Here is a 122,855-nt window from a genome sequence, read left to right as displayed (position 1 = left end):
AGAAGAAGAAGAAGAAGAAGAAGAAGAAGAAGAAGAAGAAGAAGAAGATTTGTATTCTTGATGGGTGTCTGATTTTACCCTTTCTTCCCCTTCCGCTTCTTGTTATTTTCTTGTGCCAGTGACTTTTTCTTTTTTTCCCTTTCCTTTTTGTTTTTGTTCTATCACGATTAATTGGGCTCGGATGCATGGCTCTTGGTTTACAGCTAGCCCCATTTATTAACATTCCTAGGTACACAGCAATCCATTTATTCTGCACCCCATCTAGTACTGTTTCCGCTCTATCTTAAATTTCACACCCCGCCCCCATGTAATTTTATGGTACTGAGTTCAAAGACCGGTTATTCATCTTATCCTATGCTTGGTTTACAATTTGGATCGGGATGAAGTTCAGCCCACATAGTTTGATCCCAGTCCCCCTCATGGCAGCTACAATCCCTTGACGCCCCATGATTTGGAAAACCCCTGAAGCGTCGACAAGCTTTCAACAAATGTAGCGCCTCTCGTTTTTCATTGGTTAAGAATACTTTTCTCAGTTTTATTCGCTTCTTAAGATTTTTCAGCTGGTCTTCAATTCGGGGTATATGTTGAACGTAATCCATATGAGTGCTGGCAGAAAGTATCCTACCAGCTCCTTTTACTCTTAGAAAGGAATTCCCAATCTCAAAATTATTCGTTTTTTCCTTGGCCCTGGTTAATACTTTGGAGAAGGCTAAATAAGACTTCCACGACTCCTCACTTCGTCTTGCGTCCAATCCTATACTAAAATGGGAGTTGAAGCACTGGAGTAGATCCCTCGCCTCTCGGGTGTTATCGCAGCAGGAAAATTGGCTATTGCCGTTATCTCCAAGCTGTTCGCTGCATTCGTTCAGCAAGCGGCTGAGGTTTGTCATTCGGCGTACCGACTGTGCACGTGAGGGCTTCTCGGCGCTGTTCTTTGAAATTGTTACTGCGTTATGACAGCTTATGCTAATCCGGCCTTCTAGATCATGGAGATCGGGGATTCTGGTTATATGGAGTGTTTTTTTCGGCGGTGGGTGGGCCGGTGGCAGGAGTGGAACTCCGGACCCTTCCATCACGGCGCTGCTATATATATTATATTTGGTTCGCAACTGTGGCAGTATTTCTGTTGTGCGCCTCCAAGGATTCTGGTGTCAGAATCAAAAGAAGATGTGGTGGTATTGACTGGTCTGTGATGCTGACGTTTTTTCCCCAGCCTAAAATCTTAAATATGACGGATAGCTGAGCTGCCATGCTGTCTTCTAGAATTATAATTATAAATAAAGCTCTTAAAATTTCGATTATCCGTCATCGGCAAATGTACATGCCCGCACGTGCACCACCAGATTTGGGCAAATGAGCATATTAATTGAGTTTTCGGCTTCATCTAGCTTTGAGCTCTGTTTCCGTTTGATAACACTTAACTTAACGTTAAGTGGTATACTTACATACCCAAATATTGACCTAGCGTCAGTTTTGCATAAGGCATGTCAAGTATCCTGGACTTGATTATGGTAATAGTCGACAATATAATAGATACTACCATATTAGGGTGTGATTTGGGGGTGGATAGCCTAGGGTTGCGTACGTCAGTGCAGTGGATGACCGGTTCAATTCCTTTCTAACGAGCCGTGAACAAGCCACACAGGTTATGCAAGGTAGATTCCCGGTCACGTGACCGGGATATCTCAAACAGGCGGCCTGCCGGGCGTGTGGACCGGATCAAAATCACACGTACTTGCACTTGCGCATGCACTTAATTGACACATCCATATCCAGATGTAGGCAGAATCGACTCTGGAGCGTGAAATAGTCTTATTACTATAACGCTAGTGTGAAGGATTTATAACCAATCTCATACATCTTCCGACTCTATATCGATCGTTGTCGACCTGAGCTTGATACCGGCCGGAGCATATATTATATTTTCTCTCTTTTTACATTTATATATATAGGGAATATGCATACTATATACTAAAGCTCTGTAAAATTGAACTTGGAGCATCTGCGGCGTGCATCTTCCCAAAATTTCAAATTCACGCGACACAATCGTGCACAACTCGATGGCAACCCCCATAAGTTCCATAGATCCAACCGCGGATGATCTTATCTTGCTGCAATCTGTCGCTGCCAGCCTTGGTGCCCCAATATCGCGTTTTTTGGAGGAATTTCTCGGACCCCGGATTATAGATGACCCACCATCTGCACGCCCCCAGACTGAATATACCAAAGAACAGTTTTCCCTTTTCCTAAAAGCGGCAGCTACGTTGAAGATTCCGATATGGCTGTTTTTGGGGAAAATATCAATATTCACTAGCACATGCACGGATGATAGTACGGCTACAAGTTCTGCGACTTTAGGGTCGTCGTCGCCTGAACCGGCACAATCTAATGCCGACCTTATACAATTTTTAAATATTCAACGTGATGATGTTATTCACCCCGCTTCGGCTTCCAGTATCGAGCCGCTAGTGAACACACATAGCAGTACTAGTATTAGTGAACAGGGCGGCGGTACACATCAGGTTCCGAGTTTCAGTCACAGTTCCACAGACCTCCAACCACATTTAAACAGTTTCACCGATTTCCCCGGCTTATTTCCCAGTATTGAACCGGATCTCGATCCAGCTGGTATTGAAGGGAGGGGTGGGATTGATGAAGCGCAGTGGAATGAAACCTCAAATATCGATATAGGCTTCGGCGATGAAAACTTGATCGACGAGCTCGAGTTCGGTAGTGGAGCTGGGGATCCTCTCATCTCTTTTGATGACCTTTGTCCCCAAAACTCATCGGAGGCCATGGGCCTACCCCTTGCGAGCCCTCAAAATGTTCTTGGAGTTGACGACGCGGTCGAAATACCATCAGATGTTTTCATGATGAATACATTCGCCGAATCTGGTGCGTCTTTGCTTGGAAGTTTATCAAAAGTAATAGATTACAATAACATGGCCATCGCCGCCTCATCGTCCAACAGCGACCTTAATGATTGGCAAATGGTACTCCCATCTTGCGTCACCAATAATATCTTCGAATTCCCGCTAGCAGAAATCGCCCGATCTTCAGAATTTCAGTTGTTTTCTACTATGAATGATTTCCTAGTGGACCCAATCCCAGAGGATGAACACTCCATTCTCGCAGAAGCCGTTGAGAAGTCAAAGTCCAGTCAACGTAAAAGTAAAACTAGCAAGGGTGCTGCCGTAGCAGGCCCCAAGACCAAGCGGATTGAGAAATCCAAAGCGCCAGCTCCCACTGATATGGCTCTTCGCCCAAAGCGGGGAGTGCGCTCAAAGATAGCTTGCATGAGATGCAAATTCAATAAAAATAAGGTACCTACTACCTCAGATATGATTTTTGTCAAGGGGAAATGACATCAAAGCTAATACATGTGTCTTAGTGTATACCAAACCCATATGATCCAAGTAGGCCATGTTTAGATTGCGAGGGTGCGAGCTACACAATGACAACCCTTCCATGTACTTACCATGCTATCACGGACTGCATTTTATTCCGAACTACAAAACTAGAGCCCCGGCATCAATTTTGGCTTGGTATCACGAACCAGCCTCGCAAAAGCGACACTTCGGATGATTGGGTCAGGTTCGACTTTGCGAATTCCAACGCATACCCCCCTCTTGATCTCGTTCAATCTTGGCGCCCTACCGCCCATAAAACTATCGAGATTTCTCAGGGATATGGGAGGTCGTTGGCTCTACAGATCTGTAAATATGAACCTCAAGGGCCTCAGGACATGGACAATGCCGTACTTCCCCATCCATACTGTGTACTAGACCTAGCAGAGACGGAGAAGGCCATTTCAGCTTTTGCAGCCGAAACGTTTCAGCAATACTACGAAGCGAAAGTCAATCAAGCCGACTCAATCTCTTTATATGCCTTTAAATTAGCGTATCGCATGCAAGCCTCGGTAAGTTGAACACCATTTCAAAGGGAAGATGGGAGAGGAGATTTAGGCAATGGCCTATGGAAGAAACTTACCGTTTTATAGTCTCGCCTGCTCCGTAATTGCCTTAAAATGTGGACCTATGCCCGGTATATGGAAGGTGGCTGGACTTTATCGGGGTTGGACCTACTAGGATTGGCGTCTAATAGCGATGGCAAAGCAAGGCTCAGTGACGCATTCATCATTGATTTCCAAATCGATGAAATATTCGTGCGACAGCTACTACAGCCATCAAAAACGGCAATTCTAGAAGAGCTACAAAAGAAGATATTAGGAAGAGAGCGGAAATCATGGCTGGTCATCTTCCTTGCCTGCTTCATCATCCTGAGCAGCGTTGAGTTGCTGATTAAGCAGCAACAGAGAACTATACACCGGCGTAACCCAAACGTTAGGTTCCCTCGAACCTCAGATGCCTTTCGAGATTCACTTTGAGTCCTTCTTACTAATTCGTCAATTGGCTAGGCAGCGAAATTATCTTAACACCAGCCTCGTTCGTGACCTTTTTAATAGTTCTAAAATCATCTTATCGTACTTTCATTATCGGAAACCTGGTGACAATCCTTTTGCGCAAGACTGGTATTCCGGTAAATTCGCGGAGAAATTTCGAAAGTCCGCAGATTTAGATGATGAACAGTTTCAGGTTATTAGATACATCGCTACCGAGGCAAGAAAGAGGTGTAAGTTCGAGACTTGAATCTTTTCACTATTGATTTCCCTGTTCAGAAAATTTCCAGCTAACGGCTAGTCGCGGTTAGTACCTGAGTTTATAGAACTCACCAAGTCAAATAGATACACCGAAGATTGCTGGTTCACTGGACAGCTATTCTTGTCCGATTGGCATCCGCCAAATATTGCTTCCTAGGATCAACTGTTTGCATTTATCTGTAATAATTCCAAGCTTGCGATGCTCTCTTTACATCAATTTTACATCAATTTTACATCAATTAGCAACTCCGCATTTCCTATATAGGGAGATAGCACCCTGCGTAGCTCATACAGTTACTGAAAGTTTTAGCATGATATTATAGAATGCATGTTGATCAGTAGTAGTAACAGTTTGCATTATTTACGGTTAATTCCACCTAAAATTCGATTTTGTAAATTTAGCGTCCAAATTATAATAGAATAGCCACGAGGTTGCCTAACAAAAGTCTAGGTGTTACTTAAGTTGGGAAAAAGTCAAGGTGTTTTAGATAGACGTATACATATAAGCCAATTACTCCACCACCAATAGAACGATTTTAAAGCCCCGCCAGCTAGCTTGCAACGGCTTTAGAGAGCCATTTCTAAAGTTTATTAGTCAGCAATTCGGATTAAGACCCGGTCACCTGACCGGACTCTAGATCCAATCAAGATATATAGAAGTACAGTCATAGACGCCCATTTGATATAAGGCTGAAAGGAAAAAGGAAAAAGGGACTTAGCACGAGGCGCAAAGATGCGCGATACTCCTTCTGCGGCCGCAAGCTTGACCGGTATACCTCTAGATCTGGTTGATGACGAAAGCATATGCATACTGACCGGATACTGAGTAACGAATATTCAGTAATTAAAGTGGGCAAGCCGGCTTGGGGTTATCATTATGAGAGTTTTCTATACTAGATCTGGAGATCGGGAACTATTATTGGTAGTTATAGCAAGCATAGAAAATGTACCGTAGCCGGCTAGCCGCCTGAAAAAGTATAAATATACCAGGTGCCAGCTGCTAACTCAATTTAGTGAAGAGGTATCGATGTCAATAAATTGATTGGAAAGTGGAATCTAAAAAGTGCGAACTACTCTTATTTTCCCCTGTCAGATTTCCTACGACCTTATCGAAGCAGACGAAATCGAGTAAAGAACAGTGAAATCAACGAGTGTCCATTTGTTGATCTAGCTATTCTGTATCGAAAGAAAAATAGCCGCTCGCCCAGAACAAGGCAGTCCCTTGATATCCTGTGCTTGATAGCTTAGACATCATAATGGAAGCAAATATGGAGTTTTCCACGGCAGTTGCCATCCGAGAGCCTCTAGTCTCGCACGAGGATAGAGAAGATAGCCACTTCAGCCACCCACTTAGTCTGGATCTAGATATCGATCTTGTAACCCTCTCAATCTCCGAGGTTGCAGAAGCTATGAGAATGGATACTCGGACTCATCCCGAGGTACCTCTAACGCTTGCCCCTGTAAGTCTACTAACTACAACTCTTATGTAGTAACTACAATCAGATACATACATAGGCGTTTAGAATATACTTAGAACAAAAGCTAACTAGCACACCTACAGCCAAATGCGGTTCAGGATATAAATGCCAATACGGTTCTAAATCTTCGCGCAGAGCCCGCGTATACCCGCCCACCCTCGCTGAAGTTCGCGGGCACGAAAATAAAGAAACTCAAGCAAAGGGAAAAGAAGCGACTTTCCGAACGGCGACTTAAATCTCTTTTCTCGGAGGTAAAGGAAGCGCCATGGAGTACATTCCGAATCATCAGTGATTTGCAACCCCAATTCAAGAATTAAGGGGTGGGAAGGTTGGAACTTGGGCGTGGGGGAAGTCACGAAGTACTAGGACGCAAACATGAAATTTTGATAACTTTGGCGCTTTCAATGTAGGAATATACCAATAACCTTCCCATGGGATACAAGCGTATTAGTTTTCTGGGTAATAATTGCTCGTTTCACGCATGCATGGCCTGTCGAATTTCTTAAATTTTGAATCTTGCTTTTTACAACTTATCCCTCGCACAGAGCTTCGTTCGAACAATGTCCTCATTTCTTTTGTTGGTTTTTTTACCGTTTTATTTACTTGTGGTGTATCTTAAAGCTTGGGTCCCGGTTTGAAATTACGTTTATATATTCATCGACGTATCGGTTATTTTATTATAGAATCGTTTCGAGCGCGACCTGTCCGAGTCGAAGTTTGCGGTGTCGTTGCTTTGGACTATGACTAGCTAGTCCCCAATTACGCTCATCAATATATCGTAATAGATAAGTATATATATATATGAATATGTCCGGATTCAAACTGACGGTAACCTTGGAACGGCATTGATTTTTGAGTTTTCATGATATTTCAATCCCTGCTGGTTCTTTTTAATCCTCTCCGCTTATCCCTTTGGAAGCAGGATTGCAGTTGAGAAGGTTGATTCCTGTTTCTACATATCTGTGGGACTGTGGGTTGCCTTCGACAGCAAGCACTGTAGTTGCTACAGGATTGTTGCAATTCGGGTTTGCATAAAACCCCATTATACACATGCACAGTGCGGTCCCGTAATTAGCCATCCATACTAGTGGTAGACTTCATGTTGTATCGTACCAACGAGATACCAACTAAGGCCCGTCCGTTGCATTTTGTTCACCAGTCTAGAAAGTTAGATGCAGTCGTTTGCAATTAGATTAATGGTCAACCGAGCTACTTCATGTATGTTCCTCACTAAGCAATTGCAATTGTAGTACGCATTGATATTGCTGGGCACACAACCTCTCACCATAAAGCTCCAAGCCCGTCGCCACCGTTTATTCATACAATTTAACACAAAGAGGGAGTAGGTTTCAATGTTACTCGTTAGATATCAAAACCACGCAATGTTGGGTTTTGGGTAAATTTAACTAGACTAGGTTCTGGGAAAGTTTCATGAATTCAGTATAGTCTGCAAAGAGCAAAATAGTTGAAAAGAGAGATGTAGTGCCGCAAAGGTACATAACTATTTGGATGACCCCAGGGTCCCACAGGATCCATTATCTGACGTAACTTCCTGGAGGACCGTCGGATCCGGGTCCATGGGATCGAAAATGAACCAACCCGGGATGTCAGGAAGATCCATATAGAGGCAATCCCGAAGTACTTTTATGGAATTTGGGAGCTTCCATGCTCTTTCTGGATTATGAACCCACAATCGCAACATATGCCTCTTGGCAATCTCATTGTCTTCGAACTCTCGGCGACCGTGGAGAACGGCGAGATTGTTGATAAAAATCAAGTCGCCGGATTGGAGACCGATCTCAATAGAGTTCTTATTCGCCACCGTTTCAACTATATTAAGGGCCTCCCTCTGCGTTCTGGTTAGTGGAGGAAGCCCCAGTCCCTCAAGCCTGTGTGTGCGGAATTCTTCCAGCAATGCAGCACGGGAGAAGCAGAAGAATGGTTTTCCGTCGTCGGTTTGATAGAGCAGCGGACGCCGGATATACAAAGGGTTCTGTCGGGCCCTAGTGCATCCGTATGGTTAGATAAGTCGTTCCCCTACCTTGTTTTTTTGGATGTGACGCCCCATAACTTACGTTTGGTGAATCCAGTTGCTGTCTGCTAGAATTGGTATGATATCCGGTCTCGTTTCTAAGATATCTTGATAAGTTTTAGAGGCTGAGGATAGGCGAACCTGTCCACCTGACGCCGGCGGACTGAGACAGTATAGACTAATGATATCGCATGCGTGGTCGTTGTGAAACGTCTAATTGTATTAGACCAATGAAAAGATATTAGTCCTTAAATATCCTATGGGGATGAAAGGTTTAAATTCTCCTCTTTCAGCGAATAATTAATTTACCTGAAATTGGTTTGAGTAGTAGCCTGCCTGCGTTTCAATTCCCTTCAGCGTGGTAAGGTGGGCTATTTCATTGGGCGGAAAAGGTCAAAACGGTATCCGTATATAGTACTTAATTGCTCAAAGATTCTGCTTCAAAACTAGAATGGAAGGTTGCCATTACGTACTAATCATGCTCCCAGTTGGACTTTGTCGTCCAAAATTTCCGCCTACATAGGCCGAAACCCCAGAGGCTACAATGATGTTTTCTTCTTCGGTAAATTCCTGGGGGTTTAATCCTCGAAGGAGAACAAATCCTTCTCCATCGTAAACTTGCTCGCTGACTCTCTCAAGTACGTTCCCTAGAGTTGGAAGATGGAAGTTCTCCTTGTTTATATCCAATAGGTCGTAGTTATGCTCTATTGGAAGACCGGCAAGTTAGTTGAGAGGTTGCAATTGTTCAATAAGAACACCTATATAATATCCACATAAGCTCATAAAATAAATGGTATTTGAGAACCTTGAAAAGCTGTGAGGGCATCTATGAGTTCCTCTCGATGCTCCTTGGTAAGTTGGATAGCATATTGGTCTTCTCGAACAATTGTCGCTCCACTCCAAGCAGACCGCCCGGTCACTTGGCCTGGTCCTTCCGCCCAATGCGTTGTGAACAGGTTGTTTGGCACGAACGGTCCCGCGCCAAATTCACCCAAACGGTACTTCTGGCGGACGCCTCTCGGGAAAAAATGTTCTTCTAAATCAACCGATTCCATCTCGATGGTCGCAAATTGTAGTCTCGGCTTCTCTCGGAAATTCTTTTTAATTTTACAGACAAGTAAGAGGGAAGATCGATATACCGTTACGTAACAACAGGTTATCCAATTCTATGGACGAACGATACGTATCACCTGGACAGCATCTGCTACCACATGTCATCTATATATGCTTAATCCGAGAACTGCAGAGCCTCAACCATTAACCCCGCTTCGAATAGCATTTGAATTGACCCCGAGCATCGATACCGATGTCCTCTCTTAATCCCAAGCGTACAATACATATGCATACTATATGCATGTTTGATGTAGAAGGCTCTATCCGTATGAAGAAACGAAAGGATGCCTAATACCCAGCGAATCAAAATTGCTTCTCATGCCGTTTTGCAGCAGGCCGCATATCTTTGTGCATGTTTGTCCACCTATACACATCTTGACGGGAAAAGGTGACGAAGACTGAGAAAGTTGCGTCCCATATCACAAAGCCAGTCACTTCTTAATTCGGAGAACCTGAGAATCAAAACACCCCATTATTTGGAGCTCTGTGGCGCATAAAGAATCACTTTAGGGGAAAGTAGCTTCAGTAATTGATTGATTTACTAGAAGAGCATTTATATCGTGTCGAGCGACAGAGTATGGGGATTTATACTTATAAAACTACCTCTGATTAATTAAAATACATCTACGAGGCGCATATCATGCTATAAAATGTGGGGGCTAGCTATAGACAGCACCGCAAATCTACTGATTATGGGTAGAAGAATAATGTCGAAAAACAATTCTTCACAGATCAAAAGCTGGTATGTGTTCAAAACCCTCCCATGTGCGCATGTGATGCATGCTTGTATACAACTTTCATGGAGTAGCTATATATATAGGAGTATGATATAATGATCATAGAAGTGCTGGGCGCCATGGGCTAGAGCTCGAGCCTGAGGCTCAACAATTTAAGATTCCATAAGCAGTGTCAGCTATAAGTTAACTGAGCCCCGGATTCAGCCACAGATAGCCTGGTTACAAGGCTAGCAAGTCCGGTCGCCACAAGTCAGCAATTAACCAACAAAAACAACACACCTATCACGGTCCTGACCGGATTTGAATCTCAAACCACTCTTATCGGCGAGCTGTCAGGGTTTTTATGATGGTTTTTTTTGCTCTCTTCCGGCATTTATACTGGCGTCGACGGATTTTGTGGGCTGAACAACCTCTGTCATTTGCTGGTGCCAGTCTAATACATGTTCCGTCACATTTTATTATATCATCTATTCTAAATGAATATGTACTAATTTTCGTTGAATCAAAAGCGGGCCCAGTCTAGTACTGGCCAGCACTGGCCGGTATGCAGGATTATACGCTCGCATCGGGTGTTATTTACCGCGACGAATATAAACAAAGGAATGAACGACTTCTCAATTTACGTACTTTGTTTTAGAATATATAAACTTATTTTATAGATCTACTGTTTGACAGACGAGTCGAACTTCGGAGATTTACGAAGTTTTCATGTCTCCCCTACTTTAATTAGAGATTTTTGCGTTGCAGGATAAACTTCAACTAAATTTATGAAGTAGCTAACTAACTAAGGGGAAAAGATATATATATATATATAAAGCAGCTCCCCAGGCTCAGCTTGCCGAAGCGTTTTAATACAAGACTACCCTCCAGGGCCGGCGGAATAGATGAGTTTATAAATGATTCCACTTTTCTCTCAGCAAACTGATGATGCTTTCGTCTTCCTGTTCTTCCGCGTATGCTAATGCTGTTTGGTGCGCATCGTTCGTTACTTCCGGGTCTGCTCCGTTCTCCAGCAGCAGTTTGACGGCACTTTCGTTCCCATTCTCTATTGCGTAAAATAATAGTGTTTGGCCCGAGCTGTTACTAGAATTTGGACTTGCCCCTTTCTTCAGTAGCAAGCTGGTGATTTCTTCGTCATCGTTTGATATCGCGGCAAACAACATTGGCTCGCCATTCTCATCGTTAGCGTTCGGGTCTGCTTTGCACTTCAAGAGCAATTTGACGATATCTTCTTTCTGATTCGCTATTGCATACGATAGTGGTGTTTCGCCGGAATTGTTCTTAGCCTCCAAGTTTGCTTTTTTCTTTATTAGCAATCCGATGATTTCTTCGTCGTCGTTTGATATCGCGGCAAACAATATTGGCTCGCCGTTCTTATCTTTAGCATTCGGATCTGCTCCGCCCTCCAAGAGCAGTTTGACGATACTCTCTTCAACCCTATTCGCCATTGCATACGATAGTGGTGTTTCACCGGACTTTTTCTTAGCCTCCAAGTTCGCTTTTTCCTCTATTAGCAATACGACGATTTCTTCGTCTTCGTCGGATATCGCAGAAAATAATATCGGCTCGTCGTCCTGATCTATAACATTTGGGTCTGCTCCACACTTCAAGAGTAGTTTGACTATATCTTTGCTCCCATTCGCCATTGCATTCGATAATGGTGTTTCGCCAGATCTATTCTTAACCTCCAAGTTTGCTTGTTTCTCTATTAACAATTCAATCATCTTTTCGTCGTCGTCTCGTATCGCGGAAAATAAAATATGTTCCCCCTCCTCATCAGTGCCGTTGGGGTCCGCACCGTGCTCTACTAGCATCTGGGCGATCTCTTGATGACTAAAGTCCATCGCGAGTGATAAGGGAGTTTGTCCTTCATTATCCTGAATATTCGGATCTGCCCCACCTTCTAGCAACAGGCTAGCAATTTTCTGCTCGCCATTTTCTGCCACGATCAACAAAGGCGTTGCACCGGCTAAGTTTTGAACGTTGCAATCCGCTTTTTTTTTTCCACTAGGAGTTTGACAACATCCTTGTAATCGTTATCAACTGCGTGATGAAGCGCTGTAAGCCCTTCTGCGTCCTGGACATTGACATCGATATCCGCCACATTCTTCACGAGAAGACTGGCAATTTCTGGCTCCATATTGCCAAGCGCAATTAACAACGGGGTTAAACCTTCCGAATTTTTGATGTTGAAGTCCACCTTCACTCTCAAGCTTGTAGTGATTTGCAAAGTTTGCCCCGTTACCAGACTCCACACGCTGTTGAGCAGTCTGGTGATGAGAGAAAACGAGACCACCTCCCGATTTGGCTCTGTTTTCCTCAAAAATACTTCAACAATATCCTCGCAGCCCCATTCTATTGCAATCATGAGCGGTGTTCGGCCATCTGAATCTTTGACGTTGGGGTCTGCCCCCTTTGCTAGTAATAATTCAACGACTTCTTTGTGTTCAGAGTCTGCGGCAGCGGCCAGAGGCGTTCGATTTGACGAGTCCATGGTTCTGTGATCTGCCCCTTTTTCCAATAAAAATTCGACGATATCTTTGTGACCGTTTCCCGCCGCAAGCAACAGAGGTGTTTGACCTTGGGAATCCGTGGATTTGCAGTTTGCCCCTCTCTCTAAGAATAATTCAACGAGGTCTTTGTGACCATTCTCTGCCGCAACGGATAGCAACGTTTGGCCCCATGAATCTTTAGCTTCTATGCCAATCCCGTCCTTCACCAATAGTCGTGTTATTATCGGCTTCAGCCCGAAGTATGCCCCAAGCGATAGCAGCGTTGGACCCCATGAGTTCTCAGTTTCGAGGTTAGGTCCGTTTTTTCCCAATAGATGCTCAATTACCGGCTTCAGCCCGAAGTATGTTGCAATGTGGGACCCTGGCATTTGGTTTTTTAGGCTAGATTCGAATTGGGTTGAGGTGAAAGGCTTTGGCGATGATAACCCTGGCATAAACATAGCTTGAACGCAAGCCGATCGTAGGCCGGCACCGCCCTTGAAAAGAAGGTTGTGTACTAATGACATAGTGTCACTCTGTCTCGTGGGCCAGTCAGGACAGTCGGCTTTGGGTTTTGTATTTGGGCTGCGTTCACCGCCATCAAACTGGCCTTCGGCCCAGGAGTCTCGGGTGTGCTTGCCCCAATTTTTGGCGGCATAGCTGTATAGAGAATTCGATTTCAGCCTCTTCTTAAACTCTTCCTCGCTCTGACTTTGGCCTGCCTTGAAATGATCGTATGAAAGATAAAGGATACACGCTCTTGCAATGTCACTATTAGCGTGAGGGAACCAGGATCGCCAACTCCGTTCAAAATACTCTTGGACTGTATAATGAGCTAGCTTCACGGTGTTGCTCTCTTCTTCATAGGTGACTAGCCCACGACACAACGAAATAATATCGTTGATATTAGTTATATTGTTTTTGTCGATTTTGTTGGTACCAGGCTCAACAGCAATCGCATGCTGCAGCTCCTCTTTAGTGAGATGCCTCGATGACCGTGTTATCCATGATAGGACCTGGAAAGCTTTGCGAGCACTGCCTACGGAGGCTTTTTTATCTTTCTTAATATCTGGGTCTTTGCCACAAATCCGGTTCATGATAGTTTGATATGTTACATCGTATGGGCTTTCCGAACTTGTGCCAAACCGCTCCAAGCATGTTTGTATTTCCTTCCAGTTTGGTTCGTCTAGAGATTCAATCGCGTCAAACTGCAGCTCCGCAAGGAGGAACCTGGATATGTTTATTTAGTAGGTGCTCCCCGGTCCCAAGGTCTAGCGTAAGGAAATTTGAGGTTAAGTCTCACATTCCCTGAGCTCGCTCTGAAATCATTTGTTTGATGGTTTCTTTGTGTTCCTTTGCGCTCGAGTTTCCCACTTCATCAATTCTGATCTCCAAATAGCGTTTTACATCTTCTGTAGATGCACGTATCTCGCACTCTTTGCATGCGCCGAGTTTCTTGAACCGATTTTGGATATCATGTATGCGTCGTGAGGTAGCATATATGTTTATGCCGTGGTCCTCGTTCATGTCAAATAGTTTGCCAAGGAATACTGAACGTTCCTTCTGATTTTGGTATTCATCGAGAGCGTCGAGGACGATGAACACCCTAGAATAGGTTTTAACAACTGCACAGAGGGCATCGATGACCTCCCTAAGGGGCGGCCGCCCACTGTTCTTGTGGTCATCAAAGAGCTTTTTGAAGTGCTTTGGTAGAGAACCGGCTCGAGTATCACCTAGCTGTTTTAGTAAATCCGAGAATAAATCTTCTACCTCAAGAGCGGCGCTTCCTTTGAAATCGAAGTAGATGAAAGCGATCCCAATACTCGGATCATTAGAACGTTTGTCAAGCAAATCGTTTATGACAGTAGATGTGAGTACCGTTTTACCGGCGCCGGGAATGCCTGGGCAGAACAATATTTCCTTAGCCCTACCCAGCCAATTTCGATATTGAATGGAGGTTAGTAACCATTCTCCAGTTCCAGGCTTGCAACGCTTAGAAGTGGCGTCATGCTTAGAATGGCCGTTGATCTTCGATATCCATTTTAGAATTTCACGATCTTCTGCTATCGCCTGGGCACTTAATTCTGCATTTTTGGCAGCAACTACCCGTAATCAAGGCTCCGTAAGCTTTTAGACAAACAGATAAGTGACCGAGCTACTCAATCTTTCCCTTGAGTCAAGAACCACTCAAGTGGCCGTTGTCTTGTGGGATTACTGGGCGCCTAGGCACTAAGAATCATTCATCGAGTCCGTGGAGGTACGTACCTTCTTTCAGCAGCTCCTTAATCTGACTACAAACCGTCGTGTATGTTTTATCTTGAGGACTCCCTAGCTTGACGATCGTTGAGTGATCTCCATCAGCCGGGAAGCGTCTTTCCAAGCTGCTGCCAACCCCTAGCTCTGTAGAGTCCCTCTCAACAACCATTATAAGCTCTCCAGCTCGACCATAACCTCCACCTTCTAACTAAAACTCTAGATTAGCTTCCGTTGTGAAAAAGCCGGGTATCTTGGAAGCTTTATTGAATACCGCGATAACTTTCTTTGTCTCCTTTGTTTCATAGAATGAATAAACTTTCGTCTGTTTTTCAGTAAGGTGGCTCTTAAATGAATCAATAGTCCCTGTAATCCTTCCCGTCTCGTAGTTGATTGCTTGAAGAAGCCTAACCCCCTGACCCGCGGCCATGTCTGGATCTCCGTTTACCATCTTATCGACATCTTTGAGGTTTGCGTTACGAAAAGGAACCCCAAAAAAGAAAAGACCCATCATCGAGTCGAAGATGTCTTTGTAGAGGTGATTTGCGTCAAAGGACGCCAAGTTAACTGCCTGAAAACTATTAGAGTGTTAATTAAATAAAGCCAGCAACAGGGGTGCCGTACATGTGCGATAAGGGCACCGCCTAAACTATGGCCTATCCAGATCAATCGCCTCTTTTTCGCCTATTTTTGTTGATCAGTTGCCTTTCTGACTATTAAATTAAACATTAGGCTCAAGGGCCCCCTGGAAAACTGTATACCTCTTCAGTTTCTCTAGCTTTATGCAGTTCAATTAACAGGTCCCTGGAATGATCTTCGATATGTCGTTGAACTGTATCTTTATATTTCGTGTTGTATCCATATGTCATTGTCCTGCAGTATTTTAATTCCTCGTCCTCGCCTAAAAAGTCCTGAAGCCACATCGGCGTTACACCCCCAGCTTCAGGACCAACCCACGACCCGAAAGCATGAGAGTTAAGCCCCGAAACAGCGACGATACTTTAAGAAGACTTGTTATTATACGATATTTATAACTTCTAAGATCATTATGTAACTTTTATAGCGAAGCATGCTTACTCTATCTTGATTTTGCTCTCTTCAACCGGATATAGTTGCGTGAGACCTGAAAAATCGGTATCAATTTGTACAGTTTTATTTTTGTAATTGAAAGATGGGACATTTCTCCGGAGGAAGGCTGGAAGCCCCGCCGTCGGTTCTTTGGGCTTCAACTTAAAAATTGCAATCTGGGTTGTTGGGTCAGTACAGTTAGGCGCTAGGCGCAACTGAAGCTCGAAGTTTGGCTCTCCTTTATCAGTAAACCGGCGCTCCAATTCTGACTTAAATTCATCCTCGCTGCAATCTCTGCTGATGCCTATTGCACGGAAGGTGCCTCGGTTCTTGTTGGTGGCCATGGCAGGCCGAGAGAACGAGCTTGCGTGAGATCGAGAGAAGAGGCCTAGAATCGAAAACAGCGGTAGCAATTGATATAAATAATATTAATCACCGGTTGGCAATATCGCAATGGTACGAACTCGGAAGCAGGAGATGTCTAGATCTACGGGACGAAAACAAAAATTGGAATGATTGTCGTGATTCATATAGGACTAAACTAAGACTTCCATCTTGATAAGGGTCCGGAGCTAAAATAAAAATTGATACCTTCGAAAGGTGGTGGTCCTCGAGGTGGCCTGAGCCTACAGCCGATCAGCCGAGAAGTTATTATGCAAGACCACGTCAAAATATTCTTTCTGCAGCTGGGTGTCACTTCTCCAAATTGGGGCACTTAGATCCATGCTTGAGTCTGCAATATACCCCGCACTCGGAAACTTTGACCTCCTCGCTGCGCTGCCGTGGCGACAAATTTCTTACAAATCCCCCCCAAAAGCCAATCTGTCATATTTATTTGTATGCAAGCCCTCTTTAAGGGTCACCAAGACTTAAGGGTCTTTGCAGCTGTAAAATCGGTGCCACGGCCATGGCGCATAGACTCGCATATATACATATCCTCGAGAAGATAGGTGCTCGCATACATGCATGTTCTTGATGGTAAAGGTAGTATTTTTACGTTCGCTTATTCTTAAGAGTTTAGGACAGCACACCATGCAGGAACGAAAACACCCTTTAATCAGTCAAGTCTCAGCTATGTGATTGAAATCTCAGCCGTCCGTACCCCGCCTCTCTTAGCAAATTTTAGTGGGGCTCAATTTCCACAAAAATAAAAAAGATGTACGTAGTAGATTACTTGTCCTGGGCATAGTTTGGTGCTCTTGGACAATAGATTTGGAGCGAAAGTAGCCTTATGGGAGAACCTTTTATTCAAAATTCAACTACTAGCTACTTTGATCCTGTTGAATTTAATTTAAAGTTTTTGATCTGAATGTACGGGTAGCATGTTGTTGATGTTGTATTTTTTCTGTGTTACCAATAAAGATTTACTTTTGGCAACACAACAAATTTGCAAACCGCCAGAGAGCAGAATCGAGCAGACGTCAAACTTAAAACTCGTTATTAGCATCTGGACTTCCCGTTTCAGTCGGGTTTAAGGATAAGCGTGTCCAAATTTTGCTAATCCGTGCCGGAACTAGAGTAGAGCTTTTTGAAGATCCGCATTCGGCCAACTTTGCGGCCTTAAAACCAGCCAGTCGATGTCATACCCGGAGCGACCCCCTATGGTTCGTGAAAGAAGGACAAAGTATACTAGTGGAGGACAAGGAGAAGAGGAAACACATGTAAGATGTGGAATAAAGATCGTCTCAAATTACGCGCTGTTTTTGTTCTAAACCTCGCTCGATTCCTAGATACGAAGTCTCTTAAATTGTCCTTGGGATATATCCGCCGGGAAATCGTTGGTTCAGAGGCTAAGCGGTGTAGTTCAAACAACATCTCGAATTCTGGGCGATAAAACTTCCAGAATTACCCTTCGCTGTGAGTGGGGAAACGGGCTCCCTAGTACATGGAAATCCAAAGTTAACTGCGAATTGAATCTGTGGAGCCTTGGGATGCCTGTTGCACGAGCTAAGGAGTCTTAGCTCAGTTTAAGAGTGACTCTTAGAATAGCTGTTATCATTGCATGCATGATGATAGCATCCGTACGAATATTCTAATAGTACAGCTAGACAATTGGGTCTTATCGAGAAACTTCAAAATGGCAACAGGTATTTTATGTCCTATCGATTTGTCATATCGCTTATTGCTTACTCCAAGTTGACACGGCGCGCGGACACATACTTACTTGCCCACCCAAGTTGGCCGGAATGCAAACCCATCTGGATCCTTTCTCAAATGTATAGAGGGATTGAGTCGCCGATATTTTCACTTGTCGTCACGTTCCTATTCGCACGCGCGCGTGGGTTTTCAATCTCATATGATCATGCAATCTTTCTCAAACGTAAAAGGCTACCAATGCAATTCATCTATACGATAATATGTCATAAACCGACTCGAGTCTACCATGCAATGCTAATCACTCGGTTGTTTGCTTCTTCTTTAACCTTACACTACCTTTCTTCCATGTTGCTTTGCTACCGCACTCCGGCCAGCCCTCCACGACGCACTCCCCCATTTCTTTGCCATCGTCGAGGCCTATCCATTTTAGACCATCCCCGAAGAATATCCACCATGCGCCCCACCACCACTCTTCAAACACGCGCATCCAGAGCCTGACAACAGGCATACGCAGCCATACTGCGTAATAATTCCACCAGTGCACCGTATACGCCACAACTACAGACGAGTCCATGACTACAATGGGGTCTGACGTCTGGTTGATAAGCGTGAGTGGTAAAAGCGCACATTCGGAGATAATGCAACCGGGCGGTTGCGGGAATCTCAGCGGATCTAGAAAAGTTAGCAAGCCCTTCTTGAGTTCCTGAAGCTTTAATTAAAAATTTAAAAAGAGGTATCCAATCGCATACCGCCATTCCAACTCCCCTTTCTTCTTAGGGTCATATTCAAAAACGGATCAGCGTCCAGCGCTACGATCCCATTCCAGCAAGTGCCTACGTTCAGAACACCTCCCCTCCTCACCACAGCCCTATCCTTGCTATCCATGAAAAATGGCCAAAACCCGGTCGTAGCACGTCCACAAGAGTCACGCAGCACCCATTGATCGTATAGAGTCGCGCCATCCATATCTACGCTACAAGCCATTGTTTTACCATTGCTAGCAATAATCAGCTTTAGCACGTCAGTATGGTGAAATACAACATCATTCATTAGCACGAGAGTGCGAAACGGCGTGTTATTTTCATACAGCGGTTGTAGAGCGCCGTTACGCAGGTTAGCCATATACGCCATGCGGTGGGGAATGTTCTCCCAGGGCATGTTGGAAGGGTATCCGCGGAGTTCTCGCGTAATATTTAGCGAATGTTGCACCTCCATTTTTGTGAGCTTCCGCGCGTAGTGCAGCAGCTTCGAAGCGGTGTTGTCTTCCGAGTCATTCTCAGTCAAGGAGAGGTAGACGTTTTGCGGACCGAGAACCTCAATGAGAGATGTCATTTCGCGGGTCCAATGGTCCAGGACGGGCTCATTGTTCCAAAAGCTAGCTGCGATAAAGTAGGACGCATTGGACTTTTGGTGCTCCACGAAAACAGGGTCGCGGACCAATTCCGATGCCTCGGGAAAAGGGCTTGCGGTACCATAAGCATACGTCCAGATTACAAAGATACCGCTTAGGATCCAGGCGGGGATACGCCAGGGAGATTTCCTTTTGAGAGGAGTCGCTAATAAGCCGGTAGAATACCGTGACTTTCCATAGTGATTGCGGTTGTCTCTGCCGCAAGCGACAAAGCCCCACAACGCCGCCGCGGTTTTGATGGGTAGAAAGAAAAAGACAACAGCCAGGTAGAAGCTCAATGTTGCGGAATTGTGCGTAAAGATCGGATACGAGAAGCGGAAGTATAAGGCGGGTAATAAAATGAGTACTGCATATTCGTGGTAACTTCCGAGTATGGATCGGTAGTATCCCCACCAACGGCGGATCGTTGAAGGAATCGATATCGGTGTCCGGAACATTGCACAACAAAAGCAAGGGCAAAGGTGGTCGTGGATTACACGATACAAAGCGGCTTGGCTATGGAGAGACGAGACGCCAAGCTAGCGCGACACATCATGAAATCCGTTTTCGAGAGCTAGAGCTCTCGCGCAGTCACGTCAATGTTTCTGAGCGCCACCAATGGTATGAAACTGCCGTAGGCGATGGGCTTGAAGTTAGATTCTAGTGGTATGGTATCTCAATCCTGAATCTTACATGAAATTTCGAAAGTTGATATATTTAAATTATAAATTATGGCATGCCACCTTACAGAAACAAAGCCATTATCGACCGACTAAAATCTACCAACTCAGATCCAAAAACTTACACCTGAACAAAATAACCAAAAAATCGACCCTCACAGTTAGTAGCGAAGCATCAAGTAGAAAATTGTGGCGTTGAACTGCATTGCTTGGCGGACTCGTGAGACTCAATATCGCTAAATTAATTTCCTACAGCGATCTGATTACCCATATCCTCCAAACATCCGCTGGATTTGCTTTGGCGAGAACTACTTCACGAAAATATTTCTTTATCCGTAGGGTTTTTAGTCTAGCCAGTCTGGCTAAGTTTAGTTGCGCAGCAAGCCAACGTTGCGACTTTATCTAAGCATGGGACATGACTAGATGGCTATGGGTCGCGGCCGACTTAGCTCCCAAGTGACATTTCCGAATACCACATACGTAATAGACCTAGATTTGAACTTTATTCAAAATTTTAATTCAAACCAGAATCAGCAGTTTTTTTTTTTTTTTTGGCTATGTAACACAGCACCAAACCGTTGGCCTGTGACCCCCAAAACAGATTTCTCAGTGGCTTGAGGGTCTCCTGTGGCTGGTGCATTGGACTTCGAAAAAGCCAACATGCAACAACGCGGACAACCTGCCACGGATTGCAAAATATGCCGATTTCTTTCTACCGGCATATTTAAATTTAAATATAGTCAGTCGTAGTCGTTTATTCAAGAGAAGAGAGGCTAGCCGAACTATATCAATATATTCAAACAAACCTATCTTCGCTTAGGCCCCAATTTCTTCATGAATTCAACCGTTGTAATATTTGTACGAGCAACTTGCACTTGTAAAATTAGATATCGTTGGTGCTCATTGGCCACACAAGTTGCCGTTGGCGGGTATTACCTACTATTTGCTATTGGCTCCCCACTGGCTATCACTAGTTGCCGCTGGCTACTATTCGCTGTGACCAGCTTGCTGCCCACATCAACAAAATTGAGATAGTTTAGAAAATAACCATATTGATGCCGTATATATCCCGTAAATGTGGCCCGCAAATCGAAACCACTCTTTTAAAGTCTTATTTGGTAAGTTAATTTCCTCCTTGATCCAAATCGGCCGCCTTTTTATTAATGAGTTAATTTAGATATAGGGTTATATTATATATGATATTATATCCTTGAGCTAGTTTAAAATAAGAATATATTTCTTGGGTTTATTTACTAAACTTCTATAATATCTAGCAGTATTATTATTAGGCATTTCTTAGGAACGTATTTCCTATAGCTATTTTGACATCTATTGGTGAGCTTTATTGTATTAATATATTGTGAAAGTTCTATATACCAAAATAGCAACCTCAAGTTCTGTGGGACCGGAGTCAACGTCTTCATCTTTGGCCTTTCATATATATACGCCCAGGAATGGAAATCTTTTCCATCCCGATCATGTTGTTCTTGTTTCTGCTATTAAAGGCCTTCTAGGCACTTTTATATTTAAAGCGGGCCAGGAACATTAATTTCGCTCCCAATTTCCAGTGGAGTCACATATAATGTTCCCATTACATTTAAACTATCCTATAAATGCGAAAATAATCTGTCATGTGCCTAAATACATACTGAAGTAGTTTGTGGCAATCTGAACAACTAAGTAGTGCCGTGATCTTCCTTCCTCCACTTCTCAATACATGCATCCTTTCCGAAATCCTAGATAGCTAGGACTAGAGGCGCCGCAATAATCAAAGTTTTAAAATCTCGGATCAATATCGCTGGCGGAGCAGTGGAAAGTGGATCTTCTTTCGGCACTGTTGGCTCGTCTCCCGTTTCTTGTTTGGTCGTAGGTTTATGTTCATCGTCATTTTTCGCGTTCCAGTATAAAGCATCCGAAAAGATATCGACTAAGTTCGCGACAGGGGCATCGGGTATACTCCATGCAGTGCTAGCAGCATCCCATTGAGTTTCTCCTGTTACCTCGGGGGCAGGTATCCACGCTTCATTCGGGCGTGAAGGCTTTGGCTCCGGGAAGTATGGTGGGGCGTCATGTAATCCAAATACTGGCTCTTTCATGTCTTCTATGGCGTTGTATTTCAATATCCCATCATCAGATCTGCTCGGATCGGGTGCGCTGAAGACTATTCCCGTTGGCACATTGTTCTGCACGTCCCCTCCGTTGAGTAATTCCGTAATCCCATTACCTTTGATAGCGGGGTCTTGGTTCTCATCGTCTATGTAACCATCAATTTGTTAGTTTCCCGTATGCTATATATATATATGAATATCATGGGTTGGAGCAACTGCTCTTTTGAAGGTAAAGCTAAAAACTTACATTTATCCCAAAGTCCTTTCGGGACTGACTGTGCTGTAGCGGAATAGTACCACTCGAATGAATTCATAGTTCTTCCCGGGATTGAGGGTGTAATATAGATATCTAGGGTCGATGTTAAAGCTTCCTTGATTTGCATGGGCTTCGCGAAAAGATCATTTTCGACAACTAGATCGTCGTACTTCTTGTCGTTGACATTGACACGGTTGAATGCGAAACGGCTTGTAACTGTGAATGAAAGAATACCACCTCGTACATGCCAAATTTCGTGTGATTTTGGGACGTTTTTGCCGTCTTTACTAGATGGTAGTGCTCCCTTTTTGCAGGAAAAGAGATGCGGAATCTGGGCTTGGGCTGGGTCACCTGACCCACCCGATGTAATACTTGTCCCGGTACCAGTACCGGTTTGCAACACCATCTGGTAGAACGCCTCCAAAGACAATGGCTTCGGCGCCGCAGATTTATCACCAAACGTGATATCGAAACCAAAGACCCAGAAGTCAACATGAACGGTTCCATACATTGGCGGGCCCTCGAGGTGAAGCTGTGCTTTGATTTCAACATTGATATGAAGCGTTACAAGCCACAGGTCCAGAGTGTATTTAACACCGACAGCAAGGCCTCCATCGCCCTGGAAATGGAAAGGTTGGTAGTTTATGAGGAAGTCGACGTAGGCATCAAACCAAGCGCTTAGAAGCCCGACGTTTAGAGCAGCGTGTAGTCGCCCTCCACCCATACAAACTTTGGGGGTTACCGCAAAGTAAGCCTCCCCGCTTATTGAGATACAGCTGCCCCATGCCCAACTAATCCTCAGTCTGTCGGGTCGTGGATAATGTGCAGGAGGATTAAATGCGGCATGGTAGCCTCCTACTGTGAAAACCCAGTCACCTTCGATGCCGTCTCTGGGTTCTTCAAGCTGCCCGACTTGTGGCTTCCACCAGTAGCATAAGGCGAACCCACCCGTGAGATGGCAGTCTGGGTGGAGAATGTAAGAGTTGGGGGAAAGTTGAGCTTCGCACTTGAAAGCTCCTGCCTGTGGATCAATTGAAGCTTTGATGCCCAACTCGATATGTGCAAACTTGACCGAAGCTTTGGTGTTTGGTACGTCGCAGGTGGCTACGGCGAACAGGCCAATTCGAACTGTTGGAGCCCATTGGACGACGAGTACCGCGTCAACAGAGAGGACTTGGAAAGCGCTAACAGTAAGACCGGCTGCTAGCCACATCGAACCGTCCTTCATATTGACCCATCCTGTCGGACCTGTTTTGGTTAAGGATCGGAGGGTGTTAAGCGGTGATTCTATAGCTCTGGTTCCCACGAATGGGAAATCTTTGACTTCTGAAACATCTGGCCACCTTAAATCGACGTTGTAGCCAAACCCACCGGTTATACCTGATATATCCGCAAAACCGAAAGATATCAAGGGACCGTTAAGCTTCAGGAATATGAACACGCTTGTGAAACCATCCGCATCCTCACGCTTGCCAAAGAAGCCTGCCGCCTGGAACATCCACGGCTCAAACTTCACTATAACACCACCCGCGTATATTGTCGTTTTTGTAGTTTCATCGTAAGTCTTCTCGAAAAGCCCAGCGACAATGACCGGTGGCCTATCGAATGCGATAGCTAGTCCGCTAATAGAGGGCTCTAGGTCTTCAAGTCGAATGTCTAACAGGTTTACCTTAGTACCATCTTCCCGCTTTCCGAACTTCACGCCGATCTTCAGTCCAAGTAGACCAAATTCTATAGGTCCTAACAAAAACTTTGCATCCATCAAGATAGAAAGCTTTTTGTCCTTGTATTGGAACCCGACATTTTCGATGGATAGCGGCCCTCGGCTTTTTTTAACAGGCGCAAGCTTGGGGGCTGTTGAAGAAGCTGGTAAAGCTTTAGGACCGGGAGTAGGATTAGGGCCGGGGGGTGGAGAAGGGCCAGGAGGTTTTGGATTTTTCCCTGGTTTCTCCTTCTTCCCGAAGACATAGTCCATGAGAACTTCCGATTCTCCTTTCATATTTTTCACCACCAAGATAAAATGCCATCCAGACTCCAACACAATCGTGGAAGGATCTAGGCTACCGCCCGAATTCGGTTTCTTATCCGATTTAAACATCATCTGATGTAAATTGAGTCCTTGCAAAGTTGAATTGATTTTTTGGATTTCTCCAAAAGTTACGCCCTTAGGCTTCCCGATATCCGCTCCCTTTCCTTCTGGTGATGTGTCTTGCACCCACAAGAAGAACATCTCATCAAATGGTTGAGTAAGATTGCCTATCATTGGAACTGTTACCTCTGGCAGAGCGGTAGCCGCGATTTTAATGATCCTTTTAGTTCCCGCGGGTATTCCCTTAGGAGTGATTGCCCGAATTTGGGTAAACACTAATTGGATCGGGTGAATTGTTATATGGGCAACAAAACATAAACTACCAGGATCGTCAGCTTGGGAAGGAACCTTCTTAAGGTTTAGTCCAATGAGGTCCTGAGTGACATTCCCATCTAATTTTATTGGAATTTCCGAAAGGAAAGGTGGTAGGAGGTCGTCTTCGTCGTCCGAATGCATGATACTCTGGATCATGTCACCAACAGTCGTATTGATTTTGGAATTGTGCTGGACATCAAATGTGGCCATAAAATCCCATCCCTTGACTCCCCCGGGGTTATATTTATAGTCAAGCTTGAGGATGCACGGACCAAAAACAATCTGCCCATCAATGGAGAACTGACTCATCGAACTTTTTCCTTTTCCCGTGTATTGGTATACCAAATTGATTCTCCTCAGAGTAATCTTTTCCATCACATCCATTACGCCATCTTGACAGTCGGCGTCGAATAGACTATATAAATTACCAATATTCAAATTGGCAGCCGAGCCTTTAAGGAGCCAACCAGAGGCGTTGTACTCGATGCTACCGTATAACTGCGATGGTTTTTGTATTTTTGCAGTCTTGGGAGGGAAGAATCCTGCTAAAACCTCCAGGACTAGTGATGGTTGCTTTTGTTTCCAGTCGTAGCTAAAGTTTAAAAAGACTTTACCTAGCTGAAATTTGGGGCTATCCGTCTGTTCTAGTTTTTCAGACACAATTTCCCCCATGAATTCTATGCTTGATGTTGTAATTTCAATCCCTGCCTGTGTGACTATTGTAGGAAGACCCTCCGGGATGGAATCAACAATGCCACCCGGGATGATTGTTCTGAGGTCCAGTGACTGTAAGGCTTGTTCGCCGGCGGAAGGTTGGAGATCATGATATGTTTCGTAAAGCGGCGCCCAGGCCATATTTGTCAGAGCTGGTCGGGGTTCTAGAACGGTAGGAATTAAATGTCAGTCAAGTGATATCTCTAGCTAGAGGGGATACCTGAATTAAAGGTAACTGACTAAACCAAAGACTCCCGCGCAAGAGGCTCTTGGACAGAGCAGACCAAGTATATGTCACCAAAAAAGCGAGATATTTCGGTTTGTCCGAGGGTGAATCGAATTTGGGTGCGCCCAACTGTGTTTGAATCTCCAAGTCAAATCTTACCGACTGGATGCCTGATATCTCTCCAGTACTCGGGTCTACGGCAAAAACCAAAGAAAGTTGTCGCAAAGAAGGAAATTGCACATTGTTTGCGACATTCTCGTCTTTAAGCAATTCGTCCAAATTTATCTCTTTTGAATCTATAGACAGAGCTCCTACAACCCAGTCTATGATATCTTTCAAAATATTTCCCTCTTTGAATAGTATATTCAGCTCGATAACGGTTGGTTGAAGACTTAATGTTGCATTTAGATAGGTATCGAGGATCTTGCAAGACAGCACGAAATCCAGCCGCGATTCGAGTACCGAACGTCTCGCTTTTGGTCCTACGGTAAGACTAGCCGTTTTCTTCGACACAATCCTCAAGTTATTGATATCAAAGTTTTTGATAGGGAGATAGTTCTTCAATGCACCCAGGCTATCAACTAGCGAGTTTCCCTTTGCGTAGGAGAATTGAAGACGCAGTACAGTTTTATAGTGTTCTCCTGGCATGAACCATAATGCATTTCTAGCTCCACCTTTGGCCAACGTGCCAGGGGTCTCGTCCCCGGGCTCGGGAATAGCTGCTAGATCAAGCTGCAAAGGTATAACTTTTAGTATATCTTTGAGTACTGGTCCCAGAATTTTTGTTAAATTGGAGTATTCGATAACCTCACCAAGGGAGGTGACTATTGGTTTGGTTTTTGTCAAATCAAGGCCAAAGACCATAATATTCTCGTTGGCCATAATCCCAGGGGCGTATATAAAGTCTGGTAGCGTCGGGTTTTCGGTTATTGGTGTCATATCGAAACTTGAAGATAGACTTGTAGGATCCGTGCTGAAATAGAGGTCGAAAACATCCCTTGTTCGAACTGCTACAGAGATAAACTCCTGATTTCCGTCCAACGTAAAAATTGGAGGGTCTGCCCAGTAGGACAATTTGAACCATTTAGCGAGTTCGTCAAACTCTGCTAGACCCATCTGCGTGGATGCTTGCAGAGTGTCTTCACTGAAAGCCAATAGTCCAGTTTCAATGCATGTAACAAAGGTGTCAAGGGGTCCAGACTGCAGGGCCTTTAAATTTGAAGAGCCTTGAGGCGGATCCAGGGCTGTACTCAAACAGAAAAAGCCATTGGTAGGGAGGGGAGTACACACCCTGTACTCATCCGCAATACCCGGGGGAGCAACTAAGATGGCATCGCCTGTTGCTGAGGAAATTTCCGAATCCATTTCGTCAGGGTTGCCACCGGGATAAGTCGAGATAAGGTTATCAGGAATCATGGGTACTCCTGAGCCTAATCTCTGGTTATTCAACTGATCGCCCCCTAGATATACCGGTGTTAGTGACCGAAAGTTTCTTCCATACCAGATCTCAGAGCCATCAGGATTCGTAACGATAGGAACATCTTCCTCATTAATAGTTGTATTCCTGGTGTCCGGTAGCTGTGTCCCCGTTCCCGCGGCCATCATCATGAATATATGAGGAGGAGCAATCGTAAAGGGGTTACGATAATAGTGTCCAAGCCAATATTTACTGTTAACCGCAGCTGCACCCTGTGTAATATACTTGAATGCTGATGGATTATCGTCAGAGTTTGAGACGTGAGTGACCTGAATCATTTCTATCATCCCATCAGAGTTTTGTTGTGAACCGTCAACAATCCACTTGCCTGCACCCGGTATTGCATGGAAGCTCGCAGAAACGTCGGACAAATCGTTCCACATCAGCTCAGATGCTTTGCCAACCCAATTCTCTGCACTTGGGTCTATGAGCTTTCCCAAGCCAAATTGTGTCTTCACATAAGCCACGAATTGCTGCACTAGATCTGCTGTTCGTGCCCGAGTTCCGAGCAAATTGTTTAGTTGCGTATAGTAATCTGCTAGTCTTTGATGGTAATGTGTAAATTCGGGTTTTTCGTAGGGGAAGTTATAATATTTATCAGTAAAGTAGTTCAAGTATGAACCCGGCCCCTTTGGGATTTCAAACCGTCCATCCTTTACCTTTCTTTGTATCCAATATGGGAAACACACCGCATGAATGGGTTTTGGGGAGCTGGGATGTTGATATTTTTTTACGCTGAAGTAGCTGTGCAGCATGAAAAGAAGCTCCCAACCTACATCGACCGTGGATGTTAGCACCGCAGCCATATATATCCTCACGCCGACATGTGCCTGTCGGTTGGTCCCTAGGCTGGATAGCTAATTAAAGAGAAAAGAGAACATACTTGGATGGCCATATGATACCCCGGAAGAAAATATGATGCTCTCGGGCTTCGCGATGTCGAGGAATTCAGGAAAAGTCGAACCTTTTGAGCCATGGTGACTAGCCTTTATAGTATCGATACTTTTGCATCTAGTGTATGTATTCACAGTAGAAGGTAGCGGGGCTTGGGTAGGGTCCCCCATAGCCCACTCTGCTAACTGCACTTCTGCCCCACCGTTGAGATCCCCGGCAGTGTAAAATGGGATTTTTATGTCGAAGTGTGTCCCCTCCCCATGTTTAACAATCCACATCAAGGCTATTGACGTGGAGTTTTTGTCATTTTTCCCTGATATGCGCAGGGGACTCCCGAGAATGTATTGGTCGCACCCCACTACAAAGAGACCTCTATTAACCTTATGGGTTTCTAGGAGATGAGCAGGAGTATTTTGTGCTGCCCGTGTAGCATCGTTAAAGCCGACGGGTGAACCATCATCGCAAATGTTCCAACCAATAATGTTCAAATAGCCCATTGTGCCTTTTAGAATGTTCTGGTACATTTGACCATCGGAATGCGTATAGGATACAAACATTTCGTTCGGATTGTTAGGGTTGTTAGGGTTAGCTAAAAACCCCCAAAAACCGAAAGCATCGTCCTCGGCATCAATAGGTTCCCTTGGAGCGATCATCTCTGTTGCGGGGACATTGTTAATGAAACGAAACGGCATGCGCTTGAAGTCTTGTTGGGGACCAAGTTTTTTCATTTCTTCCTGATGTTGTTGAATTAGAGACCCAATTCCTCCCCAATGGTCTCTATCCCAGTGAGTAATCACAACCAAGTGGAACATCAGATGTGTCTCGTTACCCTGAACTGAGCCGTGAATTTTGAAGATTTCATCCATTGCTGTGTATATGTTTTTCCTCGCTCTTGGCTCGGCGTGGTCGAGGCCGCCATCCACCAGGATGTATTTTTCTGCTTTTCCATAAGACCCGACCTTGACAATTATTGTCGCATCTCCAACACCGATGTTAACATGGTAAGTGATTAGCCTGTACTCCATTTTTGCTTAATCTGACTTCGTAATCAAAGAGAAGAGTTAGTAAATTCCGAATATTCTTTGGCTCTCCTCCTTAGTTTTCGGGGAAAGGGGTGAAAACAAAATATATCGTGAGTGTCCTACAAAAATCTATTGGGTAGTTAAACCGCAACCCAGAGCCTTACAGATGCTTGTTTGAATATAGCCAAGTTAGAGTTCTCGGTTCTCACCGCGAAAATCTATAAACTCATAAGTCCAAGCAAGATGGGTGGGAGATAACCATGGTGGTTGGCGTTAGCGCCAGCCTATGTCACAAACGTGCAGGTGCATGTGCATAGACTTGGATGCTGAATGTAGAAGTACCTGTACATGCCCGCATAACCCGTCGACGTCCCGCTCAGCTTGCAACCCGAACGAGACAACTAACATGGAACTACATGCAGAACGCCACCGGCACCAGCTAGAGGTTCAGAGCGATGGTGTTCATGGCCGCCATTGCATTGCATTGCAAATACAGGCCATTTCCTGTGAGTCGACATCTTGGGCCTTCCTTTAGCCGTTTTCTTGTGAAGTTACAACACTACACTCGTGCTCGCTCTCGCTCCAGCTCTAGAATTCGGCGTGTACGTTAGCTCTAGCTCTGCCAATTGATCAATTGCAATCGAAGACATCCTTAAGATTGCATTGCAATATGAAATTCGAATCACCGCGACATCTCGTCCTTCAGAACGCTAGGAAATACTTTCCAAAGCAAACCCTCATCGAAAATGATTCAAAGGAGCCATTGTTCGAACCTCTGTCGCCGGGCGAGGCACGAGTCTATTCGTTTGTCCAACCTGGTTTGCCGGCAGGTTTGTACACCATCAGCACCAAACAAACGATATCTGCGCCGTCAGAACCCGCCACCGGCACAACACATTCGGTCCAGCTGCCAGACAAAACAGCGCCCGCTCAGCAGTTCAAGGTCGTAGCCCCTCAGTTTTCTCTGCCAAATGGGGCCGTGCACTCGGTGTATCCCTCTCAGGGACGCGGTGCTCCTGTACAGACCCTACCTCATATCGTCTTCAACGATCCTTATCTGCCCTGGGAGCGGGAAGTCAGTAGGTTCCCAGAGGGTGCCACGGAGAGAACGAAACGAAAAGTCCCTTGGTTGGCACTGCTCGTATTCACAGCCGACGAGCTTCGTCTTCAAGAGGAAGACCTCGAGGGCACTTCGCCGCTATTTCAAGATGCAGTGTTTACAAAGCCCGTCAAACAGACTGAAACGTTTGCGGTTGAGATGAAAGCCGGCGATCTCAATCACTTGTCGAAGGAGACCGCAGCGTTTACTCTACCCCCAGATCTAGATTCCGAGGCCTTGGAAGAGTCGACGCAAGCGATATTTGTCCCAAGATCGCTTTTCGTAGAGCTAGTGACAAAATACGATAAGGAAGGTCGTTTGGATGAAAACCAGTCCGAAGCCGATATTTCCCGCTACATGTATCTCGCACACGTGCGCAGCATTAACACCGAAGGAATGGCTAATGCTGCAAAAGAAGACAACGGGTTGTACAGTGTCGTTTTATCTCATCGGGTTGGCCCGCTGGATAAACATGAGCCCACTCCTGTTATTGCGCACCTAGTGTCTTTGGAAGGGATCGAGAAAATGAGCTGGCCAGTTAACAGCAATAGCAAATATGTTGCTATTCCTTCGCTGCATAGTTGGTCCTATATCAGTCTCCCGCCCGATTTTGTTGGTATTCGGGAAATGATGGTTCATTTGGGGAACACCGTCGATGTCTTGAGAGTATCTCCGACGGTCCTAGACGGCTTACGAGTAAAATATGGGAAAGGTGGCGAGAGAGTCGTAAACAGACTACAGGACGGATATACTTTAACGAGATATAGAACACAAACTGGGGAGGTGACTGCTGCCATGATGCGGGGGCCTCTTACGCCTAACTTGGTGCCCGATCCCCTCATGTCGAAGTGGAACCGCTTAAAGTCGTTGTCAAACTGTGGAACTGATCTTCAGATTATTGATCAACATCTCGGAGTACCTGATATTACCTATTCTGCTGCATGGCAACTTGGGAAGCTACTCGCTCTCGCGGACCAAGGGTTCTGCGCCGCCCTGTCTCGACTCCGAAAGCAGATACAGAAGTTCGCGGACAATCATTCGAAAGCAGACGAGGCACGAGCAAAAGGCGCCTACCTCGATCATGGTGAGGCTCTAGCCGCTTTACCCGAGGCAGCTAAATTCATAAGATCAATCCAAGAGCCAAATCCGATCGAACGGTCCAAGGCGCCAGATCTCGTGTCTCGCCATTTTAGATATGATGCTGAACAACTGGATTTATCTCTTAACAATCCAAGCATCAGTCGGAATTTTGTCAAACACTCTAAAGCGATATCTACCAAACTAGCTAGTACCTCAGATGGCGGACCCGACGATCTATATAATGAGCTCAACAAACCCTACTCAACAGATTGGGTGGTTGTACTGGGTTGGGTACTCGATAGGATGTACCTCGATGGCATACCTGCTCACTATTTGATTGTGGATCCGTCATATCTGCCAAAGGAAAGTCTTCGGTTTTTTAATATCGATAGGAATTGGATAGATTCGCTTGTCGACGGCGCGTTGAGTATTGGGAATCTACTCGAAGATGACGACGACAAAGTTCGTACAGCTATTAAAGAGTCTATCAACCGGTATCTAACTACTGCAATCCCTGGTCTCAAACGAACACCCCAAATTCCGACGTATGGATACTTCCTTCGATCTGATATGGTTAGTCAATTTCCTGATATAAAAGTTGAGGCACCCCTACCGGAAGGCGCTATCGACACCCGGGCTCCCATTTTGCGGCAGGCCCTTCTTGACAACGGGATTATGATGTGTCTTTTTGATCGTGTTCCGGCATCCCACGAGTTTGATAAACTACGATTTACACAGCCTCCTCATCAGCAAAGCTTCATTGCCGGCGAGACAGTGTCTCTCTCAAAGTTCGAAACCCGCTACAAGAGAATTTACACAGTTCCAGATACCAAAGACCGTACCAAACCTTTCTGTGACGAAGGCAGCTGGGACAACGAGGATCTGAAACCCGATGACCAAAAGAGCAAAAACCCGCCCGTGCCTGTATTCATTTGGGGAGGAAAAGATGCGCCTGTGAGAACATTGCTACTTCACACTTGGGCCGACGATGTATTCTCGAAGCTATCCGAGAAGCTCAAAAACGACGCCCTAACATCACTATTCACCGATCCTTACCCCACCTCTACAATGACGGGCATACAATTGAACAATCCCATCTACGAACTAGAGATCTCTCTAAAACCTTTAAGCCCAAAGGTTAAGTCAGCGCAGTTGGCTCCCGAGGATGTGACGTTGCAGATGTTGGCCCCGACAATCTTAAGTAGTGCTAGAACCACACCGATATCTCTACAACAGTCGGTTCTAAACTTAGCCGCTTTACCGATTATTGCTTTACCAACCTCAAACCAAGCGTCAGTTGGGAGGACAGCAAACCCCCCTCCAAATCATTCTGTGATTCCAACCATGACAAATGAAGATAGGGCTATTGTCAATGCGACTAAGGGAGGTGGCCTTCAAGATTTTGCGTCGCAACCCCAATGGTCATATATGGTCTATGCTATGGACGATCCGAGCCCGCAACTGCGGGTTAATAAACACATACAGGTCAACACCGACTACCTACTAGACATCGTCTTTTCTATAAATCTAATTCCTGAGGCGGCAGCGGGCACTTTCGATTTACAGGAAATACAAGTACTCATCCCTATGGGCAAAATGCGCGACCCTGATGACCCGCACCGGGCAACTTTCCTCATGGAAAATTACACCGGACCTGGTGCAACCATGCTTACAAACCTGAGACTCAACGCAATGATCGAAAGGACGGACGACCTCTTAGTTGTCCGTCTGATTCCTCGCAGTGTGAGCAAGATGATCAGATTCGAGAAAGTTGAGACCGCTAGTTTTTTTTTGGGTATGGTGGATGTGAACCCTTACGAAAGTGATACTGTCGTGACAATTGAATACCTGCAATACTATGACCAATTTGCAAACCCTTTCCGGGATACTAAAGATATCATCTTGTTCAAAGCATAGCTGAGGGCTTATACTATATGCATTCGATGTAATTGCCATATAATATGCATGTACTTAAGAATCTATCCTGATAAGTTCGGAGCTGGTTCCACTTTTTGGGAGGGAAGCATGTAACTAATGCAATGGATGCACATACGCACATGTACTCCCTATGTGATAGTTTTCGTACGGGCCACGCTTTTAGCGCCAACAATTTCAGCTCCGACCGTGACCGCCTCGCCGCGAACTTCGGGGTGCTAGGATCGCAGTCGGAACAAAAAAAAAAAAAACAAAAAAAACCTTACTCAAGGCAATATATCACAAGAATGACCAAAGTTTCATGAGATATTGAGCCCAGCGACGTTGCTAGAAGGACGCTGAGGGCGAATTCGGCAACAAGAGAGCCGGGTGGCGTCGCTATTCAGCTCGACAGAGCCAGGCAAATGCATGAAGCACGCTGGGGAAAATAAAACTGAGAATAGCTGGTCTATGAGCTTCTGAAAAATACAGAGCCTCTGATAATGAAGTCTAAATTTTCTTATAAAACGGGATAAACCTCTATACAATGATTATCTGAAGTCTAACTGACAAGTTGAACCGAACAATTCACACATACCCTCATCTCTTTAACGAACCTTATTCATTTTTCTCCATCCCAAATTTCAGCGACAACGCAACCCTCCCACAAAATGTCACTTCCGGAGATGGCAGCTATCGCAACAGTTCTCAACCCAGGTAATCCTGGTAAGATCCTTACTTGGATGAATAGACCAGACAGCTCGCTCGGGCTCGAAATTCGATCGATCAAAGACAAAGATGAGGACAAGGAATACAAGAGCCCCGCGACTGTAGGGACTATCAAGAATCCTTCTTCGATCGCCACTTTCATCGTTGAGCACATGGCGAACGTCTATGCTATTGGAAACGATGACTTTGTCTATAGACTTAGCCCCACCATCGAGAAAATCGATGATGCTAGCGTCGCCGGAAACGCCGCCAGTCTTGCTGGTACAAGTGATGGGGAGAAGGCTTGGTTGTACTACTTGACGTAAGAATTGAATTATCCCTAAGAAGCCATATTACTAGCCACATATCTTTGGCCGAGGTGCCTTAATCTCGAGGTTGCCATAAGTCATATAACTAATTTCACATTTACTGGGAATCTAGAGGGGGCAAGAAACAAATCACGGAATACCAAGTCGACGACGGCCCAAATCAAACCCTAGTCAATGAGGTGTGCTACGAAAAGACTTACATTGCCGCTACTTACAATCCCGATCTGAAGCGAAGATGGGTTGCATTTCAGTTGAGCAGTGGTCAAATAAAGGTTATGAATCTTGACAAAGGCACCAGTAAGTGACTGAGATTCCTCATGAAAATTCTATACGAGCTAGGCTAGCCTCTAACCGCTGAATTATTTGGTAGATTATATCATTGGGGACTCCAGCCAATCGAAACTTCAGACACCTCTGGCTATGTGCTACGTCTCATCTGGCTCGGATAGTAAAGGGGGGATATTTGTTTACTATACGAATAAGGATGGCCAGCTACTGAGGGCGTACAAAACAACTGCCTTGGGCGACGACAGTGCCTTCTCAGCTTCTGTCAACTTTGGAAACGATGCGAGAACCGTCTCTCAATTCAGCCAAATTTCAGTCACCGCTGCTCCCGAAAGTAATATTGTAACATATATTAGTGGTGCTGGCAAGAATCGCAAGCTTACCAAGTTTTTGGATCTAAGGAGTTAGATTGGATTGTTGGATACATGTATTTTCGCTCGCCGAGCTAGTTTAGTCTAAATGTGATGAAAAGAAATTTCGAGACCTCCAAATAACATCCTAAATGAGCTTTGTATGGGAATCCCAGAAACGATAATAAGACAAGCTATTTAGATCAACGCCGGTTCAAAGTTCTTGATGGTGTGATGCGCGCATTACGACTCAGCTTATAATCGAATGCGGGGCAAAATTCCACATCAAGAGGAGAAATGTGGGATCCACGTATGATAACAACGGATTTTCTGCCATTAAAGTCAGGTTAAACTCGAGCTGTGGCCTAATCCGAGCTGAAGCTGCCGCATCGTGTGGGAGCTGGTTGAAATCGTCGACTTCGTCCGTGAGCTGCAATTGGCTGCCGACCCGGCTACGTAGGCAGAGCAAAGTTTTTGGTGCATGGTGGCGGTTTCGGGCGTCTTTTGTCTGGTTAGCCCGGTCCGTTCAACGTCCCGTCCCTAATTCGAATGGATAGAAGCCGTAGCTTAGGACCGTACCCCGCAGGTGGCTGCCCAACCCTAGTTATTCCGCAGTGCGAACCCTGCGATGCCGAACTGCGACCCGCTAAATTCTGCAACGCAATCCTTGCCTGAATCAAAGCTTAAAGCATACTAAACATGTACCGGTACTTCTGTCGAAGGTAAGAAAAAGAAAAGCCAATCGGGTCCTCCAGTTGGAGGGAAATGGTAGTTACGGTAGTTCTCTTAGGTCGTAAAGTCGTTCATGACTTGATCTAGAGCAATATCCGTCAGCAATCATCACCATATCCGTGCTTCCTTCCAGGTTATGTGTTTGGGTGAAAGCTCAGTCGAAGAACAAATCCCTATCAAAATCCAACAGTTGGAATTCCAATTCCAGCCAAAGGTGTTGTCAGTTGGACGAAGCCTAATTGTACTTTTGAAGACCGGTAACAATTGCAATGGCTCCAACATCTCCAGACGTCGCTCTGGTGCCGATGAAATTAGACGCCTTCGTTCTAAATACGGAAGTATGCAATGGCGGAATAAAAGACGCAAAGATTGCACCTCTCGCACAACCAAACTACACTTTTTTGCGGTTGAAGGGTAACTTCCTCCAAAACGATATTCTACAACATGCCGATTTGCACTTCAGCGCCCCTGCGAGCTCGAATTCGAGAGTTACCAATATTGGAGACCCAACGAAGCCGCTACTGCAAAAGCGTCTTGGTGTCTACCTACACTGGGTCCTACCTAGAGTTTATCGCTCTGGTTCGAAGACCTCTGAGCCGAAGAGTAATACCTCGGCCGCGGTTCCTACAACGACTCAAACCACTGCAACAATCCCTGGGGAATCCGCAGGAACTCTTCCAGATCAAACTTCAAGTCAACCAAAAGCTACGGCAGATACCACCGTTCCAACCTTTCAGGAGGTTGCAACACGATGGATGGTTATCCGCAAGATAGAAGATATGAGCAGCGTACCTTCTGGTACAGATATCACCGAGATGCAAGCGTGGATAATCGAGAGCAATCGACTGCGGACGCTTGACCACCTGTCTAACGATGTTGACCTACAAGTGGATGTATCACCATTCATTAGTACTACGGAAGGTGACGTAGATATCGAGAAACAAGCAGAAGTGTTCATAGGGTACAAAGAATCTGCTGCCACTTGGAATGAGAAGTCGGGCGGACCATTAGTTCCAAACGGTCCTCAATGGCTCGATAATCTGAGTTTGTTGAACAGTTCAAATCAATTGTTCGCAGATTATCAACCCCATAACAGCAATGTTTTTAGCATGGTGGACAACTTCGAGTATTTTCTTGACACTGACACTGAGAAGAAGAATCCAATGTATCTCCCGAAGCTTGAATGTAGCTACTTTGTAATCGGGTGGCACGAAAACACAACACGGGACCCCTTCTTCATCAAGCCGGCGGGTGAAGCCGCTGTAAATCTAGAAACGGATGCGGTAACAACTAGGGGTTCTCGAATGGCAGACCTGAATATGAAGCTAAAAGACATCACTGAGGTGTCTGGTCAGCCCCAGTGGCTCCAATCCAAGGACTCGACTCAGCTGCTAGCCCATGGGGCAATCTACAACGTTAAATGGGACGCAAATCACAAACCAGGAAACATTCCCGCCAATAAATGCGCTGAGAACATAGCAGATCAGTCCTCAGTTGCCGTTGGGGCCAGCCCCATGGATGCGCTTCTTGCATACGTAAGGGCACATCTTGATAAACACACGGGCACGGAACACGATATCGAGTACGCCATTCACAGAGTGCAAACCCTGCTGCAGGCCCGTGATGACGGAGTTGATGCGCAAAGGGAAGCAGCGGATCTTCTCACAAATTGGAATTTCTCAAGATTTGAGGGTGGTAAAGAATACCACCTCACAACACCCAATATGCAGAACGATTCACACGAGCCAGCCCAGCCGTCGACAGCTCAGATCGCCCTCTTGCAGAGGTTGAATGAGAAACAGGTTCTTTTGGATAGCTTCACAAGAGCGTGCAAAGATCTCCGATGGTACCTGTTTTCTCAATGGTGGCAATATTTTAGTGACTATAAGGCGACGGCGAATGCCCCAACATACAAAGAAAAAGTTAGACCTATCAGCGAGCTGCTAGCCAATCTCGAGGCAAAAACAATCCCCGATCTAGAAAATGCACTGAGAGGGACAAGGGAGCAACTGGAGGCACTCAAAACGAAAGTCAAAAGTGGTGTTAAAACTGAATTTTCGCAGGGTCGTGACCCAACGATCCTCGTGGGTAGAATTGCTTCTGGTTGGCCGGAGGACTTTTTGGAGACCTTACAAATTCGACTTGATGCAAATCTTGATCCTGTTTCCGTCGACTTTGACGATCCGGTGTTTTTCAAAACGTTCCTTGAGAGTTATTTCCCAAGCAGCCCGACAAAGTTTCCTGCCCGACTGCAGCCTGTGATGAAATCCCTGATCAGGGAGTTCATTCGCATAAGGCCATCAGCACCGAGTGAGGAAGCTTTTGCAGATAAGGACAAAAATTATGTTTATCCGCTTTACCATGACCAGGGTATCAAATATGTTTCCAAGGACTCTCTTTGGCGAGATCGTTGGAATGACACCCAGCCTTGGTTCCCACTCTTCTTAGAATGGGAGGTCGAGTATACTCACATACCCTTTAGCGAATGGGATTTGTCGGAGAGGAGGACTAAGACTTCATCAGCACAACGTCTTATGTACGGGATCAAGCCAAACAACCCTTTGGACCCAACTAAATTGACACATCGGAGGACCCTATCCGGTCGCAATCTCATTTTACCTCAAGCTACGTTTTCGCTTCAGGCAAAGGTCGATCAACTTCTATCCGACACGCCGCAAACAAAGCTTCGAGACTATCTCACATCTGACCAAGAAACCACCTTGCGAACAGATCTACATCAGCTTTCGTTTTTATCAGCGCCGCTATCTGGGTTCTTTGACCATTTGGTTACCCGGTATCAAGGTAGTCATATCAAACCCAACTATCGCGCGCCTGGGAAAACCCTCCAACCAATTGCTGAGGCAGTGAATGACGACGCCGGATTCACACCGAAAGTACTCAACCAGATTTCCGCAGAATCAGATCTGACACCTTATGGATGGTCAGTTCCAGTGCCAATGAATGAATCTCCCTTCAAGCCTGTGTCGCACGGACAATTTAGGATAACGAAACTGAACGTGATTGACAAGTTTGGTCAGGCGGTGCATGGGGTTAATCCAAAACCACTGAAAACTGGCCCACCTAATTTCTACCCTTGTATCAGTGATTTCTATGGCGTTCAATACAATGACTTAGAAATGGCGGATCCCAATATCGTTCAGAAGGACCCTAAAGGAGGCTGCCCTTTTGCACAAGTTAGTCCGCTGATTAATCAGCCCGCCCGCCTTAACTCTTGTTTCGTCAAGCTGGAGGTTCCAGATGATATTACCCCGAAGCACTTTTGGAGACCAGCAAGCGAATGGGAGAATCCTATATGGGGCTGGGTGGTTGTCAACTACGCCAATCTCGGTGTACAACTATTCCTGCACGACGGTACCTTTTATAGAGAGATCAGGTTTGGCGGTCCAACAGGGACACAGAAACTTCCACCGTGGCTTCCATTCGCGCCCCCTCCACTTAATACACAGCAGGACCCTCGCACAGAGAACTTGCGACAGTTTGCGGATAGACTCAATGATAAAGGATATTTACGGGGATTCGTTGCGATGCTGACGGGTGCAATGAAACATTCTACTGTGACACCCTCTGCATATGCAGAATTCCTAAATTCAGTTATAGGCCGGCCGTTCGCTCTGGTGAATATCGGATGGTCACTAGAGCTTGCTACTACTGCCTTCGATAACCAGTCAGCGCTCAATAATACGTCATCAAAGAATGTTTTATTGGAGCCATCGAACTCACACACCCAAACCCAGTACGAATTTCCGATCAAAATAGGAGATAAAGAAAGGGCTTTTGATGGTCTTGTCGGCTACTTTGACACGCTAAAAGAACCTGAGCCTTCGAATGAGGTTAACTTCGAGAAAGTGTATACTTTTTTTACTGACAAGGTAGCATCGAAGTTTGGGGGGCCGGAAACCACCCAGGGCGATTCTTCGGTGACAGCGACCGGCCCGGACCCTCGGACCCCGATCGACACTACGTCCTTTCCAAAACTGAAGGCCACTTATATCAACCCACTGAAGTCTTACAGTTGGTTTCGAACGTCCGAGCCAGACGGGCTATCCGTAGATCATGCGACAAAATATTACCGCGAGGGTACCTCCAACTTGAAGGTTTTCGCGGCGATTGCAGACCCTTTCGTACCAATCCACGGTTACTCCAGCCTATTACCCATCCAAGAGCTGAAGCTACCCTCATGGACGTGGCAAAAGGCGTTAGAAAACATGACAGCATTCTTTCGCGTTGGCCCTCTCATCGTGACAAAAGATGTACCGCGATATAATCCTAAACTACGACTGAAGCCGGGGTATGATCTGCAGAAGGATCAGATGCCCGAGACGGGTACGGTTCCACTACCGGCGCTAGATATGGCAGAGTGGGTTTGGCTGCAACCGTATATAACGGATGATAAGGAGGTTATAGAAAAGGAAAAACTAGATGGGAGAGTGTTCATGCCGATCGAGATTTCGAAGATAGACGGACGGCCAAAGTTTGAAGATGCACCATATACAGCCATTGAAGGTTTCTTGCAAATGAAGAAGCCACTAGTTCGGCCGCCCGAACAACCGAAGTGATCGAAGCTAGAGAATTGAGGTCTTTTGTGCCGAGCTTGATGTATACATATACCAGCGCCAGTCGCCAGATTTTCCAAATCAGCAAGTCTGTCCCGTACCGTATGAGTATGAGAAACCTAGTAGTTAACTATTGCGTTGATTTTAAGTTTTCAGGGTTAGCAGCATTTGCAAGGTCACCCCTAGCTTATAACTACTAGCTGTACTATGTAGTATGGTGGCATGGATAAATACAACCCGTGGGGCAAGGTTACCATTTGCGGGAAGAAATTTGGTGATTTCCCCTTTGCGGTTTAGCGAGGTCTCTGATTCTGAGATTGACTCGGTGTTAAGCTGTGGATCGTGTGGTGGAGAAGTACCTGCCTGACAAGGGGGTTTTCTTATCGACTGACACCGTAGAAAGGAGCCATGCTAATAGGTAGTTACACCACTTGTCTTCTTTCGCCCGCAACCACGACATATCAATGCTTACTACGTACCCAATTGCATGTAAGTGTGATTGTGATTTAATGATGTATAGACTTGGCCCCTTAGCTACTGCATAGATGTATATGTCCGCCATAAAGTGACCATGATCCTCATAGGGGAATATCCAAAAAAAAAGTAAAGTTTTATATAAATTTTGAGTGTTTATTTTTGTTTATATTGAGGTTTTGTTGATTTTATTATGATGTTTTGTTTAATTAGGATCACGGCCATTTTATTGCAGACATGTAGAAGAGATGTGAGCAGATCAAAACCTGGTACTTGTCGGGAGCGATCCCCAATTGCAAGTATTGGGAGTTCGAATTCCCGCAGAATTAAGGTTTGGTACTTGTGCATTGGCCACATACAGCCTTGTTGCGCCGCCATAGTATATATATTATTGACTGATGTTGCAACGACCCGAAGATGATGAACTCTAACCATTTGAGGTACTTCGATCATCATAACCAAATCGAGCCAACCGCCAAATAGATCCAGAGTTGCCTATTCTGAATAGAATTTAGAGTGCGTACCCTTAGGACCATCCATAGGATTTCTTTGTGACAGAAATACCGGACAAGAGGTGCCACGTTTCTACTTGGGACATGAGAGGTGCCGATATGCTTTGAGTTTGTGATTCTTCGATAATGTTTAAGAAGGTATCTGTGCTCACGAGGAAGTTTAGAGAAAGTTAGGAGAAACGAGTAGAAGAGAAATCGAAGGTTTCTCAGTTAAGCTGAAAGGAAATAATAGCAAAAAGCAGATGAGGTGATCAAGAATTGAGGGGGTGAAAGATGGAGTTTCGATAGTGGCGATTCCCGGGGTGAGACATTGTCTAGGAACCCATTTATCCTTTCAAACACTCTCTCCAACTACTCGCTACAATATTGCTTATTTAGGATTATTGGCAAGACTATCGAGGTTCGAAACCTCACGAAATCGACTTCCGTCAATGCTTTAAATTTGCCACCCCACTAGTGCACTATCTCCTGAATATATCATACAATCTCAAACAAAGCACCCCAATAATTCTCAGAATCCCACTTTTTCTTAATCTTCATTAACTTCTGAACCCTCTCCTTACCTCCAAAGATGATTTCGAGAGGCTCGTCGAATCCAGCGCATGCTCCATAGCAGCGTGGTTTCTCTGGATTGCCACATTTTTGGATCCAGATATCCCGGATTCTCTGAGAAAATGCATCTGCCTTGATATCAAGCGTCTCATCCTTATATATCGGGAAACAAACCCTAAATTAAAATTTGTTAGTGAGTACGCCGCCCTGATATATCAATAATTAAATGAGTAGCGGGAGACGCGATCGGATTCAATTTACAAGGTGGGGGGCCCTAAGGATGTCATCAACTACTTCGAGAAAGAGACTTACACCTCATACGCGATTCCTCGATGCGAATGCGGGAAAACAGTAGCACTGTCGGGAATAGACAACGATTTTGCCTTTGAGAACCGTTCGATTAAAATAGCCGACCCCTCAGCACCTTCAATTTTCGTAAATTCAGTCCACAAGTTCCAAACTTCCAAGAAAGCAGCTAGATCAAGTCTTTCAATTCCCATTCCAACACCAGGCTTTCTACCACCCATAGTGCAAATAGCATCGTTTCCTTCGTTTACCTTATTGCCAGGAAGAATCACCGCATTTTTTACAGAGGGCTTAAAGCTCGGATCAAGAAGCCGTCCCCATACCTTCTCCGCCTCACTCTCAGATCCGTAGTACCAAGGCATTACTATCAGTGATGGAAGCCCAGTGGGAGGAAGACAGGCAAAGGAACACTGAAGACTCATATTTTCATCCATCGGCGTCTTCGAAATGGCTTCTAAAATCCTCTCAAGTTCTGGGGCGCTGGGATCAGTAAAAATCATCGTACAATTCCATGATAACCCGTCATTTGATTGGGGGTAGGCCTTGATAGTGGCTTGGGTCACGATGCCAAACGATGAACCAGCTCCACAGATGGCCCACCAAAGCTCCGGATCAGTGACCCTATTGATGTCCTGGTGAAGTTTGCCAGAAGCATCCACAATATTAATAGAGAGGAGATTATCGATCCCCAGTCCATATTTTCCGGTGTAGCGACCGGTACCGCCATGCAGAAGGGTTCCAAGGACGCCAACAGTGTTGCAAACACCAGTTGCTATATAACAAATTCATGGTAAATTATAGTATCAGCATTTAATTCCCGACGGTAGCGATATATTTGATGAGGTTCGGTATAGGCCGCTTCGCAAACCTTACGACCACAATGAAATAGAATTATTGACGTTTCATAGAATGTAACGAGGGATTACATACCAACTTCAAGTTTCTTGGCCGTAACCGCCTCGACCAGCTCACCGATAATCGTGCCGCCACCCAATGTCACAGTTTGGGCAGTTTCATCGATTGAAATATTATTCAAAGTTCTCATACAGATGACAACGTCTATCTTTTTATGATTTCTGACTCGCCAATTGTGTCCTCCGCTTTGAGCGAAACATTGCAATCCTTTCTCCCGGCAGTATTTTACCTAGATATAAAAATCGCCTAGTTAGTAGATTGATCTATGATTTCTTCGTTTTATAATCACAGGTGATCTCTGGAAAGTCAGAAACTCAAGAGAAGGAAGCTTACGATTTCAGCAACATCGTTTTCAGAGCGAGGAAAAATAGTCAGAAGGGGATTTGGTGCTGAGGACTCGTCATATCTAATGACCTTTCCCTCCCTTCTTACAATCGTCGTGCCCTCTAAGAGACGTTGCTTCAGTTCGCTAGAATGTAATTCGAGATTCTCCATTCTGAATTGGCTACCAAAACGTTTCTTTCCTAATTAATGTATAGAAAAATAGTTATAACCGAGCTCATGAAGGGGGGAGGTTTTTCGGCTGGTATAATCCAACGATCTAAAATCATAACTCGCGATTGAGAGTGGATATATATTCCCTACTGTGTTTGCAAACCTTGGCAGACGGCAGCTGCAGAATTGAGTTTCGTGGCGGAGACAAAGCGTTTGAAGCTGCTCCACTAGACTCGTCACACTGCCGACCCGGCAATTGGATCCTTTGCTTATCCTCCACTAGTGATCAATTTGGAGCGGGGTCTTGTACCGATCTTAAACGGAAATTATCAGAAATTATTCTATGAACTCTAAAAGAGACTTCAGGCTAAGAGAATATGTAACCCAGCAAAGAATGTCGGGTGGCTCCTTATCCTAAACCTCAGGGAGCATCCCGTCCCGCCCTCGCGCTTGTATTAGGTTTTTTAAAGTAACGGGACCAGGCGTAGAAGCGAAGTCCTAAAAAGTAAGTTCGACGTCCGGTCCGGAGACAATTGGCGACAGTGGCAAGTGGGTCAGTAAGTTAACAATGTTGATTCCCCGCTTGTAAAAGTGATACAATACCCAGACTGTGGGGCTATGCATTCATATGATCATCGATACATCAAAGGCTACTCGGCACGTATGCCTTATCTAGTCAGCGTGATTAATGTCCCAGCAGCTCTTCGATCGATCGAAGGTAGGGATGTTTCACCAGCAATCCTGTTTTATTATACTTTCGAGCTAAAAAATAACGATGCAGATCTTTTCCGCCGATCTTAAGGGCAAGGACGTGAGTTTATGTAACTAAAGGGTTGATATCACACTTTGAGGGTCCTCTAGACCTCCTTTGTCAATTGCACGTATACGCGTACGTTAGACCAATTATTTATCATGTTCTCCATCTAATTATAACGTTAGACGTCTGGAGCTATACTTTGAATAACCGTAGCATGAACTTTAATTGACGACAGCGAGATACCCATTCACGCGTAGGCCTATGATGTCATTGCTAGACCCTTAGAGCCGGCTTATAGGCTCTTGTAGACCGAATCTATGCAGTCGATTCCTAAAGATCCCGGATTTCATGTAAATCAAATTATATCAACGGCGACATCGGCTGACTCAAGGGCAACAAACAATGTATATGAAATTTTTAAAATCTGATCATATTATTACATACAGGGTCCACCATGAATTCCAAAGTGGAGTAAGCATGCAGATGATCGCGATCGAAAATACAGTGAAAACTTGCATGTAGCCTCTGATTTATCTCCACTCAAGACTCCGTCAAGCGCAATGGTAGTCTCGTTCGTGCTGCTCAATCACTTTCCCATCATCAACAACAATATAGTCCTCCCCAACAGAAAGAAAAATGCTTGCGGCATCGGCGAAGACACCAGCGTCTGGGAGCAAAGTGTTCTGGTAGAAGTCATCCAAGATGGCATCGGTGAAATCCTTCAACTCACGGACGTAGAAGTCTTCAATTGCATCAAATGTTGACAAAGGCCATGCAGGCAAAGTAGTCGCTAGGTGTTTCATGCCGTCCTTGTTGATGTGCTTCTATTATTTACACTTAGGATATGCGAGAAGAGCCTAAGCGGCGTTTGGAATGATATAGTACTCAAGAGTTTAGAACTTACCTGTGCGCATTTGAGGATTCCATACCTCTTCATCCAATCAATGCACAACGGGCCATGAATATGGGCCCAGTACTCGTTGAATCTCTCATCAGACATACCGGGGTTTTTCTTGAATAGCATCGTGACGCGAACAAACTTTTCGGTGTTCATTTTGATACAAGTATACTTAAAAATAGAGGAAACTTCGAAGCTTCCTTTTTGCGCGAAAGTATAGGTTTGATCGATAGATATTCTTTCCTTCTGGTTTCTGAAAGATTTGAGATGACTACATTGAAGAGCGAGAGTCGCGCATTTATCCTAGATGATTCTTTGAAGGGCGTACCTAGGCTGCTAGCCGTACGTCCCTGATCTACTTGGAATATCAATAATCGACGGGCTTGCTATATTACTTTTCGGTTCCTGATGGCACATATAGGAGAACGGGATGGATCAAGGGTTGTCATCCGAAAAAACCTTATTTAGACAACCTCATTTGTGTGCAGCTCAAAGTATCTTAGGTTCGGATCTACCATTGGTCAAATGAATCCATCCGGGTAGCTTCAATCTGCGGGGTGAGTATCACAGTAACCAGTACTACTTACTTGAATTTGGGAAATCACCCGTTAAAGCCTAGTCAAATATTTTTTATTCGTTACTTAGATTCTTGGATTGGTGCCAAGATGTGGGGCTGGTGGCAAAAGCTTAAAGGTACATATACGAGGTCTTTAGTGCCCTTTAACGTTGTGGGTCGCTACGGAACGGCTGAGTGCTAGCTACCACCCATTGCTGCTTTAGCAAAAAGAACAAGTCGCCTCAGATATTTTATAGACGCATTGTTGACGGTTTAGATCATATTTTGAGTTCGAAGCTATCCTTGGCCACTAAAAATCGAGTGTCTCCACATGTGCTGGCTCGGAAAGGGTAGCCTCAAAATATGGAAGGCGAAATTTGGCCCGTATAGACATACCTGCAGCTATGATTTGTCGGCTTGAAGATCCGACCCTTTCTTTTCCAATGATATGTAAGTATATAGTCTCCATCTTAATCCGATTATAAACGAAGATAAAAATGTAGTTGTAAACAGGGCCTAAATTGTTTCGTACATAGGCATGGAAGAGTCCTAAACTATTTCTGTTGTTCGTTCTCAATCAAAGTACTCTTACCAACCCGTCATAACATAGATAAATGTTTTTTTTTTTGGTCGTAGCCTAGCGCTAGCGCCTGGTGGTCGCTCCGGATACTGACGAGTTTCCCGCGAAGTCTCGGATCAAGTTCGCGAGGCAGTTTCCTGTGATCAAATTTATAAATTGTACAATTGTGATACATCTATACATGATCTCGTAGCCCGACTTCAATGCAGGCTAGTGGAGCCAACTAAACCGTCATATACAAAGTACTTGTATATTTAGAGCTTAGTTTAATTAATTTATCACAAACGTCCAAACTCGACTCGGATATTTTGGTGATTGCTCTAACGGAGTTACACGAGGTACTGAATTTTATTGCATTACCCTCTTGACCAGCTGAGCCGAATTCGCGGCTGGTCCGTGTGATTGACGCACCGTAGTAATGGGTAGGAGAGGTTCTCATCCTGCGTGGACCACCTCTGTAGGACGAGACTAATTCACCATGTCCTCAAACCCAACTTAAGGAACCGCAGTAGAATACTGGGAAGTAAGTCAGAAACCTTCAAAGCTAGGGGTATATAAACAGCATCAATTGCCATTGTATTTCCAGTTTCAATACACGCCATTCATAATCCAAGGAGTTTGTCGTACACAGGATAATCCTAAGTCGACCCCGTATATATCGCTCTTCACTTCAGTCTACTATCGTCTTTCCCAGTGTTTTAAATCATAATCATGCCAGTTATTCAACGGGCTGATCGGTTGGACCCTATTCTTCCCAGTTGCGGAATGATATCCCTATTCCTACACCAAGTAGAAGAATCACCGTCCCAGATAGCTTATGTCGATGCTACCGAGGATGTAGTTGTCACATATTCCGGCCTTCTTGCGAAGGTGAAATTTCTTGCCTCCACGCTTCGTAAACGCGAGATTCCATTCGAATCACCTATTGCGATATTGGCCGCCAAAGGTATCAACCAAATAATTGCCCAACTGGCTGTGGTTTTTGTGGGGGGTACTTGCGTCCCTCTTGACCCATCTATCTCCGACGATCAAATTCAAGTCAGGTTGGACGATGCCCAACCGGTGTACTTGATTAGTGATGTAGAGAACCAACATCGCCAACTTGGAGGGGTTCCAAAAGTCACAGTATCCCACGAAAATCTTGACTCTCCTTCTAGTACAGGAGGGGCCGAAGATTGCATCCCAACTCCAACATATCCGGAGACCCGCTCTCATATTTTTTACACTTCCGGTACCACAGGCAAACCAAAAGGGGTTCAGGTCCTAGCTCGAGGTCTCTACCGCGTAAAGCGGTGGGCCAAGATGAGGCCTCATGATCTTGTCGGCCATGTCACCAATCCTACTTTTGATATTTCAACATTAGACATATGGAGCGCCTTGATGAGTGGTGCTACTATAGTCAATTTCACTAAAGATATCTTGAGCAGCCCGTTCACCTTTTCGGAAGCCTTGAAACGATCCCGTGTCAGTTGGATGGTTATTACCACCGGGCTTTTTAATATTGTAGCGTTTGCGTGCCCAGATGCATTCTCGTCCGTCGAGATCCTTGTTACTGGAGGCGAAGCGGCCAATAGCATGGCGATGAAGTTAGTACTGGAGAATGGTCCTCCTGGAAAGTTGATTAATGCCTACGGCCCGACTGAGTGCGCTGTATGGTGTACATACCATGAAGTAACCCTCGAGGAGGCTACTTCAGGGTGTATCAGCATCGGCGGTCCTGTTGTTGGCACCGATCTTTACGTTCTTAATGACGATCTTCAGCTGGTAGATGGAAAGTTAGAGACTATCGGGGAGTTGTGTGTAGGAGGCCCCTGTCTTTCGCCTGGTTACTTCAAAAGACCGGACCTTACCGAGAAGGCTTTTGTCAATGTCACAGGACTTGCCAAAGACGGCGAACCCAAGCGGGTGTACCGAACTGGAGATCTAGTGCGTTATAAGGAGCGTGGGTTGTTGGAATATATTGGACGAAAAGGTAATCAGATCAAAATCCATGGCTTTAGAGTTGAGCTAGAGGGTATTGAAGCCACCATAATCAAGCACTGCGCTGTATCCACGACTGCAGTCTTGAAAATCCACCCACCACAATCTGAGCCTGGGCAATCCGCGTTCCTGCTAGCTTATATTGTCCTAAAGCCTGAAGAAGCTGGTACTTTGCAAGCTGTCTCCGACAAACTGAAGGAAGTTCTTCCTTGGTACTCCATTCCTCGCCTCCGGATTATCGATCAGCTTCCTCTGAACACAAGTGCAAAGGTGGATCGTAAGAAGCTTGTGGAACTTTATTACTTGTCCTTAGAAACGCCGAGCGAGACAAAACCCAAGTCCAACCTCGAAAAGCTCCGGTCTATTTGGCTTCAGACCCTTTCCCAACCACCCTCGACTATCAAACCTAATGACAACTATTTCTCTTTGGGAGGCACGTCGTTGCAGAGCGCAACCTTGATACTTAAGATTCGTAAGGAGTTCGGTATTGCTCTCACTACAAATGCGCTCTACCAGCACCAAACTTTATCTGCCATGGCCGAATATATCGGCCGTGACCACAGCACAGAAAAAGACTTCGACACCAAAGAATGCATGCAAAACGATGCTCTTCTGTCGGAAGGGCTTGAACCTTTGAGTGGGCCAATTCCAGATTGGCGCTCAGAGGCTGAAGGGAACGTTTTCGTCACCGGGGCAACTGGGTTTCTAGGGGCATACCTAGTGCATGCTCTTATTCAAATGCCTGAAACCAAGAAGGTCCAATGTCTTGTCCGGGCAAAAAGCATTGACCACGGCATGTCCCGTCTCTTGGGGGCATTCGCGAAATATGGAATATCAATCGGCAAGCATGAAGAACCTTTTCTGTCGAAGATAGTCATCCTGCCCGGAGACCTTGCAGACCCCAAGCTAGGTCTTGACCAAGCAACTTTCGAAGATATATCCAATTCATGCGCGACAATTTTCCACTTCGGGGCTTTAGTTAATTACGTACAACCTTACAACGTTCACCGTGCAGCCAACATCATAGGTACCCTCAATATCATAAGATTAGCCGTCACTGGCCGACCCAAGTCAATCCACTATTCGTCTAGTTTCGTAGCTCATGGTCCTACAGGTCTGTTCAAAGGGCCACTAACACTCTCGGAAGATGAGCCTCTAGAGCCTCACTTGGAAGGTCTAATGTACGACCTTGGGTATTCCCAGAGCCAGTGGGGTGCAGAACAGCTGCTTTGGAACTCGATTAAAAAGGGCATTCCTATCTCCATATATCGCCCCGGGTTTATCCTCGGGCATAGCGAAAGTGGGTATGGGAATCCAGACGATTTCATGGGTCGTTTTATTATTAGCTGCATCAAAATGGGCACCTACCCATTGCTTCCCAAGCAACGAAAGGAGTTTATTCCAGTGAATCATTGCATCAGGGATATCTTACACATTTCATACTCGAATTCAAACCTTGGACGAGCCTATACTATCGTTCCTCTTGACCCTTCAGCTTCTGTGGAGTGGAACGATACTTTCGAACTGCTGAAACAATGTGGTAATTTCAAACTCCAAGGGTTTCCCTACATGGAATGGATCAACCAGCTCCCAGAGACTGTTGACGAGCGTCTCCAACCGCTGATGCCGATGTTTAAAGAGAAAGTGTATGGTGATAAAACAAGATGGGAAGTCTGGGAGAACATGGCTATCTATCAAACAGATAACACCCGTGCTGCAATTGCTGACTCCCAGAACCCAGAAGGTTGTTCGCCTCTCAATGAGAGGCTACTGCGACTTTACCTCCAAGGTTGGTTTGAACAGACCGGAAACTCACAACTGATGAAATTTATGGTCACACCTGGGAATCAATACTAGCGGTTTTTTCTTTCAGAATTTGTTTTTTTATTCCAAAATTTGTTTTTTGTATTCCGGAATTTGTTTTTCATTTCAGAATTTGTTTTTTACTTCAGAATTTGTTTTTTATTTCAGAATTTGTTTTTTTACTTCAGAATTTGTTTTTTATTTTAGCTCATGCAATTGCCATATTCGAAACCAGGTACTTATCCCAATCATATGATCATGCCGGCCAAACCACACTTGTCTAAAATCTAAAAGTGCCACACCATTGCGTAAACTGGAGGGAGGGATAAAACCAGGGACACAATATATCGGTGCGCAGCATGGCGGAAATATATTACCGAATGGTGCATATTCATATTTATAATTTTACAACGTTGTACCCGGTCGAGGCCTAAGTTGGCCACTTAAGCTCTTGAACGTGTCTGCCCAAAATCGGCGTGCGCCACACTTTGATGCAAACGAAATGGGGCATATGTGGGGCATCCTAAATACAACACCAACAACAAACTTGAGGTGTTCGGTGGCAACACAAAGCCCGAAGATTGGTTTTCTGGACTTTTGTGTTGCGGTACCAATCTTGGGTCACGCTATGTGGGTGAGCACGAGAAGGAAGCTTTGGCATTATACTTACGTGAATTCTGCCGCTGAAAAATGGGCGCTCCGCAGAAAATGTTCGTTCCGGAGGAGGGCCCATAGCTACTTCATTATATAGGGGAAATTGAGAATATTAAAGCCCCGCGACCGAAGCGCCTTCACACTTTCGTATAGGATGTGCACCGCCTTCGCACTTGATGTATATCCTGCAATTGTGTACCGGTACCGCTCTACCGCCACTTGGTGCTGCTATCAGCACGATGGACACCTTCGATTCGTCGATGGTTGGTATCCCTGCTACAACAGGGTGTACTTGCAGTACCGATTCTGTATCTGGAGACCGGAATCGCAAGCCTACGGACGTTTCTCGCCACGTGTTGATTGTCTCGACAAGGGTGCACGGATCCAAAGTACGATACCGAATCCGAGCAGCCATATTTATTCCTTTTTTCTTTCTTTTCTTCTTAACATCGAGACGCTGCCAAGGATTTTATATACGCTGCACAATAGGTCATGCTAGCTAAGGTCTTTTAAGGTAAGGCGGTATCGAGAGCCCCAGAGGATATGCAGATGAAATTGGAATAAAGGGCGAGAGTCATTGAAATCGATCGTTTCGCGAATTTTAGTATTGTCGAGGCATACATGTACAGATATTCAAAGACCTTATAGGTACAAGGTTAAGTAGATATTAAGTAGCGCAAGGGTTGATAATCAAAGTTTGAATTTATAAAACGAACTTGAATCAAAATGCACAAACATGATTTCATCGCGATTTTTGACCTTACAGGACTTTTATAATTTTACCGATCGCGCTGGTCGGTCAACCATTGATCAACACATCTTTGTAATGTTGGCCTCGGGGTATACAAAGGTTTATGTTTGTATGTATATCTACGTTATTCCTGCTTAAATTTGGTTTCTTTATGAATATTAATACGTACTAGGAAGGTACATTATATTATGTGTTTCTGCCAATCTAATTGCACCTCGAAGTAGGGAGTAGTGCACTTGGGCGCCTGGATTCGAGGGACTTCCACCAGCTACCAGCCAGCAGGTTCTAGCGCTCTTTGGCCAGATTTCTTTAGCAGTGCTGCCATCTACGTACACAACTGTACTAGTATATCCCTCTCGTGGAGTACGATTGGAGTACGTATACTAGGTAGCTATAGCTATCTTGGAAAGGCCATAGATGTACGTCGTCACGTATCTAGGCCTACGGGCCGGTAGATGGGTATTAATATATTATAACCGGCTTGCTCCGATTCTGCGCTACGCCATCCATTGGCCAGTTAACTACCATAATTAAAATATAGCAACCGGTATTCATACTAATTAATCGTCCCGAATTATACATTATTCTGTACAAGCAGCGGGTCGTGGGGATAATTATCAATAACAATCAACACCAATCTTAGAAATTCCTTGCGGCTCCAATAATTTCCGTATTAAGCTTAGTGGATGAGCTAGGCAGTGATTGAATACTAACCCAATTGCAACTAAGGCCCTACGACAACAACAACTTGTTCCCAAGCCCAACGCCACGTGAACACCAAGGTGTTATTGGTCGTGACTCGGGTACTCGCTTTGGGTTTTGCTTCTTGGCCTCGACCGCTCGAGTGATGGTCGAGCCGGTAGCCGGGATTGAACTATCCGTCATTACTGAGTTCGGTAATTTGGGTACGACTTGTCTTTCTTGAATCTGAAATCAAAATACTAGATGCCAATGAACTTTGAGAGCTAGAGTTTGTCTGGGTATCGTACCGATCTTCGGTATTGTCGAAGCCAAAACCAATGTACCGAAAGAGCTTAAGAGCTAAGTTGCAGTTGCGAAGGGACAAGCTAGATAGAAGCTTTCCCCGCATAACCTATCTAGTTCTCTAGGCCCTACTAGTTGTCGGTCATAATTGCAATATTGAGCTGATATGGTATCAATGTACTGAAAGGGTGCCCCGGGTAGGTTCGGGACATTGGCAAAGCTTTCTTCGTTCATCCGGCCAACCATCAATAGCCATCAAAAACCCAACCTGTCCCTCGGCCAGTGCTATCCTAGTTAGAACGCTAGAAAAAAACGAATAATGCAGCCGAGAACCGAATAATGATAATATAACCATTTAAGTTGGTAGCGAGCTATTGATCAACGCTAAATTTAAAATACTTAAGTACTTGTTTGGGATAGGTGTCGTGTTTTCCTGCCAATCGGATATCCAGCACCTGAATTTCCGTTTCATACCTGCTGAAGAAGCCGTTGGCTATTGTATCTGTAATAAGAGTTCTTCGGCGGGAAGTATCGGTTGATTACCAGCATCGCGCGCGATCGCATTCCGATTTCGGCTATTTCGCCGCGATTATTACAGTGCATGCATGAACTGTTTATGACAACTAAGACATAATATATCAGAACTAACAAACTATATCAGGATTACATGTCCCTTGCTGTAGTGCACTGTAGCCATAGTCGGCGCCAGGCTTCCGATAGGCTAGTGATTTTATGATATACATGTGTGATAACAAACCCTGCCTTGAAACAACTCGGGGTTATAATACGTACTATAGTACTATGGTACTGTCATCCGATCTATATATTGATCATTATGTTTATTTATTTCAAGTACACCTGCAAAAGTAATCTCGTATTGTCGCTGCCGCTTTCCCGAGCGAACTTATCTTACTTCGAGATGCCTTTATCGATCATCTGGGGGGTTTTAGAAATGATTATGATTCGTGCTAAAGATGGTGATCCACGCTAGCCTCAAATTTCAACGCTATCGAGGCGCTGCAACTGATGACATTAAATTATAAACCTTAAAATTTGTTTTTTGTGGCACCAAGTTCCCGTGTGCTCGAGTTGGCCGCTATTGCCGATGCATAAACTGTGTGGCCGGGCCGACTTCACGAGATCTCAGTTTATGAAGAAGAGCTCGGGCCCTTAATGAAGTCCCACCTTAAGATGTAAGTACTAATGAAGATTAGATCGCTCCTCCTTTCACCATGTCTAAGAACGAGATCGGTTAGATCCGACGAGAGCGACATAGTGCTCTTATTGTTTATGTTAGGATATAGGATTGTCGACGCGAGTGGCATTCACTTCAAGTTTTGATCTTTCGATAGGCTTCTCAGTTTTCTGGCGCTTTTATGCGAAAAAAACAAAAAACAAAAACAGAAGTTTTGGATTGCTGAAGTTAGCTATGGGGCAAAATCCCGGTGGATGAATCTGGGCGTGTGACTGAAGGATCAACATATGGAAGAACTGTTCTAATTTCGTCCAAAACTTACCGTAAACGTTTTCATAAGCGGCGCTACAACTTTGAATACCAGGTATAGGCGAAAGCTGTTTTCGATTTCTCAATTTACTTGTGGTCCAACGTGATAATTGAATATCATAGCATAATGGGGTCGTTACTGCATCCATCACCATAATATTCCAAGTATAAAAAGGACGAACAATGGCGGTTTGAGAGATGATTTCTTCCACCATCACAGCCTTTGTCGATCCAGCTCCAGGCCTACTTAGTAGATAACATTCATTCTCGCTTTGTGGCTTTTGACCAGTTTCACTCATTCCCTGAATCACTCTTTTGTCCTACCTACTACCGCCATTCATTTATAAACAACACACTCTTTTGATCAATCAAGATGCATCTTTCAATCCCTTTGACCCCACTGGCAATCGCTCTCTTGGGCGTTTCCGAACTCGTATCTGCCCACGTCGTCTTTGTTAAGGCCGTGGGAAGTGGTGATGAAAAAATTGCTGGTTACGGATTGGGTTATGACGCAAGCAACAAACGAGATAGCGGTGGTTTCTTCCCTTGGCAGAAGGATGTCACAGTTTTCGACCACAAGGTCGTTCACAATAAATGGAACAAGAAATATATTCACACTGGATGCGGTGTTACCACGGACTCTCTGGTTACTCAGGTCCAAAGAGTCGACCAAGCGGGTTGGATGCACGTAGCTAATAAAAAGAAGGCATGGCCATGGCCATGGCAGGACACTATCGCCGGAGGGTTTAACGATATCAAATGGGGCATTGACCACATGGCTTGGTTGGAGTGGGGCAAGAAGACCAGATTTGATAACGCTATTAAGCAGACTCTCAATAGTGGTATCCCCAAGGTTGTTCCAGGTGGAAAGGTCAAGATCACAGCCTGGCAGGTCAACCAGGACGGCGGCGGTCCTTTCAAGTGCATGATCGACTACAACGGTAACGCTAACCAGTGGACAACCGAAGGCTTGCCAGTAACCACAAGCTGCCAAGGTAATGCCGACTCTATCCGCCCGTGGGGCGCCCCAGCACCATGCGAGATCGAGGTTACGTTACCCGCGAACTTGAATTGCGTCGGGAAGTACACTGCTCAAAGAATTTGCATTCTTAGATGCCAAAATCAGGCCCATGTATGATATGCCTTAAACTCCCACACTGTATTTGAATCCATGGGCATTGCTAACGGCTACTAGAACGGTCCCTTTGGAGGATGTATTCCTCTCCAGCAGCTCGAGCCTACTCCGCAGAAAGTTGTACAAACGAAAAAAGTTCAGGTTCCTGTCGTTAAGCCCGCCGAGACCGTTGTACTCCCTCCTAAGGTTGTTACTGTCACCAAGGATAACATCATCACAATCATCCAGGGTGGTCACACCAGAGTCTCCGTCCCCACAAAGAATAACATTGTCACATTGACTCAAGTCATCGAGCGGCCACCAAAGACCGTAGTCGAAGTTCAGGAAAAGACCGTTGTTATCGAGAAACAGGTTTACCCCACGAAGGTACTTACGGATATCGGAAAACCTATTAAACCTTCCCCCAGACCACCAACAAATAGGAAGCCTACTGAAGCAGAGCTTAAAGCTGGTCTCGGTGGCGAAGAATATGATGATAGTGTCATCGAGGAACTCAGGAACGTCTATATCACTGATGAGGAGAAGCAAAAGCTTGGGAAGCAAGCTAGTCAGAAGAGCTCATACTATAAGCGAAAGCTTAGGTTCCGCCGAAATGCTGATGAAGAGTAAGAACGCTTCTCGCGTTTCGTTCTATATATGGGGTTTTGGAAACGGAATTACCTACGAGAAAAAACTTGTCGAGACCTAGCTATGATGTAAATAGTCTTTGCCTCTTCCAAAGTTCTTTGTTTGCGTGGCTCGCAATTGTACATGTATATAGAATTGTATGCTACAGTTCGTGTTCCATGAAGTTCCTTGCGATATGCATGGGCTATTTCAATTATTAGTATTGAGCTTCAGCTTGTCCCATGTATCACTTCCGCTTAAAGATATATTCGGAAGCAGAACTTCTTTACGCGCTTCCCAATCGTGAATCTTAAAGTTGAAGTCCTTCTACTAGTATTAAACGGTCCTCCGTGGGGGCTGCGAATCCAATGGTATTGATGAATACTAGTATTCGAGATAATTTGGGAAAACTTTATAACAATACAAAAAAAAACTACTTTCAGAGTCACGCGGACGAATCTGTATTTAGACTTGTGTAACTTAGTTCTGTACTGCAACGCAGCCACACCGGGGTGTAGGTTTGGTATAGCTAGTATGCATATGCACTACTACGCGAAGTCTTTTTTTATAATTATATAATTTTCCCCGCCCTTTAATTCTTTTACTGAGTGTTGATATACGTAGGGGCTATATAGCTGCTGGCCGTGGGACTAAGATCTATAGACAATCTTCAGATCGAAGATGATATCATAGTGCAGGGAGCTTCCGGGTCAATTGACGTCAACGCCATCTGTATGTTGTGCTCTGCTCTGTTGTATTTTGTTTATGCTCGCTTCGAACCTGAGTTCGCAACAGCGTTAGTTTGGGGCACTATTTTCACGAAACCGTCCCCCAAAACCGTGTTTCATTGACACGAATTCATCTTTTTGAGGGGCCCCTAGACTATTCCAAGTTATGATTGTTTTTTAAAAAAGGAAAACTGGTTTATTGAGAGGTTCTTCGTGATCCATGCAACCTTCTCGTGGGGAAACATAGCGAGTCAATTGATCAACTTAAACCTGATATCGTCGGCAAGAACATGGTCATAACTCGATGTTAGAACTTTCATTAACGTGCGCAAGTGGGGTTCAAAACCAGATAACCAGCGAGAATTTCTGCTGGCAGTTTTATTGCAACTAATTCTAGCTAGTCTACATGCATGGTTTTAAATTTTAGTTTACAAAACGTCGGACCGATCCTACCTCGCAAGCCAGCAGTTCGAGGTTCCCATTTGCCGCAAAAATTGGGTTCTTCTTGCTAGCAGCGCTGGCTTGCGAGAGTATACGCATACAAATTCCAAAAACATGAAAAAAAAAGGAAAACAAAACGACTTCAAAAGGAATCTCCCTGTCAAATCAGATCACAGAAGTTTGGGGAATTGTACAGGGATAAACTAAACGGATCTCCGTCGTTTAGACGTTGGGACAGTAAGCGTCGATGTTGGTTGGACCGCTAGCCAACCAGATCGCGTCTTTAACGCATTTAGCTGGGTGTACCAGATCGGTCTTGAAAGTAGCCCTGCCGTTACCATTGGAGCCATTGTATTCAAATGTCCAGTCGGTAATAATACCGCACTGTCCACGAAGGTTGTCCAAAAGGCCTCGACCCCAATTGCCTCGTGTCCATGGACCCGAAGTTATGATCGTGAACTCCCGCCAAGGTGCCGCTGGTGAGCGATAGAAGCATGAAGCTCCATTGTTTTCTCTGGCTTGTAAATTGTTGACGGAGTTGTCAGCGACTGGTTCAGCGGTTGGTGCGGCGGCGACAGTGTGAGCACCGATAGCGCAGGCAGCAGCGAGAATGGAGAACTTCATTGTGATATTTGGTATGAATTTGGTCTTTGTAGAGGGTAAAAAGTTTGGGTTCGTTTTGTATCAGACTTAAACTTGGGCTTTTGATACTTTGATTGACAGGGTACGAAAGTAGTATTAATTATACTAGTAGGTTGATGAAGTGTATTACTTGATGTTGATGATGATGCTTCTCAAAAGGCAGAACTTCGATTGATTTATATACTTATCGGGGATCGTCAATCCACCGTTGCTATCATAAATTTACCGTAAATAATTTGCCCCGATGAAGCAAAGAAGTTGACATCTCGTAACCAAAATATTGCCCAATCTCAATTTAGAAGAATAAAATTCTGTCACCATATATCGCAGAAGCTTTGAAGTTGAGATTATCCTGAGATATTAGCCTAAGATAAAATGAATCAGGCGCCGTCTAGATCTCGGTCCTTACATCGCCTTTGCGATTGAAGCGGCGATATATGAGAAGCCGGCGGTATTACTAGCTTAGGGAGGCGGGTATATGTTCGCCTGCGGCACAGAAGCTAGACGATGTTGCATTCTGTACTGAATGGGAAGGTGAGACGACAGCGCAGCTGTGAAAGCCACCCTGGGCCAGGTTCGCGATGAGCTTTTAGGTAAGCTCCTTATCCGATCTTTTTTCTGCACCCCAGGAAAACGATGGAGGATTTGATATAGCATTACAAAAATGTAGCTCCACGTGTCAGCGTGGACAGCATCAATAGGTATCTCGACCAGCAACACAGCAAAAGTCACTCGCCGTGCCAAGCGTAACACATCCAGTCTTGGTATTACGGACCCGTTTTGGGCATGAACTATTGATGCCACGGTATTGTATACATACCAGCATCATATCAGGCCTCGTAAACGGGGCGAGGGTCTTACAAATCCCGGCGAAACCGTCTGTATCCCTTGCTATGGAAGTCAGTGCTTTGGGCTGAAGGATCTACGCCTAGTTTTTTCCTATAAGCCGGAGTGTATATAGAACAACACAAGCTTCCTTGGCTATCTAATCCCGGACAGTGTTGCATGTTGCATTTCCCGTTAAGGCGATATATGCTCAGTCTCGACACTAAACCAGCTTAGCCCCGTAACCAAACCATGGCCCAAATATGTCGGTACGACACTCTACGAGATTATATATCGATGATGGTGAGCCGAGATCCTTGGGGTTATATCACTACAGCAAATAAAAGGCCATTTTAATCTTTTTTTCCAGATTACAATTGACCATTGTTCAGGATTCGAGAGTCGAGGTACACCAGTATATTCGGTATTCCTTTGTGAAACCACCTTGCTCCGTAGCATGCTGTGTAAAGCGTCTTAAACTATAAATATAAAAGCGATTCCAAAAACCCATCAAAAGGTCTTATAGTGAGATATCAGTCCAATTTTATATTTGATCTTTGCAACTGTAGGATCTTCCAGATTTGACGAACGCAATGGCCAAGATATAACATTACGGTAAGATCAAACGAAAATCAAATTCTACACTTCGCTGACGTTAAACCATAATATTTTCGCTAAATAGGAGTTAATATAATTGATAAAAAACAAGGGTATATAGAGGAGACCCGCGGCGGAGCTTCCTAGATCTGAGCGCAAGGGAAACTATTAACACTGCGACATCCACTAACGTTATAACTCTGGATATATGGTAAAAGTTGAAGCAGGATGCCTCTCCTATGAACTAAACCTCATTTGTCTGCTTATGATATCTTTCTAGAAGCGCTTTAGTAGCGGAGGCAGCAGTAGCAGCAGCAAAATCCTGCCACATCTTGTTTTTATGACTATCCGAGTAGTCACAAACTCCTTTGATAACAATGCATGAAAGGTTGTCCCAAACCCCAGCACCCTCCATTTCGAAGGCGATAATACCGTCCCTCTTCGCAACCATATCGCGATGATTACCGGATTTCATAACCGTATCGCCAGATGCAATTGAACCAAAATGGATTGCCGGCCGGGGTGCCTGGTCTTGTGATTTGTGTCCGTTGCGGGTGAACCTACTTTCTGCCACGTTTTCCCTATTAAAAATGAGCCTTTGCCTCGGTACTAGTTGAGTTTCGTCACAGCTAAGATTGGTGCACAAGGTCCCGAGAGCTTCTTCACAGACAGGATCTTCGTCCGAAGCACATTTAATACAAATATTGCAGTTTATGGAGCCGCCGTCACGGTGCTTATGTCTGTATGAAGGCTGGAAAAGCTTGTCCTCCATTTCTCCTGGATCTGTAAATCTCCCATGCCTACTTTTTATTTGGAGAGCAGCAAGGTGCTTGGCAGTTTGTCGCTGCAGACGGTCCAAATGAATTTCGGTTCTTAAAGTGGCTATGAAACCAACGATGTCTATATTCGGCCTTCCAAGAGCATCTTGTCGACTATCTTTCCGTTTAAAACCGTTGGGCAAAAGTCTTCCAAAGTCGTATTGGACAATGTCGTCACTTATTATGACATCTCCAAGTAGGATTTCTTTAAACCTTCCTGAATGGTCCTGGTATCCTGGTATGCCGCCGCATATTCCAACTAAGAGAGCAAGCTCCACTCTCGGAAAGCTAACGCGAAAATTAGCAGCTGTACTAGCCGCGTTGACCTTCCCCATGCCCGGCAGAAGTACTAGAACAGCGTTGAATCTACCAATTCTTCCTGTCGTATAAGTATTTTGATCCCTGGGTGCCTTTCCAAATGGTTCATCATCTTCATCCCAAAACTCGTCGAATATCAACGCTACAGCATCGAACTCCCGCCGTAAGGCACAGAATATTGCAATTTCAAAGTCGCTCCGTTTGAGCGGACGAGGGTGTAGTGAGTACCTTCCATCGCTAGCCGTAAGAACTTCGGCTCGAGGCGCTGGAAGGCCGCCCCTAGTAGATCTATGGTAGAATTGTGGGCGGGTAGTTCCGAGCTGTAAATATTCCAAAGTTTCTAGGTTTTGATTTCCAACAAGACTCTGGGGGGCTTGGCGACGAGCTTTCTTTGTCTATAAACTCCACAGGAAAGCCCGGCGTTGTAGGCCGAGTAGAATTTTTAATCTGTGCATGCGTTATGGTGATATTAGATTGTCTCGGGATGTAAGATTCGGCCAACGGTTGCTCGGAACTGATTGAACGACACCCGATTCGAAGATTGCGCCGTACAAAAAGCTTCTTGTGGTTTCTTAAGGAGCAGAGGTTTCGCTCGAGATGCTCAACCACACCTGTGTACAGGGTCCTCCTGATTTGATAGTCAAGCTTCTTTTTACGCTCTCGCCTCTGCATGGCGGTTAGCAAATCTCTGAATTGAAGACATCCCACAATGGCTTGGTGGTAGTGCCCCCGAGGTCCATCTATGCCTTCCAAGATATCAGAAAGGGCGTCTCCGATATCCTTTGTAGGATCCACGATGATCATGTCCCCTATCTCAATCTCAAGTAATATGCGAGCAAATGACAACATAGTGTTTTCATATCTGTCAATTACTGGCTCCGTTTGCTCTAGTTCCCTCGAGGGCAAACGATAGCATACGTATGGGTGATGAACGTCTGATATTTCAGCAGGAGTATCTCTGTAAAGGAATTGAATGGATCCTGCAGTCCATGGACGTTCTATCCATCGGCTTTGGAAAAGATGAAGAAGACAGCGAGCGAGTGATAAGGCTAAAATCGCCTTATCCGTAAGTTTGAATGCGCCGCCAGACGTTGGATTCTGAAAAAATCCGCCTCCGAGAAGGCTCTCAAGAGACATCATGGGGAAGGCATCGGAGTGAGTTGGCGCGCCTTTAGGGGTTGCGTATAAGTTAATCGTGTCAAAAGAAATGTGTAGCACGGTAGGGTCTGAGTCTCTCGGGTGATGTCGATTGATATCATCACACAGGTTAAAGATGTGTCGCTCCCGAACCTGCTCTTGTCGACCAAACCTCTGTCTAAGTACTATTCATTAGCAGCGTTCTGATACAATTTTTAGGTAAAACGGCCAGGTTCATACTTTTTTCTCGGTATAAATCGGCTTTCCTGCCAATGGTCGGGGGCTCTTGCATGTGAGAAAGAACATATCGAACATTAATGGGTTGGCCTCTAGCTGGAAGCCGTTCAGTCGAAGTACGGCCTGATGGTCTTGTTCCTTGCTACCTTCACAATCACAGCCTCTTCTCTCTAGTACAGCAAGAAGCTGGTCGGAAATCTCCGATGGCTTGAGATCGTTCCAGCGGGTTCTTGTAATGCTCAGAGGACATGATAAATCCAACAGGTTGCCTCTTCCGGAAACATCGAGTGACTCGAAGCATATGTTGAAAGAATAGAGTATTTCTTTGCCATGGTCATATTCCTCAGCAGTTCGTCCCAAAGATAGATGCACAGCGCAACGCCGGATAACATCTGCGGTGTCCAGTTCATCTTGGAGCGCTGTTGCAAGATTTCCCAGTGCTTCAAGTTTTAAATAGCGGTGCATGTTTTCTGTTGACTCTGTATCTACTTCTCGGTAGGCATTCAGCTTGGGAGTTGAGTTATTGTATAAACCATTCGGAGTACTTGTTGGGGGCGCATGTGTAGGCAGCGGACCATACCGGTATTCCGAAAGCGACGTAATACCAAGCCAAAATAAAACACTGCTTTTTACGGTTCCTATAATCCCCAGTTTTTCCAGCCGGCGTTTCTTCTACCCTGCCATTATTCCTATTCTATTAAAAAAAACATAAGTAAAGTTTTGTTCTATCTTAAATAGTCGCGCGTATAATCCGGGATGATATCGCATGGGTAGAGAATTACTAAATAGTATTCAGAGTTCATATCATCAAGCGGCTAGCCTGGGCGCGAGAAGCATGCCACATTCTCAGATAGACCCCACCGAATAGTACCGCTTGACTATTTGGATTTCATCAAACTTACATCATCATTTGCAGGCCCGAAGTCCTTTTCAATACCGTCTAAGGCGCTGATAACACTCTCTTTAACAAGGGAATCGAGGAAGCCGAGAAGGGCGGTGAGGCTTGCAAGGCAGTCGTCGAAGACTTCGCAAGACAGATCTCCCTTCGGAGCGATATCTGGTAGAATTTTAATTTCGAAAGTGAAGGCATCAAGGGAGTTTTCGGACTCGACTGTTCGTATATCTTTGAGACACCATTCGAGCCGAGATCTAAATATAGGCTGAACTGTTTGGAAAAGCCGCCATTCCAGAATCTCATCGTCCAAAATATGGGCGACTTTGTTGATTTTGCAACCCGGGTGTCACATGATTCGCAATTTCGGCTACTCCTCACTATATTGATATAGAGGGGCGTCGAGGTTATATGATTAGCGTAAGCCCCATGACAGTGCAGTTATCGTCGTGTTTCGGTGGCATTTAGAATTTAGCTAACTCTAGCGGGTATACGTATATATAGGTACGAGGTATATAGAAATTTCGAAAGAGTATTTTCCGGGTGCACAGTTCGCACATTGGTTCTCGTCTGGGGATCGCGCGCTTGAGGTTAGGGGTGCGAATATGCAAATACACGGACGACTGAGCTGAGATCCGTTCCGATAAGGAAGCGGCTCTGCGGATAAGCTTACCCCGCTCCGTCTGCATGTCCGTCCATCGAGTACAAATTAGTTATAAACGGACCTATAGTAGCTCTCTGTTGGCTTTCTTAAATACCACACATTTCGTCTTTGTTTCTGTACTAGTACTAGGCTTGCCGGCTTGTGTCTGACTCTTAGACCTAGTATCAATATCAGGATCGAAACGGTCATAGAAAAACAAAAATGGCAAGCGACGAAGATGATATTCCTCAGATCTCAGATCTTGCCGGAGAATGCGAGGACCTTTTCGAGGACCTACAGTCATTGTTGTCAGGAATAAGCGACAAGGCCAGCCGGGTTGTTCAAGGGTGCCAACAACGGTTTGAACGTTGGGCTAGCTATCTCGGTGTTTTTGCTGCCCCTCAAGCCTCCCTTGATAGCCGCCTGAAATCCACTCCCGATATTCGCGATTTAGTTATTCAGCTGCTTCTAACGTTAAAGAGAAATATACAATACGGTATGTTTAGGCTCAATGGAGTTGACTCAATTTGCAGAAACCTTCCAGTTAGCTGTGGTTAGAATAATCCCGATGCCTGAACTATCCAGACTAAATTAACTTGTCACTACAACTACTCACAAGAAGTTTCTTTTAGGCATCAAATTCGAGTCGACGAGACCAAAGCTGGGATCCATATTAGTGGATAATGACCGGACGAAAACCGAGGTTGGTGAACAGTTCGAGGTCGCCCAGCAGGCAGTCCTGCCAATGACCCAGGCCGCCTTGGACGGAATTCATGGAGCAATAGATCGACTTCACCGAATTGGAACCACTATCCGGAAATCCTCTACCTCTAATTTTCTTTCAAAAGGTCGAAGATTGGGCCAAAACCACAATGATGAAGACGAATTCTTCAAGAATATAGCGTCATTAGTCATATCTGGGCTTTATCCTAGTATTAGTGAGAAATTCATAGAGCAGTTGGCCCGGTCTATCCTAGTTCGAAAACAACGACTCTCGTATCAAAGGAAGCATCAAAGGAAGCTAGAGAAGAGATATAAACCTCAGAAGGAGACAGTGATAATTTTAGAACCGGTGCCGGACATTGAATTATCTCATGTCGAAATTCAGCAGAAACTTGATGAGAGCTCTGGGGTTGAAACATCGGTACCACCGAATGATACCGGCACGATTTCATCCAAGGTTGACGCATATACAGCGACGCTTCCGTCGGTGATTAATTCTTTCAACTTTCGGCTTCATCTAAATGAAGCTCCTAGGGCGGCTCTTGGGCCCCCATCAACGACTTCAATTGCCCACGGAAACCCGTATCCTTCTCCTCCCAAAACGCAGCCCGGGGATAAATATTGTCATTGTGAATGGTGTTTCGTGGAACTTGAGGTTCTAGAAGATAAAGCACAGTGGAGGCGTGCCTGGAGGTATAAAATTCTTCACGTATCAAATCAAAGTATCCAAGTTACATGCTGACCCTAGGCAAGGGACCATTTTAAAACGGATCTGCAGCCATATGTTTGTATCTCTGAAGACTGTAGTGAGAAATCATTATACTTTGCCTCGTTGCGGAAATGGAGAAACCATATGGACGATTTTCACGGCCTAGAATGGACTGAAGACATCCATAGACCGACTATATGGTACTGCAACCTGGGTCAACATGGTTAAAAGAGTTTTTAACGGAAAATGGTCTTCATGAGCATCTATCACAGGTTCATAGCGATGAAATTTCTTCAAAGCAGTTTGATATGGTGACGAGGCGTAATTCTCCATCTGTCCCGAGAGGTTCTACCGTTTGCCCACTATGCGCGCAAGACGTTTTAAGTCTTAACACAGAGAACAGTGAAATGGAGCCGGGGGACTACGGTACCTCGACACCGATCGTCCCTAACAAAGCAGAGAAAAAGGTTGCGTTTCAAGTCATCGAAGTGAAGTGTTCTAATGACACTGAACTTAACACATCTGATTCCGAGGAGGAGTTCGAAGAAGATGACCAAGTCAATCATAAAAAGGTGGTCGCTCATGTTGCAAACCATTTGAAATCTCTCGCATTTGTATCATTACGATACTTCAAGGATGACGATGATGATACCGTTTCTGTCGAGAGCCAAGATGCGGCTCTCGAGCCCAGCGAAGACCGATCTTCGAGCAAAAGGAGATGCGGCGACCATCATTTCGATCTAGACAGTTCTTTATCCTTCGAAGATATTCCTCTTGATGAAAGGGACCTCAATGACGGATTAAGCGAAGGTATACGGTCGCTAGCCTCTGACAGTATGATAATCTCCACGATTGAAGAAAACATTGAGAGAACAGACTTTAGACCGGATGGGGAGGATGAGCCGAAAATCCTGGACTGGCTCACGACGTACGATTACAGCAAATCGCAAGCCTCTTTTTTCAAGCAGACGCAAGAAACGACTGGCGAGTGGCTTCTGAAGTCTGACCAGTACCGGAAATGGCTGGACGATGACCACCAGATGCTATTTTGTCCCGGGCCACCCGGGTCAGGAAAAACTATCCTAGCGTCTATCGTCATTAATGATCTGAGCAGCTGGCTCCTTCACTCTGATATCGGTATTGGATACATATTTTTCGAGTCTAGGCGAAGCCAAGATCAAAATGTCAATGAGCTACTGTCAAGCCTCCTGCGACAATTAGCGTCTTGTCGATCAACTCTGCCGTCAGACGTGCGAAAGTTGCATGAACACTATACCATAAGAGGAACACGACCATCAAATGATGATATTTTCACAACCCTTTTGTCGGTGTCTCGAGAATTCGAGCGAAAATTTTTCATCATTGACGCCCTTGAGGAGTGTCTGGAGGACAACAGCTGCCGGAAAATTTTTACCTCGCGACTTCTGCAACTTTACAATACATGCAATTCGAGCGTCTTTGTCACCTCTAGGACCTTAGCAACTATAACAAACGCGTTTGGGGTTGGCGATGTAGTTAAGATTCGTGCATATGAAGCGGACGAAGGAACCCACCTAGACCCTAGTATATCGAAATCCGGGCTACCGCCGCCTACGGAGAACGAAACGCCAACTAAGTGGGCAATATTGATTGGAGTTGATCACTACATAAGTGGTATAACGAGGCCAGGGATGAAATTTCACAACTTGAAAGGTTGTGTAGAAGATGTAAACCAGACCGAGAAATACCTACGAACAGCCTTAGGTGTAAGGGAAGCTCAGATATGGCGGCTCACCGCCACCACTCCTAGCGACATACAACAACCCGCTGCCGCCGTCAGCGGCAACCATAAGGGACCAATCGAGCCAGTAGAGACCCGGTCCCAGTGGCCTACCTATGAAAATATTATTAGCCGACTTCAAATGATTACACAAATGGCTGAACCAAATGATATCGTCTACATACACTACTCAGGACACGGGGCCCGAGTCACTACAATGTTTGAAGAATTGAAGGGCGCACGGGATTTTGATGAAGCCATTGTACCAACGGATATCTGCTCAGGGGAGCGGTATATCCGGCATGGTGAAATTTCATATCTTCTCCAGAAGATGGTCAAGAAGAAACTAGTTGTCACAGTTGTGCTAGACTGCTGCTACACCGTGTTTGGCAATCGCGGCAACATGAGGAACACATCCTTGAGGAGTATTCCACAAATAGATAACGTTAGGCTCGATAGCGATTTCTCAGTATTACCACGAGAGGAACTTGCTACCCTTTGGAACAAATTTGCTGGCGGAAAAGGACGCTTCAAATTTGAGAGTTACCCGCTACTAGAGCCTCGCGGATACACAGTTCTTGCCGCATGCCAAGCGAATGAATATGCTATGGAAGAGCAGTTTGACAATAAGACTCAAGGGTTATTAACTTATTTTTTAATCGATACCCTCAGAAACAGCCCACGACCACAAGATCTTACATACTACAGATTGTGGAGCCTTGTAGCTGCGAAAGTACGCAATCACAATAGTCAACAAACCGTGATGCTGGGTGGTGAGGCGGATCATCTATTCCTCAGTTCAGGCTGTCTTTCCTTTTCAACAGCGACCATAACAGATTTACAAGAAGCCGAAGGAAATACTATCGCCAAATTGGACGTCGGTGGTCTACAAGGCCTTTCAAAAGGCATTGCCTTGAACGCGTGGCCTATTTTATGTAGCAACACCGAATTATCTAAGCCGATGGCTCTGCTTCGGGTATCTGAGGTGGAGGAGTTTGTGTCAAATGCGGAGGTAGAATGGCATGATGATTCCAAGGGCCGATTAGAACCTGGCTGTCTAGTTAAGCCGCATCCCGTACGGGTGCAAAGGCCAGTACAGTTTATCCGATCCGAACCAGGGGAGATCAATAATCAAGGTGAAGATGCTATACAGTTTATCCGATCTGAAACAGGGGAGGATTATCACAGTACCAACTTGGTCCCTATTACAAATGATTCTACCGAGGCTTTTTTCCGAGTGCACATACGAGATGGGAATTACATAATCTTAGATGGGATGGACCAACCCTTCGACTATATGACTCCAACTATATCCATATACTCTACAGGCTCAACTACAACGCTCATGCAGCATCTCACACATATAGCAAAATATTTCAATATTTTAGACTTGGAAAACGCAGACACCGGTACGCCTTGGCTCTCCGCCAGTGTTACTAGCACGCCGGATGAATACCCATCAATGCCGCAGGTCACCACAGATCCACCAAGAAATAGAGCTTCAGCTTCCAATGAAATTTTTGACATAAATTCAGATTGCAAGCTACTGCTTCAGGTCGAGAATACCTCGAGCAAAAAATTGTATATAACGCTGATAAATCTTGATTTACATTGGAATGTTGAAAGAGTACATTTTCTGGCGAGGGTGGGATTGAAAAATTATCAGATACTTGAGCCAGGCGAAACCTTAAGCCTCCCATTACACCTGGCCATCCCAGACGACTCAGTTCAACCGGAAATTATCGATACTCTGAAGGTTTTCGCTACAACTGGGCCCACAGGCTTCCGATGGCTAGAACTTCCGCGTCTTGATGAGGGATACAGGTTCCGCAACTACCAAATAAATGAGCCGGAGCCGAAAAATGCACTTGGGGCCTTGCTAGTAGATATAACAGAGCCTAAAAAGCCTCAAGCATCAGCTTTCGTTCCTTCGGGGTGGAGCATTACCCGAGTGGCCATAAGATGTTCGAAAAAGATGTTGTAGCTGCCTTGCAATCAATAAGAAGGGAGGGAGAGGGAGGAGGTATTCAAAAGCTAGTACCAGGGCTCCTTTTAGGAATAGATCTCAGTCGAAAGTCAACGGATTGAAGCAAGTGACGTGCCTGTGCATCAGCTGGTAGAAGTAGCAGTTATCACATAAAGTTTGTAACTACCTAGGCAGCATGTATATTTTTACTACACTGAGTACTAGGTACTTTGATTCCCTATAAACTACTTAAGTAACTAAGCTATAAGCCCCTTTATACCAAGGCAATGATTACTTCAGTATCGACTAACGTATATAAACACTATAGCTGCGTCAAAGCATAATAGCACGGCGGTCACTATGACTATCACATTCGAATCCTCGAATCTGCATTTATTTACTCCAATAGTTACAATTATGCCTCATAAGTCATCTGTGATTCAAAAATGAGCAATAAATTCATGTATTATGACCCGCGCCCCAGATCGAAACGATGTTAAGCCGACCACTGACATCTCTAGCCCTTACATACCTTCGAAGGTTACACCAGCTCACCATCTAACCTTTTACTCTTTAGCATACTTCGAGTTCATAAATTTACTTGCAGTATACTTTTGAAAACAGCGTCTTCATAAGCCACGAGAAATTATACTTTTCCAGTAGTTTATTCTATGTACAACCCTCTCAGCCTCTTGCCGTTCCAAAATTACCGATTCAAAACTTGTCCCGCAACTAGCAAATATTGCTCAACAGAGGACTACCTCATCCGCCATGTGCCAATCCTAGAGTTTCCATAATAAACCATCGAAAAGGTACAAAAACTGGGTAACGTATCTTGATTATTAAGGTTCCGATCTCAGACGAGAGAATCGCCTTCTTCACCTGGTGGACTTCCATGATTTCTTCGAACCAAATCATCAAAATGAAGGCTTGAAACTATGAGCATCAAGCTACCAGGCGAGGAACGATTCATGAGGTAAAATCAATTTAAATCACCCTTTCGTTTCACAAATATCGGTTTTAATATACATCATGGGAGATTTTAATTTCGATTTTACTCAATCCGAGGACAGATGGCTGAACGTGTACGCTAGTGTGCTCGAAACCGGCACTACAATCCGCCGAGGGTTTGAAAAACGCTTATTCACAAGGCCAATTATCGCTTCGCACATTTCTCTTGGTAATTTAATATTTGCCGATAGTTCACCAAAGGAAAGAAACCTCATCCTCGGCTAGGAACTTAAAAACTCATGGAGGTACATGTGTACACCTAGCACCTCCAACTCACCATCTTCTCACAAAAAGATATCATAAAGAAGCCGGATACTTAAGGGATGGCAGAAAAGAGCTCGGATTTTATGATAGCTAAAAGCGAGGAGAATCAGTGAAAAGAATATTAACGCGGTATTGGCGGTGAACACGTGTACACGTGTTTGAACGCTCTGGTCGCGCGATTTTGTATACCTACCTGGCCGGCGTCTCTCCCGGGTCCATCGAAACTTTACCGGCATAAGATCTTTCGCATGCGACGGCATATCTATCACCTAGAGAGTCTTTTGGGGTGGGGTTGGGTATGAGACAAGCGTATTCAGTTGTCTTCAAAATTCCATCCCTATCAGATCGCTGCTAGCTAGCCTCATTTCACTTATTTCTATGTATTTACCAAATGTTTTAATGTTCATATTCCTTGTAGCACCATCTAGGCGAACCGATCATGATATCTTGGCAGCTTATTTGTTATTTCTTTGGTAGAAAGTTTGAGATGTTATCTTTCCCTTGATCAAATCTACTTAAAAGGTCAACTATAGCTCTACTAGCTATAAACTTACGCAGCAATTAAGTCGAATCTAACTCGCCCGCCATCGAATGCCGAGACCATTCCCAACCTTCAACCCAATATATGCTATCATATGATCATGTTGGGCTCAAAGTCGTTAACGAGACTTGCTACCGTACGGCAATATCAACACGCTTCGTGTTTGATGAAAATTTATGGTTCGCCGCTCCGAAAGCTACAAACTTTGCAATTGCGAGGTCGATACCTGGACTTCACCCGGACCCGAACGGCCTCGTTTTGCACCACCAGGCCCACGCAAAGCTCTTTCAGTGACAAATCATTCCAAAGAGATGGTTTTGGGATATTGAAGCCAAAACCTCATCTCCATGTCACATACGGTAGTGTGTCGAAGTCAACTCTAGCTGGAAGCCCGAATTCGAAGCAGGCAATCCGGGGAAAAAAAAGTAAGCGGAAACTTCAGACGGCACCGACTGTCGACCCGGACCACGAGAGGGAAGTGAATCCCTGGCACGACCCTGGTTTAGTACATTCAACGAATTATTCGGACACTCTAGTTTGTGTAAGAAAACCCCCGAACTCTAGCTTTGAATGCGCATACCATTGCTAACCGACATGTCATAAACCTCATATAGCTTTTTGAATTTTTGCTGTTGCAAGAAATAAGGAAGGAATTCCGCCGCTTTGAAGTCTCCAGAACCGACTTTATAAAAGCCTTATTAGACCCGGTCATTTCGTCTCATCTTGACAACCATTTTCAGAACGCTGACAACCTAGAGATCAAAAAACTTTCTGCAAACTCAATCGTCCGTTTTCTCAAGACAAAACTCGCTCCTACCGGTTATCCACTATATGCGCTCGTAACAATCAGAGAAGCTTTCGCTACCCCTCTTCATATTGAACATAACCCTGACGAAAAATGGAGCATGTTGAAGGAATCTCCCTTAGATACCTACGACCCCGAAGACGAATACGTAATGGCAGAAAGAAATGTCGTTCCGGACCCCAATGCACCAACTCTCAATTCTCTCATGCAACCCTTAGTCTTACTTCTGACAGGCTATAGTTCGATACCGAAGGATCCGAGTTCAGTAGATTTTGATATGAACACCAATCTTTTCACGTTTGTTAGAAAACGTAAGGAGGAGTATTGGCACAACCAATCTTACCCAGAGGTGTTGGCTACCGCAATGGAAAGCTATCTAAAGCGTCGAGAAGGCCTAGTGGGTGATAAATCTATTAGGGGGGGTTGGTATCCATATCCTGATTACGACCATGTGGATATTTGGTGAAGACGTAGTCTTTAAATTTGATAATTCATGTCGTAGTATAGCTATTTGCGATACTAAGTAGCAGAACGCGCTGACGTGCGCACAGTTTATCAATTGAGACAGAATTTAGTTATTGAAAATCCAATTTAATTTAGTCTTAGCCCCGATTCTGGCATCAAACTACTTCTATAAAATCCGAAATCAAAGGGTGTTAATATTGATGACACCTGGTATCAATCGAGTGTCTCATTAGGTTCGTGCGCCATCGCGCGTTGGCCCACCGATGAAGACGCTAGTTACCAACAGCGATTGTGCAGCTCCTATATATTTTCTTCTCTTAGTTAAATCCTTAAACTACCTGGGATCTTGTAAGATCGCTATTATTGACTTCCATTAGATATCAATCAACGCTGAAATTGGAGAAAAGGAAAAGGAAGTGATTAATGCATTATTAGCCCTCCTCGAGAACTAACCAAAATGCATGCAACCATATGGCATATTATATTAAATTACAGAGAAAATTTATCGCGATCTATAACACAGGCTAACAGCGAAAATATAAAGGGTAATCCTCCTGTCATAAGAGCGAAGATGCACAAAAATAACGGCGAAGTAGAAAATCCGATAGTGAATAAAACAGAAATATCCAGCAATTCACAAAACCAAAGAAAAAATTGCGGTAGTGACAATAGGAGTGTAGAGCGTAAAACAATCAGAGAAAGAAAATAGCCGAGGAGGCTATTCCAAGTCCATGCTCAGATTCTGGCCCGAAAGGGGGGTGGTATCGTCTAGGTCAGGTTTCCAATTGCGGACGTAGGTTTTCATGTAACCACGTGACATCTCTTCCGCAGCTTTTAGTGCTAGGGGGTAGCAAGTAGGTTCTATTGACAGAATCAGTGCTGTCGCATCTAGGTGGCCCACCGCGACGGCATATTCGATACCTGACATGAGGTTATATATATTGCCGCAAGGCGCATATATACCAACGCCGCTTTGAAGGACGAAAACGACTTTATCCATGTCGCCACTTTCTATGGCTGCGCTTAAAGCCGTTTCCACTCTATCTGAACCCGATATATCTGGTGGACATCCACAAATACCTCCGTTTATGTCGAATCCGTGCGCAATCAAGCTTTTTAGAGCTTGGATGCTACACTCAGCGGCGCGGGGTACGTATTTGTAGTTCCTTTCGCGAAAAGGGCAGTGGGTCAGGAACTCACCGCTTGAAAGATTGCGATGTGCGTGTTCTCGAAGATTAAGCTCTTTTTCATATTCTAAGAGAATATCAACGATTTCAACGGTGTCATAAATTATCGCGCCGTGAAGGACATGCCCATATTTTCGGTTATATTCCTCAAAATCAGGACTGTTTAGGTCAATCTTTTCAAGATTTTGTGAAATACCTGTGTTGAAAAGGGTCCGAAGAAGCTCTAAGTCAAGTGGCTCGTATACTTTACGATTTATCGCAATCCTTGAAATAGAGAGAAAGACTTTAATAAGGAAAAATGGGTTTTGCGACCGCAATGAGAGGTTGGTGGCAGCGGCCAGCTCTTCCTTTTTCAGATGAATTTCAATTTGACGTTTTTCAGTGGCGAATGGATCCTTTTCAATTGCGTCGGCAGCTTCTATGCGATAAGGCCAAAGGTCATCGACAGACTTTAAGTCATACCTACTGGATGCCTGGATAAAATCGCCATTAATAACGAACTTGGTGAGAAGATTTCTGTCCGTCGTCAAAAAGTTTTCAGGCATCAATGCACCGTATTTCAAAAGTAGCATAAAAGCTTCGGGCCTCGGTAAAAATAAGGCAGCCTCTATCGGCTTAAGAGATGTGTGATTCTGAACGCTGAAGACATCTGAGTATTTCTGAGCTAAGGTTGCTGAGGGAAATTCGATATCATTGTTGATGATATTCGGGCCGCAGCCTAGAAAAGTCTCGAAATGAGCTAGGATGTCCTTGTATTTATTCGCTCCGCACTCCATTTCGTCTTTATCCAAATATTCCCAGATAAGGTTTCGCCATAGCTTGGTTCCCTTTGGGTCTATACCAAGCCGAAGAAATCTGTTCAGAGCATGTGGGAAGAAACGGGGGTCCCGAGGCCAATGGTTTTCCTGCCTTGGGAAGGGATTCTGATAGTCATACATTTTTGTACAACCGCATGTTCGTTTTGGTTGATTCTTCATCCAAAGTGGTATCAGATCAACAGCCGTGCTGACTACCTCGAGCTCGGTGAGTGAAGGGTTCGCCCACTTCATCACCCGCAAAACATAATCCACCATTTTTGGATGTCGGCAGGCCGCTAGAACAAGTGTTTTATTTATATTGTAGGTAAAATCTTCAAGGTCTGCATCTGCTATTTGAGGGTCAGATGCACCGCAATCACGCATATCCCGTCTCCAGGCCTGGTCGCGTTCATACAAGAAACACTGTTTCTCGTGGGGTGGCATCACCTCGAAGCCCACAACTCGGGACACAAGTCGATGAAATGTAGAAATATCCACCTTTGCCCACATATTATTTTGACTCATCTCATCCATAGGCTTAAAACGTGATATATCATCTTTGTTACCCGATCTTAAGTTTGAGTTCCCTAGGAAAATTTTTGCTACGTCGCAATCGTCGCATAATATAGCCTCGATTATCAAAGCCGATCGATGTCTGGTTAATCCTAGATCTAGGAATTCTTCCAGTTTGTCCGGGTTGTCCGTGAGAAGCGGGGTATTGGAGGGTCCGAGATACTTCTCCATCTCCGATATAAAATTAGGAAACTCCCTTCGATCCCACATCTGCATAAAGAGCCGCATCTCTCCTCGGATATAATGACATAAATCAAACAGTATGTCAAGATCTCTGTGTGATTTAGGTAGAGTATTTGTTTTTTCGATATCCTCAAGAACAGCATCCAACCAGAGATATATTTGCCCCCGCTCTAGACTCTCCGCACGCCAAAACCTATAAGCTACATCGTAGCGTTCCAATTGGGTGCCATGCGTATCGCAAATAAGCTCTATCAATGCAACTTCCCGCCTGATGTAGAGAAAGGGGAGAAGTTCTTCGCATACTGCCTTGATTGAGGGAGTGTCGTTTTTTAGTAGCCTTTTGAGTGGCTCTTGAAGCTGGAATTCGTTGACCCGATCTAAAATAGTCATTATGTCTGGTTCCACCATGTATAATGAATTAGATAGTTTGTATATAATCAGGCGCAAAAAAGGAGAATGTGGAATAGACTGGTGGGCCGTGATTTTAAAATTACTGTTGGTGTGAACACCGGGGTGTTGAAATCGAAGGTCGACTTTGTCGAGAAAGTGGCTGAATTGCCAAATAGGTAGCTTGTATAGAACTTTGAGTGGGATGTATCGGTATCCCGGGGCAGTCTTGAGAGTCAATGTCAAGCCTGAGGCCTTTGGGGTACAGATTTGAATATTTCCGGGTAACTCGAAAGGCGTAATATCATCCCCAATTCCTGTACACCGCAAGCAGTCATTAGCATTAACTTAACCCGTGGCCGGTTTATAGCCAAACAAGACGTGTGGTGTCTGCCAGGATTTACGAGCCGACTGGCGTACACCGGCTTACTCCCAAAGGCCCCAATACGATCGTAGCAGCACCAGATACCGCGTATTGATCAACACGTTCAGCTGATCAGACACCATGGTACCAGAAGTATCCAACTCTCTAAAATAATCGCGTGCTGGATATACGACCCAAGGGGAAAAAAGTGTAGCCGAAGCCCTGTCCTATAAGATCCTACGAACCTTGAGATATATGATATTGCTTGGTGGCATTGAGGTTTCGTGCCAAAGATCTTTGAAGTTTCTTCCCGGAAATTGTGATTACTCCATCGATGATAACCTCTGACTCTTTACCGATTTTGGCTCGCTTGGTGACATTTCTATATATTGCCTCGCTCTGCTGTGGGCCAAGTCGCTTCTTATATCCCAGCTTGTTGATCTTATCGCGGACCTGATTTGGTCTATATTATTAAATACACAAGTGGCTGTTAGACTTCATATATAAAATGGTGTACTGGGTGCTCGTGTTGTAAATTCCAAAACTTCTCTAGTACTTCAAAGAAACCGGTCATTATAAAATAAAGGTGTACTCACGTGGCTTCTAAGTTGTAATTTTTGTTTATTTCTGCGGCGATTTCGTCCGGCTTCAATAGTAGTACCTGGTATAGTTGTCGCATTTCTTCTTTTACCTCGTCATCGTCTAGCCGAGGACACCGACGAGCGCGTTTCCTTGGTTGCGGCATAGAATAGTTTGAGAATTACTCTCCGCGATTCCTTTTTTTTTTTTTTTTGAGGCTAGATGCCGCGCCGTGCCGCAATAGCGTTGTAAATAAGACTATACGCAGCCTAAGCTAAGCCGTCCAGCTATATAATATAATGCCAGGCTTAGATACCCTCAAGTCTCCGGTAGGGGCCGCGTTGTAGTATAAGACTACCCTTAAGTATAAATAAGACCGTTCAATGAATAAATATACGTAATCTAGTTCTAGAGTCCGGAGGGGAGCGTAGTGTATGGTTTGTATGTTTTTAATGGTGATCTGCCTGGATACTATAAGGCGCTCGGGAGCTTTGGGGTTTATATGCACAACGACAAGTGCACAAAGGCCTCGTGCGGAGCGAAATGTTCAAGGCTTGTCGAAGATACCCGAGAAAATTCCCTGTTATGAATGGTCGATGCATCTACAGGGATCCCGGCGTATCGTGCATAACGAGAATTGGTTCTGACCAATGAGATATCAATGTGGCGGCAGCATACAAACCCATGCACTGGATTTTGAGGCTGGATTGCAGCCCCGAGCCCGAGTACATCACGCACAGTGCACTATGTATGTACATAGCAGCAGCAGTTCAAACTACGTCAATGACTCTTAAGTATCAATACGTATTCTTAAAGTTATTTTAGAATATTTAGACATGGACATAGCTGCCAATGCAATACTATTCGCTTAACCACACTCGAAAACCCATTTTTTGGTTGTTAGGAGGCAAAATTTGCAGAAGTGGGTTCGATTTTGTGGAGAGTAATAAAAGCTCAAGGATTTACATATTATCTTTCGCCTACAGCTGTGCTCGTCTGACATGCATCCAGCACACACATTTATTCGCACACCAGCCGGTCTCGAGGCTAACACCAGCCCGTATTCTATCCGATGCCGTATAGTTTTTCGTCATTGTCCAAACGTCTGGCCCAAACCACTAGCCTCGCTCAATATGTCCTCTAACTATCAATTGAGCTCACAGGAGCTTAAATAAGTTTCGAATACTAATGTGGTGGAATTTCGTAGTCTTGGGAGACAACTAAAAAACTGACTTGCAACTATGTCAAGGCCACGATGTCAATCTGATGATGTTATATTTTGATCAACTTGAGTATACTACTCGAAAGCCAATTTCCCCCTTAAGGCTTTCGTAGCAGTCGTCCTACGGAACGAAGAAAATATATTTTATAGATTAGATTTCACATGTATACGCAACATGCTGTATACGTATACTATAGTACTAACGTTTATAGCTAGGAATGGGTACAAACTGTATTACTATTGCATAAGGTCCTCGATAATTAAATGCTGGTCTCGAGGCTAAATTAAATGGGTGGATATTCGCCCCCATATGCATGTCACAGAGCTTAGGCTACATACCGTAGAAGTCGAGATGCATTACGTTTTACCCTAGGGGCAGTCCTAGGGGCAGTCCTCCAATAGTAATTTGATCGCGATAGAACTGTGCCACGATAGCGACGCATCGATTCCCCCAGAATAAATCCGACTGCTGGGTCGATCCCAGCTATCCATTGATATATTCACTGCGACGGAAAAACAATCATCCTATGGCCAACCCCTTCAGCTGCAGGGGCTCTGGTCGATATTTAGTACCTGGAGTACCACTTTGTAAGAGGCTGATGTGTCAAGAGACGCAAACATCCACCCAGTGTAAGCCGGTGCCGCTCATCGGAAATTGGAACAAATTTAGTAATAAGAGAATAAAGGCCGGTTATTTATTAGCTACTACAAGTTCATAGATCTAAGTATTTGCTTTAGAGAAGAGGGAGTGGGGGAGGGAGGAAGAGACATAGATGATATTAGAGCTAAAAAGGCATCAAGTCTTCCGGCCAAAACAAATCGAGGAAGTAAGGTAATCGATAGCCTTGTTACGGCAAGCAGAGGGGAAATGAAAAATGTACAGATATAGCCCACAGACCCTCCTATATTCAGGATTCGACCCCAAGTATTAAAGTGACCTTCTTTCTGTTTTCATCCAACTTTCAGTTCTACTTCCTCTTAGTAAGATAGCTTTGTGCGAACCTATTGTAAAATGTGTTAGTATCGGATCCCCCGCTTACGATAATCGAGAAATAATTCATTATAGGTATAAGAGAGAAACTGACTTTCCAACAAAGTACTCCACCAAGCTGACACCCGCCAGTATACCAGCCCCAATACCCGCCGTTGACCACGAGAACTGTCCAAGCCTGTACTTTCTCCACCCAACAACTCCCAATCCAACAACAAGAACTGTGCTGACGATTGCGCCACCAGAGTGAACTGGGTCCTTGAGCCATACTACAAGGTCTGATTCACTCTTTCCTCCCTTCTTCTTCTTCTTCGCTGCCGCTTCACGAGCAGCGCTCTCTTCTGCCTCAACAGCGGCCTCGAGTTCTATACGCTCGGCTTGAGTATAGGTCTTTACTGGTTGGTTCGGGAAGTCGGAAGAGACGACAGAGATACCAGAGTCAACATCCACTAATGAAGCGACAGAGGAATCGCTGGGAACGATTTCGGGAACTGGTGGAGCGGTACTATTCAGAGAGTGTTAGTGTCACGTGACTGGCTTAACCATCCAGGAACTCTTTCCGCTCGTAACAAGGGGAACATATGGATCTTTCACAACGGATGAATTAGGATGTGGGAACCAGGAAAACGTACGCCTATACGCCATTGAAAGTTAGCACAAAGATACTCAGAGCCACTCACGCGAGCGAACAACAGCAACGGGTGAAAATGGAGAAAAAAAACTATACCTCTTCAGGATCCTGAGGACCACCCTTTGCGGCAATTTCGGCGTATGACATGATTGAGGCTTTAGTAGAAGCTAGGTTCGAGTTTCAATATCGTTGGAAGGAGACAAAATGCGAAGAAGAGGGGTGCCTTTGTCCGTTGGAAAAACAATTCTCGTTAGTTAATAAGCTTTTCCAAAGCTGTTTTAAATGAGTAAAAGTTAACTAAAATGACGGAAGGCGACGAAATGTGCAGCGTAGTCGGCTACTTGACAAACGTATTCTTCGAGAATTGAAGATTGTTACGAGGACAGGGAGGAAGAATACTATACCTGACTATATGAAGGCCGTTGGTGCGAGTATGAACGTGAACGTGAACGTGAATGCGAATATGAAGAAGAGAAGAGAAGAGGGAAAGGAAGAGGAAAAGATGATCACGAGCTAAAATATTGGTACTTGTAGTCAAGTACTCTTTTCGAGTGGCTTCCCTGTTGCTAGTTGAATTTTCTAGCGGGCGGGTACTGACGTCACTGGCTGGAATGTCCCTGCGAACTCCCCGCCAACATGGCCAACACACAAGAGCACATTCCACAGGCAGCTGATTTTGGTGCACTTGGCTGCTGCATGCGAGATGGAGATGGGCAGCGGGATCCATTTTCGATACGAAACTAGGAAATAGCACGCGTCGAGACTAAAGCGTGAGGAACAGCGGTGGCGAACGTTGGCGTGCATCGCGCATCGAGGTAGGGTCACCTATCATTGGACCTCAAGGCTAACCTATCATATGGCCTTGGGCGATCAAGACTGATACTTGAGTCAGTGTGCATATGCCTACAGTCGGTTACACAGAACTGCGTCGAGAATTTAAAATGTCACAAAGCTTTTTAACCACCGGCAAATTCTATAGTACATTGGGAAAAGCACGGAACCTCGGCAGGGCATAGTGTACACTGGGGAATTATGGGATCCCCTCCCATATCATTAATGCTAGGGGAAAAACCACATCATAACGCCGTTAAAGGAAGGCAGGGTGGTGGGAGGAGGAAGAAGAAGAGGGGAGAGAGAGGTGGGTGGCCCTTAGGCCGACTTCTTGACCCTCTTCGGCGAGGGAGGAGCCACCCTAGTGGTGGACCCCTCCTCCTCGCCAGCCCGGCCGCGCTTGCGAGACGGCACCATGGCCGACACCTGACGCTCCGCTTTCTAAGCGGAGGCATCGGTGGACCCGTCGGTCCTCCTCTTCTTGTCATCGGAGGCACCAGCCTCCGCCCCGTCGTCACGGGACCTCTTCTTCGACCTCCTCTCCGGGGAGGCGCTGGTGGTCCGAACAACGGGGACCCCATCGGCACGAAGTCTTGGGCCGGAGTTGTCTCCGCCCCTGTGGTCCCGGCCCCGACCACGGTTATCGCGGCCTCTGCCGCCACGACCGCCACCACGCCCACCGCCACGCCCACCTCGGAACCCGTTCTTCCTATCATCGTCGCGTCGCTCCCGCCAATCCCTATTGTCACGCCCCCCTCGTCCATCCCGTCTTCCACCTCGTCCCCCGGCGGAAGCCCCACCTTCTTGTTTGAAGGCATCAAACTTCGTCGTCTTCGCGTAACTCTTGGCTTGGATCTTGCCATCCTTGATGGCCGCCATCTTCATCTCAACAAAACCTTCTTTAGTCATATATTTCAAACCCTCCGAGGCTTCGGCAATAGCCTGTTCAGCGGTTGTCTTGCCCTCCTTATCAGCGTTTGGCTAGGATCGAAGAGATGTCAGTTAAGGTTTAACAAGGTTGACTGGGTATCGCAAACCGTACCTCAACCTTGGGGTCAATAAGAACCATTTTTTGCCCGTTCCACTCGGGCTTATCCTCTAGATCCATGAACTTCTTCATGTCTTCAACAGTTTTAAACTCGACGAAAACGGAACCTTTGAAGACCTTATCGTCGTCACGACGAAGCCTGACAGCATTGATTGTGATACCGGTCTTCTCAAAAAACTTCTCGATATCGAATTGAGAGGTTTTAGTCTCAGCGCCAAACCCTTTCGCATAGACGGAGCGAGTGATGGATTTATCCACAAGCTTAGGGTCTTTCAACATAACCATCGCGTTCTTCCTTCGCATCTTGGTTTTCTCTTCGTTAAGCTCCATTAGTTCGGAGTCTTCCAACGCCTTCTTGATACTGTCGAGATTCTTAAATCGGCGCATGCGGTTGAAACCGGCGACCAAAGCGATATCAACCCATTTGTTCTCTTCACCTACAAGTCCATACAAAAACTTGTCGAATCGGAGATTGGAGTCCGCAAAATAGAACTCAACCTGAGTGGCAGCATTCCCGTTAGCTGAGCTCGAGCCCCGGCAGCGCAACCACAACACAAAGATTCTTGATATTTTTTTTGTGCGCGGTGGAGAATTACAGTTGACACAAGACGCGAACCTACCTGTTTGACGATTTCCTTGGGATCATCTGACTCGGGAAGAACTGAGGCATCAGATACAATGCCGACACGTTCCTTCTTCTCCTCGGTGCTAGCTTTCTCCTCGGCGTCCTTCTTCTCTTCAGCAGCAACGTTTTCTTCAGCAACAGCCTCGACTGGCTTCTCATCAACAACAGAAGGGGCCTGGACAGGCTCTTCCGGATTGATATCGGTCATTTCGTTTATATTATCGAAGGTCACAAGCAAGGTGGCTTGATGGTTATGATGGTTGTGATAGTGATACGACGTGCAACGGGATTACAGTCAAGTCGGGAGATTTTGATGGTTTGCAAGAAGCAGTTTTGAGGAATTGTATTGTCAAAACGGGAGGTGTTATTAGTAGAGGGGAGGGAGGAAGAGAGGCAGATAGGAGGGTTGAAGTAGACAGAATAATCGGGTTGGATGTGACTGCAGTGTGGGAGCGCAGTGCAGTGAGTTGAGCGCGGCGATGAGTCGCAAAAACTTTTTTTTTGGCTTCCTGAACAGCCATCTGAATTCCATAGCCTGACTTGCCAAGACAGATGTGGCCAATCAAAGCGCGAGTAGTTCTCTTATCGATAAGAACGAAATGCAACAAACAACGCGAAAACTGGATTGAATAGAGTCGCACAACATATGATTGGTCAGTGGCGGTGCGGCTCTTACACCCTCGGCTTTTCCACCCCGAGATCAGCTAATTAGGTACTTAGCTAAGGCTCATAGTTATAATTGCTGCTAACATCCCTTCCCGCAGTTTCACACCAGTATTTGGACCAGCTCAATAACAATATAACAGAAACCGCAAAGACATAGCGATTGCCCTCGAGCTCTTCCAGGATCAACGCGCCTGTCTCCAGTTTGCAACACAAGAACACCCATTCAGATACAAGCTTTTTGCTTCTCAAAACGTCGGTGTCATTATCTTGGTTATTTCGATATTTGAATCTTCGGATCTCGAAGCGCATGAATTTACCGCATAATTCTACGACACTGGCTCTTTTAGTCCCTGTGCCGCCAAGATTAATAATTTTGGTGCCGACGTAAAAGCATTTCAGCCACATCTTCGACAGTTAAAAAGCGTTGCGATTGACCCTTTACAACAGGCTGAAATGTAATATGAATTTAAGTATTATCTTCTAGGTCTAGGTACGAGACAATGTATCGCAAATATATTAGAATAGTACGAAGTGCTACACACATTTGTGATAGATTCGATTAATTCACGGGCTGGGCCGACGGCTTGGCCACCATTATCACCCCACCCACCCTTTCTAAGCCGGACGTTCGGACTGCTACCCGAATGTTTGTTAACATGTCTCTTCGTGAGCTTAGAACCTAGTGAGCATATTCGAACTATGGTACTATGTCCAGCCGGGATCCCGGGCTCTGTCGAAACATCCTTGTTCAGGTGTTGTTATAGCCTAAACCAATCCAAACGATTCATATTAAGCCTAAATCTTAATAAATTCACCGCACGGATGGAACGTCGCATGATTTATACCCCGGATTATATCCAGGTATTTATAAACTCATGACTTCCCAGGAAATTCGAGATTACAGAAGCTAGTTTTTTTTCCCACTCCTTCGTTCGGTTTTCAGCAGTGTAGCTAGTGGCAGTTGCTATTTGATACAGACCCGATATGCAACATCATGAACGACATTACGAATAACAAAGCTTCTGAGGAAGGGCAGGCCTTTCTTTCCAGTGATCGAGGCAGCGAGGATGCATTATGGCAGAAGCGGACCGAGAAGCGCGGGATCTCGTGGTATCTGCGGCTCTTTCTAGAAATCGCCATGGCCGCCACGATCGTTGGTCTATTAGTCTGGAACTCATATCTAGGAAGAGACACCATCAAAAGGACTCCGGTGCCACGGCGTATGTACACCCATTGAAAAATCCATCGTTTTAGAGTCCGCACATTTGTAGCCACGGTATCACTAACCATGCAGGGATAGCAAGTCCCACGCAAGCTCTACACTTTTCAAGGCAACTCAACGCTCATGCACGATAAAATGTTCTTCAACAAAACAGATACGCTACATACTCTTCACAACTGGATTCCTCTAAGCTCAGGTAAGATAGAAAGATATTGAAACAACAAAAGCAAAATTAAAAAAACTAATATAGTATTCGTAGCGAGCCGTGGGTACATAGTTGTCAAGGATGCGCACCGATACGACCTCCCGAATCCCTATACCATCGCAGTCGACCGCTATAAAGATGGGCCAGGATATATGATGACAGTCTTCCATCAGCTGCATTGCTTGTCATACCTTGTGGAACATTACCAAGAAGGCTACGATGGTGTCAAATTAACCGAGGAAGTTGCCCACCACACGGCGCATTGCTTCAATTATATCCGCCAGGGCCTCATGTGCTCGGCTGATGTTACCTTGGAGGGTAAAACAGATGCAGGCCCTGGAGAGGGATCGGAGCATGAGTGCGTAGATTACGATGCTCTGTTGGAGTGGGCCAATAATCATTCCGCAATGAAATGGCGTAACGTTCCGGATGAAGCGACGCTTTGATGTTGGCTGCTCATAATTTGCACGGGATATATATTCAAAACATTCATTATCCCAGTACATTCTGTAATATAATATAGGAAAGTTGGTGGCTATACACGTTGTACATATGGTTTTAGTATAAACCTTGCCAAGAAAAATGGAATGGCAATTTTACGGAAATTTTACGTTAGTTAAGGGTATATGTATAGCGTTGGTGCGCATCCAACGGCTTAAGCCGAAGCCGACACCCGTTTAACGCTCCGCCCGGGCCCCGACTAGTGTTGATACATAGGTTTATGAGCTCTCCGGTGGGAGTGTCCCATTGACACTCAATCAATTCCTCGCTACTCGAGCACTCATGGCTTGGACCTCACGCTCGGCTTTAACTAACTTTTCGAACTCATATCAAAGTGGACAAGCCGGGGGTGGTACCGGTTTGGGAGAGTCAAGATATCCGCGAGGTTTCTTTACCTCCATGGTTCGACCAGTGAGATATGTCCTCACGCCTCTGCCCTCACCTTGCGCCTGGTCTCGAGGCTACTTTTTATCCAACATGAATTGAGCTCGTTTCTCAGGAATCGAAGACCCCAGTCTAAATTACACGAAGAGGTGGTGCTACGTGCATCCCAGTTTCGAAGTAAGACGGGTGAGGGTCACTCCAGTTGAGGGGTCTGACGACGAGACAAGGGCTAGTTAGAAAGAGCTTTGGTGCTACACGAACAGAAAAGGCGCCTACAGCACTAGCGGATCATAAGTTCAAATCCCAATGAGGCTCAATAGAGCTCCGTGCATTTTTTGGAACTCAGAATCAAGACATATGTCAGCCAACGTTGCAACACACGACAATGAATGTGAGGGCTGTCGTACTACAAGTAGAACTTTTGAAACCATGTACTACTAGTTTCTCGTGAAGTAAGCCTAGACTTTTATTCTTTGCATGTAGGGGTTGGCATCCATTAAAATTGTGAATGGAGAGACCGTAGACCTTAGATCTATAAAACGGGCGCTCCGCGACGAAAGGATTCCATTTATTCAAACTCATTGCATTATACTAAGTTAAATATATTCCAAAGACCCAAAATTAAAAACTGCCAAATTGCTAGCTGCCGGCTACAATATCAAGAATGAAGTTTAATTTCTCCCAACTCATGGGCAGCACCCTTGCTCTCGGAGCCCTCTCTAGAGCTGCCCCATTAGATGGCTTGAATCTTGTAGCCTCCTCGAATCCAGTAAAGCAACTCGGCAAGAAAGAAGTTGGGGCATCTTCAAATCCAGCAAAACAACTTCTTAAGAGAACAGTTGGCGGAGTAAGCATAAGTCCCCACTCTTTCTCTTCTTAGCCGTATACGCGTACATTCAGGAAGAATATTGTTCGGTTCCGATTTCAAATTAATTCCGGAAAGCTGATATCAATATATCAATGGGACTAGATTTACATCACCACCGATATCAACTGGCAGGGCCAAACTGGATACAAAGTTCAACCTCTCAATACTTGTATCTCACTCACAGCGCCATGGTAACAAACACAGATCATTGATTTTGAATCAGACAAGGAGGTTTTAATGAGGCTAGTTAACAATATAACCGCGAATTTCAGGCTCTATACAATCTCCTCATTCGGACCGGACAGAGGAACTGCTTGTATTTTGTACAGGTAAATATTCTATGCAAGCTTCTACGTGCATATAGCTTTTCTGATTCACCAATCTAGTACGACGCACTGCGACTCTAACTCCGCTAGGAAGGCGATAATCTTCTACCCGGGCAGCGCGAACTTGGGGGACCAGAACTTTAACGACCAGACTGGGTCCTGGAAGTGCTACGAGGTGACTGAGGATGGACAGTGCTTTAGAGACTCTTTGCCTCCTGATCGTGACTTTAATTGTCGGAAGTGCTGTAACGGTTGTAATCGAAGCGGGTCGGACTGCTGCCCTCGGGGCACTCAATGTTAGACCAGAAAACATACCGAGATTTTGATGTGAGGGTATAACTTACATGGAGGACCTTGATAACTATACAGGTGGCCAAGTCCTTCGAGCTTTGTGATTTAATATTTCTTTCATCGTTTTGAATAATTTCTGCACCTTTTTTAATTTTGACATTACGAACCTACTGCGCTCTCACGCCAGAGCAGTCGAGTATTTTCATTGATCTCCATCTGCTTTTTGGTATCAAATAATTTTAAACATATAAATGAGGTTAATCCACAAACGAATCACAAAATATCAAAGAACTAAAGAAGAATTAGAGGAGGACCGGCAAGAGGAAGCCTTTGAGCCAGCGTCTATCTCTATTTTAAGCAAAACTTGTAAAGAATGCACATTATATTATTTAAAGAAACTTGCTTTCCTTATCTCAAACCAGACTTCGCAAAAAAAAAGTTTTTGTTTTCCCGCAGTAGCTTGTTTCGTACCTAGGTAGTAGCCAGCAGACCCACAACCACCCATAAATTTATCTAGTATTTCCGGAAAATCAATACTACAGCATAACAATACCTCCATTCATGATACCAAAATTACCCTCCGCAATTCAGGATATCGACTTTGAATGACCTCAGACATCTCTATACGTATCTACGTCAATATTGCAATCTATTCTAGGACTTCCTCACCGAGAGTATTTTTGCGTTACGCGCAAGGTGGTCTTCCTCTTCTCAAAGCTATAAAGGAATCTTCAAAATAATAGATCACTTCTCAACTGGGATTTTGTCTCCTGACATACTAATGTATCTAAGTCTGCTTGCAGTCCGATGGCCAATTTTGGGCGGTGGGTTCTAAGGATCCTGAAATCCAAGATAGCTAGCAAGGATAATGCTTACAGCCGCATGTGTACCGAGCCGCCAAAAAATTACAAATCGGACCTAGACCCTCTTTTTCTAGTCAGTAGATCGTCAGAGAGCTCGTAGATGAACCGCTTCACAATTCACAATACTCGGAGTACTCGAGTCAATAAAAGACAAAACTATCGTCAATGTGGTTGATTTCGTAAGCTTACTGAGGCGATTATCTGAGCCTTACGGCCATGACTACAACACCTTATCATTGATAGAGCCGCCAATATTCCGACTCACAGATACTATTTTCTTTTACATCAATTTCGAGGCCTCTTATTCCGGACTAGATGATTGAAAACAATCCCAATGCGAAATATATAAACTGCTCTACAGAGAAAGTTATCAAAGGAATCTAAAAAAGAACCGAAATCCAATTAATCGATCAGTCGGAAACTGAAGTTGCACTTGAATACCAAATACAAAATTTTCAGCCAACTGCCCCCATTCGTCACGCTATAGTGCTGTATCCAGGCTGCAGCTACCCCCGAGACTACAGACTCTCCAAGATTCGTCGAGGTGGGACGCCAGGCTCTCGTCAATGATGGCTGGACGATCGTTAACGGGATTGAAAAATCATACTATGCTGACGACAATAAGCTCGACAAGAGGCTCCTGGGGCTGTAAATATTGTTTGAAAGATTTCCTAGAGACATGCAGTTTGATTTTCACTCGAATATCGGCTTACTAGAAGTTTAACCGCCCCAATGAAGGTGTAAATATGCATGTGTATCGACACGGCTTGGAAAGGGGAATGTGGATACAAGGTCCACTCATTAGAGTCCTGCGTTCAATTCGGATCACCCTAGTAAGTTAACCCTGGAAAATTAAGATCAAGCATACATCGTAAAGCTATCAAACGAATGATTCTATGAACTAGGTATCATCAAATTTCCGCAATAGGACTAGACTAGCTAATCCTCCTCAAGCTATTCGAGTTATCTTTCTTACTTACCCCTTAACTCGAAGATGAAACCGTTTACTTCGATTTCTCCCTATTCCTGGTCTTCTCGGTGTTCTACTAAATTTAATACTCATCCTGTACGAGAGCTTCGCATGTATATGTAATTTAAATTTTATAGATTCTCGGGTATAAAATGCATTTCTGAGGCACGACACTTCCAGGTCTGGGTACGAGACAAGGTACGACACTAGTAACCTGTGATTATGAATTTATTTATGTGAAGATAAACATAGTAAAATTAATTGTGAGTCCCGGTTCGGATAACATAAGCTTGTCTGCATGGAAATTAAAGAAAATTTTTTGATGAATTTGAATTTTATTCGATTTTGGGGCGATCTCGTCACGTACCCGGACCTGAAAGAGGCTATCACAATTTCTATGATATTCGGTAATTTTTTCAGCCCTGAAGCCCATTTGATCATCGCATTGCAAGATTACGAGGCGCTCTTGCAGCATGATCAATTGCCTACCACGTTATCCCCCAGCAGTAGTCTCCCGATTGACCAATATTTCAGTCGAGACTAATACATAATTGGGCTGAATATAGCTAGATATCTTGGTTACATCTCACACCAACGGGTTGTGTGACGACGGATTAAACATTTTCAACATTTCTTAGTGTTTCTAGGGAAATTATAAATCATCCGTCGGATCTGCCGCACTATTTGTCATCAGTTGTTGGCGAATTTCGCCATTGTAGTGTGGTTCAGAGATAAGGCTCAAAATGGTCGGTCAAGGCACTTTTGACCAACAAGTGGAAATACTTCCCTACCAAATTCAAGCCGTTCTGCTAACAGCACAGCTTGGAAAGGCAGACTGAGCAATAATCACCAATAAGATTTCGAGGCTAACCTTCGGCTAGGGCCGGTGCAGTAAGAGTTAAGCACGAGGTTTTTCAGTACCTATGGTTACCCTAGTAACCCTGTTTCGACATCAAGAAAATTTTAAGAACAGTATTTCGGAAAGACATAAATATTAAGAAATTAAATCCAGAAAACGGGTGGTGACTTGTAATAAAACATTTCGGGCGGAGGCAACGTGTTATTGATAAGGAGCCGCAGGGCTCTCTAACTAACTCAATAATCTATACATGTATATACGCTATACTAGGAATGAGATGCAAAAAGAAAATAGAGGGCTCTAAACTGTGGCGCTGGGGCCCTATCTATGCCGTTCTAGCTGAATTGTCATTAAAATCAAATATAGCTCCATTAGTTTCGGACCCACTAAAAAGAATTGCTTCGGGATCCCAACCAGGACCCCACCCTAGCAAAGGGTTCCCAGAGGTCAAGCCATCGAGATTATCCTCGAGAGCCGGATCGCTACTGAGTCCATCCAAGTATTCGGACATATCATCGATGGATTCAAGTTCGTTAGACCCAATGTTGTAGTCTTGAAAATCGGATGGAGATGTTGCATTTTCGACGATACTCCCTTCGAGAGACGGTGAATCTGCTCCAATGGAAGCCGGACTTGTATATTGCACATATTGCTGACCGCTTCCCGATGTCTCGTATAGAGGATACACAGGTATTAACGTCGATCCGATCATATTTTCAGCGTATGGTGTACCCATATGGGCCCACTCGCTTTGGGTATGGCTTGAAGCTATCGGTGCCACAAAGAACGCAGGTCTCCCCATAATTTCAAAGCAATTACGCCCACATTGGCAGTGCCTTTTGGAAGATTGTCGTTGGTTTGAAGAATAAAGTATAGGCGTTTGGTGAGCAACCGGATTTGAAGCGCTTACTGCTTGCTGGTTGAGTATAGCGCTATTGCATTTTTTGGCATTTTGTTTCATAGACTTTTGCTTCCTTCCTATGGTCGACATCGAATATTAATAATAGTAATGTTGACATAGATCCCTGGAATCAACTTACGGAAATTCCGCTGAGCAATTCGGTTTTGCATCCTTCTTCTTTCAGTGAGATTCGTAATTTTTGTCCAATCCTCATCCGAAGCTTCGTGAATCCCACCCGTATTTTTTTCCCCGTCTGAAAAAGGAGGAGATTGGGAATTTTGCGGCGACAGGTAGCAAATCATGGCGCAAAATGGGATTTGGATACCGAATGACAGTTTAGAGAAATCACTTGAAGAAATTTTATATGCTGTCATAAAGAGGTTCTAATTCCTTGGTCGATTATTCCCATGAGGTTTTGAGGTTTTAAGGATTTAAGCCTCAGAACTATCGACACAAAAAGTTAAGTGAACCACAAATACTTAAAGCCTCAGAGGCTGCGGCCATCTTTGAAGGTAGCCAAGGAAGCCAAGCAATGTTCACAAGGATGTTCAAAGGATCCCCAATCGCAGCCTGCTAAGTACTAGTGGAGATATATCTAGGGGAGTACTCTGTACAGAATTCAGAAATTCCATACACGACAGCTTGGAATTAAGGAAGGTTTGGAAGCAGTTATTGGCATAATCGCTTCACCTTGATCATCATTTCGCAGGGATTCCCTTGGGATTGTTGTCGGCCCGATCAAATGTTCGGTAAACAGGCAGGGGTCCGATGAGAAACCCAGATCACTAATCAACACAGCCGATCGAAGGGCTGTTGCTCATGGTCCACAATCGTCACCAATCGATTGCCCGCCACGAGTCAGAAGCTGGGTAACGTGATGGGACGCAGGGCTGAATTCCAATACGAGTACCGGGGCAAATGTATCATGGGTGCCCGTCACAGGCAGAACGGATGTTTGAGAAGGTGGTGGTTGTTCAGTCATTGATAAACATTAAGAATGCATTAATGGAGGTACGGAGCACCGATATTATTAACACAAATTAAACCAAGCCAAGCGCTTACATGTAATCGTCTTTAGCGAGCATCCATGGGTAGCTCGGAGTTCATACTTTCTCGAGCTTAGTTTCTGTCACAAGGCTGAATACCCCTGGAAAAACTGGTGACAATGTCTGCACATTGAAGATGACGATTCTCGGGTGCTTGCCCGAAAGTGTATCGTTTTTGCAGAGTATGCTAGAAAGCCATAAGAAATTAGTCCCTTGTTTCAATGTTGTGCATATTGTACAGCCATCATCACGATAAAAAGAAAGCTCCTTGAACCAAGAAAGCTTCAAGCCGCACCGTTTAGCCTTGCAATAACCAATAATTCCTTAAGTATATGACGGCTGTGCGACTCTTTATCCGGCTCAGTCCACCCATTGAGCTTTAACTGATACCTACTTATGTGCTCTATAGTAGGTATGTTAAACGTCAAGTGATAACGCGGTCAACAATCACTAAGTTGAGCCTGAACCGAGTCCCGTGATATTCGCGCGTCACATTTCCACATTAATCTTGGTTCAGTTAATTGCCAGATGGATTCGAATTGTGCTACAACATGCACGAATAATACCTTGTTGGATTTTTCCGAATCTACTTTGGGAAATACGACACGAAACAACGAGTGTGGAGATCCCTTGACCGTGTTGTCGGGTTTATAACGTTTACGAGGCTACGTTAAGCTTGCATTGACTCTTTTATCCCTGAAGACATTGTCATGCTGCTTTGCTGGGACTGAAAACGAGCAAGGCCCTAGACACTTAATAGATAGCTTAGGCTCCATTATACTTATAGTTGCTCCCTTCAAAAACCTTAAATAGGTTTTCATAGAGCTTGGAACGATTCTAGATGTTTTATAGGAAACTCGAATTTTCAGAAATTTACGTACATTCTGATTACCCAAGTAGGTACGGTAACGATCTGTTTCCTCGAGTAACATTTTATAATTGTCTAAGTTACACCCAGACACAAGTTGCCAACGCGAGTATTTGGCCCCAGAAGCATATCTGTTCTTCGCGCGGGCGTAAGGCGGTGCACTTAGCGTTGAAGCGACCGCAGGTCAATGTGCCAACTTCTAGGCCAGGTTCTAATTGTTGGTTCCCGTTGCCTTTATAAGAGCACATCTGACCGTAATGGCGAACCCCACTAAGGGAGTCAGGAAACAAGCCATCGGTTCTACCAGGTGTCTCCCAAGTTTGCTGCGACTCAGTTTCGCAAGCATCAGCAATATCCCCTGTTGAAGGTGGTGTCTTTGTCCAATCCTGTCCACGCCAGTAGGTCTGGGCACAAACACCCGAATTATCACAGATACCCTCCCAGAGCAGAATCCACGACCTCCCGATATTTGGATTACTACCTCCCCCACCATTATTTCCACCCGGAGGGAAAGTGTCGGATGAACTGGGATAGGGTAGTTTGTCTGGGCATTTAGAATTCATGTAGCAGGGATCATACCCCTCATCTGCCCCATTTCTACATTCTGGGAAGATTTTGTAAACAAGGGGGTCTAGGAAACTACCCAATTCCCCGCTGCGTTTCACAACTGACAATGGGGAAAGGATACCGGGTGATGAGTTATTCGATACCTTTTCGTTGGGTATTTCGTACCCATCGCGATCGGCAGGCCGCGATTCACGACGAGCACGGCGACGTCGGACTTGTAGGGGTTTTCGGTGGGCTGTCCGCAATACATCTTGGGGATTTGGGCTCATAGTCTCATCTGGGCCCTCATTAGGCCCAAACACCCCAGGTTCAGGGTCAACATTCCGTTTGGCCCCTAAATCCCGGGTGGCTAGGTTGGGCCAAACAGGCAGATCGTTCATATTGGAAGGGATACGATAGGTAGCGGGCTCACTGGGGACAACAAGGCTTGCAAGCGGCCAGGGTCTGCAGGAAGTCGGAACCTCTTTTAGCATAGTCGTGGTACTTCCATCACCCACAAACGTCGTCTGTTCCCATGCCCAGTTAACTAAGGGAGGATATGGTGGTATAGTCCCTCCTGGCGGACCTTGAGCAGCAGCATAGGTGATCTCTCGGCTTTGTGGGGGTATGTCTTGTTTTATGCTTAGGGTTCCGGGTGATGGCCAGTCGCAAAATTGTAGCGTTGATTCTGTATTCCCAGCCCGGGTTAAGTAAGGATCGTTATACGGCTCGCTCGCATGACCTGGTGGATAGGGTCCAACAACGAGAAAATCTGACCCGAAGGGAATTCCGCAGATATTCTTCCCACGGTCCTCGAGACCCCAATTACTGTCATGCTCACCCGGAGTATCAGCATCCCAGGTTATCTTGAAGGTTAGACTGCTCCTGGGCATTACTCCGGGAGGGGCGCCAGCTGCAGTTGTATAATCCGCAGAGTCAAGGCGTGTCGTCATTACCGTTCCTGAGCGATATGATTTGAAGTAATATCGATCAACCGCAACTAAAAACTGGTCCCAATCCGAAGCATGCTGCGAGTTTTCTGGTTTTGAAGATACTCTTAGTTGTTTGTTATAATAATATCTTAATTGGTACTTTGGACTTACCCGTTTGCTCCACGAGCCGAAGTACAGGATGATCACGCGCTGGGGCTGGAAGAGTATTCACGGACCAGAATGGGTACTCCTCAACGTTACATCCTACTATTCTCCACCCACCAGTTTCTCCCAACGCAGTGCCAGCATTCTCCGGGCGAGCACCATACCAATCCTCAGTCGTTCTAGATCCGGACAGGCCCCGTGCATGCGTTATACGAGTCACAATACTAGGTTGCCCCCTAGCCTCGATTGCAGATCGGAGGTTACCGCAGATATTTGGGAAATAATCCGCAGATCCCTTACAAGTGTAGACGGCATGGTAATCCCCGGTAACTGCCCATGGAAATCCCGGTTGAGTGCTGAAATCGCAAGCCTTCCACTTGGCCCCGAATACTCTGTCCCTTTTCTGTATATTTTGAAGCTCTTCTGAACTATCCCGAGCTTTTAGTCCGAAGGGTGATGCTCCACATATATTCGATTCTGGTAGTCGGCAAGTTCTTGCATCTTCGATAGCTTCGGCAGCTTCTATAGGGCTGTCATCAAGACTTATTTGGCAACTGCTTCTCAAACCAAGAGCATCAGCTAGATTTCCGACAGTACAGTCAATGATATTTTTGACGTTATCCCATAGAGGATAGTTTCCATTAGAACAGAAGCCCAATGCGTCGGATACGTCAGGAGTACAACAAAGCCCTGAAGATTCGCAGTTGACCGGCGGGGGTGGCAGAGGAGGGTCCAAAGGAAGCGGTATTGGGATGGGTATTATAAATGGTATGGGAAACCATATGTCGTGGTCGTCATCGTCGTCATCGTCGTCGTCGTCACCAAGGTGAGCATCTGTTGGTAACGGAGTAGAAGCAGGATATGTATGCGTACCGACAGTTACCGGAGTTGTAAATTTCACACCCGAGAGCGGTACAGGAAATGGGAGTTCGGCGCCAGACGGGACAACAACCGGATTACACATAGACCCTCCTACTCCGCAGCAGGTGCCGGTAAGTCTACGCCATATATTGCAATCCTCGTGACATTCGGTTGCTGGCACCGGCGGTTGGTTTTGGGCACCAGATGCCGGCAAATTTGCGACCTCCTTTATACAAGACGGTGTCAAAGTAAATGTTGCACATGGCGCTAACGATGTGCAGGTTAAGGACACGATCGTAGCATTCTCGGGGCTACCGCTTGAACCAAGCTCAGGTTCACCATAAACAGAACTGCCCTTGGATGCAAGCTCCAGCCACGCTGTGATCGTTGAAAGAAAGCCATTTTGGTTATCTTTTTGTAAAGCGGGTACTGCTCCAGCTCCCCTAGGGCTGACTGACTCTTTAGCTCCTTTCGTGTAGATGTCGTAAACCCAAATATTCTCTGAATAGGAGGTTTCAAACAGGCTATCTTGACAATGTTCCCCGGGGAGGCATACAGGTTGGTCATAGTTATAGAACCTAATCCCTTTTTGTTAGAATCTGAACCTATTAAAAAGGTAGTAGCCATTAAGGCTGTAGAGAATTCAAGAATTGGTGGTCTGACCATGAATACATTCCGGCACCATAAATAAAAATACCCTCTGATCGAATTATACGAAGTGCCCACGAAATTGCACATTTAGCGGAACTTCCTGAGCATTTTTTGAAGGACGGATCCCCTGCGTAGACGAGGGGTAACGAGGCAAATGGTTCCGGGGCAACAGGAGCCGGTTGAAAATAAGGGCTTTCTGTCTGTATGGACCCCAAGTAGATGTTTTTCGCACCTGCGAGTTGATATTGATACAGAACAGCATGCTCACTTGAGGTACCATGAAACCAACTAGGGCCTTGTGACTCGATCAAAATGCCTCTGCCGACATATATGCTTATCTGAGTCTGGGCTGGTGTGTCGAGATCGTGGTCAGCAACCCACGCCCAGACATTTTCAAAATATCCGGCACTTTGAGGGGTTAGATGTAGCATTAATGCAGCAGCTATACAGTTGTTTTCGACACCGCTTAATTTCGGGCATTGCGCTGTTTGAAGATTCGTACCAGCAGCGCCCCCGACGCGTAGGAGAACGTCCCACATTCCTGCTGCTCCTGGGCTGGAACTCTTCAAGTTCCACTGAACTAGAATAGCCCCACCTGTTGGGCCAGAGCTTGTCGAAGTCGTAACGATGATATCCGATAGCTCTGCGGCGCCAGGCTGTCCATCTCTTGCTCCAACTTTTAAAACTGGCTGGGGACGCCGTTCGTTTGCGAAGAAACTACCTGAAGCGACGATTTGGGACCAACATTCGCCAGTAAGATGAGTACCTGCTGGAACGTTGAGCGTTCCTGTGACTTTGTAAAGCCCCATCGGCAACCACAAAACTTTCCCCGATGATGCAGCCGAAGCTAATGCCGAGTTCAATGCAGCGGTATCATCCGTTTGACCGTTACCAACAGCCCCGAAAGTCTTGACACTGACAAAAGATGAAGCCCCGAGTAACTCGTACTGCGGCCGGCTTCTTTCAAAATACTTGCCGCTCGAATCGACAAGTTCTGGGGCTCGGCGAATCTCTGGCGAAATGTTCCCATTTCCACTAGAAGGTTGCACCTGACCGAACTGGGTATATTTTGTCTTTGTGCCCCATGATTCTACAATGCCAATTCCATTCCCACCCAATATGGAGGGGCCCCCGGAAATAGTGACCACAGAAGCAACTGAATCAAGTTTGAGTTTTTCAAGGTAGATATTCGTCCGATCAGAAGTGAGAATTCCGATAGGGACCGAGGAGAAAGATGAATCCAGAACTACTATGGATCCAATAGGTTGGTCGCCTTCTCCTTCAGATGTCACATCAATACCCACCCCACATGAATTTATGTTGATGTTTTTCCAAGTCCAACCCCAGTCCCAGATCATCTTAATGGCGGTAACCTGGGAAGTGAATTGAAGATTTCTTGCTGTGAATCTAATAGACATAACGAAGATCAGTTCCAATACCAGAAGAAGATTCTATTAATTCAGAGTCAAACTCACTGCTGAGAACCACATTTCATACCAATATTTCCGCCAAAGAATGTTAGGTCGGTAAGGAAGCCGCCGCTTCCATTCTCAGTGAATATTCCAACTTGGTTATTCCCCGGCGCAGTACTCATGACGAAGTGAATGTTCTGTAGACTGGTCTCTTGAGCAACCTACGAATGGAAGTGGTCGGATTAGAGGGTATTCTACTTCGACAAAATAGTAACAAGGCCTTTTTACCTGCCAATGCATGCCCGTTGGAGGCCAACCTTGAGAATCTGGTGACATATCTCGCAAGTCGAGAACAAAATCCCGAATTGAACGATAAAAGTTGTTCTGGTTAATATACCATTGGTCGCCATTTCCTCCAGGTATATAGACATTAGTATCAATCAATGCAATTCCGACAAAGTCTTTAGAACCCTTGATGATAGGCCTGTTGTTGTAATTTCCGATGAATTGAGTATAATACAATTGAATAATCGGTGTGCTGACAAGGTACGTTCCTGAAGGAAAATAAACAATGGCACCTAGGACTGTAGTTGAGCCACAGCCAAGTCCACATCTATTGCCTGAGGATATTGCTTTGTTAATTGCTTCCGTGTCATCAGTGATTCCGTCTCCCTTTGCACCGAAATCTTTGACGTTTCGGAAAACTTGGTAGCCAGCCGGTGCATGAGGATGATGCCCATGTTCAACTTGCGTCAGCCAGAAATCATCAGGTGCTCGTGGATTAAGGATCTCCGTCTGGTTTTCGTTAGGCAAACCATCTTCTCTAGCATGGATTTTAGCGCCAACGGGCTATTTTTTCTCGCACAATCCTGTTAGTAAGAACATAGACTCCGGGTTTACACCAAAGCTGGGGTATACATTAAATTGCCGATAATTTGGGATCTAAGTGAACTGACCAGGTTCGAGTGAACTAATTGTCCAGTATTTCGACGACTCAATGATACCAGGTTTGTGAGTTTTTCATAGTTCGGTATTCTGAAAGCCCTCTCTTGGTGTAGAAAAAATATTATTATAATAGAAGTCGTGATAAATATTGCAGAGGAGATAGTTCTCCATGCTACCCAGGTAGGCTTGTTCATCCTGTGTGTAGTTCTAGTTTACTTTTTAGAACCAGGATTTTGCATGCACATAAATATATATCAAGCTCCTGGTCACTAGTTCTCTATTTATACCTTAATGCCTCACCCGATTTTGCAACTTTGACTCCAACTATGCTGATAAGTAGAAAACCTAGTATCTAGAAACAAAAGGCCCCTCGCCGGTCTGTATCAATCTCGTCGGGGAAAACTATCTAGGGAGTTGATTACAAACTATTACCGCGATCTAAATGGCCGATAACAGCTTATCATAACATTGCTTATCATAACATTGCCATCTGTCAACATGGGTGCTAAAACGCAGATTCAAGGTATATTTAAAAGGTATACTGATAGTGATATGTTGTATTCTTTGAGGTATGGTAAACGCGCGCAACTGGACTATCCTGGCAGGTCCAATTTAGAACCCGTATTCAATCAACTTCCCGGTGCCGCGGCCCGGCCAGTAGTACTATAATGATGTAACCTCGAAGACCCCCACATGTGGATAGCTGGACTAAAAGGGTTAGGGTATAAAATAGAGTATCTCTTGAAGAAATCTAATTCTGTTCATATAATTCGTCTGAAACGTTAACATTCTAGTAAGCTGACAAACCGTTCTATAAGTTTTCTCAAGATAAATCACGATATCACTGATTTATCAGCCGATTTATATGTCACGAGTCGCGATATCGTCACGATTGTGGTTCTTGAAGTGGAATGCTTGAATAATCAAATTCAATGAGCTCTTCCCCTCAGTTTACAGAATACAGTGGACATTAATCTTAAGCAATAAGTGGTCATCATGGCTATAGTAAGCTGACGCTAAACCTGTGCCATCCCTGTCGTGATTTCGAATATTTCCAACACGTCTACATGCACAGTTCGACGGATCCGATAGCCCAGCCCATAAACCGCAGTCTGAGGGCATAGTACTCGCGCATAATAAAATTTTACAGGCTAGAAAATCAATCTGGAAAATAGATCAAGAAGCCCCCAATTTTTCTTCATTAGTGTTCTAAGCTCTCTGGTATTTTCAAAGTACGTATCTTGAGAAACCTGGAGCTGACTATCGACAATTTTCAACAATTAACAATTCCATCTTTCAAAATGCCACACTCCAACGCGGCGAAAGCATTCGAAGTTATGGCTCTATTTCATGATAAAGGTCAATTGGTACTCGGCCTTGTCACTCCAGTATGCCCACCTGAAGTTTTAAAACCTATATACCTTAGTTTTAAAAGTTTGTAGAACCATGTTTAACTCGCGCCAAAGAATAGGCCACCCTCGAAGTAACAAAATATTTTGCTACAATAGATTTACAACACGTCTATCCATACATCCTGGGAGCCATAACGTTTATCGTTTTAGCCATTCCACTCGCCAGCAGAACTCTCTCGATTAAGAACCAATTGAATATATCTCTGGCCTCATTTTTAGCATTATTATTCTGCTCGTATTTGCAGGCGAGCTCCGCTATCCACGATGTCGAAGATATGACATATCTCTGGGAGATAGGAGGGAGCTTACCTGCTATAGCTGCCTGCGCATTACTTATGCTCTCTTGGATAGGCTTTTGCTTAATAGCTGTTGCAACAGATGAAACAGTACAAGGTCGATATTCTATGAAGACTCACCCCCGAGAAGATGCTGCTATTGTCGATGATATGAAAACTATCAGAATAGGATATATTGTGCCTGTGGCATGCATATCAATAGGCGGAATTTTACTTCACGCCATATGGCTATTAGGTGTTATATTCTCAATATCTTATATAAGTCTGAGACTTATTATGAATTTATGTAACCCGTTTCTAAATCTAGTAAGTCGTCAAAAGCCATTCACTATAACAATAAAACAGATTTAATACGCTAAAGCGTTATTAGCAATTATATACATATAAACTAACAACAGCCCTTAGATCCACAGTTTAAAATTATATTACGTTATATTCAACGCGATTTTCGTGCTGTTCACCGGAAGTCTCGTCGCCTCCGTCGCCCCTGCCCCCAAGAACGAATTTGGGTTCGGGGGTAACCTAAACCTGCACTACCTATCAGCCGAATCAAGAATTAGGTTGCGAAATACTATAGGAGGACCTCGAAATCTTACCTATATCGACCAGAAATATGTATCCCTGTATCTAGAGAATGGAGGATTTATATCAACGGATAATAACAATAAAGGTAGTTGAACTTCATCGACCCTTCGCCTGAATTTAGAATATATATTAACAATTCTCCAAGGCTATTTCGTACCTGTGCTACATGACCGTATAGGAGTTATGCATCCGTGGCAGATCGCCTTAGTTAAATCACACAATCATCTCAATCTAAAGAATGAAACGGATTATTGGGATGAGATTGGGCTACACCGTTCTGGCGGCGAGACGGCGAGTATTGGTGATCACGATTTAGTGTCACTCCGAGATGGCATATCAATGGCATATATCACGGTTCTTCAGGAAGAACTCCAAGAAGATATCAACAACCAGGAAGGATTAATAGATAGGGCCGAAGTACAAAAAATGCAGCGATACCCCCTTGAGTTCGTATTCCTACCCTTGCAATTGGATTAGTTGAGCTCATGAGTCTGGCTCTTTGTGGAAAAATTGCCCTCATATACATTTATCACAAGCGTTATGGCTAACTGGGTGATATAAAACGCCATATAGATTATATAGCAAGCCTCGCTTCAACTCTGTGTTCCAAATCCAGTACAGGGATCCTTTGGATATAAGAAAAGGGTTTCGATTTCAGTCCGCTTCTGGGTGCTACATTTCTAGTACCTTTTTCCATAACAAGCCACCGAGCGACAGACAGAACAATGCCACCGCACTGAAGTCCCAAAGTCAAAGAACCGGCACGACTACGACGGCACAAGAGGGAGTGAAAGCAGACCAATTCATTGACGCCGACTCTTTGTTAGAAGCAAGCAACAAGGATCGTATTGCCGAAACCCTGCAGCGGACAACTTTGATCGGCTGTACTTTTGAGCCAAAGCTCGAGATTTCAACTTTCAAAATAGTTGACGGTAATTAAAGCACACTTACTATAATATAGCTTAAATTGGGCTTGACAGCTAATACTTCAAGTAGAAGCGGCCGGGGTAGGGAGAGTCAGTAGTCATCAGGACAGTTCCTCCAGCCCCCCCTTAAAATCGAATTGGGTGATAGAGTTACTTTGTGCCCAAGTTCGAATGAGACAGTATCTTCGACTAGCGGTTTGGGCAGGCGGCCGTGGACTACAAGGAATCCAAACTCCTTTGATACTCGGAGTTGCCGCCCGGGAAAATTATTTTGGAAGCCCGGGGGGTCGTATAGTCCTAAGCCAGACTATATTATTGACACGAACGTTTATCATTGTTCTATTAGGCCTGATATCAGCGAAGATGATACGAATACAACTACAAAAGAGAAACCTTTGTCGCGCCGAAACGCCAAAGCCGCTGACTATAAAGGATAATGGTATTGATTTTGACGAAACCCCCAAACGGTTCTCCTACCTGTACTATAGAGAGCTGGTAGTCATGTGCGTCCTGACATTAGGAATCCACACCACTATCACAGGGTCAGGCTACTTTGTCGAGTGGCTATGGATGTTGGATCAGGTTTGTAGCATCGTAGGCTTGGCTGCTCTTGGTTTAATGTATATATTATGAATGAGATGAGTGTGCGCTGGGTTTGTTGCATGTTGGTTTCAAGTGTTTTCGGGTTAGCTTAGATAGTATCCGGACCCAACCCAACTTTTAAACCTCATTCGCAAAGAGAAACAAGTGGCCACCGAATAATTCACAGATAGTATCGTACTTGATTTTATTGGTCCGCTTCAACGGTAACGTTAACCTCATCGGAATCCTCCTGGGTTTTGCTCAACACATTAGGATGTTGTATTTTATCAAGGCTAACGGTTGGCTGGGCCTCCCTATCGATATTCCGCACCCTAGTCTCGACCCGAATCCCCGGCTTCAAGCCACAAAAATCGAAATTGCTATGTGTCCAATAGCAAGGACGGGAAATGAAGACGTTGACATAACCCAATAACCCCTCACCTTCGATCTTTCTGGCACGAATATCCTAGCGATTTGGAGCAGGCGCTCGCCAGGTTTTCCCGCTTCCAGCTTATCCCGCTTAGCATGAGACGACGTTCACCCTTGAATATCGGCGAAATGGTCCACAATTTCACTGCGTTCATCGTGCATAGCTAGCTGGAGCCTACCGGCTCATGGGATATGTGATTATTCCAAACGGAATGAACGGTTTCTCCCTCAATTCAACAGCTCCACATTGCGAAATAACCTGCTGTTGAAATCCCCATGCATTCGATTCTGTCGCATTTGCATATTAGGGCGGATTCGAACTCGTAGCGTCAAAAAAATTAGCCGTCAGAGGAAGGACCCACCACACCAAATTCGAACCCTTGTTGCAGGGTATCTTGTAGCTGGGACCATAACATTCCATGCAGAATGTTCTTCTTTTTCGTCCCAGCAACCATACTTGTGATTAAGTTTGGCAGAAACGTGCATTTACCTCATTTTTCCAACGTTGTGCTGCCAATACCCTTGCACCCTCCAATGTTTTGGACTGACTTGGACCTCGCTTCCGCCTAGGTGGAGCAGGTCGGAGCTAGCCAGCTACTATCGCGACGCTATCGTAACCCCCCTTGTCGGCGGGCTTGCTGACCAACGGGGTTTAGGATATTTCGTGCGGGTTGCACAATTTTGGGGTCTCATGGATGGCTTTTGCCTCTAATTATAAGCCTATAAAGTTCCCACTTCCCCGAGGGTTTGGGTCCTACTTTTCCCTTTTGGAACCAGTACCTGAGCTCTTATCGATATTGATACCCGGAGCTACATTCGTTCCCCTTTAATATCTTAACTTTTCCCTAGCTACCGCCCTTAATATTTGTTCTCGCCATCTAGTTCAGGGCCATCTTGTTGAGAGCTGAAGTATTTGGTACCGGCTAGTACCGAGCTTCATAATACGGGGCTAAAGATGTTAAGCATCTTTACACTCTCCTATTATGCAGCCGGTGGGTGGGCAGGATTCTGGATTTTGCGAGTCCTTTATCGACTTTCGCCTTTCCACCCGTTAGCTAGAGTCCCAGGTCCCAGGCTAGCAGCGGCGACACAACTTGTAGAGTTCTATTATAATGTCTTGCAAGATGGACAGTTTATGTATTCCATATGCCTCACTTCTATCATTAAAAACCCCGTACGCTAATATATCTACCGCTAAATGCAGATTCAAAACAGTGGAGTGGCACGAGAAATACGGCCCTATAGTGCGAATCGGTCCCAACGAGGTGCACGTCAACGACCCATCCTTCTATAATATCCTCTATAGCAAAGACTATCGCTTCCCCAAGTCCCAAGGCCATTACCGTTTTGCTCAACAAACGGAAGGTGGATTAGGAAACTGCAACGTTAGAACCCATAAAGCTCGTCGTGCGGTACTCGACCCTCTTTTTTCGACCCAGGCTGTGCTTAAACTTGAACCACAAATCCGCAAATTCGTCGATATGGCTATCTCTCGTGTTGGGCGCAACGTTGAAAGTTCAGAGAAAGAAGGGTTTGAAATCAACGGTGTATTCCGATGTTTGACAGTCGATGTTATATCGCAGTATGCCTACAGCGAGCCTATAGGAATGCTTGAAAATGAAAGAGAAAACGACCCATTTTTTGTTGGAATGGATAATTTGATCGGGTTGACTTGGGTATACAGTTGGACTTGGAAACTCCAAGACTTGCTTATGGCGCTACCGTTTTCGCTCGTCAGTAAAATCATGCCACCGGATGTATTAGGCGTGATTGACTTCCAGCACGTAGGTTCAATCTCCTCCCTCAATCATCCATCTTAAGGTGTGGCCAAGTCCAGTGTACGCAGCAGCCAGACTCCAAAGGTCTCATACAGGGAATGTTACACAGAATGGCCACGAGGGAGGTGTTACGCAAATTAAAACTTTGTTTGGTATTCGGGATGCTAACGGGACGGTGTTTCATATTGATAGCAAGCCGAAGACCGAGTTGTTTCATTCCTTGCGGATCCAGAAAAGGCCAAAGCAAAGTATACCCATACAACGGTCTTTGAGGTATTGCTTTCTGGCAACCAAGAGAAAGGCTATGAGGTTCCATCTCTCAAGGCCTTGAAGGAGGAAGCATGGGGTAAGTACTGCGCTCTTTCCTTTTTCAGAAACACTAGTTATTAAAAGATATTTTATAGGGTTCCTCGCGGCTGGTTCTGAAACAACAGCGGCGGCACTGTCTAATGGAATTTACGAAGCCTGCAAAGAACCCAAATTCCAAGAAAAGCTCTACGCAGAGTTAATCGCGGAGTTCCCCGATCCGGACGCTGAACCTATCACTTACAAGCGTGCTGTCCAACTACCATACCTTACCGCATTCATCAAGGAAACATTGAGAACCCCACCTGGTGTTCCTGGTCGCTTACCTAGAGTTGTTCCTAAGGAAGGTGTAACTGTCTGCGGACAGTTTATCCCTGGTGACGTATGTCCATCTATCGTCCCGACCACAATTTCTCAGTTGCACACAGCCTAACATGATCCTTTGCAAACCAGACTATAATTGGCATGTCCTCAATCCTACAGCAAACCGATCCAAATGTCTACAAGAATCCGACAAAGTTTATACCCGAAAGATGGATTCAAGATAAAATCCCAGAACAATCCTTTGTACCATTCGGAAAAGGGTCAAGAGGTTGTCAGGGTATGAACTTAGCATGGGCCGAATTATACCTCACATACGCAAACCTCTGGAGAAGATACTCCTTTAGACTCCATGAGAGTAGCACCCTGACTGATGGATGGACAGATCAGTTCATTCCGAAGAGGGAAGGAAAGCTTAAAGTAGTAGTCATCCCTCGAGAAAAATGAGTCAAGGCAGTCTGGTTTACGAGAGAGCTAGTTGTTCATATAGATCAGGCGGAATAGGTTTTATTGGATGTTTAATACTTCGGTCGTTAGTCTTGAGATTGTGTATCTTTTTGAAATTGGAGTACCTGGATGCTTTTTTGGACATTTGGACTTTACCATCTGCGAATTTAATTATTTTGGCCATCACTTCGAAGATTCTCATGAAACCTAGGGAGGGGGGGGACAGCGCCTGCCTATTAACTATGATTTCAATTTTTTATTCCTCCACGATTGCAAGAATTTTTTTAATTTGGAGAAACTGATAGCATATAATATAACCATGCTTAGGAATCTTATCAACGAGCCGGAGATCAAATAGGAGCCTAGTTACACAATTATGTCAAACTTCTAGCGTCTCTGCCTTCATCATTATAATGCATTGCGGACGTTATTATTCAGAATGTGTTTCCTAGTTGACTAGTTCTAGATTTTCTGGACAAGCATTTGATACAAGCCTACGGCTACTTATATATGATACTTTAACGGGATTTTGACTTATAGCTGTAACTAATAATTAAATATGTCCTCGACAGCTGGGTTGGCTGACTACCGTTGCACGTTGGTGCACTAGTATCACGATGCCGAACAGAACCCCAAACAAAAACCTAACTTTTGGCACCAAGTCTCAATATTCTGCTACTGTGTCCCCTTTATCCTTTAGATGAGTCAAATATCTTCCTTTCGTATTTTTTATGTTTGATGTTTTATCTTTTTTTTTTTTTTTTGAGGCCAAGATGCCGATATGTAGGCCCCATGACAGTTGGAGTCAAGTTGCTGTTAGTTATATTGCCACCGTGTTGGGCGCGTTTTGGTGGGCGCCAAAAAGTATGTCCGATCTTAACACCGTTGACATTTCCCACCGACGTTCGCCATTTAACGAAATCCCAACCGCAAACGGGTCAGAATTAACAAAACACCAGCCTTCCAACAGCGAGGGCGTATATATCCTTCCTAGATATTCGGAATCAGTCGCGATATACCAAAATTCTACCCGCGGCCCAAGTTTCACGATATCCCAGCCATTACACCTGGAAGGCTTCACCCCTGAAGCCCCGCCATCGATCTAACACTGCACCATGGTAGGCATCTCAACTCCAAGCGGCTCTGAGTAACCGACTGACGAATTTGTGGATGATGAAATAGAACGCCCTATTCAATTCTGCTCTCAAGCAGAGCCAGTCCTTAAAACGCGATATCAATGCCTTCTCCAGTTCGCAAAAGTCGGCAGCCGAACAGGGTAGGCATCACAGTCGCCGAGTTCGAGATGGCACCATGCTGACATAGTATGAATAGGACAAATATCTGCCTCTTTGGCATCCTTCAATCGAACAATAGACGACTACGATGCGATGTCTAAGAGGGAATTGATACCCGCCAAACAGGAGAAAGCGAAGGAAAGAGTTCAGAATTTTCGAATACAGTACTCCGAGTTAAAGATGGAATTTGATAAATTAAGGAGCGAAAAGGAAGAAGCTGTACGTTCGATTGGCTCCGTTTTACAGTATGGGAAAGGAGTTGGAACTGACAGTGTGGATAGGACACAGCGACGAACCGCACCGAACTCTACGGCCGCCGTGGCCACTCGTCCGCTACACCCGATAATCCGTACTCTTACTCTGCACCGACTAACCGACCACCACAAGGCTCCACAGCCTTTGGAGCACCTCTCACATCCTCAAATCTGAATCGGGAATCGCATGCCCTTCACGAGCAAAACTTCCTTGGCCGAACCAATGACGCACTGGACGAGTTCTTAGCCCGTGGACGAGCAGTCCAAGAAGAGCTGGCGCTAAATAAAATGACCTTAAAAGAAACCCAGAAACGACTATACACCGTCGCTAATACCCTCGGAATAAGCGGAGATACAATACGTATGATCGAGCGACGGGCGAAAGAGGATAAATGGATATTTTATGGCGGAGTGGTTGTCTTCTTTGTTTTCTGTTACCTCGTCTTGAAGTGGCTAAGGTAGTCATTATGGAAAAGTATCAGTATCAGTTTATAATATGTATATCTGGTGGTCGGCAGCTTGGCAGCGTTTTACGGTACTCGGCATCCTTTGGGGCATCGTGGCTGGCTCCTTGCGCATTGGACTCGTTTTTGGCGAGCAGGTCCGATGCAAGTCTGGAATGGCAAGGGGTTGACGAGGCAGCTTGCGAAATAGCTCCACAAAGCTCCATTATAAAACGTCGCCTAGGCTATTTTTTAATTCCGGCGAGCGTACGCTAGAAACTGTCCAAGAACCAGATACTCTCGACTATAAATTGCCATTACGACTGCTGCACAATCTTCCATTCCCTTTGCTCCTGTGTGTCTTCTTTCCATTGGTTGGCGGCTCTACTCTGTAGCGTTTTAGCATTTTTGGTTTCTCACATTCTGCTTTTCACAATTTGATTGTCGGGTTCACTTGTCCTCCGATATAGAATAATACGGCTTCTAATACTATCCTAATATTCCTCCCAACTATATCGGTTTCGTCCTATCCTCTAAAGCCCCCAATAAAGCTTAATCTCGACTAGGCTCCCGCACACTGCACTGAGCACTGATATATCTAAGCATGTCTACCACCATGGATGAATCGTCGTCACCAGCAGCGGAATCTCCCGCCGTCCTGCGCCAAGCCGGTAAGTCTCGGCAGGTCATAATACCACAATGTCAACGCTTGATCCTAACAGGCACTCGACAGGTCTTCTCGAAAAATTCCATATCATTCGTTCCTCAATCTCGTTCTATAACAACGTAATTGTCTCTGCAAGCTATTCTTCACCAAATCCTCTGTCTCCAGACCGTTTAATACGTGCTCTACACACCGTCTTATCTGCCCATCCAAGTCTTTCCGTTGGTATCCAACTCTCGGAAGAATCAACAGGCACGCCGTCATTCATTCGCCTCCCCTCGATCAATTTTAACAAGAGCGAGAAATTTATAATATGGGAATCTTCATCGACATCGCCGGGTCATGCAAAAGAATACAAAGATCTACTTTGTAGGCTTCATAATACTCCATTTGCCAATGAGGATCTTACTACCTTACCGCTCTGGAGAATCGGAGTGTTGAAACGTTCGTATAATACACCAACGGCTCATGATTCGGAAACGAATTCGGAAGGAAGGATTGACTATGAAATTGCGTTCAGTGTCCACCATGCTATTGCAGATGGATTATCTTGTGCTGCATTCCACTACTCTCTTGTCAATGCTTTAAATAGCGTTGACGAGACTAGTGGTTCCGAAGTCAACTGGGACATCTACACCCCACCGAAAGACCTCAAGTTACTCCCTTCAATGGATGAAGTCCTCGATTTCGGTATGGGTCTTAAAACCGCGGGCAAAGTAGCTGGATTCGTCGGAAAGTCCATATTACCATCCTTCATGCACAAAACGTTTTGGGCTGCCGGAAAGGTTCCTGAAAAATTATCCCCGACGAAAATTGACGTGTTGACATTCGAACCCTACGTACTAGAGAGTTTGATCAAAACTTTACGGGCGAAAAAGGTCAGCTTGACAGCTTTCTTGACATATGCGGTTGCGAATTCGCTGTTTAGTATCATGAAAACTTTGGAGAAAGATGAATTTGCGAAGATTAAGTATGTGAAAGTTAGTGTGCCGATGAGCTATCGAAAGAACGCTGGATGGGATAATACTGTTATGTCGGATTTTGTAGGGGCTATAAACTGGGATATTGCGAAGTTTAAGTCGTTAGAAGGGGAGGTTAGCGGGATGAAAAAGTTGACAGCGGAACTCAAGAAAGAAAGCACCGTTACCAGAGACTCTGAAGTCGGCCTAATCGCCTTAGTCGGGGATTTAGCTGGGTTCTTCAAAGGACAAGTTGGCAAAGATAGAGAGTTGACGTTTGAGGTATCAAATCTGGGAGTTTTGGATCCAGGGAAGATTGGAGATCTGAAAAAGAAGGAACAGGAGAAGGAACAAGAGAACAAACAGGAAAAGGAAGGTGGGGAAGGAAGCAAAACAGCAACAAAGGAGTCTGAGGGATGGAAGATTGAGGAGGCACTGTTCAGCCAGAGCGCCTCCGTGCCAGGGCCCGCATTCTCGGTAAACGCCGTAACTGTCAACGGGAGCATGAGAATTGTGGTGCAATGGATGGAAGGAGTATTCAAAGATGATGTTATGGAAGCCTTGGTGAAAAGTTTGAATAGCTCTCTACCAGATTTTTCTAAGTAGGGTTGAAAACAAAAGGTATATATCGCGAACATAGGAGGGAAATGAGACCAGTACGCCTGATCTGAATCTAATATTTAGAGATATCTGACTAATGTTTAATATTGAACTCCACTCATATTTGGGACAGAAATATACATGTATACAATATAATCATGAGCTGAAGTAATTGGATTTAACGCCAATAGAAGCCAAATATAACAATACAATCTTCCTACGTCCTAGATCCCAAACTAAACCCTATTGCCTTAGAACAAATTTGGTGCAATAAATCAGCAAACCCTAAGCACCCAGAGCTCCATAGGCCTAGCCTCAACTCCACCATAAACCCAATTTCGCGCACGCCCAGATCTCACAATTTAGATTCCTTATCGATATCTTTATCCGTATCCTGTGATGCCTTCCTAACAACCTGCAAGAATAATGCGAATAGATCTTCATCCCTAAGGACATTATTCTCAATCCCCGCAGAAGCTCCAGCGACGGCTCCCGCAGCAACGACCGTTCCAGTACCCCCTAAAGCTACTGCAGTGATAGCGGCAGCGCCCGCGGCCCCTCCAGCTCCAGCACTCTGACACAAAGCAAATATCGAACCAGCTTCAACGATCCCGATGGCGGACTGCCAACCCGCAGCAATGCTCCCGGCACCTACACCTGCACCGCCGAATCCAAGAACTGGAAGTATGAGTGGGGAGAGGATTGCTGTCAAAGCAATGGTCCCTCCTACTGCGATACCGCCAATAGCAATGTTCTTAGCAACTTTCAAGCCCTGCTTTATTTTGAGCTCTACAGAAGTTTAATAGTGTCAGAGTTATCCGTTGGTACCAAAGAAAGAAGGACCAGACGACTTACTTTTGTTGACTTCAGCCACATACTCCCAGCTCCAATATGATAGAATCCCTCTCCAATGAGAAAGCTCCTTCATATCGGATGGATATACGCCCTTCTCAAATAATATCTGTGCTTGGGGGCCCAAAAAACCTTGCCAGACCGTCTCCCCCTTGAGTATCTGATAAATCAGGCAGCCAACAGCAAAGAACTCTCGGCGGAAGGTTTTCTCTTTATCATTTATTCCGACAAGGCACGATTCCGGGATCCAGAAGTGAAGGTCGTATTGATCGAGTAATTTCTCCTTTTCATTAGGAGCATTCTCACCAGACACATCAATGAGCGACTCTTGCAAGGTAATATCTCCTGACTCCTGAAGCCGAAATATGAGTGGCCTTGGCTGCTCACTTGTACTATTCCATGTCGACATAATACCGATAATTTTATTAACATATTCCTGACGAGTTTGTAAGGGAATCTTGTCATATTCATTAATGAAGGTTTCCGAGCCATATTGCGTGATCCCACAGGGTAAATAGGATGGCTCCGATGGAGTCAAATTTATGTCAGCCGACTTATTTTCTTTAGTAAGGAAAAAGGCGTCCTCTGGAGGCAGAAAGGCGGAGGCTCTTCTTCCTTCTGAGTTACCAGCTAAAAGTGGAGAGTTTTCGGCCGACATGATCAGAGCTGAGAAAAGGTATGAAGGTAGAGATATAGGTTTGCTAGAATACTAGGTGGTTAGGTAGAGGGCTAGGTAAAAGTATACACAGTTCTAGATGTAGCCGAAGTACCACGAATTCAAATCGAATATGCGATGGGAAGGGGTACACTGCGTTTATAACGCAGGTCCAACAACTTCAGGCACGAATAGAACTGAGTAGCCGGGGTCGCGGGGCACCTACATCCGGAACGTTGAACGTTCGAGCCCGTAGATTGTGGCACGGAAAGCCACGCGTGTACACGATCCTTCTCGTTACAATCAAAGAGGCCAAATTTGCAAAAGCTTTGAGGCAAAAGCTTCTTCAGCTGCTTAGTCTTTCGGGGAAATTTCAAGAATTAATTTCGAACCGATGTGGTTTCAAGGTGCGTAGGGTTGAATATCTCGCAAAGGACACTCAAGTTCAGGATTTGAACTAGAATAAGCCAGAGTCAACCAGGTACGGGGTACTGATCATGAAGCAGCTTTTGATCGTTTGTTTGTTTTGGGCCGGCAGCCTGTTTGCTCGCCACGTCTGTTCCTTCATGCAATGTTCGTCGATGAGACATTTGGTGCGTATGCAGCACGCATTATTATTACCAGCAGTATATCATAAATCAGAGGCATGGGTGACCGTTTGACCCCACGGTTCTAGAGTGCCTCAAGAAAGCTTATGACCAAAGTCCACTTCGGAATTCTCAGCACCAAGCCCACTTCTACTACCCACAGCCCCGTCGGTTTTTACGTCAGCCTTCGTTCAAGGCCAAACTAAGCTAAGCCTAAAAAGGTCTCGTGGCCCAAAACGTCTCTTGCGAAATGCAACGGGCGCAACACATATCATCTACTATTTACGATCTTGAGCTAGCTCACGGAGCCGCGAGGAGGTGCGAAATTCAGAAACAAAACAATTGCTACCGCGAAACTACTACTCACTTGGCTAGCCCCGAGACTACTCACTTGGTAGAGTACGTAACACTTTGCTAAAATGAGAGCGTTCGAGAGTTACGTAGCGATTATATGCTAACGGCCTGCGTACGCGTTGGGATAGAGGTAAGTTGAACTGCGGCAACCTATTCTGATGGTCTGAATTTAGGCCTTCTCCACTCGAAGTGTACTTCGTGTTGTCTGGTACCAACGAGACCAGGCCATCTCGAGTCTCAAAGACGAATGTTGCCTCAGTTTATATACATACTCGGAGCTCGCCTCAGTCTCGACGCCAGACGCCAGCATACCGTGCACGTGCACGCTCTTCTGGGTAGTTACATTACAGTCTTACTTTATAACTTGGTACACCTCCCCTAACATAAGAAGGGTCACGGATAATCTTCACGCCCAGTTTACTTTGCTAGATAAGACAAGAGCCCAAGATCAACCTACGCTCTAAAAACTGAAGATGCTTAATCAAGGCGAGCATTGTGGCGTGGTTGGCTTGTGCCACTAGTATGATTGAAGAGAATTGTCCAGAAGCTCGGACTCTTCTCCCACCTCTACAAAGTATCACAGACAGATATTTATAGTAAAATAAGGCCAGTGATATGCATTCGCTGGCAATCAGGAATAAAAATGGCGGGGTGTCAAGGCTTGCGATACATGTACGACGACCGTTGCCAATATAGCAAAACTCCCAGGGCTAAAGATCCTGGATATGGCACTCCCAGAGCTTTGGTGGGTAGTCGACGGGGTAAGTCTGTACTTCCCGGTTTTTTGGGCCATCTGTCATTTTTCCAGCTTTTATTTTCTTTTTTAGCTGATTGCTTTAATATCCGCACGCAAGACCTCTATCTATAAGCATTCAGGCTCCGATATACGCGCCTGAAACCTAAATTTGCGCTACTTTCTATATATTAGATATAAGCTTCGCCTGTCCGGTGCGGCAAGGTTTGAATCATTAATTAAGTAGTATTTAGAATATTGTGAGCATTCAAATATACAAAAGTTACATAGAATTGTGGTGCTCATTGAATTCTGGGCGTAGCTCCCCGCATCTACCCCGCCCCACCCAGACAACTCTAAATATAAATTCTATGAAGGGCTTTAAGATTTCTCAAAAGTTTAAGGTCTAGGGCCGCATAGGGCTGCAGCTCTACCACGATACAGGTCCACCCTCTGGCATGATATAAGCTGCCCGTCGCTAAAGCGTTCAAATCAGACCAATAAATCAGGTATATATACCGGCTAATTATCTAGGTAATTTGTTTGAATAGTGGAAAAATAAGTAGTATAATAGGTAACATAAATTTTCAAACTACCCTATGTTGTGGCCAGTACTCTTTTAAATTTTGCTTTAGAGACTCAATCGATGCTCAGCCCTTTCACCGACACTGACCTTATTCATAGCAACATACTGGGTCTATAGTTGCTATCGATATCTTTTCGGTCCAACTTGTCAATACCTGTTATTATTTTCACTTTCGCGATGGCTATTAATATATTCTAATGTGGTGACTAGGGATTCACCGACCTCCTATTTTCATCTATGTGGATACTTATATTTACATCGATATATACAGCTCATATTTTAAATATATTTTGTAGCTTGTAGCTTCTGCATGCATGCCATGTGTAGAATTTAGAAACTGTACACGTGGGCTGCGCCTGGTCTCGAGGCTAATCTTGGGGGCTAATTTTGGGGCACACGAGGAGTATTATGGTATATATATTACGACTCCTCCAATTCTTTTCGACCTGACGGGCGAGCACCAGTAAATAAGTTGAAAAATACTCAGTTTAGGGTTGTATCGAGGAGCCACATATCATCACACGCTCCAAGGTGCAAAGGAGTATTTCTAAGGACTCCATGGTAGAGGTCCCTAGCCTAAGCTAAAAGTCTTGCTCATGTTGCCCATAGAAATAAGCTAGATCCAGAATCGTTATTATTCGTCAGTACTGCAGCTGGGAGTCCACCCTTATGAGGGGTGTATAAGATATCTCATATGCATGTCGCTACATGTAGTCCGGACGCCGCGTCTTGAATGCTACGTTCCTTGCCAATCGCAAATTTAAAGGTGGGCCTGCATATTCCAATTATCGTTAATTAGGTATTCACTTTTATCAGAAGCATTATTCAGGTATTCGACTATAAGATGATATGGGCAAACGTCGAGCCGGAGTCCTGCCGATTTGTATTTATTTGGTAGCGAGTAGACAGCTAAGGCTGTACTTATACATTATCCCATATATTTAGTTCGAATTCCTTTAAATTTCTCTATATCGTGCACTGTTGGTCTTTAGGCTGAAGTGTAAGAGGTTAGAAAAAAACGTTAATGGAAATCAAGAGGTCAGGTTTAATTTTTATACAAGAATCTCAAAGTTCGGCTCCGGGAAACTTAGAGACTAAATAAGTTGCGGTGGCGTCTAGAACTTCCAGCTAGCTTCCGAAAGTACCTTCTAGAGGCTGCAGTTGATAATTTATAGTGAGTATCCTGAATCTGAAAACCAAGGGCATAGAAAGTTAGACTCTTGAGGCAAAAAAATAGCTATGGGGTACCCTCTTCTACTTCTATTCTCTGCAGATACGCTTTTAGCCTTTCCTTTGCCTCTACTCCGTTCCAAAGCTCTGTTTTGCCAATTTGTGATAACACTGGCATACCAATTTGCTCAATGGCAAATGAAGCTGCCACAGTAGCATACGCTGCAGCGAGAATAATATCCCTAGTTCTAACTAAACCTATTGCTAGGCCACCAATCTAAGGTACTCCTTAATTAGCTGTCGTAGTCATTAGGATAAGTAAGGGATTATGGACCCTTACAAAACAATTTCCTCCCCCAGTTGGATCTACAACCCGCGAATTGTGTTCTTCGTCAAAGTATGCAGGTAACCATTTGCCCCCTTCGCTGTGTCTAATATAACAACCGTCTTTTCCAGCTCTAACGATGATAGGGCCATTTCTCCCTAACCCAATGCCTGAGACATACCACTTCTCGGCATTTGTCTCAATAGAAAGCCTCTTCTCTGCCTCAGACTCTGATAGCCCGTAAAACCCTCCAAGTTCTGCAGCATTTGGTGAAACAACCGATACCAGCTTTAGCACTTCGAGGCAGGAAGGAAGTTCTTCAGGTGTACAGAGATTCGGAACCGGTTCCCAGATCAGAACTGGTTCTTTCGGGGAGCTCCTTAGAGATGAAAGCGTATTGATAATATCCCGACACCGATCCGACGAGCAAATCAAATGAAAGGAAAGAGAGTTTATCAATGGGGTATTGGCAAAATCATTGGGTGTCAAACGCAGCTTTGGTGTAAGATACTCGAATGAACGGAAATCGGCGGGACCATATGAGTTCCAACCTAAAAGACAATCAGCTATAGGTCATAACTTAAGAGATAATTGCTAAATTTTGTAAGTACCTCTAGTGGTTTTTCGTTCTGGTGTCTCCCGTAAAATCAGGCTGGTGCCCCACCGCTGAAGCTCATGCTTAATGTCATCTGGAAAGTCGTTACCCACGTCTACGATCCAGCCAAGGGTTCTAGACAGTTCAGGCGGTGGAGAGAAAAGACGAGCGCCGATGATACCGAAGGTGCCAGCACCGCCAATGATATTGTCCACGACTCGTCCAGAAGCAGGGAAGTGTATCTGGTCAATAATGAACATTCCCAGCGTCACAAAGTGTATCGAAAACTCCGATGTATCTGTCATTGCGAATACTCGGGGTCCTGATAGCAGCTAAAGAAGACATAGATAGTACTAGCACCATAGTCTAGTGCAATTGGAATGGATCCGAGCTTAAAACGACGTTGAGAGTGGTCACGAGACTAAACGATTCTTTTAGGGCTATAAACATGCGACTATCTTCCACCCAACGCCGGTGAAGCGTTGGGTGAGGTTTTTTTGTGTTGTGGGCGTCGTCAATGTGTTGGTTGCCATTACCATCCGTGGCGATAGCAACAGGGCGGCACTGTTTATGTGTACACAAAGATGCGGCATAACGACAAAGACACAGCCCAGAACGCTCCAAACGGCTTTGTTAACGTTCCAACCTCCGACTTCTTTCTCATCACCATAGGTGCTCTTCATCTTCGCAGCTTCAATCCGAATTACTATATCTGGACTGCTAAGGTTCCATATTTAGCTTCATTTTGTTGAATTCGATTCTATTGTGAGTAAATGTTTCATTACAGACAAGGATGGTGTTTATATCATTTTATCGCGCATTGCATTGACCCTGGCTACTGGACCTCGCTTTAGCCCGCATATCTCTGCAAGCACTCTATCCAATCGACTCGCACCTTAATTTTACCTCCTCCACTCCTCATCGACATCATCTCCTGATCCCACCATTCCCTATTTCCTCCCTTCGGACACCAAAAATCTATCCTTAGGCCGCCAAAACTCGACGACGACAGTCGCCCCGACTTCCCACTGCTTATCACGTAGTGGTAGCAGCTGATATCAGTCATCATGGGTGAAAACCTCGGCGAGGATGAAGCGAATGCGCTTCTTACTCTCATCCGTTCCAACAGAGGTACGCGACCAACCGGACCTCGGACCAGCCTTCGATTGAAACCTTTTACTGATTCCATTCTCGGTGACCCCTTATAGACGACGCTCTCAAAGTCGACCAACTTGTTCAAGCAAAACAGAAGATCAAGCACTATGGCATCGATGCGGATGCCACCGAACCCACCTTTTCCGCCGTTCGCATCGGCATGTCCCAGGCGTCCAATATGACTCTATTCCAACACTCCCTCAGCTGCCTTGGATACTTAGTTAAACGGTGCCGGGCCAACGATGCCACCCTCCTGAAACGTTTGTCTATCGACCTCCTCCCGCTTCTCCTAGACAAAATGGGTGATGCGAAAGAGCGTATTCGGGAAATGGCACTCTCCCCGGTTGTTGATATATGGACTGTTGCACCCGTCGAGACGGAGAGGGCCATCCGTGAAAACGGCCTAACTAGCAAGAATTCTAGACTTAAGGAGTCTAGTTTGGAATGGTTGGTTAGAGTACATGCTCTGTACGGCGGGCAGCTCTCAATCAAGCCATATACTAGTCTGCTGGTGAGGTTGCTCGAGGATGCAAGTGATGGAGTAAGAGAAAAAGCGAAGCACGTGGTTGTGGATTTGTTTAAGTGAGTTTGCCTCTGGCGGGCGTGCGGTCCACGTTTCTCAACCCTAAATTCATGACATCGTCTCAATCGGACTAACCTTCCCGAACTTTAGGTCCGCCTCGGGTCCAGCAAAAGCCGATTTACAGAAGTCGATTACAGAGCACCAAGTTCGCAAAACCATTGCGACATACGTTATCGAAAACATTAGCGGCCCGGATATGAGAGGTTCTGTTAAAAATGAGAAGGATAAGGCTAAGGATGAGAAACCAGCACGGCCGGCCGCCAAAAGCACCTACCTCAGCTCTCTTGCAGGCGTTGATATGGATGAGATGAAGCCAGCATACGCCAACACTGGCCGGGAACTTGAAAACGAGCTAAATGGTATGCTAGCGGACCTCTCGGGCAAAGAGTCGGAACAAAACTGGGCTGCACGAGAGCGACACGTTACAAGAATCCGAGAACTCTTACGGGGGAATGCTCCTACCGACCATCCCGCCATATTTTCGGCTGGCATAAAGACACTGTGTGATGGACTTGTCAACGTAGTTAAATCACTCCGAACAACCGTCTCAACGAAGGGCTGCCAGTGCGTCAAAGACCTATTTCTAGTTCTGGGGCATGGAATGGACCCGACTATCGATATAATTTTGCCAACCATGATCAAATTGTGTGGCGGTACGAAGAAAATCACTGCAGAAGCCGCAAATGTCACCTGCGCTATCATATTCGCAAAGACTTCCTACCATCATAAGATTCCGAATTACTTATATGGTGCCTGCACAGACAAGAATATTCAGCCTAGATTATATGCGACATCATGGTTTAGGGCTCTGGTTGAAGCACATGCCCATGAAAAGTATATACTTGACCATGGAGACGGTATCAAAAAACTCGAAGACGGGTTGAAGAAGGTATTGGTGGATTCGAACCCGGCCGTCAGAGAAGGTGGACGTGCGGCTTTCTGGACCTACTTCGACCTTTTCCCTGATCGTGCCACCGTGTAAGTTCATACTTCTAGTATTTATCTCCTTTGAACTCTACTAAGACGAAGACAGTATTTTGGAAGCTCAAGATGCAAACACCCGCAAATTGCTTGACAAGGATAACCCGAATGGCAGCTCCGGCACCAGTGCTGGTCCAAGTTCCAATGCTGGTCCTTCGTCTCGGCCAGCAGCTGCCCGCGCTGGTGCACCTACTACAACTCGACTTTCAATCAAGGAGCAAATCGCTGCGCGCCGGAAAGAGGCCGCCGCCGCCGCACAAGCAAAACAAGCACCAAAGCTTGAGCCTGCTCACTCCCTCTCCGGACCTCTAAGCGCTGGCTCATCCTCCTCTGCACAAACTGCACCAGAAAAGTCCGGTATATCTTCCGCCCCCGTCCGCCCTAGTCGTCCTATGCGACCTAAATCGCAGCTCTCAGTTCGCGTTGACGAAGCAAAGAGGCCAGCGTCATCAAGTAGTAATGGAGATTCTGCTAATGCTATCGAAAGAACGTTGGAAAGAATGAACGGCAATCGAGCAATGAGCCCTTCCTCGTCAGCCCGGTCTGGTTTCTCACCTTCTACATCAAGCTATAAAAAATCATCAACCACCTCGCCACCGGGTTCAACAAGAGCAGCCCGAACAACAGTTCGAGCAAGCCCCCTTAGCTCTCGAAAACTAACAATCTTAGAGCAACTAGCTCATGCAGACCATAAAATACGTTTGGAAGGAATAGTCGTCCTAGGCTGTGCACTAGCTGGCAGAACACCGCCGAATTATGAGAAGAGGCCACCAGTACCCCCTAGCGATCAGCTCGCCCCGGCTCTTCAAAAACTTTTGAATGATCCCCATACCGAAGTCGTCGAAAGCGTTCTTGCGCCCGAGGTTCTTCCTGAGCTCGTTAAATTCGTTGGCTACGACCAAATAGTCCCTCGTGTGCTGCTCCTCAACGAGGTTGACGAAACTGAGCATCCACGGCCATACCCAACAAAAAGCCTTGCATCCCTGAAAGAACTCCTTACACCAGCCGAATCTGCGGAGCTTTTGTTAAAAGTTATCACGAGTATGGGATCCGGCGGTGCTATGTCACGGAAAATGCTCCCTGGCGCCATGTCTTTTACATCTGTCCAGCGGAAACGTATCCTACACGGGGCTCTCGAATGGATGAACACACTAGCTGGTGGCGATAAGGTCAAGCCTAATGATTATATTGACCAACTAGACACCTACAAGCTTTTTATTAATAGGCTGGTCCCAATGGTCCCATCTACCAAACAGCCAAACTTTGCTCCTCTAGCGAACATTCTTAAGAATATCCAAAAGAGGAACCCTACAATCTTCGACCGGATTCTTGCGACTTTTGACCCTGCTATACAACGGGATCTCAAGAAGGCTTGGGGAATGAAGGATGAAAGCGAAGGTGCTTCGAAGATTGAAGAAGAAGTTGCGCGCGTTGAAAAGGTCCTAGGGATAATACCCTCTGTCAATGAAATGCCGCCTCCACCTCGGCCTAACCGTGGTATCGATATCCCGGATGTTTCTCATAAAACCGACTTCATAACCGAGGACGAGGAATTAACTATGATCAATCCAATGAGTGCTCTCGCCAATCTTAACATCGTTCCTTCCGCTGCGCCTTCGACTATACCTACCGCCACAGACACTAGAAAATCTTCCAGCGGAAGTCTTGATATCCCAGATTTCTTATCAACAACCAAGAAGACTACTACGAATGGAACCAGTTCCGCAAGTAACAGGGACAAAGATTTGATTCAAGTCTACCAGGACCCCACACCATCAAAGTCCGGTGTTAACGTGCCAAGGTCCCCGGAACCACTTGCTAACATTACAAATAGCGTGCGTCCGAGGCTGAAAAGTATGGTTTTTCCTTCAGTTTACAGAAGACTAAAAGATAACTAACAATCTAAACTTAGACTTTGGTGCCTCCACAACAGCCGGCAAAACGCCTGAACAACAACTTCAAAGCCTCCAGAACTATCTGCGTAAATTGAAGGACGGAGATATCGATTCCCATGGCCTTCGGAGATTGTGCGCTATCGTCAGAGACAACCCAGCCAAGCGCGAGCAACAAGAGAATAAAGACGCGATCGATTTTTGGGCCGGCGGGCAAACCTTCGAGGAAATGCTCGACTCCCTTCTCGATTTCTTAGGCGAACCCTTTACTGGGGGCTCCACCAAAACCCCTGAAGCGCTTGCCGATGTGCGTACCCAAGGAATTCAACTACTCCGACTTTTGATGAATAAAGCCACGCCGTACTTCACAGGACGAGAGCACAGCGTTTTGCCAGTTGCATTCAAGCTTAGAGGGGAATACCCAACTCAAAGTCCTGTCAGCACCAATATCGATGACACAGTTGAGGATTATGTCAAGAGCGTCGCAGACTCCGGAATCGCTTTACCAACTATTACGAGTTTTTTGATGATGACGACACCGGATGCCGGTGCAGGCGCTGGAGGGATTGGCAAAAAGAAAGTAGGGTCCAACGTCCTCGCCCTGAAGACCTTGGCAGCATTTGTCAAAGAAAGTGATGAGGAGGACCTTGAAAGCCAGTGGAATGCAATCGGTGCAATTGCGAAGAGATACATGGAAGACGAGGATCCAGAGGTCAGGAGAGCTGTTGTTGAGGTTTGCGTTGGAGTGAGAAAGGGATTTGTTAAGAACGGAGATGTTGAGGAAGGAGAGGCAAGGCTATGGAAAGATTGTCTGGAAGGGTTGACTGAGGGTCAAAAGAACCTTTTGACTTACTACTTTGCACGAAATAATTGAGCAGCAAGTTTAAGGTTGCCAAGTCTGCCGGGGTGGGAGCTGTGCGGCCTTAGTTATAGGTGAGGGCGAATACGATGATACGATGCAAATGAGACGGAGTATGGTACAGGTTCTGACGTGATCCTCACCACGAAAATGGCGATGTTAGTAAAAGCTTGGTTCCTCTTCCATCCGCTTTTTTTCTATTGGACCCAGCTGTTGTTTTTTGCTTTGGTTTTCCGTTGGGTATTCTTGGGCTGTTTTTCTTCGTCTTCGTTTTCAATTCCCCGTCTTTTTGATTCTTTGTTTTTAATTGGTTGACATGATGCTTGCATAACAGCCCCTTTGCAAATGGCATGCATGGAAGAATTTCTTTTCCTCTTTTTTTTCTTTCTTGAGGGGGTTAGTAGGCAAAATTTTCTTTTTTTAGGGTTTCTGACAAAGTATGATAGTACCCATTTTTGGCTTGCTAAAGTGTTTCCTTCTTTCCTTCTTCTTTCAACTTGTTATTTTGGATAGCGAATATTACTTTTTAATTGAACGGGAACACTACAGAGTGTGCCAAACGATAAACTGTAGCCTCGTATTTACTATACACTAAAGGCGGATACCTATAGGTCAGCATATACCTTATGAAGATGTTTTCCTTACATACGAACCGGTACTTAGACACTTGCAAAGTTGTTGTCTACATATGGGCGTATGCACATGGGTATATAAATAGGTATTATCAAAAGGTAGATATGGATGATTGTAAGGTCATAGATGGATACAGTCGAGGAACCGACGACGAGACAAAGATGACTATTAGTTTGTATAGAGATTTAGGATTAAACCGTACTATCAAGATTGCAATGCCAATATCATTGGGAGAAAAGGAAAAAAAAAAAAAAAAAGCGAATTCAAAAGCAAGTAGAGTGCTTCACTATTGTACGACGAACCCAGACAGAACGCCCCCTAGGTAACATATGCACCGCGCGCTCAATCTTCACACACACGCTCCATTCTAATGTTAATGCAACCTCTCAAACCACCATCACCAAAAACAATATAAGAAAAAAAGTGGACTGTGGGTCGACATCTACACGCTATGTATCCCCGCCAAAAAAAGAAGAAGAAAAGAAGACGCAAAAAAAAAAAAAAAAAATGAAAAGTGGAAAAATGAAATCAGTTTGCCATTTCCTTCGGATCAGCTTGTACCAGTCTTCCAACCTTGTGTCCAAGTTTTGCATCCCCTTCAGGTTCCGTAGAGACTAATATCTCCCCGTGACCAGTAGATGCTGTTATTACCCTCGGAGCGTCGGGATCACCCGTGATGACTTCCTTTAGAGGTCCCTCAACAGAAGGACCTGGATCGGAACTTGCAGCTATTACCCCTTGTTTTGGCGTACTTTCTTCTTGAAGTGATTGATCAACTTGTGTTTGTGGTGGAGGAGTGGTGGTTATTGTCGGTACGCTTGAGTTTGAAGGGTGGGTTCTATGGCCTGATTGTACTGTCTGCTGGTCTTGCCCGTTTTCTAAGGGTAGTGTTTGTTGAGCGTTGACATTCATAGGTTCATGATGCGCTGTTGTACTGATCGAAGAATCGCTAGTTGTCCAGTTTGTTGTAGAAGGCGATGATATAGAATCTTCGCCTCTTGCCAAAGACCTATTCACCCCCGTAGTACTAGTCGATCCCGGTTTCGCAGCAGTAACAGAAACAGAATCACTAGGTCTCAAAGAATCCGTGTCCGTTCCTTCAGACCCATCATCATCGCCGCCTCTGTACTCCCTCTCGGCATCTTCTTTATCCTTTAACACCAAATTCTCCATACTATTTGTCAAACTCCCCGGTTTCGAAGCAGATAATAGACCACCCGCCGAAGATGAAGAAGCATCATCATCAACATTAGCAGGTCTAAGACCTAGATCTCTATTGCTCAATGGATCCATCTGTGTTGTTTCGCCACGGTTTTCCGATGCCTTATGGGTTCCTTGAACTGGTTCTCCCGGAGCGGGTTCTCCGATTGTGTGCGATTCTAGGTCTTCGACTACTTTCCAGATGATTTGGATTTTGTCGAAGATGCGGATACCCTTTTTGAGGGTGCCCTTTAGACCGTCCATTTTATCCCATTCTTGGGTGAAGACGCCGGAGTTTGTACCGGCACCACCGCCTTCGAAGTAGCAGTTCCACCAGCAGTGTGCTAGAGCGGAGACCTGATTTAAACGATTTCTTGTTAGCATGAAAATAACGGATAATTAAAAGATGAAAACGAGGGTCTTACAAAAGTCCACCCAGCAGCAGCTCTAGTCCTCTTCTCAAGGTCAATGCAAACATCGTTCGTCGGCAATACAACCCTATTTTTCGGTTTATAGATAACCATCTGACTATTCTTCTCCTCGTCCGCATCGACCAATAACTTCTCATCCTTCGTAAAGCTATGGAAATTCTTGATGGTCTTTCCCTCATCAACATACCCCAATATCGCAATCTTCACGTTCTCGCGAAGTCCCCATATATGTACCTCTGGAATCTCCACGGACCTTTCCACATATATCTTTGAATACTCGGATACCCATCGTGAGACGTAATCGACATAACGCAGTTGAGATGGAATGGACACTCCGGCGCCAAATTGAGGGCGCATACGTTTCTTCGTAAACCGTTCCAACGCATCTTCTTTCGACCACCCTTCTTCGGAGATTAAATAAGAACAAGTAACAGTTCCCGTCCTCCCTTTTCCAGCTTTACAATGGACCACTGCGACTTTTTCAGGTGATTGTTTGAGATGGTTTCTCATCGATGCCATGATGTTTGGGATTAATGCGAATGGTGGAGGATGGTGATCAGGCCAGGGGGAGTGGAATACTCGATTGTGAAAAGCGGAATCATCGTATCCTGTGCCCTCAGCGCGGAACTCCCAGACCGCCCAGTTAGAACCGTGTTCCTTTTCGAGGAATTCAACGACTTTGTGGAGAGGATTGCGGTAGTAGAGTTTTGGACCGGAGGCGGCGGGCATGGACATTGCGATGACTATATTATAATAAACCTCAAGTTAGTATAGGGTATCGAAAAACTGGTGGAGAGTATTATATGAGCTTTTAAATTTGGCGCCATAATTTAACGTACTGTTATCGGTGACGTAGACGAGGTCGAGACCGGTCTCGGGGTGTTTTATTCGAGGACCGGCGACGATTTGGCGGAGTATTTGAGCCTGTTAAGAAATAAAATCCGTTAGTATCCATAGAAAATTTCATATGGGGGGTAGTAGGTATTTCCTTACCATGATTTCAAGAATATAATTGGAAACCCAAGCGGCGATGGAATAGAGAAGCTTGAACATGAAAATAAAAGAAGTGAGTTAGTACTCAAACCCCCCGCCTTATAAGGCCTCGACCGAGGATCCAAGCCGCGGCAAGGCTACAATGCGAACGACGCAAAGGAGAAAAAAAGGCAAGACGACAATATGCGACTCCAACTAGCTATACAAAGCTATCAAGGGGCATATACTGGCGATACCTGTACACAGATAGTTTCACCAAGAGTAAAAAAAAAAAGAGCTTACGCAGACAATTCCTAGCGTTCATGCAGCTTATGAGTATGCACTTCGCCGCCGCGAAAAAGGATACGATACCCTCAGGTGATATATCCGAATGTGAAGGAATGTGGTTTGAAAGAAAGGGAAATGAAGGCGACAATGGATCCGATCTGAAACTTGAGTTTAAAGAAGTTGTCATTCAGGTAGCTCCTAAGAGGTGGAAGGTCAAAGAAAGCCACCGCCACAATCTTTGCCTGCGAGCCGAACTAGCTTTGACGTCACAACCGCGACCAGCTGCACCGCCACAATCTAGCCACAATCTAGCCATGGCATTGATTCGTCTGTCGGTGATAACGTTGATATCGCTCCGTGCAATGGATTAATCCGGTTCGATTCGATTCGAATTTAAACGTATAGTCGGACTAACAGGGAAAGACCAGGCTTCTTAGAGAAACACGAGCCGACGAATCGATGGATCATGATCATGATGACCAAATGCAATTTTGGACGGGATTTTGCGGTTGGTTCGTGCCAGTCAGCTTGCGGCATGTACACGCGCCGCCGTCGCCGCTGTATTCCGTCTCGATTCAAATTTAAACCGGTTCCATGGATTCCATTACAAATGATGTTTTTTGTTCCATCGGTTGGTTGTCAGTTGGTGCAC

At 45.1% G+C, this 122,855-nt stretch overlaps 33 protein-coding genes across 33 annotated transcripts; 16 read left to right on the top strand and 17 right to left on the bottom strand.

Annotated features, from left to right (window-relative positions):
• Nucleotides 1-2,060: 2,060 nt before the first annotated feature.
• Nucleotides 2,061-4,817, top strand: AOL_s00210g83 (uncharacterized protein; the record flags this gene model as incomplete). The annotated part of the gene is made up of 5 exons (XM_011128885.1): nt 2,061-3,323; nt 3,392-3,919; nt 4,001-4,342; nt 4,422-4,632; nt 4,711-4,817. The coding sequence occupies 5 exons, from the start codon at nt 2,061-2,063 to the stop codon at nt 4,815-4,817; spliced, it is 2,451 nt and encodes an 816-aa protein (XP_011127187.1).
• A 1,099-nt stretch (nt 4,818-5,916) lies between these two features.
• Nucleotides 5,917-6,455, top strand: AOL_s00210g82 (uncharacterized protein; the record flags this gene model as incomplete). Its single annotated transcript, XM_011128884.1, has 2 exons — nt 5,917-6,120; nt 6,222-6,455. 2 exons carry the CDS (start codon nt 5,917-5,919, stop codon nt 6,453-6,455), a joined length of 438 nt encoding a protein of 145 aa, XP_011127186.1.
• Nucleotides 6,456-7,639: 1,184 nt separating this feature from the next.
• AOL_s00210g81 (uncharacterized protein) lies at nt 7,640-9,225 on the bottom strand (the record flags this gene model as incomplete). The annotated part of the gene is made up of 5 exons (XM_011128883.1): nt 7,640-8,141; nt 8,214-8,383; nt 8,480-8,541; nt 8,644-8,874; nt 8,976-9,225. 5 exons carry the CDS (start codon nt 9,223-9,225, stop codon nt 7,640-7,642), a joined length of 1,215 nt encoding a protein of 404 aa, XP_011127185.1.
• A 1,685-nt stretch (nt 9,226-10,910) lies between these two features.
• AOL_s00210g80 (uncharacterized protein) lies at nt 10,911-11,864 on the bottom strand (the record flags this gene model as incomplete). Its single annotated transcript, XM_011128882.1, has 1 exon — nt 10,911-11,864. The coding sequence occupies one exon, from the start codon at nt 11,862-11,864 to the stop codon at nt 10,911-10,913; it is 954 nt and encodes a 317-aa protein (XP_011127184.1).
• A 125-nt stretch (nt 11,865-11,989) lies between these two features.
• Nucleotides 11,990-16,177, bottom strand: AOL_s00210g79 (uncharacterized protein; the record flags this gene model as incomplete). The annotated part of the gene is made up of 7 exons (XM_011128881.1): nt 11,990-13,742; nt 13,816-14,614; nt 14,778-14,976; nt 15,040-15,336; nt 15,390-15,449; nt 15,527-15,764; nt 15,843-16,177. The coding sequence occupies 7 exons, from the start codon at nt 16,175-16,177 to the stop codon at nt 11,990-11,992; spliced, it is 3,681 nt and encodes a 1,226-aa protein (XP_011127183.1).
• Nucleotides 16,178-18,228: 2,051 nt separating this feature from the next.
• AOL_s00210g78 (uncharacterized protein) lies at nt 18,229-19,778 on the bottom strand (the record flags this gene model as incomplete). The annotated part of the gene is made up of 2 exons (XM_011128880.1): nt 18,229-18,602; nt 18,680-19,778. The coding sequence occupies 2 exons, from the start codon at nt 19,776-19,778 to the stop codon at nt 18,229-18,231; spliced, it is 1,473 nt and encodes a 490-aa protein (XP_011127182.1).
• A 1,958-nt stretch (nt 19,779-21,736) lies between these two features.
• AOL_s00210g77 (uncharacterized protein) lies at nt 21,737-29,104 on the bottom strand (the record flags this gene model as incomplete). The annotated part of the gene is made up of 4 exons (XM_011128879.1): nt 21,737-22,254; nt 22,356-25,646; nt 25,723-27,957; nt 28,069-29,104. The coding sequence occupies 4 exons, from the start codon at nt 29,102-29,104 to the stop codon at nt 21,737-21,739; spliced, it is 7,080 nt and encodes a 2,359-aa protein (XP_011127181.1).
• Nucleotides 29,105-29,771: 667 nt separating this feature from the next.
• AOL_s00210g76 (uncharacterized protein) lies at nt 29,772-33,197 on the top strand (the record flags this gene model as incomplete). The annotated part of the gene is made up of 1 exon (XM_011128878.1): nt 29,772-33,197. One exon carries the CDS (start codon nt 29,772-29,774, stop codon nt 33,195-33,197), a length of 3,426 nt encoding a protein of 1,141 aa, XP_011127180.1.
• A 668-nt stretch (nt 33,198-33,865) lies between these two features.
• Nucleotides 33,866-34,924, top strand: AOL_s00210g75 (uncharacterized protein; the record flags this gene model as incomplete). The annotated part of the gene is made up of 3 exons (XM_011128877.1): nt 33,866-34,224; nt 34,344-34,528; nt 34,602-34,924. The coding sequence occupies 3 exons, from the start codon at nt 33,866-33,868 to the stop codon at nt 34,922-34,924; spliced, it is 867 nt and encodes a 288-aa protein (XP_011127179.1).
• A 943-nt stretch (nt 34,925-35,867) lies between these two features.
• Nucleotides 35,868-40,175, top strand: AOL_s00210g74 (uncharacterized protein; the record flags this gene model as incomplete). Its single annotated transcript, XM_011128876.1, has 1 exon — nt 35,868-40,175. The coding sequence occupies one exon, from the start codon at nt 35,868-35,870 to the stop codon at nt 40,173-40,175; it is 4,308 nt and encodes a 1,435-aa protein (XP_011127178.1).
• Nucleotides 40,176-41,635: 1,460 nt separating this feature from the next.
• On the bottom strand, nt 41,636-43,426 carry AOL_s00210g73 (uncharacterized protein; the record flags this gene model as incomplete). The annotated part of the gene is made up of 4 exons (XM_011128875.1): nt 41,636-41,885; nt 42,023-42,788; nt 42,947-43,160; nt 43,265-43,426. The coding sequence occupies 4 exons, from the start codon at nt 43,424-43,426 to the stop codon at nt 41,636-41,638; spliced, it is 1,392 nt and encodes a 463-aa protein (XP_011127177.1).
• A 1,308-nt stretch (nt 43,427-44,734) lies between these two features.
• On the bottom strand, nt 44,735-45,237 carry AOL_s00210g72 (uncharacterized protein; the record flags this gene model as incomplete). Its single annotated transcript, XM_011128874.1, has 2 exons — nt 44,735-45,007; nt 45,088-45,237. The coding sequence occupies 2 exons, from the start codon at nt 45,235-45,237 to the stop codon at nt 44,735-44,737; spliced, it is 423 nt and encodes a 140-aa protein (XP_011127176.1).
• A 1,691-nt stretch (nt 45,238-46,928) lies between these two features.
• On the top strand, nt 46,929-50,054 carry AOL_s00210g71 (uncharacterized protein; the record flags this gene model as incomplete). The annotated part of the gene is made up of 1 exon (XM_011128873.1): nt 46,929-50,054. The coding sequence occupies one exon, from the start codon at nt 46,929-46,931 to the stop codon at nt 50,052-50,054; it is 3,126 nt and encodes a 1,041-aa protein (XP_011127175.1).
• A 4,212-nt stretch (nt 50,055-54,266) lies between these two features.
• On the top strand, nt 54,267-55,637 carry AOL_s00210g70 (uncharacterized protein; the record flags this gene model as incomplete). The annotated part of the gene is made up of 2 exons (XM_011128872.1): nt 54,267-55,025; nt 55,089-55,637. The coding sequence occupies 2 exons, from the start codon at nt 54,267-54,269 to the stop codon at nt 55,635-55,637; spliced, it is 1,308 nt and encodes a 435-aa protein (XP_011127174.1).
• Nucleotides 55,638-57,025: 1,388 nt separating this feature from the next.
• On the bottom strand, nt 57,026-57,427 carry AOL_s00210g69 (uncharacterized protein; the record flags this gene model as incomplete). The annotated part of the gene is made up of 1 exon (XM_011128871.1): nt 57,026-57,427. One exon carries the CDS (start codon nt 57,425-57,427, stop codon nt 57,026-57,028), a length of 402 nt encoding a protein of 133 aa, XP_011127173.1.
• A 1,684-nt stretch (nt 57,428-59,111) lies between these two features.
• Nucleotides 59,112-61,842, bottom strand: AOL_s00210g68 (uncharacterized protein; the record flags this gene model as incomplete). Its single annotated transcript, XM_011128870.1, has 3 exons — nt 59,112-60,323; nt 60,556-61,314; nt 61,381-61,842. 3 exons carry the CDS (start codon nt 61,840-61,842, stop codon nt 59,112-59,114), a joined length of 2,433 nt encoding a protein of 810 aa, XP_011127172.1.
• Nucleotides 61,843-63,134: 1,292 nt separating this feature from the next.
• AOL_s00210g67 (uncharacterized protein) lies at nt 63,135-68,087 on the top strand (the record flags this gene model as incomplete). Its single annotated transcript, XM_011128869.1, has 3 exons — nt 63,135-63,408; nt 63,545-64,328; nt 64,625-68,087. The coding sequence occupies 3 exons, from the start codon at nt 63,135-63,137 to the stop codon at nt 68,085-68,087; spliced, it is 4,521 nt and encodes a 1,506-aa protein (XP_011127171.1).
• A 1,964-nt stretch (nt 68,088-70,051) lies between these two features.
• AOL_s00210g66 (uncharacterized protein) lies at nt 70,052-71,156 on the top strand (the record flags this gene model as incomplete). Its single annotated transcript, XM_011128868.1, has 2 exons — nt 70,052-70,426; nt 70,500-71,156. 2 exons carry the CDS (start codon nt 70,052-70,054, stop codon nt 71,154-71,156), a joined length of 1,032 nt encoding a protein of 343 aa, XP_011127170.1.
• Nucleotides 71,157-71,873: 717 nt separating this feature from the next.
• Nucleotides 71,874-75,391, bottom strand: AOL_s00210g65 (uncharacterized protein; the record flags this gene model as incomplete). Its single annotated transcript, XM_011128867.1, has 4 exons — nt 71,874-74,272; nt 74,390-74,599; nt 74,892-75,109; nt 75,243-75,391. 4 exons carry the CDS (start codon nt 75,389-75,391, stop codon nt 71,874-71,876), a joined length of 2,976 nt encoding a protein of 991 aa, XP_011127169.1.
• A 2,024-nt stretch (nt 75,392-77,415) lies between these two features.
• On the bottom strand, nt 77,416-78,216 carry AOL_s00210g64 (uncharacterized protein; the record flags this gene model as incomplete). Its single annotated transcript, XM_011128866.1, has 3 exons — nt 77,416-77,449; nt 77,533-77,943; nt 78,161-78,216. The coding sequence occupies 3 exons, from the start codon at nt 78,214-78,216 to the stop codon at nt 77,416-77,418; spliced, it is 501 nt and encodes a 166-aa protein (XP_011127168.1).
• Nucleotides 78,217-79,341: 1,125 nt separating this feature from the next.
• On the bottom strand, nt 79,342-80,781 carry AOL_s00210g63 (uncharacterized protein; the record flags this gene model as incomplete). Its single annotated transcript, XM_011128865.1, has 3 exons — nt 79,342-79,881; nt 79,943-80,446; nt 80,569-80,781. 3 exons carry the CDS (start codon nt 80,779-80,781, stop codon nt 79,342-79,344), a joined length of 1,257 nt encoding a protein of 418 aa, XP_011127167.1.
• Nucleotides 80,782-82,233: 1,452 nt separating this feature from the next.
• On the top strand, nt 82,234-83,112 carry AOL_s00210g62 (uncharacterized protein; the record flags this gene model as incomplete). The annotated part of the gene is made up of 3 exons (XM_011128864.1): nt 82,234-82,459; nt 82,544-82,657; nt 82,721-83,112. 3 exons carry the CDS (start codon nt 82,234-82,236, stop codon nt 83,110-83,112), a joined length of 732 nt encoding a protein of 243 aa, XP_011127166.1.
• A 1,103-nt stretch (nt 83,113-84,215) lies between these two features.
• AOL_s00210g61 (uncharacterized protein) lies at nt 84,216-85,046 on the top strand (the record flags this gene model as incomplete). The annotated part of the gene is made up of 4 exons (XM_011128863.1): nt 84,216-84,398; nt 84,522-84,610; nt 84,692-84,748; nt 84,806-85,046. 4 exons carry the CDS (start codon nt 84,216-84,218, stop codon nt 85,044-85,046), a joined length of 570 nt encoding a protein of 189 aa, XP_011127165.1.
• Nucleotides 85,047-88,053: 3,007 nt separating this feature from the next.
• Nucleotides 88,054-88,719, bottom strand: AOL_s00210g60 (uncharacterized protein; the record flags this gene model as incomplete). The annotated part of the gene is made up of 1 exon (XM_011128862.1): nt 88,054-88,719. One exon carries the CDS (start codon nt 88,717-88,719, stop codon nt 88,054-88,056), a length of 666 nt encoding a protein of 221 aa, XP_011127164.1.
• A 1,904-nt stretch (nt 88,720-90,623) lies between these two features.
• AOL_s00210g59 (uncharacterized protein) lies at nt 90,624-96,249 on the bottom strand (the record flags this gene model as incomplete). Its single annotated transcript, XM_011128861.1, has 6 exons — nt 90,624-92,128; nt 92,193-93,625; nt 93,711-95,105; nt 95,174-95,331; nt 95,399-95,959; nt 96,067-96,249. The coding sequence occupies 6 exons, from the start codon at nt 96,247-96,249 to the stop codon at nt 90,624-90,626; spliced, it is 5,235 nt and encodes a 1,744-aa protein (XP_011127163.1).
• A 2,525-nt stretch (nt 96,250-98,774) lies between these two features.
• AOL_s00210g58 (uncharacterized protein) lies at nt 98,775-99,288 on the top strand (the record flags this gene model as incomplete). The annotated part of the gene is made up of 2 exons (XM_011128860.1): nt 98,775-98,794; nt 98,931-99,288. 2 exons carry the CDS (start codon nt 98,775-98,777, stop codon nt 99,286-99,288), a joined length of 378 nt encoding a protein of 125 aa, XP_011127162.1.
• Nucleotides 99,289-101,240: 1,952 nt separating this feature from the next.
• AOL_s00210g57 (uncharacterized protein) lies at nt 101,241-103,137 on the top strand (the record flags this gene model as incomplete). Its single annotated transcript, XM_011128859.1, has 5 exons — nt 101,241-101,422; nt 101,490-102,069; nt 102,256-102,409; nt 102,468-102,751; nt 102,823-103,137. 5 exons carry the CDS (start codon nt 101,241-101,243, stop codon nt 103,135-103,137), a joined length of 1,515 nt encoding a protein of 504 aa, XP_011127161.1.
• Nucleotides 103,138-103,910: 773 nt separating this feature from the next.
• On the top strand, nt 103,911-105,148 carry AOL_s00210g56 (uncharacterized protein; the record flags this gene model as incomplete). Its single annotated transcript, XM_011128858.1, has 4 exons — nt 103,911-104,114; nt 104,320-104,413; nt 104,470-104,651; nt 104,714-105,148. 4 exons carry the CDS (start codon nt 103,911-103,913, stop codon nt 105,146-105,148), a joined length of 915 nt encoding a protein of 304 aa, XP_011127160.1.
• Nucleotides 105,149-105,745: 597 nt separating this feature from the next.
• AOL_s00210g55 (uncharacterized protein) lies at nt 105,746-107,358 on the top strand (the record flags this gene model as incomplete). The annotated part of the gene is made up of 2 exons (XM_011128857.1): nt 105,746-105,800; nt 105,863-107,358. The coding sequence occupies 2 exons, from the start codon at nt 105,746-105,748 to the stop codon at nt 107,356-107,358; spliced, it is 1,551 nt and encodes a 516-aa protein (XP_011127159.1).
• A 349-nt stretch (nt 107,359-107,707) lies between these two features.
• Nucleotides 107,708-108,862, bottom strand: AOL_s00210g54 (uncharacterized protein; the record flags this gene model as incomplete). Its single annotated transcript, XM_011128856.1, has 2 exons — nt 107,708-108,141; nt 108,208-108,862. 2 exons carry the CDS (start codon nt 108,860-108,862, stop codon nt 107,708-107,710), a joined length of 1,089 nt encoding a protein of 362 aa, XP_011127158.1.
• Nucleotides 108,863-112,356: 3,494 nt separating this feature from the next.
• AOL_s00210g53 (uncharacterized protein) lies at nt 112,357-113,514 on the bottom strand (the record flags this gene model as incomplete). Its single annotated transcript, XM_011128855.1, has 3 exons — nt 112,357-112,566; nt 112,630-113,165; nt 113,226-113,514. The coding sequence occupies 3 exons, from the start codon at nt 113,512-113,514 to the stop codon at nt 112,357-112,359; spliced, it is 1,035 nt and encodes a 344-aa protein (XP_011127157.1).
• A 762-nt stretch (nt 113,515-114,276) lies between these two features.
• Nucleotides 114,277-118,694, top strand: AOL_s00210g52 (uncharacterized protein; the record flags this gene model as incomplete). The annotated part of the gene is made up of 5 exons (XM_011128854.1): nt 114,277-114,340; nt 114,418-114,946; nt 115,038-115,925; nt 115,981-117,782; nt 117,841-118,694. The coding sequence occupies 5 exons, from the start codon at nt 114,277-114,279 to the stop codon at nt 118,692-118,694; spliced, it is 4,137 nt and encodes a 1,378-aa protein (XP_011127156.1).
• Nucleotides 118,695-119,840: 1,146 nt separating this feature from the next.
• On the bottom strand, nt 119,841-121,996 carry AOL_s00210g51 (uncharacterized protein; the record flags this gene model as incomplete). Its single annotated transcript, XM_011128853.1, has 4 exons — nt 119,841-120,869; nt 120,938-121,686; nt 121,783-121,867; nt 121,937-121,996. The coding sequence occupies 4 exons, from the start codon at nt 121,994-121,996 to the stop codon at nt 119,841-119,843; spliced, it is 1,923 nt and encodes a 640-aa protein (XP_011127155.1).
• Between the last annotated feature and the right edge of the window lie 859 nt (nt 121,997-122,855).

This window comes from Orbilia oligospora (assembly GCF_000225545.1).
Source record: "Orbilia oligospora ATCC 24927 unplaced genomic scaffold scaffold00210, whole genome shotgun sequence".
Classification (NCBI taxonomy): Eukaryota; Fungi; Ascomycota; class Orbiliomycetes; order Orbiliales; family Orbiliaceae; genus Orbilia; species Orbilia oligospora.
This window is presented reverse-complemented; position numbering and strand designations above follow the sequence as displayed.